We start from the raw sequence: 111,005 nt of genomic DNA, 5'->3' as shown, positions 1-111,005 counted from the left end.
TTTTATTGACCTTGTTGGGGCAACAAGGGCTTCTTCACAAAAATATATTTTGAGCCACTCTAATTTATTTTTCTGTTTACGCCTTTATACAGTCGCGGCTGAAAGTTTCTATACGTGTAGCTCAAAAATACGCCTTTTTACTGTGTATTGGCGGATGGTGTTAGCCTATGGTAGAGGTTGAGCTACCTTATTTGCTCGTTTCTTTATTTTTTACCGCCCTTCTTTACTTAACTCTTCCTCTTAACATCGATTACTAATTTACCCGCGATAACGCAAACTTAACGCAATCCTATTGCCTAATGCTAAAATGACACCAATCGATGCAGAAATTGTCACAGCAACAACCTGATCAATCCCCTGTCATATCACCCTTTAATTTAAGAGCTATTGCTCGAATATTGGGCATTGATGCAACTGTCTGATTATCGGCCACGGTTACCCATAGTTTAGAAAGCCGCGCCAACAAATCATTGTCGGAGGTGTAAGGGGGTAGGGGGTAAAACTTGAGAAAATCGAGCAAATAAGGTAACTCAACCTCTACCATAGGCTGACACCATCCGCCAATACACAGTAAAAAGGCGTATTTTTGAGCTACACGTATAGAAACTTTCAGCCGCGACTGTATATAGTCGATAGAGGATAAAATTTTCTATTTCACTAGTATTTTTAAATATTTTTTTCATTATTCCAAAAGAAATTATCTGTCAAAGCTTTTCGAAAAATCTTGCATAAGAAAAGTAAAAAAGTGTTTTAACTTTTTATCTTCAGAACGGCTAGTCATATATTTTTGAAATTTCCAATATTAATGCGCATGATAATGATGCACACATGGTTAAAAGCTCAATTTTAAAAATTAAATACAGGGCTAAATAATTAGAAAAGAGCGACCTGCCCCCAGGCCTTTTAGCCCCAATCTCCCCTACCTACCGGCGAAGTGCTTTTAGCATGGCGTCTTATGGCGCTACGTGACTTTATTTTTTATTTTTTAATTAGCAACCTTGTTGCTGTAATGTTAATATTTTTGGAGTCGGGGTCAAAACATAACGGATAACATGTGAAAAAAATGCCCCATCCCTTTATCAATATTTTCCTGCCCCCTGGAACTGGCGCCAATTCTTGTAACAGTTCCGCCGAGCGAAAGTTGTGACGTTTGCCGTGCATTCCTTTTGGCGCTTCTAAAAAAAGGACCCTGTTTTTTTAAATTATAAATAAATAGCCGCTAGACTTACGCCCTACTTGCTTTTACTAAAAGATGAAGAATGTGTTCATCTACATAATTTGTTAGTTTGATAAAGTCTAGGGGTATAAAAAAAATAAAAAGACAGAAACACCAAAATTTTCCCCGAATGATCAGTCTCTCTAGTGGTAGGCATAGCAACTTGTTCAGAGACGGGAAATTTTGGGGTTTCTGTCTTTTTATTTTTTAAATACCCCTAGACTTTATCTTAATTTAAAGAAGATATTTAAAAATTGATGTATGTTATTTGTTTCCACTAAAACTGATGAATAGATTGTTTTTTTTTTGTTTTTTTTTGGGGGGGGGGGGGGTTGTCCAATATTACACCCAAATCGTCAGAATTTAACCCCCCATTTTTAATTTTTCAAAATTTGTTCGTGTTTTTCTAAATTCTATAATTAAATAAATAAATAAATTTGACACGGGGAATCTTAAAAAAATACAGAACATAATTGGAACCATAACCTATTAGTTTATCAATTTCTTTTTCATTATATTTCAACAAATTTCTGAATAATGGATAAAAAACAAAATTTGTCCAAGGCCCTCCCCTAAGGTCTGAAGTTAGCTAAAGAATGAACCAATCCCCACCCACGCAGCGTCTAGACAAATCAGTTTTAGCTGAACTGGCACGCCCCTTTTTTCCTGCAGTCCCTGTTCAGTCCTACAGTTCTACAACTAGTGTGTTGTTTTTCACATTTCGTGTTGAGCTTTCGTCAACAACAGAACTATACTATTTCATTGTTTCATTTCATCGATGCTACAAATTTTTTGAGCAAATAACTTAAGAATTAACTGGTTTATTTTTCGGTGTTAAGTAAATTTAATGGGAAGTAAGTACTTGCTTTCCCATACAGTTTGTTACAATTAACAGATTGTACGTGCGAGCAAACTGATAACTTCCGGTTAAGTTCATTTAATTTTCAAATCATAGAACAACCAATAAAAACCAAATTATAAAAATTAAATTAAAATTAAGACAAACCAACTAAACAATTTGACTAAAATTTTTATTGCAAAAAGGCAAATTTGAACATGTAAGAAAAGTATAACCGAAAACAATTCAACAGGCAATAATTCATAAAAATTTACATGCAATGCATTTATTACAAGATGGCGTCTTTGGAGGCTGACGTCACATGTGACCTCCATTTCTCCTATTTTTCACAACATAAAATACCCCCCCCCCCCCCCCCGTAAAAAACTTAAGTTACGGTCGCTCTGCAAGCCAGTGCGACCACCTTTTGAAATGCGCGCTTGCGCGTGGGGTAAAGCAGATGCGCCACTTCATGGATGTGGTTGCCGGCGCCCCCTGTCATATCTGACAGCAGCCATGAATGTGGTGTTGCCATACCGATAAGTTATTTCCATGTCTGTTCTAAACACATCGCGACTTAATTGTTTTGCTAAATTGGGACTATTGCTAATTGACAGCAAATGCATTGCGGTTCGTCCAACAGAGTTGTGAATATTGAAATTCGCGTACACGTACGCGAGAGAATCAATAGCCCTCTCTGATGAATTTAGAACCTTGTAATGCAAAGCTGTGTTACCTTGGGCGTCTTGCGCGTCGGCGTCAGCTCCCAGAGCTGTTAATGATGCGATGGCGCGGATTACGCTAGCTTGTGCCGCCACAATCAATGGGGTCTCCATACGATTGTTCTGGCAATTTACACTCGGGCCCGGCGACACCTTCGCTAGTTCCTTGTAATTGTTTTGCCTGGCCCAACGATGGAGCACTCCATCACCGTTCAACGGTTCACAATTGGTACGCACTTCGTTTACTCTGAGGGAATCACTCATGGTGCAGCACAGGGATTAGTTAACTGGGGACAACTTTAGCGAACACAAAACTCGATGAAGTCTTGGTGCACACTGACAAAGTCTGTCGAGAACTATCGAACAGCTTTTTGTTAATTGTTTAATTAGTTTGCTGAGGAGGAAGAAATGTGATATCAATTTAGAAATGTTTTGTTCAAGTGGGTGCAGTATATTGCTGTGTTTCCGATTTGTATATTTTATTTTCCTTGGGTGGCTACTCTGTCAGCACATTATTTTGTCTTCGTATGCGTTCTTGCACCCCCACAGCGAAATGGGTTAGGATTTCTTGCAGCCCTCCTTTTCTTGATTTATACTTCACACAGATGGTTAGGATGACAACTGAAACTACTGTAATTAATGATGCTTTGATTTTTGCTGCCCAATTGCTGAAACTTCAGAAACGCGATTCCTCTTTTTCGTTGACTAAAATTGCTGACAAACTTCTTGTATTGGATTCGTGAATTTTATTTACGATTTCGTTGACAGCATTAATTTGTTCGTATTCCGGTCTCTCGAAAATATCGTGGGAATTTAACAAATATTGAGCTTCGTTATCTTCTAGCTCTGTAAACTTTGATGTAAGTTTGAGCGTAGAGAGATGAGCCGTTGGTTGTATTGCACTCCATTCATTGTCTTTCCAAATATATAGTTTTCCATTTAAATTGATGAAACTATTTGCCCAAAAACACTCTTCAAAGGGGTGTAGCTAAGAAAAACCATCTTTTCCAATAGTATAGTTTTTAAATTTAGGCTCTGGTCCGCACTTTGTTTTTTCCATTCCGACCGAAATATTTTCAAGTTTGCACTGTTGCACTAAAAAGTAATCACCATACATTTTAAGTCGTTGACACATCGGTAGGCTATTTGCACGCGCTGCTAATAATCCGTTTTGCTCCGCGAGCAGCATTAAAGAATATCTGCGCACTTGTAGATTACCGCAATATATCTTTTTTATTTCTTTTTCTAATACGTTTTCACTGACTATGGCTTGATGTTCCATGTATTGATGATGCTGCAGTAGGAGTGGTTGGCCGTTCCGGCCGTTCATCTTCCGTTTAATAGGAATATTGGTGCGACCAAATATCCATTTTTTATTTTTTTCTTGATTGCAATCGCTCAATGAAGGCTGTAGGCCTACTCCCGCTGTGAGGCAACCTTCGCGGCTGTCAACCATACCAGTAATTTCTAACGTCTCGCTGTTCCAGCGAAAATTATTTTTCTGTCTTCATTGCGACGACTTTACATGAAAATAAGTTGGTTTTGGCTTGTCCGTCGGGATGCTTTCTTTTCTTTTGGGGAGAACGGTAGCGAGAATCGTTGATAGCGCATATAACGCCGCTGGCGCTATACAATTAGCATGTACTAATCCAAGTTCTTTATTATTTATAGCAATTTCGTTACCGATTAAAAAGAAATCGTGTGGTTTTTTTACCATCACACGGCGCATTTTCCATATTGATATCCAGACAAATTTTGGTTTCCACATTGTAAATGTGGGTCCAATTTTGTGCTGTTATATGGAGGTATGCGGCGTCGAGATTTTTTATTTTACGTAGTGGTCGTTTGCAAATATTTTCTATATTTTCGTGATAAAAAAATTCTAACTGAGCTGTGTTATCTACTAATTTAAATGAACTTGTGTCAACTCTTGTGACTAAACCTTTCCCATTTTTAAGTTCTTTCAATTGGCATTGGTTCGATACATTCGCCTTTGATGCATCCTACACGATGATTGAATTGTGATGTTGCACAAAAGACACATCTGAGTTATTTGTTAGAATGCCATATGGGGAACTAATAGGACAATTTAATCAATCTTTTCTTAACGTTATTCTCTGTAGTAGGCAGTTAATTATACCGTATTCTTTTGTCTGCATCCAAGCTCCTTCATCCACTGGTGAAGCTGTAAATGCAAAAGAATCTTGCGCGCCTTCCATCCCGTTCTCGAAACATCTGTAGTACTGTACCATTTCCAAACATTCTTTTTCAGCCATGGGCCTAGAAGAAGTCGTAAATGTCGTATCATATCCTCCGAAAAAGAAACCTTCTATTTTCTTTGTTTTTATCCGCGTTCTACAGACAAACCCATCCCAATGCGCGTGTGGCTCTTCTTTAATAAAAAATGTATACTTCTTTATAACGGGTGTTTCAGTTATCGATTCCTGGCAATATGACGGAAGCTCCGCGTCCAGCTAGCCAATTGCCTTGGGAGTTTTGCAGTCGCAAATAGTAATATTTACTCCTGTCACCGTGGCAATCGCGAGTGTTGACAGCCGTCCCAGCGCGAGTTTACTGTCCATCCAAAACATTTCTATTTATTAATTACTATATCTTTGTGGGGCTTTATTTTTTTTTCTTAAATTATATCTTTGTTGGACTACGTTATGTTGTGGGGTAACTCGCGCTTTGGACTTTGTCACTCTGTCGGGTGCTACAGTGTTAGTAGCCTGAGGGCTTGTTCGGCCTTGGAATTTTTTATTCGATCGGCATGTACTACCACTAGCCTCTTGCCGTCATCCGATATTATTTTGTAGCTGACATTACGTTTCTTTTCCACCACTGTATACGGTAACCGTGTAAATTCTGGCACACCGTGACGTGTATACGGTCCTTCCCAGCGCATGTTAAATTTTTCGGGCAAGATGGCCAACTGCTTAAATAAAATTCTTTCGCCTATTTTAAAATCTACTCGTTTTGCTGTTTTATCATAATAGAATTTCTGCTTCTCCTTGGCTTCAATTAATCTTTCTTTTTCTATCTTAATCGCGTCGTACCATTGCTGTGAGAAAAGCATATTAACGTCAGTTAAATTCCGGTTTCGCGCGGGCGTCATTAAATCGTCTCGGTTCTCGCGCTTTTCTTCCATACATTAAATAAAAAGGGCTTTATCCCGTGCTTGAATGGACTGCGGTATTATAAACAAAAGCTGCTACATCTAAAAAGTCTGTCCATGTATGGGGATTGTCTTTAACATAACAAGAAGTTATATCGGCAAGCGTTCTATTTGCACGTTCGACCATACCGTCGCACCGAGGGCGATAGGCCGACGTTCGAATGGCTTCTACGCCACACTGCTTGTATAAACAATCAATGAATTTTGACAAAAAATTTTGGCCTTGATCGGTCAGTACCATTTCTGGCACACCGTGAAGCGTTATAATATTTTTATAAAAAGCTTTAGCTATCGATTCTGCTTTACTATCTGGCATTGATGCAACTGTTATATATCTAGTTAAATATTTGCCCATTACTAAAATGTACGTATGATTTTCTGGTCCTGATGGGGTCAATGGGCCTACAATGTCCATAGCCATAAACTGCCATACGTGATCTGGGGGTTGTATTGGATTCAAAGGAGATTTGTTGTCTCCGCCGACTTTTCGTTTTGCACACAATTCACATTTACGTATATAATCTCTAATTTCTTTTACCATAAACGGCCATTTAAAACGTCTCTGAATTCTCGCTGTAGTCTTTTTTACGTTTAGATGCCTCGCGAATGGGCTATCATGAAATCTGATCAATATTTTCTCTCTTGATGATTCTGGTACTAATATTTTCCCGTCGGCCGTGCCAATTAAGCCATTCTTAAATTCTTTTATTTGTTCATCGTCGTCGATGTCGTTTTCATATTCGTTTTATTCGTTTCTGCTACGTTCGTTCTCGAATTTATTTCCGTCTCCCACAGCTAGTAAATATTCTTCCATAAACTGGTTGCGTCGCTGCTGTTCTTTTACATATTTCTCTTTCGCTTTTTTACAAAATCTATCTTTTCCTTGTTCCTGTAAAAACATTTCAGTAGTCAAAGCTTTTATACTTTGTGTCTGGCCAGACGTTGTGACTACCTCCTTCGACTCTGGTATTCTGCTTAACCCGTCGGCATTTTGTTTAGCTACACCCGGCCTAAAAACTGTTTGGAAATCAAACTCGTTGGCAAACAAAGCCCATCTAATCATTTTTCTCGACATATTCTCTGTTATTTTTGGAAAACCTTTTAATGCTTCATGATCGGTTTCTACCGTAAATTTTGTACCGTACAAATAATGATCAAATGTCTTCAACGCGTGATATATTGCATATGCTTCTTTATCCGTCGTGTGCCACTTTTCTTGCGTTTCGTCTAATTGCTGTGACGCGTATGCTACGGCATATTCTACTTTTTCTCCGTTCACTATTTTTTGTTGCGCTAGAACTTATCCTACGGCAAATCCGATGCGTAAGTTTAAAAAAATTGAAACGTACTTTCCTCTTCGGGGCCCCATCTACATTCTTCTTTCTGTCTCGTTAAAATCGTAAGCGCTCTCGCTTTATTCGCGTAATCCCATATAAACTTTCTATAATATCCTGATAATCCTAAAAAACTTTTCACGTGATTCTTATTCTGTGGCGTTGGATAATTTCTAATTGCTTCCGTTAACTTCGGATCTGGCCTCAAGCCATCTTCTGATATAATATGTCCTAAATACTTTACTGCTTTTTGCAAAAATGAACATTTCGATGATTTAATTTTTAATCCACCCTCCCTTAACAGATTTAGTACGCATTGAATATGTTTCATATGATCTTCAATTATTCGAGAATAAATAATTACGTCGTCCAAGTAATATAGTGCACACTTATGAATAACTGGTTGTAATAGATTGGGGCCATTCCATGGTATTTCAATTTTTTTTTGTCGCGGTACCTCACCGATTTTGATGAAAAAAATACTGTGTGTTGTAAGTCATAGTTACATAATACTGTCAAATTTTCAATTTTTTTGGATCAGCGGTTAAGCGTGAATTGTTGTTCCAAATTTACGGTTTTTTGCGGAATCGTAGTGCGGAATTTTATCTAAAGCGTTAATAAAACGTCGGTGGATTAAGCAATTGGGATTGGACAAAAACCAAAAATAAGGTTTTTGCCCGAGTCTGATTAATCATTAGCACTGTTACGCAATCTTCATTCAAAGAAAAAAACCTTAATGACTAATATCTTCATTCTCGAACGGCGAAGCTGGTCGCGACTTACGCCATTTTATAGCCCGTCTTTAGTTTTACTTATCCTGTAACAATTTCCCTCCTTCCAACCTTCGTGTTTTAGTTATGAATTATTTAAATTTGTTCATTTTCCCTATCTTTTAAAACAGGCGCCATCGCACCTTACACTTCTCCCAGAGGGGGGCGCGCGCATCGTTTACAGCTTCCCTAGGTACATCGTACCGCCATCGAATCATTTGCAGCCGTTCTTGGAAGGCTGATGACCCGGTACAAAGACAGCTGGAACTCGAACACTGGTAAGTGAATGAAAAAACGTACCCCCCCCCCCCCCCAGCCACACACGTCCGCCTTAGTGTCCATCGTTTTTAGACTTGCCCTGACTTCCCACACTGTCTCGTTTATTAGTGTGGTGTGTGCTTCCAATTCGTGAACAATGGCTGACTCTTCTGTCGACAACCGGTCGACTCACCTGCTGACTGTCTCCAACTCGTCGGTGGTTGATACTCCGAATAACCAGTTTAAGAATTTGCCGCCTCCGTCAATAATTCCCTTCTTATGCCTAGTCTTTTTTAGTGACGATTTAAAAACATCATAATTGGTTTCCACAATTTTATTCCGGGCCAAAGCGTCGACGGTGCGAGTTTTGATCAACCTGGCCAACATAGCCCATGATTTCGAGTTGTCTGCCTTCCCTTGGGGTTCAGATTCCAGCATCATAGGTAGTCTAATTTTTGCGATCAGCCATTGATTGATTTATCAGGTTGCTGGAACGTTAAATCTAACGTCGGCCGACCGACTGGAAAATTAACCCCCTGGTTTAACAGTTTGATTTATTTGGCGACATCTATCCATCTATATAGTCATACGCAACAACCGGCTCACTATGAGAAGCGAATGACAGGTGGCGCTGGTTGACATTCGGCCGATTCCCATGCTTTCTACTGTTGCCAACGTTAGTAAACATACCAACAACGCAGCTTTCGAAAGCGTGAAGCGTTCCTTGCGGATCCTCCGTGGGTAGCGGCGTTCGCGCGTTAGCTCCCGCCAGGTCTCGTTCACGAGAGTTGCTTTTTGCGCCACGGCGTGGATGCTTCCTGTCGTCTCTCGTCCTAGGGCTTGTAGCTGTCCGTTCATTCCTTCCAAATCGCGTCCGGTGGCCACTCCAAATATCCACTGTAGCACTGTTCCTCCAGCATCAACCAGGCCTCGTTTTCTCCGTTTTTCCGGTCCAACCAGTGCCTCTCGTAGCGTCCGATAGCGTCCGCTCACCACTTCCAGAAGTTCCAGTCCTTCCATTGCTCGGTCTTTCACCCTGGTGCGTAGATGCTCGCTTTTTGCCTCCGTTACATTTGTCCTCACTCGTCATTACCGTAAACCAGTGACGCAGTGCGGTGATCGCGGATTCGATGGATCCGAGAGAGACATCTGTCACCCCCACAACCTCCGAGTCACTGAAAAATGTTTCCCCTTGAAACTTAAAGACAACTCCGTCCTTCACAAACGACCCGCGTTGCATTCCCTAGCTCGGCTGTACCCCCATGAGGGGTCCGAGTAGGCCCAGCAACAGAAGAAGAGCCCCAACTGCTGATGCTTCACCCGAGGGTCCCAACCGGTCCGGGGCCCTCCGCGTCCACGTAGATCGCCGCAGTGTGGCCCCCTCCATCTCCGGGTGACTACTTGTCCCAGCCTCCTCCTGTTGTACTTGGTCAGCCGAAGTCTCCACTGCACGTTCTTTGGGTCACCCAGCCTCCACTTGTAAAGCCGCTCCGACGTGCCCGCTGCTTTTCTCAAGGGGCCTGGGCACAGTCCTTCCCGTCACTCCTGTCATCTCCTTCTTCGGTACATTTTCAGTCACCGTCCATTCTCCGTTCCATACAAATATCTTGATCCTTACGACGTGTGCAAGCTAACTCCTTGGCTTCTTCACTTCATAGTTGACCGCCGATGCGCGACGAACCACTACATAGGGCCCTAACCGACGATGCAGCAGTTTTCCAGACCGCCCAACCTTTCGTAAAGGTTTGTACATGAGGACCTCTTTTCCAGGGATGAATTCTAGGGCCGCCCTGTGCTTTGCGTCGTAGATCTTCTTTTGTCGTTCTTATACCTGCTCCAAACGCGTTCTTACCTCCTCTCTTACCATCTCCAAATTTCGGGCCACTGTAAGTGGGTCATTAGATCCGATTGAAGGTCTTGCCCCTATAGCCACATTCAGTGGCAACCTCGCCACTCTCCACGCTCTGGCGTTCGGCGCTTGTCGAATGGGTTTGGCGTCCCCTGTCTCGATGGTGTGTTCTGCCACCGTGCACTTTCCTAGTTTGTCTTCCTTTCGCGCAAAGCGGTCGTCGTATTCCAAGAAAGCTTGCAAAATTTTCTTCCGCTAACTCGAACTCAGCCCTTCGAAGATTTTCTTGTCGAAGTCTTGACTGCTATCTTCTTCCTCTGCCATTACTCCTGCAATCATTGCTTCCGGTGAGTCCTCATCCGCTATCGCCCCGATGGGCATCTCGCCGATGAATATTTCAGCTAGTGCGCCAATCTTCAGTCTTGTTCCAAGTTTTTCCAATAGATCCTCACAAGTGCCTCTCCCTCCACTCTGGTCTCTCCGTCCAAAATCACAAATTGAGCAGCTCCTCCTAGAATGATTTCTTTCCCGTCCACTGAAACTAGGCGATTCGCACTCCATGGTCTCACTGTAAGCTTAAGTTCTTCCACTAGCTTTGGGGAACACACGGATACCGCTGCCCCCGTGTCGATCACGGCCGGGATACGCCTTCATCCACACAAGACATCTTGACCACCAACTGTTTAAAGTCAATTTTCAGTACTGACCATACCTTCTCCTCGGTGTTCCTGTTCTCTGTCCCGACCAGACCAATCAGTTGTTGACCAGCACTGCTCTGTCGCTGCTGGGTTGGGGGGTCGTTCTCCAGGGCAGAACCGTTGAATGTGCCCGGCTTCGCCGCAGCCATAGCACACGAACTGGCCATCCGGGGTCTGCCCGAAGTCCATCTGCTGCTGCCGATTGGACCTCGGGCAATCCCTCATGACATGACCTTCCGTCCCTTACTTGCCGTACACCGGCCTCCTGTCTTCGGTCCGTTCACCCCTGGTTTCACTACCACAAAAGTGACCCAAGGTCTTGCACGTGGTCTGAAGCCCGCTGCTCACCGTGCGCTGACAACAACTACCCCGTTTTGCGGACAAAAGGCTCACGCTTTTTCCACTCAACGTGCGTTTTTCCAAAGCGACCCCAGGTCTTGCCCGCAGCCAAAAAAGCTCGCTGCTCACTGTGCGCTTATAACCAACTCTTCCACGCTCGCCTACCTGCAGTATACACGCGTACTGAGATCTTACTAGTAGTGTTCGATCTTTCCACCCCTAAGTAGCTCGTCACCGATGGTTTCTGACCTCCGAAAGCTTAACCGCTGGCTAGTCACACCACTCAATAAGCAACTCGTCCATATGAAAATAAGGGTGAAAGTTCGCACTTACCAGCACCGCAACGCTCCCATGTAACGTTCAATCGTGTATTCTACTAACTACTGCACTAGCGCGAGAGTGATACAAGGGTAGCTACATGGTTATATAGGTGTTGGGCGTTGGCGGATGCTGACGCCACACTACCAGTTGGCCTACATGTCAATAGGATCGTAAAGCGAGAGCAATGACCAATGCGTGATCAATAATCAACGCGACAATACTTTCCAGTGTGCCAAAGTTGAAATCAGCGTTACCCAAACGAAAATTCAACGTTAAAACCCTCAAGGGATTGTCTATAATACGTAGATCGGTAAATATTCAATTACCCAATAGGATTTCAAAAGTTATTTGTGTTTGAAAATCTACTTTAATCATTTTTTGTAGACATTTTCGTGTTACGATTTCAAGATACAGTGTGCCACGGTCTAAATCCGCGTTACCCAAACAAAAATTCAAGGTTAAAACCTTCAACGGAGTGTCCTTAATACGTAGACTGGCAAATATTCAATTACCCAATAGGATTTCAAAAGTTATTCATATTGTAAAATCTTTTTTCATCATTTTTTGGAGAAATTTTCGTGTTACGATTTCAATACTTTCGGAGCGTGCCACGGTTGAAATCCACGTTACCGAAACGAAAATTTAACTTTAAAACCTTCAGTAAAGTGTCCATAATACGTAGAGGGGCAAATATTCCATTACCAAGTAGGAATTTTAAAAGTTATTCATGTTTGAAAATTTACTTTCCTCATTTTTTGTTGACATTTTCTTGTTACGATTTCAAGATTTTCTTAGGGTGCCACGGTTGAAATCCGCGTTACCCAAACGAAAATTCAACTTTTAAACGTTCAAGGGAGTTCCGATAATACGTAGAGGGGCAAATATTCCATTACCCGATAGTAATTCAAAAGTTATTCATGGTTGAAAATCAATTTTTATAATTTTTTGTTGACATTTTCGTGTTACGATTTCAATACTTTCCATTGTGCAAAAGTCGAAATACGCGTTACCCAAACGAAAATTCAATCTTAAAACCCTCAGGGGATTTTCCATAATAGGTAGATAGGTAAATATTCAATTACCCAGTAGGATTTCAAAAGTTATTCATGTTTGAAAATCTTTTTTCATCATTTTTCGGAGAAATTTTCGTGTTACCATTTCAAGATTATCACAGTATGCCATGGTGGAAATCCGCGTTCCCCAAACGAAAATTCAACATTAAAATCTTCAAGTGATTGTCCATAATACGTAGAGGGGAAAATATTCAATTACCCAGTAGGTATATCAAAAGATATTTATGTTTGAAAATATTTCAGGCTTTATATTTGGGACGTATTTTTTGTTCTTCTTCAACACCAATGTAACCTATCACATATAATAAGTTTTCTGGTATAAATATTGTAAAAAAGAGTATTCCACTTTTATTTTATACGAAAAATACCATTATATGTGATAGGAAAGGTCTCCACCACGATTTGGAAATATTTCAGGCTAGATATTTGGCACGAATTTTGGGTTTTTCTCCAACACCAATGCAACCTATCACATATAATGAGTTTTCTTGTATAATTATTGTAAAATAGAGTATTCCACACTTATTTAATACAATACCATCATATGTGATAGGGAAGGTCTCCACCACGATATGGAAATATTTAAGAACAGATGTTTGGGACGTATTTTGGGGTTTTCTTCACAACAATGCAACCTATCACATATAATTTGTTTTATGTTATATTTATTGTAAAATAGAGTATTCCACACTGATGCAACACAAAAAAAAACATTATATGTGATCGGAAAGGTCTCAACAACGATTATGAAATATTCCTGGCTAGATGTTTGGGGCGCAATTTTGGTTTCTCTTCAACACCAATGTAACCTATCAAATATAATGAATTTTCCGGTAAAATTATTCTTAAATAGAGTATTCCACACTGATTCAACACCAAAAATACCATTATATGTGATAGTAAAGGTATCCACCAAGATTTGGAAATATTTCAGGCTAGATGTTTGGAACGTTTTTTTGTATTTCTTCAACACCAATGCAACCTGTCACATGTAATGAGTTTTCTCTTATAATTATTGTAAAATAGAGTATTCTACACTGATTCAAGATGAAAAATACAATTACATGTGATAGGAAAGGTCTCCACCACGATTTGGAAATATTTCAGGCTCGAACTTTGGGACGTTTTTTTTTCTGCAACACCAATGCAACCTGTCACATAAAATAAGTTTTCTCTTATAATTATTGTAAAATAGAGTATTCTTCACTGATTCAACACGAAAAATACCATTACATGTGATAGGAAAGGTCTCCACCACTATTTGGAAATATTTCAGGCTAGATGTTTGGGACATTTTTTTGGTATTTCTTCAACACCAATGCAACCTGTCACATGTAATTAGTTTTCTCTTATAATTATTGTAAAATAGAGTATTGTACACTGATTCAACGCGAAAAATACAATTACATGTGATAGGAAAGGTCTCCACCACGATTTGGAAATATTTCAGGCTAGATGTTTGGGACATTTTTTTGGTATTTCTTCAACACCAATGCAACCTGTCACATGTAATGAGTTTTCTCTTATAATTATTGTAAAATAGAGTATTCTACACTGATTCAAGATGAAAAATACAATTACATGTGATAGGAAAGGTCTCCACCACGATTTGGAAATATTTCAGGCTCGAACTTTGGGACGTTTTTTTTCTGCAACACCAATGCAACCTGTCACATAAAATAAGTTTTCTCTTATAATTATTGTAAAATAGAGTATTCTTCACTGATTCAACACGAAAAATACCATTACATGTGATAGGAAAGGTCTCCACCACTATTTGGAAATATTTCAGGCTAGATGTTTGGGACATTTTTTTGGTATTTCTTCAACACCAATGCAACCTGTCACATGTAATGAGTTTTCTCTTATAATTATTGTAAAATAGAGTATTGTACACTGATTCAACGCGAAAAATACAATTACATGTGATAGGAAAGGTCTCCACCACGATTTGGAAATATTTCAGGCTAGATGTTTGGGACATTTTTTTGGTATTTCTTCAACACCAATGCAACCTGTCACATGTAATGAGTTTTCTCTTATAATTATTGTAAAATAGCGTATTGTTCACTGATTCAACGCGAAAAATACAATTACATGTGATAGGAAAGGTCTTCACCACGATTTGGAAATATTTCAGGCTAGATGTTTGGGACATTTTTTTGGTATTTCTTCAACACCAATGCAACCTGTCACTTATAATAAGTTTTCTTTTTTAATTATTTTGAAATAGAGTATTCTACACTGATTCAACGCGAAAAATACAATTACATGTGATAGGAAAGGTCTCCACCACGATTTGGAAATATTTCAGGCTAGATGTTTGGGACATTTTTTTGGTATTTCTTCAACACCAATGCAACCTGTCACATGTAATGAGTTTTCTCTTATAATTATTGTAAAATAGAGTATTCTACACTGATTCAAGATGAAAAATACAATTACATGTGATAGGAAAGGTCTCCACCACGATTTGGAAATATTTCAGGCTCGAACTTTGGGACGTTTTTTTTCTGCAACACCAATGCAACCTGTCACATAAAATAAGTTTTCTCTTATAATTATTGTAAAATAGAGTATTCTTCACTGATTCAACACGAAAAATACCATTACATGTGATAGGAAAGGTCTCCACCACTATTTGGAAATATTTCAGGCTAGATGTTTGGGACATTTTTTTGGTATTTCTTCAACACCAATGCAACCTGTCACATGTAATTAGTTTTCTCTTATAATTATTGTAAAATAGAGTATTGTACACTGATTCAACGCGAAAAATACAATTACATGTGATAGGAAAGGTCTCCACCACGATTTGGAAATATTTCAGGCTAGATGTTTGGGACATTTTTTTGGTATTTCTTCAACACCAATGCAACCTGTCACATGTAATGAGTTTTCTCTTATAATTATTGTAAAATAGCGTATTGTTCACTGATTCAACGCGAAAAATACAATTACATGTGATAGGAAAGGTCTTCACCACGATTTGGAAATATTTCAGGCTAGATGTTTGGGACATTTTTTTTGTATTTCTTCAACACCAATGCAACCTGTCACTTATAATAAGTTTTCTTTTTTAATTATTTTGAAATAGAGTATTCTACACTGATTCAACGCGAAAAATACAATTACATGTGATAGGAAAGGTCTCCACCACGATTTGGAAATATTTCAGGCTAGATGTTTGGGACATTTTTTTGGTATTTCTTCAACACCAATGCAACCTGTCACATGTAATGAGTTTTCTCTTATAATTATTGTAAAATAGAGTATTCTACACTGATTCAAGATGAAAAATACAATTACATGTGATAGGAAAGGTCTCCACCACGATTTGGAAATATTTCAGGCTCGAACTTTGGGACGTTTTTTTTTCTGCAACACCAATGCAACCTGTCACATAAAATAAGTTTTCTCTTATAATTATTGTAAAATAGAGTATTTTTCACTGATTCAACACGAAAAATACCATTACATGTGATAGGAAAGGTCTCCACCACTATTTGGAAATATTTCAGGCTAGATGTTTGGGACATTTTTTTGGTATTTCTTCAACACCAATGCAACCTGTCACTTATAATAAGTTTTCTTTTTTAATTATTTTGAAATAGAGTATTCTACACTGATTCAACGTGAAAAATAATAAGGTTTAAGATCAGTCAAGGTTAAAGTTTGTATTGTAGTTTAAGTTTGGGCTCTAGAAAGCCGCACACAATACTTACAAAGAAGTTGTAACACAATAGTTTTGTACGGACAAAACAATTCACGACTTGATTAGAAGGGAACGAGTGAAGAAGAAGAGACACACCAAGAAGTCGACACAGAGAAGAAGGCAGCACAACTCGACGACGTATTGACGACTGCTTGAGCACTGTCAAACGTCGGTTGCTAAGAGACCCCAAGGGTCCTTGGTTTGAGTGGTGTCTTCTGCTTCTTGGAAAGCGCATAAGTCTATACGCAGTAGACTTCATTACTCCCCTTCATTTGAAACAGTATTACAGGAATTACAAAAGGTAGAATTTAGATTTCAGGATTAGTATTGAACAGGTAGACTGCTTAGTTATTAAGGCAAATGATTAAGATTGATTTGTAATTTTGAGTAGACAGTAGCAAATGAATGTGCGCTTAGATACCAAATAATGGTACAGGGCCAACGCCGAGTCCGCGTACACAAACCGAGAAAGTTCCAGCATCAACAGCTTTTGTTAACATGTCAGCCAATTGAGCTTTGGAGTTGACGTGTTTGATGCGAACGACTTTAGCTTCAACAAGTTCACGAATGTAGTGGTGGCACAGCTCAACGTGCTTGGAACCTTTTGTGGGCCAAAGGATTATAGGCCAAATTGACGTCTGCTCGACCAGGAAATAGCCGCGCCACTTAGACGAAAAACATAGCCGGAAGTGGAGTGGCGGGTTTCAGGATCACCGCCAAGATCAGCATCAGCATAGCCGTCGAGGACGGACCAGTCAGGAGTATATCCGTCAAAGCAAAGACCATGGCTGCGGGTTCTTGCGAGATACTTAAGTACGCGAATGCCAGCGTTCCAATGTTCGGGACCAGGATTCTGGCAGAACTGAGTTTGTTGATTGACAATGAAGACAAGATCCGGTCGTACAGTGCATGTAGCGTATGAGATGCTCCCCAGTAACTCGCGATAAGGAGAGGCAGACATAGAGTCACGTCTGATTAGTTCGGTTGAAGAAGAAGCTTTGTAAAGGCGAGTAGTACTTTTTAGCACAGGGTGCGCAGTACTAACAAAGGCGCCGGCACAGACACAGCGGAACTTGCGAATGCGATGACCAGTTACAGTGAATATTTTCGTAGTGAGAAGAGGGAAGTAGTCACCAGCTTCAGACTTGGGTTTGATGAAATAGATGACTTTATAGCCACTGAAGAGATCTTTGAATAAGATGTAGTAGCGAGCTTCGCCAACAGATCCGATTTGAAAGGGTCCAACGCTATCGGAAGCGATACATTCGCCAACATCTTTGTAAAAGGTTGAGCGGATGGAAAAAGGTAATTTGTGAATTTTGCCAAGTTCACATCCGTGACTGCTGTCGTTCAAATTGGGGCTACCAGGGACGACATGCATGCCAGTGATATTTGTGCTGGTAGGGAAGGTGCTTACAATGTGACAATTGGTCTGACAAAGACGTTCGTGCCAAACAACGAGTGTGCCGTGGCCAGCCGTGGAACTGACTGCAGGACAAGTAGACTCGTTACACACCGTAACGCCATCCAGTTTAAACAGGTCATCGTTAACTTGAGATGCTGTTAAGAAGATTTTGTTGTTGCACGTGATCGTGGCTAACTGTCCTTTAAACGAAACGCCAAAGTCTTTCTTCAAAACGGAAATGACGGAAATCAAATTTACACCAAGTCCAGGAACAAAAAGAACGTCGTGAAGTTCGATAGTATGCAGATCATTGTTAGGATGATCAATCTGAATAGTGATTGTTCCAATGCCGAGAGCGTGAAGGACCGTCGAACCAATGCCGTGAACAGGCCAACTGTTGGGAGGCAGGAGACGAAGATCTTTGAAGTACGAACGTTCGCCACTCATGTGTCTGGAACACCCCGAGTCAAGAAAGAAATCACCAAGTGATGGCGCAATAAAATAGCAGGTCGAGACCAAAGAGATGTCGGATTGGTGACGTGAAGGCCCAGGCGGGGGATTATCTTCGTCTTCACGCCGTCGCTTGTTGCGGTCTGGTTCCATGTTTTCGTTGGCGATGCGTTGCTTGCATTCAAATCGATAATGATAAGGTTTGCCACAATAGCTGCAGGTAGCTTCCAATCTGTTAGTACTTTCACGGTCGGTGTTAGAACGATTACGTCCACCTTGATAGCGTCCGCTACGACTGTTGTACCCTTTGTTACCATACTGACCAAAAAGAGCGGCGTCAGCTTCACCATTAACAGTAGGAGCAGTAGGAGGAGGCGGAACGATAGCTGGAATCACTTGAGTATTTAAACGTTGAGTAGCATTTTCTAAGTCCAAGCTTCTCTGTTCAGAGATGAGTCGAGCGCGGAATGCTTCAAGCGTTCTTTCGTTGTCACGCAGATTTTGCCAGGCGTGAGTGAACCATTTGAATCTCGGTGGTAGTTTGCAAAGAATGGTGGTCATCAGAGTATTATCACTGATAGGTTCACCAAGATCGTTGAGTTGGGCAGCAAGGGTCTCAAGGGCAGTGACATGAATCATAATATCATGCCCGGCTTCTGGTCGTTTGTTCATAAACTCCAAATGGATAAGGTGCATGTTGTCAGCAGCACGTTGGAGGAATTGAGTTTCAAGTCGAGTCCACATCTCAAAGCTGGTACGGCAGGTCAGCAAGAGTTGTTGCGTAGTGACATCACAAGTGTTGTAGATCAGGAACATGGCATAACAATCAGTCAATTCCCAATCGTTGATGGCCACAGCATTAGTGATGACAGGTACGTGAGGTGGGACAGCACCTACACCTGCATCACGAACAATAAGTCCTTCCACTGCTGCTACAACTGGCACAGCAGCAAGAATAGGTTCAGGTTTGGGTATACGGCCTTCAACAAAGCCATTTAGACCTGTGAGACGAAAGATCATGTTTAAGTTAAGTTTGTACGGGGTAAAGTCAATCCCATTTAAACTGATCAAATACCTTTGAGACGAAAGATCATGTTCATGTTATGCTTGTACGGGGTAAAGTTAGTCCCATTTAAACAGATCACATGTTTGACAATTTCCAGGGAGAAATTAGGATTCAAAGGGTTTGCCATACTGAAAGCGTTATTCTGGGCCCATAACCTAATAAGGTTTAAGATCAGTCAAGGTTAAAGTTTGTATTGTAGTTTAAGTTTGGGCTCTAGAAAGCCGCACACAATACTTACAAAGAAGTTGTAACACAATAGTTTTGTACGGACAAAACAATTCACGACTTGATTAGAAGGGAACGAGTGAAGAAGAAGAGACACACCAAGAAGTCGACACAGAGAAGAAGGCAGCACAACTCGACGACGTATTGACGACTGCTTGAGCACTGTCAAACGTCGGTTGCTAAGAGACCCCAAGGGTCCTTGGTTTGAGTGGTGTCTTCTGCTTCTTGGAAAGCGCATAAGTCTATACGCAGTAGACTTCATTAAAAAATACCATTATATGTGATAGGAGAGGTCTCCACCACGATTTGGAAATATTTCAGGCTAGATGTTTGGGACATTTTTTTTGGTATTTCTTCAACACCAATGCAACCTGTCATATATAATGAGTTTTCTCTTATAATTATTGTGAAATAGAGTATTCTACACTGATTCAACACGAAAAATACCATTACATGTGATAGGAAAGGTCTCCACCACGATTTGGAAATATTTCAGGCTAGATCTTTGGGACGTTTTTTTGTTTTTTCTTCAACACCAATGCAACCTGTCACATGTAATGAGTTTTCTCTTATAATTATTGTAAAATAGAGTATTGTACACTGATTCAACGCGAAAAATACAATTACATGTGATAGGAAAGGTCTCCACCACGATTTGGAAATATTTCAGGCTAGATGTTTGGGACATTTTTTTGGTATTTCTTCAACACCAATGCAACCTGTCACATGTAATGAGTTTTCTCTTATAATTATTGTAAAATAGCGTATTGTTCACTGATTCAACGCGAAAAATACAATTACATGTGATAGGAAAGGTCTTCACCACGATTTGGAAATATTTCAGGCTAGATGTTTGGGACATTTTTTTGGTATTTCTTCAACACCAATGCAACCTGTCACATGTAATGAGTTTTCTCTTATAATTATTGTAAAATAGAGTATTCTACACTGATTCAAGATGAAAAATACAATTACATGTGATAGGAAAGGTCTCCACCACGATTTGGAAATATTTCAGGCTCGAACTTTGGGACGTTTTTTTTTCTGCAACACCAATGCAACCTGTCACATAAAATAAGTTTTCTCTTATAATTATTGTAAAATAGAGTATTCTTCACTGATTAAACACGAAAAATACCATTACATGTGATAGGAAAGGTCTCCACCACTATTTGGAAATATTTCAGGCTAGATGTTTGGGACATTTTTCTGGTATTTCTTCAACACCAATGCAACCTGTCACATGTAATGAGTTTTCTCTTATAATTATTGTAAAATAGAGTATTGTACACTGATTCAACGCGAAAAATACCATAACATGTGATAGGAAAGGTCTCCACCACGATTTCGAAATATTTCAGGCTAGATATTTGGGACATTTTTGGTATTTCTTCAACACCAATGCAACCTGTCATATATAATAAGTTTTCTCTTATAATTATTCTAAAAAAGAGTATTCTACACTGATTCAACACGAAAAATACTATTATATGTCATAGGAAAGGTCTCCACTAAGATTTGTAAATATTTCAAGCTAGATCTTTGGGACGTTTTTATTTGTTTTTTCTTCAACACCAATGTAACCTGTCACATGTAATGAGTTTTCTCTTATAATTATTGTAAAATAGAGTATTGTACACTGATTCAACATGAAAAATACAATTACATGTGATAGGAAAGGTCTCCACCACGATTTGGAAATATTTCAGGCTATATGTTTGGGACATTTTTTTGGTATTTCTTCAATACCAATGCAACCTATCACATGTAATGAGTTTTATCTTATAATTGTTGTAAAATAGAGTATTCCACACTGATTTAACACGAAAAATACCATTACATGTGATAAAAAAGGTCTCCACCACGATTTGGAAATATTTCAGGCAAGAACTTTGGGACGTTTTTTGGTTTTTTCTTCAACAGCAATGCAACATGTCACATATAATTAGTTTTATCTTATAATTATTGTAAAATAGAGTATTGTACACTGATTCAACACGAAAAATACCATTAAATGTGATAGGAAAGGTCTGCACCACGATTTGGAAATATTTAAGGCTAGATGTTTGGGACATTTTTGGTATTTCTTCAACACCAATGCAACCTGTCACATATAATAAGTTTTCTCTTATAATTATTGTAAAATAGAGTATTGTACACTGATTCAACATGAAAAATACAATTACATGTGATAGGAGAGGTCTCCACCACGATTTGGAAATATTTCAGGCTAGAACTTTTGGGAATTTTTTTTTGTACAGTACCCACCAAACTATTAGGTACACCCCCCTATTTTCAGTGCATTCTTATGGCACTACGTGTTTAGAAAAAATGCAATAACTCTTGAACCGCTTGGGCTAGATTTTTTTCCTTTTGGCCCTGAGTAGATCTAATGATGATCTAGATTTTTCTACACATGAAGTTGTCGTAGGATTAACCCCCACGGCGCTACGGTATCGTTCAGTTTATTAGGTACACCCGTTTTCCCCCCATATGCGCCGTGTTAAATACGGCGTTTTCAAAAATTTACAAAAAATACTAAAAATCAAGCTAAAATCTTTTTCTTTGTGCCAAAAGATGCAGAATTCTTCACTCTATACGAATTTAAAGAATGATTTACAATAAAACCAACTCAGAGAACCCTTCCCTATACCCTAAAGTTTTCCACTTCAAAATTTGTTCTTTTTACTACACACTTGCACTGTCGCCCCCATAGGCATTAGAAATTTCGACAAATTTTGAAGTGGAAAACTTTTCCCATTTTAATGACGGCCCACCAAAAATGGCGTGGGATCCGTTTTAAAATGGGGGGAGCCTAACTCAACTTAGAAGTGAGATTAAGGGGGGAAATTATTATTTTAAAAATAAACAAAAAATACCATGAGAATCAGCGTAAAAAACTGATTCTAATGATATTTTTCAAGGGAATCCCTTATTCATGCACCAACCCTATTAAGGGAGAGTTGTACTAGTTGTCACTTTTTTTGTTTTTGAGCCCCAACTTCTTTATTTCTCAATATTTTTTAACCCCGCTAGGCTTAAATAAAGAAGACAAAATTAGCTATAAAAAGCGAATTTTTAGTTTCTGACAATTTGCTTTGTTTGAAACCAAAAGCGCTTTGAAAATGAAGGAGGGTGGGTCGAGTCGGGGGCAACATGCTCATGTACGCGGGGTAGCATGGCCCATATTATTCTTACGGGCTAAAAAAACACCTGGCGATGTCGTCATCAACTAAATTTTCCGAAAAATTTTCCCTCCGATCTCTAACCCAGCAACACAAGTTGCCCCGAGAAAGGGTGCTTTTGTTATTATTTCGTTTTCAATCAACAATTTTGTCAATAAAAATTAATAAAAATAGGTTTCTGAAAGAGGAAAGAATTTCCTTTCAGAAACTTATTTTTTATAAATTTTTAGTTAATTAGGGGATTCCACAAAAGAAAAAAGAAAACGAAATGGACGACACGATTTAAGGGCCAAAAAATTATTTTAGTTGTTGTTTCCACACTACATGGACTATTTCCGTAATTTTTTTTTAAAGATGTGAATTATTAAAAACTATAACTGGTAATTTTTATAATGCAATCCCTCTGTCGCAAGAGGACGAAAAACGCTGGGTGCCAAGTTACCCACTACCTCAATTGCCCCGTTCTCCCCTACAAAATTTCGTTTTCCAAATTAAAATTAAACGATGAAAATAAAAAAAAAAATTCAAATCGGAGCTGCAATAAAGCTAACACTGTTCTATTTTTTTTAATTCGTGTTTCTGCGAAGCCCTAGCCGTTCAACCACAAAAGAAGGCCAAAGCGGCCTTATTTGCATAATGTCACATAAGGTCCTCTCGGCTTTCGAAAAACTTTTACAGCGGGCATATAGCACCTCTAAAAATGAAAAAAAAAAATCTGGGGAAAATCAGAGGTGACAGAGGGACAAACCAAATTTCAAAACATTTGGTTGAAGAATGTAGCACTGACAGGACTGCTAAAACAGCGTTTTTGCATAAGGTTCTCTCGCGCTTCCAAACACTTTCGGTAGGTAGGCCTACTGTATATAAATGAACATGTATAAATATTTAAGTTCATTTTAATTTTTCAAATTCATTTAGTTTTTCAAAATCATTTTTATTTTTCAAAATCATTTTCAATTTTCAAAATCATTTTCATTTTTCAAATTCATTTTCAAAAATGTTTTTTTTTTATTTAAATTGGTTTTTATTTTTATTTTTTATTCAAATTTACAAAATTCGAAATTTCTGAAATTGTTTTGGTTTTCTACTTTAATTTCAAAATATGTTCAATTTTTTGCTTTCTCATTTGTACTGATAGTGATAGCACACTGATTTCTCATGTGTACTGATGACTCAATAATTTTTCACACGTACAGTATCCTGCACGGAAACTGGGACAGCCGCTACGGGTTTTACACAGGATATTCGTAAGAACCACCTAACGGCTGTCCCAGTTTCCGTGCAGGATACTGTACGCAAAAGAAATTGTTTAAGGAAATTGAATAGGCTCGGATAAGCAGGCGCTCATATGAGATATAAGTTGCCAAAATCTCTTACCCTCATATGATTTCTCATCAACCATAACTCATGTGAGGAGGATGAATAGATAAATTCGTATATCGTCCTCATATGATTTCTCGTGATATGAAAACCCACATGCGTTTCATGAAAAATCGAAAACTCCTATCCACATGTGCATGGTTAACTCATCAACCATAACTCATGTGAGGAGGAGGAATGAATACATTCGCATATCCTCATATGATTTCTCATCTAATGAGAACTCACTGAGTAACTCATCTCAACTCATCTCATCTCAATGCGAGCGAATAAGTTAACTTATTATTAATAACATATTATTTATTTGAATAAACCAATAAACATAAAGCACATTATATTATTACACATTCATCATTATTTATTATTTACGATATCCCGTTGGGATCGAAGGGAGGGCATTTGCTGTCATCGCCCAAATCAGAGATCACTCTTTGAATGGCATATGATTGAAATGGAGTTTGAATGTCGTGCAACTTTTGACAGAGACTACAGAAACCGTGACGTGCTGTATTTTCCGTGATGAACTCAACGCGATAGTGATCCTTCCACCAGAAATATTCGTTGTAAAGGGCGTCGTCGGCGTCGAGGATTTTCAGATAAGCGGCCAATTCTTTCGGTTTGAATTTTCGTGCGTCGATGTAGGAATGGGGTGGCGCGTGTTGGGTGTAGTCGGCCCCTCCATAAACAATCGGAATCATGTAAAGATCCAAGATTTTGAAAAACTTTTCGGTAACATAATCTTTGCAGAAGGAGTTCTCAAATGAGAGATAAAACTTGTAGGTGGATTCAATGACTTTGTTGCAATGCGGCTCAGAATGAAACATTCCGTGACGTGGGCAGAACAACTTGCCATTGCCGCACTTTCCGTAAATGTCCACGTCGACATATTTCTGGAGTTCTGCCACGTATTTTTCTCGTTGGTTGTGCGTCTCACAATGAGAGACCATCCAAGCGATCTTTTTCGTCTTGTTGCGCAATTCGGGTTTCAGCAGAGGTTTACTGATGTTTTTAGCAATTTCTCTGTAATGTGCAATTTCATTTGGAGTTCGAGGCGCCGTCTCTTTAGGCAGGACCCGACCGTAAAGAAATGGAATGTCAGAGTCCATTCTGTACGTCATGGTCCAGTTGAAAAAATTAGTTAATTGGCTCGTGTTGTAATAACGTTTCAAACTCGTCGGAGGCTCCTGGGTCAGAAAGATGAGGCGTTGATTTGGGTTGCGTCCGTTTGGGAATTCTGGCATTTTCAGCTCATAGGGAGTAATTAATTCGTCGTGAAAGACGACGATTATGGCGTCGTAACTTTCAATCGGACGTTCTGTTCGACTGGTGACGATCTCGCAGTGATTGACGGGGCAACTTTGGTTGACAAAAATTTGGTCACCTTGTCCAAAAACTCGAACTTCCTTCCTTCTGACGCCGTTCCACACTAAAATGGTTTTCGTTACGTTTTTCTGAATAAATCCGCTGCTCTCGACACTTTCATGTTGGTCCATTTCCCTCGCTATTTCTCTCTTGTACAGACAATAACACAACATCATCAAATACCACACAAGGAACAACAAACTTAAAACTTTTTGGGGTGAAATAGCTGTGCTTGGGAGGTGCATCGTCGTTGGCCGAAGTCAGTCACATCTATGAGACTTTGAACTTGAAGACGGTTATTGTCTTTATCTCTCTACTATATGCAAGACATTTTGCCCTTTCCTTTTAAGACACACAAGAAAAATGTCATCCTTGCATTGAAGAACCTTGAGATAGAAGATAATGCATGCTGTACACGCGTAACTCTATCGCGTACGGCAATAAGAATGCCGAAATGCCCCAAGGATGTAACCTGGATGGAACATAAAAAATTTTACAAAAAAAGAGCATTACCATTCGTCTTATACCAGCATAAAATATAGAAAGACCAGCATAACACCACGAAGTTCAAGAAGCGAAAGGAGCCATTCCCTTTTTTTTTTTTTGCTAAACCATCGAGCAGTGACAAGGTTTTCCCATTATGGAAAGTAGCGAGGGGGCATCAACTCCCAAAAGTTAAAAAAAGAATTTCTTTTTGCGTAGCAAATGCCTGAGGTGATTTTGGTGCGCGCCCCAAGTCTAAAAATTCTTAGTCACATTGTTACACAATACTTGCCGTTTTGGTAATAATCATTCCAACTAGGCTATATTAAGGATATCGGAGATTACGAGAATACCAAGGGGTACTTGAGTTGTTGGAAATTGATTCGCTTTAATAAAATCTATAAGAGAAAAACCCATTGTCATCTAATTTTTTTTTTATCATTTAATCAAGCGGCCCTATATTTATAGGGCCGCTTGATAGTAAACTTTTATTGTCTGCGGAATATCTGAGTAAAAAGATTACCAATTCTGCAACGTTATTAGGAAGAAAAGTCGGCAAATTGTAAAATACTTTGTTATTAAGCAAAGGGACATAATAGCTTACACTGATGCCTGCAGCAATTGAAAACACGTAAAAAAATTTACCCTCACGTCGTTTGTACTTTTGTCTCCGCCCCCAGTCGCTTCAAACCCTTTCACTTGCAGGCCAGCGTCTAAAAGACTACTTTGGCTGGTGACAAATAAGAAATATAAACAGTTGGTCCGCACGCTTAGTGGCGAGCACACGTAATATAGAGATTGTTGAAATAATTAAATGGTATTCATAATACACATTTTGTATGTCTAACTGCAATTGCGTTACAATTTAGGTACTTTTGATTTGACACAATAATCATTTTTTGGAGTCCAATAATAAATTCGCATCATAACCCACTGGCCATGCAGCAGTGCAATTCCTATTATCTCCAGAAAATTGCCGACCGCAACAACTTGACCGGAGCATTTACATTAACTGATTTTGTGTGTTTAAATTTCCGCTTTTGAAAAAATTGTAATGTTGCATGCATGTATAATGGTGTATTCTAAATAAAACATGCTTTATAAGACTCGATTCAAAACCGCAGCAGTCGGGAAATTTATTCATTCATGTTTTTACACCTTCATAATCCAGCTAAATCAAAACGTTATTAGACTGTTCCTGCATACGTATATACTCTACGACAGCTGCTGGACATTATAATACTAGTCCATGGGAAACGTTGGTGCTGCGGAACTGCTGCCGATCTCAAAAAAGTGAAAGCTGAATTTTGATATCGCACAGCAATATGTTATTTGTTTGACATTGAAAATAGTGGCATGCGACAAGGTAAACATATTGTATATACGGCCGCCCATGGGTAAAGGAAAAAGGCAGCATTATATTTAGAAGGAAGTCTAAGTTTAAAATTGGATCTTCAGAATTTTCGAGCATAGAAAATACAGTTGTAGGATAACTGCTGATTTTGACTAGGCACCTGTTGTTTTTAGCAAGCAAGAAGTGACCACAAGCGGACAAGCCGGAACTGAAATTAGTGTCGAAACAAAATTACCATATACTCAAACCTAAGGATATATAATAAGACATGTCTACGTGCACAGCAGACAGCTACCATCAACAACGTTATTTATTTCCCTGTTTATTTCACATAATAACGTAACAGTAAAAGACTTCCGGTTTTTTTTCACATGATCTCGAACCAAACGCGCCAAGCGCAGCAGTATACTACGAGTAGAAACCATTTAGTTGCCCCATTAAGTTAGAACAATTATAGCTATAGACTTTAGAAGTATTTTTATTCAAACTTGATCTTTCTGTATATAATTATCAATGAAAATCACAAATAAACTGTATGTGTTGATTACAGTGTATTTATAAGTATAACAATAAGGAATCCAACGTAGAAGATTTTATTTTTAGAAATAACATGAAACCACACAGAGAAAATCATGCGTTTGACAGTGCTTCTATAAGTTATAATATGCATGTTAGTCAGGAACAATCGGGTTGTCAAAGGCAGTATTATATTAGAGCTATATTGCAATTGAATCCATATTTATAATTATAATAATTGAGTCCCCGCATGCTGCCCATGTTAAGATATGCCATATTTATTTAGGATAGTTGATCCTGGTATGCAGGAAACGGTTTCGTAATACCATTTGGCCATGTCTCGGTACACTTTTGATGAATTATTATTTGGCTGCTGTTGCTCTTTTGATTGTGCTGCGTTGAGTTTCTGGCAAAGGAGGCACCAACCTTCTGATTGTTTCTGTTTGTTTATTTCCCAGTCCTTGTTCCAGTCCAGGTATTCCGAATAGAGTCGAGGATTGCGCTCGATCAGGAGGAGGTAATCGGCCAGCGCTTGGGGAGACTCGAAATCGGCCGCGTTGATGTAGGAATGGGGCGGGGCGTAGGCCGAGTAATCAGCACCTCCGTAAACGACGGGAACGACGCCCATCTCGAGGGCCCGGTAGAATTTCTCGGTGATGTAATCGGGGCAGATGGAATTCTCCGCCGAAATGTAAAACTTGTAATCATCTAATAATTGGTCGCAATTCTCGCTGCCCCCACGGAGGCATTTCAGCGGTCCGCATCCGCCGAAAATGTCGATCGGGATGTACTTGGCCACTTGGCGGAAGAAGATTTCACGTTTACTTGGAGTGTTGCAGTTGGTGACGAACCAGGCCACCGATTTCGTCCGGTTGGCAACTGCCGGATGCTGTCGCGATTGATTGAGTCCGCTGAATTGCCAAAAGGTAGAAGGATCCGGCGGAGATTCTTCCGGCAACAATAGCGGAGGCAATGTGTTCAACTGAGCCGATTGATTCCTCCGCGTGATACTGCCGTAACTGGAACCATAAATATCTGAATCCCGACGGTACGTCATCGTCCAATTAAAGAATTCCAAATTGGTGGCGGGATTTTGAAAGACGGGGAAATTTCTGTGACTGACGTAGGCTTCGTAAAAGAATAGAATGTAGCGCTGGTGAGCTGTTCTGTGCATCGGCAAATCTTTGACATTGACGTCGAATGGGTGGAAGATGATTGCATCACTATGATTGACTAAATTTCGATCGGTGGTCGTCATACAATTATTGACAGGACATTTGGCTTTGGTGAAGGCATCCCGACCGATACCAAACCCATAATCTTTCACTCCAAAAAAAGGGGTCCAAAATAAGATGCGCTTCACATCGTTTCCAGCAATTTCACTAGGGTTGGCTAAGTTGTTACTGCTGTTATCGTTTTTGAAAATAAGACTGGTGGGTAAGTAATTGTCGAATTTATTAGTCAAGTTGAATGCGAGAATACTTTGAATTAGAGGATTATAATGATGAATGATGGATGATGATGGGTTATGTGAAATTGAGTAAAAGAAAATGATTAAGACAGTTATGAAGATTGCTAGGGAATAGAAAAGGCTCTGGCGCAGTTTCGTAAACACGATGGTAGGAAAAGAAAATTCGCGAATAAATGGTATTACTTTTGTCACCATATTTATAGTCAAACACTTGACTCACCAGGAATCACAATCAGCCCAACAGCACTTAAAGATTATTGCCAAGTATACAGGCCTAGATGAGGGTTTAACAAAAAGCGGGTATACTTTTAGAATCAAAACCGCCGAAGCAAACAAATTTGAACAGAGTGAAAGAATATTCTTCTGGAAACAGACTACTGCTGTATGCTGTAAGTGTGGTTTCGTGATCGATCTGACAAGCAGAATAACCTACAGCATAAAAATCTAAAACAAAACTTCCGTTCTGCAAAACAAGTGTGGGCGTAGTATTTTGTTCAAGCTCCGCCCTTTAACATCTGCTAGACGTAAGAAAATTCTAATCTCTGAGAAATGCACACTATCCATAGTAGGGGCTTGGAATAGTTGGCGCGTTTTTTTTTTTTTTTTTGTTTAATTTGGTTTTTTAAAATTTTCCGAAAATTTCTTTGCCCCCTCCCTATCTATAAAGCACGGAAAATTGCCTCAAGAAAATGTTTCTTTGTTAAGTTTACGTTTTCAACTAATATTTAAGACAGTTAAAAAAAATCATTAAAAAAAAATTTCGGAAAAGAGAAAAAATTCTTTTCCGAAAAATATTTGTTCAAAATTTTTCGTTAGCTAGGGAAGTCGACCGAAGAAAAAAAATCTAAAGTCACGAAATAAGACGACACTTTAAGGCCCAAAAACAGTTTTAATTTTTAATCCCCAAACGACTAGGACTATTTAAATAATTTTTTAAAGATACGCAATATTTAATAGCGTACGCCATATTTTGAGGAAGATCCGTTTTATCATCGCTGGTAACCACGAAAAACATTAAGCTATAGCTACCGTTTTTTTAAATTGTGTTTTTTACGGTTTTTTTTTCATTTCACAGAAGAAACAGATGGAAAAAATCTGTTTCCGGTATTGTGCATAATTATAGGTGTTTTTGCGGTTCAGTGTTCACGCGTAACGGTCTGCATCGGTTTGCAATTATTCATCATTTAAAAAAATTATTACAGATAGATCGTGTGCTGTATATACAGTCGTGGCTGAAAGTTTGTATACCTTGTGCTCCAAAACCCGCCTTTTTACTCTGTATTGGCGGATAGTTTTAGCCTATCGCAAAGAAAAGGGGGTGTTATTTGTTCAAATTTTTCTTTTATTACCCAAACCCCTCTACCCATTTTTACTTATCCCTTCCTGTTAGCATCCATTACTATTTTACCGCAATGCAGAAAATGGTTAAGCAACCTTTTTTAACTTAAATGGTAATCAGGTCACCATTCATCAGTCTAAACTGGGAAGTATCGACATGAATAATAACGGCATTCAGACCCCGCGCTTGAGTGAAGCTGAGAAAGGAATGATAATCGGATATCATTTAAGTGGCCACACCGTTCGCGAAATTTCTCAAATTCTTCGTCGGACAAAAGCAACCGTTTACAAGTGGATTACTAGATTTAGAAATGAGGGAAATGCTGGCTTTAAAGTGAGGAATCGTAGTGGAAGACCACGTGAAACTGACGAAGCCTGTGACCAGAGGATTGTTGCGGCTGGTAACGGAGCCACATTTTTTTATTTTGTTTGTTCGCTCGATTTGAATTTTTCTTTTTATTAGCTATCATAAGTCCCTTTGACACGTCGGAAGAGATAAGAGAGACGGCGGAAGCATTTAATATCTCCAACCGTACCGTGAGAAGCCGCTTATTAGAGGCCGGCCTTCATGCGAGAACTCCAAGTGTCAAAAATTTTTTGAAGGAAACGCATCGAGCAAATCGCATAAAATTTGCAAGAGAACACATTCATTATAACTTGGATTTTTGGCGTAAAGTAATTTGGTCCGACGAAAAAACGTTCGTGTCTTCCGGCCGCCCCCCGCAATACGTCAGAAGGATGGATGGAACTCGGAATGATTCCGCGAATCTTGCGCGCAACCTCTGGTCAACCAGAAAATCGGTGAATGTATGGGGCTGTGTAACGTACGACGGCCCAGGAGTGCTACATAGGATTGAAGGTAAACTGGAAAGTAGGCAATATCTTGAAATACTAAAAACAAAAATGCGGCCGTTCGCCGTCCAAAAATTTCCGCTTCCAGCCGTAGCCGACGATGTTAATGAATTCCGCTTTTTCCAGCATGATGGGTAATAAGGAAAGGGTTAAAAAGGAACAAATAATGATAAAACTAATACAAAATAATTTTTTTTTTAGTTGTCCCAGTCACAAAGCAAGGATAGTTCAAGACTGGCTAAGAGGAGAGGCTCTAGAGGAGCATCGCATCAAGACTCTTTGGTGGCCGGCGTACAGCCCAGATTTAAATCCTATCGAAAACTTCTGGGGCTTTATGGTTCGCAATATGGGCCAGATGGAAGTCAACAATGCTGAAGACGTGTATGATTGGATTTTTCAATTTTGGGAAGTAATGGCCCGTATGAAAACGCCCCTTTGATTAATCACTGATAATTGAAGGATATTAGCTTGATTAATTTTCCAATGATTTTCGCCATCAAAATTCGGACATGATTATTACTGACTTAGCATAAATTTATCACTGAGAAATGAATGGTTTTTCTTTGATTTTCAAATCATATATTCACTTACTTTTGACTGATTTAATGTGAAGTTTTCAATGCTTTTTTATTGATTAGTTTTTCAATGCTTTTTTATTGATTGATTTTTCAATGCTTGTATCCAATGACTTTTTTTTATAAAATTTACTATACTAGTTTTCTTTCTCTACCAGTTTTGAACTCCTGTTGTCGGTTTTCCTTACCCTTGTTCTCCTTTTTTATTTTACTTACCTATCTATTGTCTGTTAGAATTAATTGTATCATTGGTTGAAATTTTCCGTATCGGGACTTGAACCATCGCAACATTGAGTGGTAGCCAGACTCTATAACCAACTACCTATTACGTTGGACATTCTATAAATTTAGTCAGTTCAAGTATCTAATTCATACGTATCTATATCAGGCGTTGTGATAAACAATTTTTTTTTCGAAGAAAAAGAAAAACGTGTTGGTGGTGTGTTTGGTATTTTTATAATCATTAAAAAATCTTTCACAAAATCATGAAATAACATATAAGAAAAATGCTAGAAATAGGATAGAGTCCAGAAACGAAATATTTGTCATTGCAAAATCAATTAGCGGATAGAAATTATAACCGAGCCCGAAAAAAATCATTCATTTATCACTAGAAACATCATTATATTGTCATTTAGGATATAATCGTTTAAATTAGGTCTCAAAATTATGGTATCTTCCTTCATATTTACGATGATTGCGCTGTTCGCCTAGGAGTCGCTTTCGCGTTAAACCAAGACTACCACCCGTCTTACCATCATCATATGAAGAAGATACCAACTGAAATCATACTCAGAGTTATTTTCATTGATTCATATTTATAAGCCCCGATCTGGGATTGAACACGGTACCTTTCGATCCATAGGAGCGTGCGATAACCATTGGCCTATGGTTGCACATTCGATTCTATATTAACCATGTTGACAACGCCGTATGTTTCTTACATATGGAAATTCACCCTTAATATCATTGATTTCGACGCAACAAAATAATATAAGTCAATGATTCTTCATAAGAAGAACGTGAAAAGCATTCCAAAGGCCTTTCAGTGATAATTTATTGATATTTGAGAAATCATTTGTAATGGTATTTCATTTACTATGTTCACTATTTAGTAATAATCGGCAATAAAGTCAATGAACTATCAGTAAAATATTAATCGGGATAACTAATGATTTACATTGATAATCAGTGAAAATCCAATGATTCTGGAAATCCCTGTCGTGATATTTGTCAACTGTGCTAGGCTGCTAGCCACTGAAATATCATTAAAATTTATGTTGGGAAAACTTAGTGATTTAAACGGAGCAGTATTCAATCAATCAATAGAAATCATTGGATAAAAAATCATTCTCAGTGATAATTCTCAGTGGTAATCCCTGAAATATCACTGAAATCTGAGGAAAGCTCAGTGATATGAACTGAGAAGTAATTATAAAAATCAATAGCAAGCTGTATAAAAATCATTATAAAATCAAAATTACCGTTTGGGACTCATTGAACAATCATTTATTAATCATTGGAATGATTTCTTAGTGATAAATAGATGCTGATTATTGATTTGTAGGTGTCGATGAAGTATGGCAATAAAATGATAAGAAATTCAAAGGTTTACTGAAAATTACTGAAAATGTAAATATCAGTAGAAAATCAGTAATTTTTCAAAAGAAAATATTCCATGGATTTTTACGTTATGTTCATTGATTAGTTCAATGACTAAGTTAAGTTTAATCACTGCAAAATACTTCATTTTCTGGATCTAATGATAAACCAATGAGTTTTTTGGACTCTGTTTTAATTTTTGAAATATCTTTGATTTTCCAACGATTTGTTACTGACTTTGTAAATTGATTTGTCATAGAAAATCATCGCCAGTGATAATTGCGTGACATTCTTACTGACATTCTATGACATTTCAGACTGTCTATTGATTTGTGTATGCTTTTCATTGATCTGCAGTGATTTTCATTGACTCATTTCCATACGGGGGAAAACAATCAAGCTTATTGGCAAAGTTTGATTGAATCAATGCCAACCAGATTAGCTAGAGTTCTTGAGTTAAATGGCGACATGACTGAATATTGAATAAATTCAATGACAAACGAATGCATAGGCTACCTTGAAATTTCTTTATTTTGTATGGGGAATTGTACGTAAAGAATGATTAAGGTTGCTTAACCATTTTTAGCATTGCGGTAAAATAGTAATGGATGCTAACAGGAAGGGATAAGTAAAAATGGGTAGAGGGGTTTGGGTAATAAAAGAAAAATTTGAACAAATAACACCCCCTTTTCTTTGCGATAGGCTAAAACTATCCGCCAATACAGAGTAAAAAGGCGGGTTTTGGAGCACAAGGTATACAAACTTTCAGCCACGACTGTATATGGCTTGCACAGCAATATCCGCTTCTTTGTACGTTTCCTGTCATTTATATCTTCTTTTTTTTAAGGCCTATAGGTTCCGACTGAAATGTTTAAAATCTTAGATCTTTTCCAGTTGTCTACGGGGAATATCGCCTACATATTTTTTACTCTACGACAAACTCGTGAAGTGGCAGTAGGTAGCTATAATAGAAAATTACAGTAAAAAGTCGTCCGTCTCAGCACTCTATTTATGCTGGTTGGCGAGTTAAACATTTTTTTAAATGTTTATTCAAACGTGCAATTTTCATAATTATTCCTGTGTAACATAGGCTAATAATGTAACATGTATAATCATGTATTTAAAAAAAACAGGGATTAATGTAATGCTATAAATGTGTGATATGTATTATAATTCATAAATTTACGCAATCAAATTAGGATCAATGGGTTGACATTTGCTGTCATCACCCAAATCAGAGATCACTCTTTGATCAGAAAATGATTTAAATTGAGTTTGAATGTCGTGCAACTTTTGACAGAGACCACAGAAACCGTGACGTGATGTGTACTCCGAGATGAACTCAACTCGATAGTGGTCCTTCCACCAGAAATATTCGTTGTATAGGGCGTTGTCGGCGTCGAGTATTTTCAGATAAGCGGCCAACTCTTTCGGTTTGTATTTTAGAGCGTCGATGTAGGAATGGGGTGGCGCGTGCTGGGTGTAGTCGGCCCCTCCATAAACAATCGGTATCATGTAAAGATCCAAGATTTTAAAGAATTTTTCAGTGACGTAATCTTTGCAGAAGGAGTTCTCAAATGAGAGATAAAACTTGTAGGTGGATTCAATCACTTTATTGCATTGCGGCTCCGAAAAATACGTTCCGTGGCGTTGGCAGAAAAATTTGCCGTTGCCACATGAACCGTAAATGTCGACGTCCATATATTTGCGGAGTTCCTCCACGTATTTTTCACGTTGACCGTGAGTCTTGCAATGGGAAACCATCCAAGCGATTGTTTTTGTTTTATTGCGCAATTGCGATTCTTGCAGAGGTTTACTGATTTTTTTAGCCATTTCTCTGTAATGTGCAACTTCTTCTGTAGTTCGAGGCGCCGTCTCTTTTGGCAAGACCCGACCGTAGAGAAATGGAATGTCAGAGTCTATTCTGTACGTCATGGTCCAGTTGAAAAAATTAGTTAATTGACTCGTGTTGTAATGAGGTTTCAAACTCGTTGGAGGTTCTTGGGTCAAGAAGACGAGCCGCAGATTGGGGCTGCGTCCGTTCGGGAATTCGGGCATCATCAATTCATAGGGAGTTATGAATTCGTTGTGGAATACGACGATGATGGCGTCGTAACTTTCGATCGGACGTTCTGTGCGATTGGTGACGATCTCGCAGCGATTGACTGGACAATTTTGTTTTGCAAAAATTTGGTTACCTGTTCCAAAAATTCTAACTTCCTTCCTCCTGACGCCGTTCCACAGTAAAATGGTTTTCGTTACGTTTTTTTGGAGAAATTCGCTGTTCCCGACTCTTTCTAGTTGGTCCGTTTCCACCACTAATTCTCTCTTGTACAGGCAATAACACAATACAATCAAATACCAGATAAGTAATATCAAAGTAAAACCTTTGGGTGGTGAAAACGTTGTGTTTAGGTGGGACATCATCGTTTGAAGTCAGTCACATCTATGAGACTTTTTTGAAACATTGCACTTTTTTCTATACTCGTTTTCGCAACTACTACTACAAATTGTGTTGCCTGCAGCGGGATCCGCTTCCAGCCCCTTTTTTAAATGCCTTGAAGATCGGAAATACTGCGCTATTGGTAAAATAAGTTTGAGCTTTAATATGAATTATGTTATAGTACCTGTGTCCTACAGGTGTGCTCTTTTGCTCTTTTGTTTCGTATATACCCTATATGGGCCTACTTGTGATAATAAAAAGTGTGTTCTTTACTGTATATATGCTAGGCCTAGACCTTAGACACTTTGTGGAACACATGGCAAATTTCCACATTGACATTAATATAAAGTAGTATTATTTTATTGAAGCGAAAGTCATATGTGCTTGTCATCTAATACATCCCACTCGTTTAGCTTTTTCTTTCTAGTGAATAAAGCTATCATTCTATTTTGATCAGCATGCGCTCGCGCATCAGCGCAAATCTTCAAACTCATTTATTAAGCTCAAACTCGGGCCATTTGCATGACTGAAACCTCAACGACCACAATAGGGCCTATTAGCCATGCACTTGTTTTAATCAGATTGAAATTTAGAAAAAAAAAACGTGTAGGTCTTTATACAAAGCAAAGTTTTCTATTAAGTGTCCAATTACAATTTACAAAAAAAAAAAAAACACAAACATCAATAAGAAGCGATGCACGGAAAAGTTTTACATTTTGCCGCATATTTTTAGCACGGTAGGCCTATCAAGGAGTGGTGCATGGATTAATTAGATGACGATTTCATATTATGGTGAACAAATAATAGATATACTTGCCCACTATAGATTATCTCGCAGAAAATTACACAACAGACAGTCAGCATCAATATATAAAATTATGTAAAAAAGGTTTCAACAAATTTGCAAATGTTGCTGTTAGTATTAAATTAGAATATCGAACTGTAAAGAATGCGAACGTTGGGACTATAATATCTTGGTAAAAATTGTAAAACATTTTCCGTGTGACTTCATTTTTGCATATGGAAAAATATCAAATAACAAAAAATTTATGAGTTAAGCGAAATAGAACATGATTTAATTTGAAATTATATTACAATATAATAGTGACAACTGTGCATGGCTACACACTGATGCGGCATAAATTATTTTTGTGTAATGCTATTAGGTTGGATATCGACAAGAATATGAGTGTAAAGGGGTTTGAATTGGAAATCGAGTCTTTTATATCTCAGATCGACCAACCCATCAGTTTTGAATCGGCTGGGACCTTCTTTGATCACTTGCATCCTGTCAGGATTGGGTGAGGCTTTTTTGTGGGACAGCGTCTTGTAACGGGCTAGATGAATAAGGGATGGCTGTTCGTCAAAAGCTCTCGTCACGTTCAGGTTTTGTGACTTGACGCGTTGATATAATTGATCGTCCTCGCCACCCCAACCCCAAAATGAATTTGAAAATCCGTTGACACTTTGAAAATCATTGGTCGATAATGCGGTCACACCTCCGAAATGGTTTGCGGATGTGGGTCTGAAAATATGAGGAAGAAATGATTTAAATCTTGAATTGAATTATATTTCACCACGCTGCAGTAACCGACTTGTAGTTCCATGAATCAACGGAAAAGGCCATCTGTCGAGGCTTTCCGTCTTCTGGGCAGGTGTAGGGATTGCCGTCGTATTCTGGCAGAAGGTCAACGTCGTGAAAGATGAAACATTGGAAATTCTCTTGTAGCAACTGGGCCTCTTTAAAGCCGATATTCATTAGCATCCCCCGGTTGAATGGCGATTTTTCTTTGTGCAAAATGAAAATATATTTTCAATTGAGAATCGGATTAGTTAAATATATATTTTTTTTTTTAAAGCGAACCAGATTGTTCGACGACGATGATTATGTAGTTGAGTTGCTGACGTTGCAAAAACGGATGCATGTACCGCAAGAAAACGGTCAAATGATCCGTTCGATTCCGCACTGGAACGACGACAGCCACTTTATGCTGCGATTGACACTCAACTGGTTTGTACTTCCCACCGACTTTGATTCCCGATTTTGTCATCTTCAATTGAACAGCGTCTTCGTCTTCTTTAAGGATGGCGATCGTTGTCTCCAACGAGAGGTTCCTCCATTCGACTGTGCATAAAATTTAATCAAAAACCATTTTGAAACATCTGTTGAGTCTCTTCTTTTAAATTATAAGCTTCTGCCAACCGATAGTAATAGCAAGTATTCGATATGCCAAATCTGAAGTCAAATAAGAAAATTAAAACTCTTACCCAACTGAGATGGAATCATATTTGGACACGGTGGCGTTATTTGCCAACCACAATTTGCATCAGTCCAAGGATAGGAATAACTTTGATTGTTTTTTCTGTCGGAGACAATAAACCAAGGATGAATGCAACTATAATTGGACGCATATAAAAAGAAGTAAAAATAACATAAAACTGCTACTAATGGAACACCTAAAACCAATATACGAATCGGGGTCGCGTTGGTGGCGTATCGGCATCGGGGAAACATGTCGGCACTTCACTACATGCACCTAAGACCTATGGCCACCAATTGGTGATGTAAGGAATTTTGTCTCTGTTTTGAGCTCTAGTGATTAAGCGAAAAAGAAGAGTAGAAGCAAACTATACCAGTGTCCGTATAGTTGAGCGTTGGAAAGCATATGGCATCACCGCGTCAAGACTTGAGATTTCCCTTTCTAAACGATCGTCACGTTATTTCAGTCAACCAATAGAATCCGTCTACCCGCACAGTCCCTCCCACTCTTCCTTCGGTATCGTGATAAAAAAATTCTATTCCATCAACTAAAACTGACATTCGCATTAATTTGAAAAACGCGATTCCAATTAAATTCTATGACGCGGTGACGCCCATATCAATTCGAGTAAACTCGCATTGGAATTTTGCTGATAATTCAAGATCGAATCAATCACATTGAAGTCAGATGTGATCAAAATGTATTCGAATTGGCGACTAATATTACAATCAAACACAATGCGAGTGAGAGTGCGAACAGGTGAGAAGGAAATAAAAAATAAATAAATAAAACGTCGGTTTCTGAACGTCCAAAAAACTTTTATTTGAATTCAAATTCCTAAATTAGAATTGTAGTTTGCCAAATCTATTCAAATCGTCTCAAAGATAAAATTGAGTTTCCAATTTCCATATAGAGACTGAGACTGGAACAAAAAACTAGCCAAGTAACTCAAATTTGATTTAGATTTTTTTTTACCATATCCTCGCCCCTTGCGTAAATTTACTTTTACTTTAAAGAAAAGCTTTCCTTCAAACAAAAATAAACGGGTAGGAAGGGTAAGAGGAGGGTGAGGAGTCATTCTCGCGCGCTCTTTTTTGAGCTTGTAATGAAAATTTACTTTTTTTTTAGTTTTCTTTCCCTTTCCTTAACGCAAATTTTAGTTGCCGACTCCTTGTGACGAGGCGTAAAAAGAAAAATATGATGTGACCACTTTCCGAGACTTAGCATTTAGACTTGAGATTTTATCTTATTTTTTAAAAAATAGATTTGATGTGTAAATAGATATGCATAAAAGATATCTTTAAAATGACAGAGATTTTTTGTAATTTTTCATTTAGGCTATATCAATAAGCCATCTTTCTAGTGAATTCTTTTTGATAAAATTTTTTCGTTGAAAATTATAGATGCAAAAAAAGATATGGTTGAAATGTTATAAATTTGTTATAATTTGATTGCGCTCTATCAGTAAGCTATCTTATTCTATAGTGAATTCTTCTTGATAACATTTTTTTGTTGAATATTCAAAAAAGATATCTTAAAAATGTTATAATTTTTTTATAATTTTGTGCGATATCAATAAGCCATCTTTCTGCAATACTGAATTCTTTTGGATAAGATTTTTTTCTTTGTAGCTTAAATTATAGATGCGAAAAGATATCTTTAAAATGTTACAAATTTGTCAAACCACAATGAAATATTACTTCGGCCATGGACTTATATAAAACTGCTTGAAATTGACGCACCACCCAGCAAAAACTCGACGTCATCTCATCTGTGACGTTCGGAAATATCATCCAGTCAGTGACACGTAGGTATAGTTTATCTATCTCGTACAGCACATCTTTCCTGCATGACTTCGGCCACACCATCTGGCAAATGCTGGAAATGGGTGCAGTTGTTGTAACATTCACGTTGTAACATTAACGTTGTAACATTCCAAAGTACATTGGGATGTAAAAAGCTTTTCTGTTATTACAGGCTGTATACGCTGTTTTGAAGTTTGTTGCTGTTCGCAAAACAGACAGCAATTATCCGTGGGATCAAGTTTGATGCGCGCCAGTCTACCAAAATGATGTTCCGGCTTTTTATTTATTATTTTACTCCTTTTTCGACGTCTATAGAGAAATGGGAACTGTAACAACAGCAGCAGCAGGTGCCGAGAATATAATTGTAAATATTATAGAAGGTTTGCGCAGCGGTCAATTTGTAAAATTTTTTCTCAACCTAGAGGCTCTTCAAAGACGATCGTTAGCGCAATCTCTCACATGATTCAATGTCCATCAAGAAACATCTGAATATTTTATAACTCTTTCCCGCTCTTTCCAATGTTAACAACTTTCTCACGAATTGACCATCAGCCAGCATATATAGCACAGCCGTCTGCTGGATTTCAAGAAATATTAAGCAGTGCCGGCCGGTGCCGGCCACCCATTTCATGCCACCAACCATGTAATATATGCATCTGCATAGACTTGTTTCACATTTTGTCGTAGGTAGACTGTCAGCTGTTGGCGCGTCAAAGACCAATATTTAAATGTAGCTGTAATTACCGTCAGCGCTGGGAATATAGTTTAGATGCTCGCACCTGCTGTTACTTCATGCTGCCGTTTTTTAGTCAAAGATTTTCTCAACCAGGGCTAATAATTAAGTTATTACACAAAACGTTTATATATACCTTTTTTTTTCCTTGGTTACTCACGCTACTGCTTTTATTGCAGAACGTATATTCCAGAACATTTTTCCAGAAAATTTTTTTGGTTTTATACTGTTCAAACAAACCCAAATCACAAGTGGCGAGGAAACGGCAACTCCTCTCATCACGACTCTTTTTTGCCTTGTGTAAAAACGTGGAGGACACTATGAGTCAACCTGAACACGAAAGGGTATTGCACGTATAGCAAGCACCGGACTAAGAACTCGAATAACAAGTGTCCGCGCTAAAATTATTTAAAAAAGTGAAAAGCAATCTGAAATGGGTTCCTCGACTCATCGCCTGTTCCTCTCATCATTAGTCACGATGGTTCTATGGCGAAGGAGTTATCGTTATTTCGTGATCTTGTTTTTCTGCTGCTACATCTTCACCAATCTCGTCCGGCAGTATGGCGTCAAAGAAGTAAGATTCATCAAGGAAACATTAAAAACTATGCATGTAATTTCATATTATTAATTAAGGTTCAAGTTTAGATTGAAAGTGATAACCTTCTTGGTGCACATCAGCCTGAGAATGTCTTGCCAGTTTTGAAAACGATTCTCTACTGGAACAGCTTCTTCGGCAAAAAAGATTTCGCTTTCGGATTCGGACAGCAGCCGTTTGTCAATGCCAAATGTCCAACGGCGACCTGTTACGTGACCGACGACCGGGCCTTATTCAATCGCAGTGATGTCGTCATCTTCTCCATCCAAGGAATGAACCTGACAGATTTACCGACTTATCGATTTCCGCACCAGCGATTCGTCTTCTATGAAATGGAATCTCCAGCCACCACCGATTACAGGCCGCTGCTGCACAATCAAACCCGTTTCGGTTTCTTTAATTGGACCATGACGTATCGGCTGGATTCGGACATTGTTAACCGTGATCCTTACGGCATTGTGTTGCCGACTCAAAATAGTACCTCTTATCCGAAACTTCGCCGGGGTAACGCGGCAGCAGCATTACATCACGACCTGAAGAATAAGGATGAGCTTGTCAACATTTCCAGCAAAAAGAAACTGGTGGCCTGGTTTGTGTCGCATTGCGTGACTTCAAATCGTCGCGAGGATTACGTCAAAGAACTGAGCAAATACATCCCGGTGGACATTTACGGCAAGTGCGGCAATTTGACTTGCTCGAACCGAAATAATTGCAAGGAAATGATCCGCAGAGATTACAAATTCTACATCGCTTTCGAGAACTCGCTGTGCACAGATTACGTCACGGAGAAGCTGGCCATCGGTCTCATTTATGACGCAGTACCCGTAAGTCAATATATAACTATCACCTTAAACGAATATTGGAATTCTTGTTCAGCGTAAATTATTCTTTATTTCTAAATAAATAAAATCGGGTCTGCTTCTTGTCTTGAATAGATTGTTATGGGCAGTGTCGACTACACCAAATTTGCGCCGCCTCATTCGTTTATTGACGTCAACGACTTTCCTTCTCCGAAACAACTTGCCCGCTACCTTCTACTGCTGAGCGAAACAGATGCGCTGTACATGCGCTATTTTGACTGGAAGCGGGACTTTACTGTCCACTTGAACCTTAAGCTGAGCTGGTGTCGCCTTTGCCAACTGGCTCACGAGAGCCAAGTTTCATCAACGACTTACAAAGACATTCTTGAGTGGTGGGTGAGCAATAACCCTGCCAACTGTAGCAATTTACCCAAAAACCGAAATCTATTATCCTTTCTCCAAGTACACGATGTACCGGTATAGCATTTAATCAATTAAAGAATTGTGATTGGCGTTTTTTTTTTGTAATAATAAATTTTTCGGATCTTGCGAATACAATACACACTCAAACTTCAATTATTTCAAACTCTTATTCAATCGAGGGCTGGTATTAACAGCGATAACACCCAGCTGTATGTATATATTAAAAATAATAATTTGGCCATTCAATATTGGTTCCCTAAAAGTTTCAGCGCACTTTGTATATGGGGTTATTTCATATAGCCTTAGCCTAATACGCTCCCCGATAACATTTGTTGATCTTATTGTAATTAAATCGATAAAATTCACATAGCTACTGTTTTCATTTTTTGTGTATGGGATATCATCATTCAGTCAAACAAAAAACATCAATAAGTCAAATTTTTAAAATTACTTTCTCCATTCGGGTTTACATAGTCGCAATCGAATTAATGAAAGAGGAGCCCGCCAAACAAGGAATATCATCGTACCACCACTTGGCAACATTTTCGTAACTTTTTCTCTTCTGCGTCGGATCGTTGAGCTTCTCACACAGGTCGCACCAGCCGTTCAGGGGTCGATTGATCACCTCGAAATTTTTTTTCCAGTCAAAGTATTTCCTGTACAAGGCGTCATTCTTGTCCAGCAACAATAAATAATCGGCCAATTCTTTGGGCGATCTGAAATCGGCTATGTTGATGTAGGAATGGGGCGGGGCATACTGGCTGTAATCGGCACCGCCGTAGACCACTGGAACAATGTCATTGAGAAATCCCCTGTAAAATTTCTCTGTGACGTAGTCCGGGCAGAGGGAGTTCTCGGCCGCTAAATAGAATTTGTATTTCATCAGTACCCGCGAGTCACAACGGGGAGTGTTCCTCGGCAAACATTCAAGAGTGCCGCACTTCCCGTAAATGTCGACTGGCATGAACTCGGCCAATTTCTTGACGTAATCTTCACGTCGGCTGTGAGTCGAGCAATGCGAATTAAACCAGACCATCAACTTGTTTCTGTTGCTGATATCAACTTGAGAGTTATTGGGTTTCGGCTCATCTTGGCTCATGATTTCAGAGTCCCTTTTGAACCGCAAAGCGCCGTACGGCCGAGCGTCGTAAATGTCTGAATCCCGCCGGTACGTCATTGTCCAGTTGTAAAAGTGTCGCCGAGAAAAGCACGGCAGATGGCGCAGGCCGGGAAGAGTTTCCAGGTTGAAAAAAATGAATCGCTGATGAGGTGAACGGTAAGTCGGCAAATCGTTTTCGGAATAATCCCCGGCGTGAATGATGACTCCGTCGCTTTCCTTTAATAAACTGCGGTCGCTAGTTGCGATGCAGTTATTGACTTTGCAGCCAGCTTTGATGAAAGGCTCTTGTCCGACGCCGAACCCCATGTCAGAATGGTTGAAATACTTGTTCCAGTAGAGAATGAGTTTGGGCTTGTTGCTTTCCGCTTGCTGAATTGTTTCTTGGGCGAATCTCTACATACATTTCAATAAAAGAAAATGAATATGTCTATAAATTGAATTATTATTATCGATTATTATAACGACATTATTAGAGCGACAAGCGCTCTAGTATTTAGAAATAATGGAAATTTGAAGCGCTTTTGCTTATTATATTTTAATACTCCGTAGCCTACTAGTCTCTAAGAAATATTTCGAACGGTAAAAAAAATGCTAGATTTTTCTCGGTAAAAAATACCGACCTGTTTCTTAGAAAGTAGGCACATACGTGGCTTACCTTGTTTCTGACAATGACAGGACCTTTGGGATGATTCGATGCTGAACTGTCGCCCTTTTCATTGGAAAAACTGTAAATAACTAAAAGGATTCCAAAGAAAACCAAGCCAGTTCTCAATAAACGAATCCGAAGAAAGTCCATCATTTTCTCTTTGAAAATCTAGATGGGTTTTTTTATATAAACAATAATGTCAACGCTTTACGAAGGGAACGAATACATACGCACCCCGCGTGAAGGAAAGACTAAGAAAATTTCGTATTCTTCTGAACTTCTTATTCAGATCTGAGGAATTCCCTGAGGCCATGCTATTCTCTATAGACAGAAGGGTGAATAGGAATAGTACTGCTGTACAAGTCTAAAAGATTTCTGGTGTGGGAAAATGTGGGCGGAATATCTTCTGCAAGAACGTGCATGTATATAAAGTGCGGTGGCTGATGCTATACCTGAAAGTCTTTACGACGATTTTGTCGTCAGCTGCTGGGTCTGTCTTTAGAACTCTGTCTTTCAGTATAAGACGGCTGTCTTCAGTCTGTCTGTCACAGTAGATGGAATAGCTCCAAAGTAAATGCTGTGTTGTTTGGGTTGTCTGGTTTTGGTCGGTGTTGTATAAAGCCAAATCAATTTTAAATCTCCCATAGAGAAAATGACCAACATCAAACAACTTATTCAACGCGTCCAGCGCCATCGGTTTCGGTTCGTACTCGTACCCATGGCTTTCTGTGCATTCGTGTTCAAGTTCTCCTATCTAACCCAAGTTGAAGATCAATCATTGCAGCCATTACAATTATCCACAGCAACTAATAGGAAAAGCGGCGAAAGAAAAACGCCAATTAACTACGCAGTATTTGCCACGTCGACTCCGAATGGAGAGAGTTACAGGTCCTATGACTATGCCTACTATGTCCCGCTGACTGCCCTAGCCTGGGAGCGGATAGGTTTCCGATCCATCGTTCTAATCATCGGCTCCCGTTGCGAATGGGAAAATGAGCCAGCTCTCAAACTCATCCTGTCACAACTGGAGGAGAGAAGAGGCACTGCCATTTTCGTCGATTCTCCTCTGCAGTATCGACAGACTCTGAGTCAAACGGCCAGAATCTTCGTCGCCAACATGGAAGCATTTCCAGGCCAAAGTGGCGATTATCTGATAACAACCGATTCAGATCTTTGGCCACTGCGCAGAGAGCACTACATTCCTCGGCCGGGAAGCGACATCGTCCTGGTCCACAGCGCTTGCTGTGGCTACTTCTCAAGGAACAACAAGAGCTACCAACATTTCCCGATGAGTAACATTGGCGCATCGGTGTCGACGTGGTTGCAGATTACCAACGACAATCATTCGATCATCGCCAAAGATGCTGAAAGCATTTTGGATTACTTGCAAGACGTCTTTGGAGAAATGGCCAGAAGTCCGGTAGTCGTTGGCCAGCCAGGGTGGTACATGGACCAACACATAGTGAGTATTCGAATCGCCGAGTGGATGGAAAAATATCCGAATCAATCCGTCCATCGAGTCTCAGACAGCGGATTCTCTCGTCTCGATCGGCCGAAATGGGATGCCAACCAACTGTCACCGGCAGACTTTGCATTAAAGTTTGACACCCATTTGCTCCTGAAAGGCTATCTGCCCCCTACGCATGCAAGACTCAAACCGCTGATCCATCTCATGTACGGGAACGATTCGTGGGAAACCAAATGGATAGAAGAATACAACCAAGAATTTTTAGCAAAAATCAAAAATTGGCTTCCATAACAGCTATAACGTGTGTTTAGCTTGTCCTTATGCCCTTGTCCATTGTTCAAAATAAAGCTGTGCGGATAATACTAAATATTTCATTACATAGTCAATAATTCAATATATATGCTATACTTGGACGCTATACCATAACCGAATCAATAAATCGTTTTCTATTTGTTTGATATTTTTATTACTTTCGAAATTAAATTGCTTGAAAAGCCAGTTTTTACTCCATTAAAAGAATTCGCAATCATATTTGAAATATACAGTCTCAGCTACCGATAATCTCCGGACAGTCAAGGCCAGTCGACTGACCACCCTTTTAATAGCATGATTGCATGGTAAACCGTTAGCATGAGGAGGGGGTAGTAACCTTCAAATATCGTTGAAGATTAAATGGTTCAACCTCAAAATCAGGCAAGAAATTTGAAAAATTCAATCAAAATAAGTTAAAATCTTTGAATTTTTTGAGCGGTTACAATCGCAAACCAAAATTAAAAGAAAAATCGCAGTTTAGAAATGAGATTTCGATTCTAAAAAAATAATCTCTCTTTCCTTTCCAAAAACCTATAATATCTAACCAACCGCGAGAGCTATAGAGCCAATTAGCCAATAGGGCCAATGCCCAATGGGTTTTTATTTATTGATGGCGTTAAGAACTTAACACTTTGTTCACTGTGTTTTAGCCTTGTAGACAGTTTGTTTTTATACTATTTTGGCACCATGATGCGAGGGTCGATCGCTGCAGGCAACAAATTTCGCAGTAGTACGTAAAAAAAAGTAGAAAGATGGAACAATGAGTTAAAGAAGTCTCATAGATGTAACTGACTTCAGTCAACGATGATGTTCCTCTCACACACAGCAACGATTTCAAATCATAAAGTTCTAAGTTTGTTGTTGCTTGTTTGGTATTTGATGGTGTTGTGTTATTTTTTGTACAAGAGAGAATATGTGATAAAATCAAACCAACTTAAAAGTGTCGAGCAAAGCGGATTTCTCCAGAAAAACGTAACGAAAACCATTTTAGTGTGGAACGGCCTATTGAGAAAAGAAATTATAATTTTTGGAAAAGGTAACAAAGTGTTTGAGAAACAAAGTTGCCCGGTCAATCACTGCGAGATCGTCACCAGTCGAACAGAACGTCCGGTCGAGAGTTATGACGCCATCGTGGTCGTCTTTCACGATCTATTAATTACTCCTTATGAACTTCAAATGCCGGATTCTCCAAACGGACGCAACCCCAATCAGCACCTCGTCTTTTTGACCCAGGAGCCTCCTCCGAGTTTGAAACGTTATTACAACACGAGCCAATTAACTAATTTTTTCAACTGGACCATGACGTACAGAATGGACTCTGACATTCCATTTCTTTACGGTCGGGTCCTGCCTAAAGAGACGGCGCCTCGAACTACAGAAGAAGTTGCACATTACAGAGAAATTGCTAAAAACATCAGTAAACCTCTGCAACAATCGCAATTGCGCAATAAAACGAAAACAATCGCTTGGATAGTCTCCCATTGCAAGACCCACGGTCAACGTGAAAAATACGTGGAAGAGCTTCGCAAATATGTCGACGTCGACATTTACGGAAAGTGTGGCGATGGCAAATTTGTATGCCCACATCACGGAACGTATTTTTCTGAGCCGCAATGCAATAAAATGATCGAATCCACCTACAAGTATTACCTGTCATTTGAGAACTCCATCTGCAAAGATTACGTCACTGAAAAATTCTTTAAAATTTTGGATCTGTACGTGATTCCAATTGTTGAACACGCGCCGCCCCATTCCTACATCGACGCTCTAAAATTCAAACCAAAAGAATTGGCCGCTTATCTAAAAATACTCGACTCCGACTACGCCCTTTACAACGAATATTTCTGGTGGAAGGATCACTATCGAGTTGAGTTCATCTCGGAGAACACATCACGTCACGGTTTCTGCAGTCTCTGTCAACAGTTGCACGATATTCAAACTCCATCTAAATCATTTGCTGATCAAAGGGTGATCTCTGAGTTGGTCGATGACAACAAATGCCAACCCTTTGATCCCAATTGGGTTTTATAAACGTTTCAATGAATAAACATCAAGTTACAGAAATACACTGAAAATATAAGCACATACATTTTTTTGGTCCTGTATCTTTACCAATAACTTAATTATTAAAGTCACTTTGACATGTTGGTCTAAATAACTTGTAATTTAAACTTGTTGTTAAATGTTTTCTTTTGCAAAAGATTTCCAAGATCACTTTCGATTTTTATTTTATTGGTAACAAATTTAAATGAAGTTATGGCATTGAAAAATTTGTTATACAACTTATTTTGGGCCATTTTGTTAACAGAGTGAACACATGAAATTTGCTTGAGGTTGTAGACAGCTTCAACTCAACATTTTTGTGCGAAAATTGAACGAATTGTTGCGTTAGCATCTGGCTAATGGATTGCGAGGTTCTCACGTTTGCGAACCCCTACGTTTATGTCGAGACGAGTCTACACTGAATACAATTGTTCTGGGATCGGACCTTCATTTTTTCGACAAAAGTGAAGCCCATGTCATCTGCAGCAATCACAACAAGAAAACACAAGCAGATTCTTATTTCAAAGGCTCAACAACATCGTAGTGTCCCGAGGGCGCTCCGTAATTTTGTCAAAAATTTTGTTTGTTTTTTATTTTAGCATTTTCCTGAGAACGTAATGCATATGATATAACAGCGAACACCACATAAACACAGAGCAGCGGTAAATCTCAAACATAGATTTTGATGTACTTCCTGGTTTGTGGTTCTTTTACGTTCACGTTAAATTTGACGGGGAGGTCAACGCCACTTTTTCTTTCACAAATACGGAAATACCCATCTGGTGTCATCATGTACGACTACTTCCCTTGGCTGGGGTGGAGCCTATTTCACCTCAAACATGTGCTATTGGCCTAAGCAAACGGAGATTGTGAAAAAAAAGGTGGTATGTAACAAACTCAAAAGCATAAAAGACTCCCGAGTTTGTTTTCGAAATTCATTTGACTTTGTGTTACTCTGGCTGCAAAGTGGTGTTGGCACAATTTTCACAATAAAACACGGTACAAAAATTCTTATTAATAAATTATTAAACTATACTTTCCAATGAGCGCAGCTTATAATACTAACGGATGAAACCGTAAGTATGACGATGAAAATATTGCTGAATAATTTTGGCCGTCGCAAAGGCGTTTTTTACTCCTCGGTGATTCTGACGAGTTTCGTCCTGTTCGTCCAATGGCAATTCTACTCAAGTTCCCAAACCAAACTCACTGCTGATGCAACAGAAAATAATATTCAATCGTTGGGGACATCTAACCGACTTATACTAGGCGGTGATGACAACAGCACTAGTTTTTTAATCTCGAACGAAACCTGCATCTTGGCCACGACTAATATGATGCCCAGTCCAACATTGCCTACAGTTGACGTGTCAACATCAGTGCCGATACTAATCGAACCACAGCCTGAACTCTACCAAATGATTGAAAGATTTTCAGCAGAGGACAAACTGTTGAGAATGAACACAACTTTCAAGCGGATACTCTTCTGGAATGAGGTAGGCCTAAATAACATCCATGAGACATGACGTAACACTTATATAAATAATTCATTTCAATACAAACAAGAATAACAAGAACAAGAATTACGGCGTTGGGCATGGGAGGGACGTTCTGAAAAAGTTGGGGTGCCCCGTTTGGCAGTGCGAAACTTCAGCCAACCGAACGGACGTCCATACCTATGACGCCATTCTCTTTCATCTCCGAACGTGGAGTAAAAATGATTTGCCACACCCACGCTTGGCTAATCAGCGCTACGTGTTGTGGAGCATGGAATCGGCGGCTTGGCGCATTTACAGCGTCGCTCCCATGGCCGAATTCTTCAATTGGACCATGACCTATCGCTGGGACTCTGACGTGATCGCTCCCTACGGCTATGTCAGACCCATTGGAAACGTGCCGCTTCATCCTAGTGAGGCCCAAATGAAAACCTACTTGTCTAATCATCGCAACAGCAGCCGAAACTACGCCAAAGGAAAGACGAAAATGGTCGTTTGGTTTGCCTCAAACTGCCGGATTGTAGTGAGCAGCCGAAACGAATTGGTAAAGGAACTGCAAAAATATATTGCCATCGACGTGTACGGCACTTGCGGCAATTTGACGTGTCCCAAGAAGCTGGACGATTCGTACGAGTCGAGCGAAGAGTGTCGGGACTTGGCTGCCTCCGAACACAAATTCTACCTTTCACTGGAGAATTCGCTGTGTCGTGATTACGTCACCGAAAAGTAAACGATTCAAATTCATTAACAATGTTTTAAATTAATTCTCATTTTGGTATTTTCTAAGGTTATTCGCTATGATGCACCGCCCAATCATCCCGGTCGTTTACGGCCTTCACGACGACCAAGAAAAACTAGCGCCACCGCATTCGTTCATTAACGCGGCAAAATTTGAAAACACGAAAACGCTGGCTGACTACTTGATTCTCCTCAACAACAACGACACGCTCTACAACGAATATTTCTGGTGGAAACCTTACTTCCAAGTTCACGACAGCGAACACGAGAAGAAAAAAAGCATGTGTCGCTTGTGTGCCGCTCTCCACGATGAAACTTTGCCACCGAAAATTTATCACAACCTCACCGATTGGTGGGATACGCAATCGGCCTGCATTTTCTCGCCTAAAATCTCCTAACGCCATTTAGTCATTTACTGATGTGTGGTCAATGATAAAAGTAATAGATGCTCCAATACACTGAATGCTGTATGTACAGAAATTAATGTAATGGCTGATCAACAAGAAAGCAGCAACAAATAATTTGGTACAACTCAAAATATTATTCGAAAAGTACTATTCACTCAAAGTACTAAGCCATTTTAGCCTGAAGGCGACAGGTTGCACAGAAAAAAATATATGTACATTATCACCGAAAACAAATCCAAAATTCGCATAGTTTTGATACGCTGACCAACGAAATTTCAAAAAGTTACGGATTGTACGAACAAACAAACGATTCCTCTGAAATCTGTTTTGCAGATGTTAATGTAACCAACTGAAATAACATTTGCGGTTTGCCACTCAATTTTCAAATCACCTTCGGAATCAACTTGCTCCAATGACAAAGAGGATAACTACGATTTTTTTGTGTGTACATGCAATAACAGCTGTTGGGTATTTCAACACGCAAAAGGGAAGGAGGACTGTTTCGTAGTTATAACTTATTAGACTGGATCATTAATTAGGACTGTGTACAAGGAAAACATAAAAAAAAAGAATAAAAACTTCTCAAAATCCGGAACAATCATTTAATGGACGGCAATTTAACTTTAGATTTTTTCAAGGGTAGCATTATTCGTATTTTATTAGATAATCTACATGAAAGTCTATGCGGAAATGAGGCAGGAAACGGGCTCTGCTGCAGCAACATAGGCAAAAATAAAAAGAAAGAAAGTTAAACGTGCTGAACAAGTCTCATATAGAAGTGACTCAGTCAACGATGATGTCCACCTTCTACAGAACATTTTCACGCCGTAAAGTTCCAAGTTTGTTGTTGTTTGGAATTTAATGATATTGTGTTATTGTCTGTACAAGAGAGACTATGTGACAAAATCAAACCAACTTGGAAGTGTCGAGCAAAGCGGATTTCTCCAGAAAAACGTAACGAAAACTATTTTACTGTAGAACGGCGTCAGGAGAAAGGAAGTTCAAATATTCGGAAAAGGCAACAGTCTTTGTCAACCAAAGTTGCCCCGGTCAATCGCTAATTCAGAAAATAATTTCTTTCTTTGTTTTATCATAAATGCTCCGACAACAACACTGACAATAACTCCGCTAGTCCTAAATAAAGTGAAAACAGTTTGCTGTCTATCACGAACTGTAATTCCTGAAAACCCTCTGCAATCACAAAGTACTATTAAAACTCAATACATGGCTTCCTTTTTGGGCTAAAAACTACTTAAATTCAAAAGTAAATCATGTTTATTAGAAAAATTTTTTAAAATATCTTTTAAGAGAATAAACACGAAATTTTCCAATAGGCAAACATTCAAAATAACTTTTTATCTGGGTGTGCCTGTCGTCGTAAAGATATGTACTGTACTTTTCCTGGTTTGAAAACTCTATGCCAATCTTCTTATACTTTAGAGTATGTTGTCAATAAGATTTGTCATAACCCTCTGATTGCGTATAACTGCAGAGAACAGAATGAGAAGTTTTCAAACAACTTACAAGCTTTTAAACCATTTACACAAAATTTTCATTTTCAACTTTTCGGACTGGATGTAATAGGCCTATTCTCAAAATATTTCCATTAATTTTATCCGTATGCCAAGCCTACGCATAACGACAATAGCTTCAACTTCTTCAAATCTTGGGTCGGTATATGTGATTTATTTTCGCGTGAACATATGGTCAAAATGGCGTTTCGTGCAGCCATCGCTGCAGGCAACAGCTCATCAGTAGTGTAGAAAGGAAAGTAAAGTCGTTGAACAAGTTCCACTCATATGACTCACTTCAGTCAATGATGAAGTCTCTTTACGCCAAAAGAATTTCCGTGCAAAAATTGGCCACTTTGTTGGTCATTGTGGCATTGTGTTATTTGGCGTCCAGTTCGAGAAATCAAGCAGCATCAGACTATCGCCAAAGTGTTGAGAGCAAAGAGCATCATCAAGAGGAGCCCGAGACGAACGCTACGAAGAAGATTTTGCTGTGGAACGGTTCACGCCGAGTGGAAGTGCAAGTCTTCGGCAAGGGCCAGGACGCCTTCGCCAAACAGAACTGCACCTACAGTCGATGCGAAATGTCAGACAACCGGACCGAGCGTCCGCTGGAACATTACGACGCCATCGTCGTGGTCCTCAACAACGAATTCATCTCGCCAGATCAGCTCAAATTGCCCGAATTCGACAGCAACAAACGCAACGCCAGTCAACGTCTCGTCTTTTTCACTCAAGAACCTCCTCCAGCGCTGATGCCTTACTACAACACGAGTCGATTCACTAACTTTTTCAATTGGACAATGACCTACAGAATGGACTCTGATATTCGTTTGCTGTACGGCCGATTCATACCGAATGAAAATGCTCCTGTTACAGCGGAAGACGTTAGCCGCTGCCGAGAAAAAGCTCGCAATGCCACCATGAAATCAATTCACAAAAAGACGAAAGCCGTCGCCTGGATGGTCACCCATTGCAACACGCACAGTCAAAGAGAAACGTACATCAAAGAGCTGGGCAAATACATCGAAGTCGACACCTATGGACCGTGCGGCAATCGACATTGTCCACGTCACGTTTTATACAGTTCAGACCCAAAATGTTATGAAATGCTGGAGTCGACTTACAAATTCTACCTGTCCTTTGAAAATGCCATTTGCCCAGATTACGTGACTGAAAAATTCTTCAAAATTTTAGGTCAAGATTTAGTTCCCATCGTCTACGGTGGGGCCGACTACACCCAACACGCACCGGCCCATTCCTACATCGACGCTCTCAAATACAAACCAAAAGAGTTGGCCGCTTATCTCCAATTGCTCATCGCCAACGAAACGCTCTACAACGAATATTTCTGGTGGAAAGATTACTATCGAGTCGAATTCACTTTAGAGGACAGGAGTCGTCACGCCTTTTGCGACCTGTGCCAAAAACTGCACGAGCAGGACGACCGGAAGTCTTATCCGGATCTATCAGCGGAATGGGGTGATGGTAACAAATGCAAACCATTTAATCCAGCTTGGATAGAATAAACCGTCGTAATATAAAAGCAAAATACATTCATAGGAGCAGCTCAGTTAATTGTAATCCTTTTCTTCACGATTCCTATTTCTAAGATTTTCATACTGCTTGTAAGATGAACAGGTGATAACCTGTTGATACATGATCAACTTGTATCATGCACAAGAATACACGGCTTTAGCACGAAACAATTTTTTTTTAAAGCAAAAGGATAATTTTTCTAATAGCGAAATAACAATTACAAATGCTCATTATTCGGTCATTGAACAAGCGAGTCTCAACCGTGAACTTCAAGTAAGTCTGTGAAAAAATAACACGTGTAAAAATCCGAGACCGACGGGGCAAACAGAGAGGTATGCAGTTAAAGCCATCTCGTATTTAACTCGGCCTCAACATCTGGCCAGCACCGGAAATATAGCAGCCGTTTGTTGCACATTCCAAAATATGTTCGTCAAAATATTTTCTGCTACTGTAGATTGTACAGTTTGTTGCTGCCCTCGTTCAGTATTGAATTATATCCGTGGGATCAAATAAGATGCACGCCTGCTGTCTACCAAAATTATGACTGCCGAGCCATAACCAAGAAAACTAATTTTTCTCTGTCGAGATGGCATCAAATTCCCTACGTCGTTTTCCTTTTCAGTGACTTTACCGGATGAGAACGCTTTATCTATTTCTCAAATGGTATTTCTTATTCTTTTTTTTTTCTTTCAATGCCAAACGTAGCTTTGACACTGTTTCCCATTTCGTCAAAATTCTCATGACATTGGCCAGCAGCAAACGTCCCTGAATGTCAAGCAATATAGTCACCAATGCCATCAGAATAAAAGAAAACTAGTTTGACTTTTCCATTAATCATTTTCACTTGAGTAATAGCAAGAACCAATCCTTCCAAAATGAAAGTAAAAAATCTCAAGTTGTCTAGCTGTGTTTAGAGAAACCAACAAAATTCTTTCAAAAATGCAAAGGGGAATTCACATTCTGAATGAATGCTGAATTCGTTTTCGAAACAATTGAGAATGCCGCAAGAGGTTCGCAACTCAAAATTGCTTGAAATTAAAAGGAAAAAAGAAAAGTGAAAAAAGTAAGTTTTCAATACAAGCTCAAAGAAGGGCGAGTGCAGACGAGTACCCGTCCCTACTCTTTACCCATATATTTTGCTTGAAAAAATAATTATCTCTCTCGAAAGTAAAAAAATTAATTTGCGCAAGGAAAAGGTAAAAAGAAATAAATAAATGGCAAATTTGAGTTGCGGACCCAAATCGCATTTTTTTCCCTCGAGATGATTCAAACAGAGTGAAGATTTAAAAAAAAAAAGGCGATTTTCTGTCTAATTTGATGGAAATTTCAAATTTGCTAGTCAAAATAAAATAAAATGTTCCACTTACAAAAAAATAACAACTAAAGAAAAAACGAGACCTGAAGAAATGCAGTTTTGAGCATGACAAATGTTTAATGTCTTGAAGCAAAGATATTCGGAAAAAATGGAATTGTTGGAAAGATTTCCCACACATTATTGTCAAGATTGAGTGGAAGCATCAAACATTTTCAGCAAGCGCTGCCGTTTACAGAGAAGATGTACACAAATTATCTAATGATGAGCAATCATAGTATAGTCTATTATGATGTGCTGATTATTCTTAATTTTTAAAACATCAACTTCACGTTAATTGCAACATTAGATTACGGAGTGTGTAACGTATTAGCAGAGACGTAACGCATGCGTCCATACCGGTCCATACAAAATAAAAAAAATTGCATCGACTAAAAGAAGAACAATATAGCACCTTACGGCAGTAATATAACACTGCTGCTCGCGCTCGGGGGCTTGCCTTGAAACAAGCTGCAACGTTTCAGTTGGTACCCGTACGTGACCGCCGGAACATTATACTGCTCGATCTCCTGTGTCGCAGTTTGTTTTTCTCTTACAATTGTGAATTTTACTTCATAGAATTTAAAAATAATAAGTAATCTATAGGCTACTTTGAACTCTGCGCTGTTATCGTTTTTTTAAATATCTGCTGTAATTGCCCATTCTGAATAATCGAGCGCGGAGAATGTCGAAGAAAATCTTGACCACCATTGCCTTGGCACTGTTGCCCTTAGTTTTGCTGATGTGGCTGTCATCCCATCGATCGTCATCTAGTCCCCAACCGTTAACAGCATCTACTGCTGCCTACAGTCAATTAGTTACGACGATCATCAGCAGCACACACTCGAGCGACGCCACCGACGGACAGCACCGGGTAGCTGAATCCATGTCGGCCGAGGAGATCTTCCACTATTTGCACTGGACAAACAGCACTTCGTGTCGATTCGCTGTCGATTTCGGTTTCACGATATACAGTGCTGGAGGCCTGTTTGCGCCGGACGGCCACAAAGCCGTCTGCCTCGACAATTCCATCGCTCCCGTCTACAACAACTGTCTCGTCTACTCGTTCGGCATCAATAATTTGTGTAAGTCATGCAGAAGCTATACACTTCAATATTAATTCCCTGAAATTTATGTCGGCAATGTTCAAAATATTAACAGGGTCGTTCGACGAATCCATGGAAAAGTACGGATGCCAAGTCTATTCTTTCGATCCATCTATGGGAGTGAAAGATTACAATCGGACTGAGAAAATCCATTTCTACAACATCGGCCTGTCCGGAGTGGATGGATCGCATCCCACCAAGGGATGGAATATGAAAACGGCTTCGTCCATCTACGACATGTTGGCGACTAGTCACGGATCCTCAGCGGTCATCGACATTCTGAAAATGGACATCGAGTGGTCCGAATGGGAAGCCATTCCTCAGATGCTGCGAAGCGGTTTCCTTAGCAACAAGGTCAAACAACTGGCTGTCGAGATTCACTTTAATGTGGGCGACTCTTTGGAAGCTTTCCAGCGAAACGTTCGCATCCTGCAAGACCTCGAGGCCATGACTGGAACTGAGCGAGCTGGAAAATTTATTCGATTCAGTTCGCGACCCAATCCTTGGTGTCTGCGACCAATTCCCATTTTGAATGGGAAAACGGAATACTTCGCGTTGGAACTGGCGTGGTACAACTCAAAGTACTACTCATTTTAGCACCAAGCTGACTTGGTTGCAGACATACGACCTGTGTATAATCGATATAATATATTCTGAATTTCTGATATTACACTTTTCAAGTCATCTAACTGATAAGATTTCATGGGGGTATGACAAAATGCTTTTATTCTATTCTGCATATTTGTGTTGCTCTGTTAGTTGGGGGGGGGGGATATTTTGTATCCAGCAAAGAAATAGCAAAGAGGCACGACAGGTCCATGATGTTAACATGGAAGCGACAGTTAACACAAAGAGAATTTCTTTTGGAATAAAGTAGTAATGGCTAATGGATAACTGATAAACCAACCAAAAGAAATTCTAGAAAATAAAACCTCAATTTGCCTGATGCCACAAAAATCTAAAGTTAACGTTTTGCTTACGAATTCTCACTTTCTGAATACATCTGCTCCAAGGACAAAGAACTGATCCAGGTTTAGATCATTTCTTTCTTACGAGAGTAACGACTGATTTGCAATTTATAAGAACTTCGAATATCGTTTGATTCCCCTGTAGGAAAATTGTAGGGGCGAGAGGTTTTATTGGATCCTATTAAGGGAAATCTCTGGAAATCTCTATTAGTGCGAAATACGAACTAAACGAGCAAGTGGCATGGGGCATAATTAAGAACTTGCAGTCTGACTTTGACACGCATGCAGTCAGAGACATCTAACCGTAACATCTGGCGAATGGAAACCGTTTGTTTTACATGCATTCCAAAACATATTTGAAATTCAGTTTTCTTCTTCCTCTTTTTAAATACACTTGTAGGTGTGTTGCTGCTTACGCGTAATTCTCAAAAGGATGCATCTGTTTACCAAAAAAAAAAAAAAACTTTAGTTTCCGCTTATTTAGTCATTTCTCGACAAAAGAAAATTGAGAACTACAACAACCGGAGATGCCGACGGTCAAAACCTGCCAGTTATAATTATTCGGTCCGTAGTGGTCGTATAGATTTTATGAATCCTCTTTCAAACCAGAGACTTGACTGATGAACGTAAAACTTTCATGATAATAGTCTCTAGCATAGGTGGAATGCACAGTTTTAATGTCAAGGCTATCTTTGATCCAACTTTGTCAAGTTCTCACGAAACTGACTCGACTTTTTCATTCAGCATTTCTTTGGCAATTAATTAAAGAGGAAATACTTCAATACAAATACTATAACAATTTTTAGTTTTCTCCAAACGAGAACTCGCATTTCCCGCAGGTGGAGTGCTGGTGCTTGTTAATGAAGGAACTTCAACTTGCTCAAGCAAAGCAATTTTAAAGAATACAACCCCACAGGAAATATTTGACGACTTTTCACCGAGACTCAATTATACTCTCAGAGCAACTCGCCACTTAAAAAAAAATAAAAAAATATTACTTCCATGGATGTGAAAAAAAGGGAAAAAGAATAAAATGTTAGTAATGAAGCCCTCATGGTCAAACCTTTCCTTCGCGGACGTGTAACTACTTTGCCGCTCTTATATACTGTGAGCATGCAAACTTCTTTTTCAGAGTTTAATATGATCCAACATTTAAAAAAAAAATTACAAAATGAACCTGTATTTATAAAGGCCGATCCAGACCATACTGTATCTTGCAGAAACAGTAATTCCCCTCTTAATTTTTTTTCCAATAAACTTGCAATGTTTCATCAATTAAAATTCCGCAACGCAGCGGAATTTTGGCACCCAATTCGATCACTTCTTTTCAAATAGTTCCCCGACCGAATTATATAATCAACCTATTGAAGCCTACTGTGGTAATGACTTTTACTCACATGTAAGACGAGAAGTATATTACATTTAACTCGTTTTGATGCCTCGGGTTAATTCCCTAGTTATTACTTTCCATTGCTGGGGTGGGGCCTTAATTCTTCAGCGCGGAATTGTTCGTCATTCGGCGTGGCCAAAGGATACACACAACCAAACAACCAATCCGACAACAGTGTGAAAACAAACTCCAAGTATAAAAGAGACCAGGGAAGTGAAGCGCACTTCATTTACTATCGTGCAATGTTACCCGTGAGAGTGAGCAATAACTGCTGCTTTGTATAAAATGCAATTTTTAAAGAAAGCAAGAGTTTCCGAATGCAGCACTCGTTTATAATCTGATGAAGATTTTTCAATGATGGGACAATTTTACTTAGTTGGATGGTAAAATCTAAGCTTCATCACAAAATCACTACAAAAACAGATTTGTGATGGCTTAAAAACCAACCCATCCAACTAAGGTTAAAAAAAATTCATTATTATTACTTGCCAGGGGAGAGGGAGGGGGTTAGGTTACACGAAAATACGTAATGAGGGAAGCCCTCCCCTTTGCCGACATACGAAAAGTAAGATATAGATAACAATATCTTGAATATAGGTTTATACTTGATTCAGCAATGGCCCGTGCCTGAAATCTGTTGGTGTAAGATTTGTTCTGCTGATGACGTCGTAAAGCAGACGTATCAATGCGATGATACAAATAAAATGCGTCAAGGCCGCACGTGAAACGCTTGACGAATTATAAGCTATTGTTTGTCCTTTGCCACGCAAATAGAGGAACTGACCAAAAGTTTGATAAATATTCAGTCTCAACTGCAACCTGTGCTTGGAATTTAAAAAAATTGTGGGTCCAATAGGCAGTGACTACATGTACAACCAAATTTGTGTTGACGTTTTTCAGAAACAGAGCGGGTACGGGAGAAATAACCGAATAGGGAAGTTTAGTATCGGTCACAGCATTTCTCAACAACTCATTCAAGCTCCACATTATGTGAGTCAATCAGTTATTTAGACAAGGTTATCATTTTAAATTTTAACGGCAACTGTTTTGCAATGAAATGGACCATTTGGCAATTAAATTTAGGGAATAGCGTCGCAAACCACGAGTTTTGCAACTGGCAACTTTTGACCATCGATCTTATGTGATCTACACGCACAAAGAGAGGCGATAAACGGATAAAGACAATCTGCCTGATATAATCTTTAAAAACGTCTAGGGTTAATAAAAAAAAACTGGGTCAACACACAATAGATTTCGAAAAGAATAACACAAGCGTTTTTCAACCCCTTATAATATAGAAACGAAAAGTAATGACTCCTCAATATGCAAAAAAAGTGAGAATGTGTGTTCATCAGGCTTGTCGGCAGGATGACATCAAGTCAATATTTGATGAAACACTTATCGATTTCAAACTGGTCACCCAAGACTGAACTTGTTGCTGAAATCGATGTGGTCACGACTGCTGTTGCTCCTCAAACTCAAGGACATGTTGAGTCCTAATTTATCCTTTTGTTCGTTCGCAAATAAGAATGACGTAATATTTATTTTGACACGTCTGAATCTTTGATTTTCAAAGCCATCCAAGTAATACAGTAAATCGACAGAATTGGGCTCGGAGAAATTGTTGCCGTACACGCAATAGCCGACGATGTCTTGTGAATCGACTGGCAACTATTCGCTGCTCGACACAAGGCTCATGTTTGATCCAGTTATCGCTGGTATTGCTAGTTTCATTACTCGTATGTTTGTTCGGAAGAAATAAAGTCTTAGTATTTGGCAAAAATATCTGCTGGAAAAATTCAAGCAACGAGTGAATTGTATATGTATACCGTTGTACGAACACAATGGCAGACCGTTCAAAAAATAAGAGCAATTGCGTCAATGTGATTGAAATGATTACTTCTGGGAGGGGAGTAAAAACAAAGGCAAGAGAAAAACAAACGCAAAATTTTTTGCAGTGCTCGTCGTTCATGAATTGGGCCTAGTCTGGGAGCTGGGTGACCAAAAAATGATTTTTGTTTAGCAAAAGGTTTGAGGCTAAAATGTGGTTAGGGGGGGTATGACACACACGAAAAGCCACGTCTGTCGACTGGCGGCCGGGGCGTTCAAGCGGGACGCGATCCCGAAATCGGCGTGAACGGTAAAAAAATCAACTTTGTTTAGCAAGCCCAAATTATATCTTAAAAAATAGAGGGATATCAACTTTATTTAATTTCCGACAGACAGACGTCATAATCTGGGGCCTTGGGGCCATCAGACGTCGGTGTGTAAGAAATTTTACGAAATTTCAGTAAATTGTGAAAATGGCAACGCTGCATCCTAAGCGCCTAATTTCAAATAGAGAGAGTTGGGGAGGATCTGTGAGTTTTTAACTAAGTAAATGTGAACAGAAAATGCATTTTTCGGTTTTTTTAATAAGATTATGCATTTATTTTGTTTAACTGATAATTTTTTTATTATTTGGTTAGTGTAATTTGGTTGCTAAATTTTTGGCGGTTCAAATTTCTTCCCTATGTAACCCGCTTTTTTTCTGCTCCTCTTTCGTAAAAGCATACCGAACGTCACGGGAAACCCTTGACTAACATACGTTATGGTTTTCCCCTGTATTAGCATGGGTTGTTCCCCGCTTATGTGTATGCGCTTTGATGATATCGGAAACAAACGCCAATCGGAGCTATCGACCAATACTCGTTCTTCTTCTTCTTTCTTTTTGACGATATCTTTTAAGTATATTACTTATTTATACTATAGGCTACATATAGGCCTACTTGTGTATAATTTCCCCTTGCTGTTGAAGAGAGACGGGACTCTCTCTGGTTGTCCCGCGGCCAACCACTTGCCCATCCGCATCGAATAAATCGGGCGCTTCACGCTATTGCAGCTGGAGTTGGCGTCGACCAATTTGATCCGATCGACGACGACGGCCAACGATGTCAACCGTTTGGTTTCTTATTCTCGCTATATTGACGCAACAGAGAGAGTCTTATATATATTATATAGCACCGTAGGACTATAATAGACATGATAAATGAGCGGAAAGAGATGGATGTGCCACTATATCGCAACAACCTGTTGATGCGCTGGTCACACCGTCACGAGCACATCAGTATTTTCTGTTATCATTTGGTTCAGTAAAAAATAAGCTGGCGAGAAAGATTCATGAATAAAATAAGTAAAATAGGGCAGTTTGACGTCGTATATAAGAAAAATAAGAAATTTGATAACGCGATCCATCGAGGGTCCGGCCCAATTTTCTATTCCGGAGAAAACTCGAGTCTGTCACGTCCGAGAGATATTGAGCTGGGCATATTTACAACTATTATATAGAGATGTGCTGGTTGTGTGACCAGCCTTTATTTTTTAAGGGCTCACACGCTATTGCTGGCCCGGTCCTGTGTGTTTTGGGTTGGTCACGAGCCCTCGGAGCATTTTTGCCCGACTATAGAAATTTATTTATTTTTATATTTTGGGTGGCGATTGGTGGTACACAGCGCAACCTTCCAGGACCACAACCCTGACTCCGAAAAGCCATAGGGGGTTAGCTCCGTATGCATGCATACGGTCGTGATTGCAATCACGGCCTTGTGGCAGGCCCTTCTTTCACGCACAGACGACTGCTGCTATACGTAGAGTAGTGATGGACGCAATCAGCCGCGGGAAAAGATATGAGAAGCCACACAAGAGACCAAAATTTCGAAAGAATAAAAAAAGAGAAAACGTTTGGTGATTGGATTGATGCATCCAAATAAAAAAATCAAAAGAAAAAAGAATCTCTTGGACATTTTCGATTCAAAATATAGGTTAATGGGTATTTAGGCCTGATGCCGTCTTATATTTTCTAACAGCAAAGAAAAAAGAATTGAAAAACTCCGGGCGGAAAGACGAATGTCTTTCGAAATGGAGGGAGTGAGTCATTAAGACGTAAGAAGTTTAGGTATATTATTTGGAAGTTGTCTATTATAGTCCTACGGTGCTATATAATATATATAAGACTCTCTCTGTTGCGTCAATATAGCGAGAATAAGAAACCAAACGGTTGACATCGTTGGCCGTCGTCGTCGATCGGATCAAATTGGTCGACGCCAACTCCAGCTGCAATAGCGTGAAGCGCCCGATTTATTCGATGCGGATGGGCAAGTGGTTGGCCGCGGGACAACCAGAGAGAGTCCCGTCTCTCTTCAACAGCAAGGGGAAATTATACACAAGTAGGCCTATATGTAGCCTATAGTATAAATAAGTAATATACTTAAAAGATATCGTCAAAAAGAAAGAAGAAGAAGAACGAGTATTGGTCGATAGCTCCGATTGGCGTTTGTTTCCGATATCATCAAAGCGCATACACATAAGCGGGGAACAACCCATGCTAATACAGGGGAAAACCATAACGTATGTTAGTCAAGGGTTTCCCGTGACGTTCGGTATGCTTTTACGAAAGAGGAGCAGAAAAAAAGCGGGTTACATAGGGAAGAAATTTGAACCGCCAAAAATTTAGCAACCAAATTACACTAACCAAATAATAAAAAAATTATCAGTTAAACAAAATAAATGCATAATCTTATTAAAAAAACCGAAAAATGCATTTTCTGTTCACATTTACTTAGTTAAAAACTCACAGATCCTCCCCAACTCTCTCTATTTGAAATTAGGCGCTTAGGATGCAGCGTTGCCATTTTCACAATTTACTGAAATTTCGTAAAATTTCTTACACACCGACGTCTGATGGCCCCAAGGCCCCAGATTATGACGTCTGTCTGTCGGAAATTAAATAAAGTTGATATCCCTCTATTTTTTAAGATATAATTTGGGCTTGCTAAACAAAGTTGATTTTTTTACCGTTCACGCCGATTTCGGGATCGCGTCCCGCTTGAACGCCCCGGCCGCCAGTCGACAGACGTGGCTTTTCGTGTGTGTCATACCCCCCCTAACCACATTTTAGCCTCAAACCTTTTGCTAAACAAAAATCATTTTTTGGTCACCCAGCTCCCAGACTAGCCTGTAATATGTGCATAAAACCCTTCAAAAAATTGCCGTTAAATGAGAGGGTTTCCCACGATAGAACAATTTTACCTGGTTGAAAGGTAAAATTTTTAATCCTCCCGCCCCAGTCAAGATTGTACATCTATGAATAAAAAAACTCGAAAAGTTGTTCGTCTAATGAATCCTCTAATGAGAATCCTTGAACTAGACAACAAAATACTTTCAAAGGAATCAAGGAAGACTCAATCCTGGATTAACATTGAATTCGTATGTTCAATAATTGGGCGAATCCAAAGGAAGTGAATTTATAAGCAAACGACGATTCTCGGTCTAATTTGTTCGGAAAATTGTCAAACGAACAAAACAATTTGTATAAAATTTCAGAAAAAAAAGCTGAAAGGATTCAACAGAGAATGGAAGATAAAATCTTCAGCGTGAAAATTTTTGAACACAACATCGATTGTGAACAGTTCACAGAAAGAACGCGCTTCGACAAAGAAACTTGGATTTTTCAAGGAGCAAATAAATCGTGCGATAGAGTAGTGAATATGTCATCCACAAACAGGCAGGAAATCGCGCGAAAACGAGTAAGAAAGATCTCCGACTTGCAAGCATTGCACATTTCAGCAAGCGTTGCCGTTTAAACACAAAATCAAACGAAAGAAATTCCCATGCGGAGAAAAAAAAAGAAAATTAATTCAAGAGCTTTTTGTCATTGAACCCTCAAAAAGGAGGCGTTTCAATATCGTCAAACGCATTAACTACGACGTAAGTCGCTCACGACAAGTAAAACGAAAAAAAAAGGACAAAATTGAGTTTACACTGACTAACCTGAAGTCCACGGTGCTCTCCGCTTCCAGTTAAGGGGGTAGTTTCCATTGAAGCACCTAGAAAGAAGAAAATTTACATTTAAATGCTAGACTTTTATAAGATAACTGTCATTTGGGAAAACTCAAAATGGAGGGGGCTGCTATCAACTATCATGCTAGGAGTTCCTATATCGGTAACCGAGAGGTTCACAACTGAGGTCTTGGGTGTACGAAAATTTGTGTATTTTTCGTAAACTACACGTGTTTAGATAGGCTTAAAATTAGCGTACTTTTGGCAGGGTGTACGAAACATTTTTTTGTGGTGAACCACTCGTAGGTAACTATAAAAACGACACTTACAAATTTTAAATTGATATATCAAACGCAATCTTATTTTATCCCGAATGAAACAATGCCTATGTTCCCAATTAATTTCAAACAATTAATTTTCACCGATGTAAAGCTCATCTAACCGAATTCAATTTATCTAATTGGTTAAAAATTGAAAATTTCGCAAATAAAAATTGAAAATACTTAGGACCGATCTCCTAGCGGCAGATCACTTCGGTTTAACCGTTTGGTTTAACTGACACTCAAAATAATGACGAGAAAAGATTGACTGACCTTGAGATTATGGTGCTTGCTCTCTTCCAGTGAAGGGTCTCTTAGGGACCCCTAAGAGAAAAAACAATGTATTTTTAGTGAAATATCTACTTAAAATATTGACATAAGGCCTAGTCTAGGGTGTGACAACTCACGTTTCCTCTCCCAATGGCGTACATGACTGACATTGATTCGTATGAAAAATCGTACAAAACAAATTGATCCGAAATATTTAGTAATTCGATTTACCGTTGAATATATGAATAAAAAGAAATATTATAACCGGTCAGTCTCGGGAGAGTTGCGTCCGTCGTCCGGACAACTTGATGCTCGTCTCCAAACATTGCCAGCTGGTACTAGACCGCCGGATTACATTCGAGTATTTTGTCATTGATCTACGAAACTCTTTAAATAAACAATTTTTGGGGAAATTGGTTTTTGTTCAGAATTCATTTCGGAAATCTCAAACTGCATAGGGAAAAATATTCTGGGATTCTAAGAGAAGCATAAAATTCTCGTGAAAGCCAAACCAATAGTTAACTAAAATCAGCTAATCTGCTTCGCAGATAAAGAAGAACCCAAACTCGCCAACAAATTGATTCGGGTCACTAAAATGGTTGCCTTTATATACGAAGTGCGTCAGTACAGAGAAATTCACAGCACAACGAAGGGGAACTTACTTCTTCTCCTTCTCATAAAAAATAATAATAGCTGGGCCGAAAGTTTAGTGTATAATAAACGCAAGACAAAATGTCCCCCCTACCCTTTCTAATTAAAAATAAAAAGTATTCATGACATTCATAGATCGGAAACCAAAATTGCGCCATAGATATACTAAAAGATTTAAATAAAGAAATAAAGTCAAATTAACCTGAACTGGAATGACGGAGTGAACAGGAAACCGATTTTCGAAAAGAGAAAAAAATGAAGTCCTCGTGAATACCTTCACACTCGCATGAACGTACACGAGAACAAGATGAAGGATGAGAAAGATTTAAGTGAGGGCCAGAATCGGATATTGATGTCCTATCGTAGTAATGACACGGTCGAGTCCATTCAAAGAAACATAATTTTAGTTCCTAAATCAGATAGATTTCACCACATAAATTACTGACAGAATATTAAACCATTTTTACATAAATTGTTAACTAAGCATTGATGAAAACATTCCCTGTGTCAATGCTGAACAAACCACTACAATTTGCACAAGATTCATGATCTCTTCTGATGAGTCTCTTCGAATACACATCAGAGAACCTACTGCGAGAATATAATAAATCCAAACTATTACGTTCCCTGAATAAACAAACATTCTTTTTTAGACAATAGTATGTTGACTTTCTCCTGCTAGTCAGCCTAAATTTCTTACTTAATCTTAATCTAATTTCAACTGGAACCTCTATGAGATGATCTTATTAAGTCTCCATTCAAATTGTAATTTTTCAATAAATGCGACTACACTGTGTGCATCAGCAAGACTAGAAGAATGTATATCAAAACCAAAGTAGCATAGCAAAACTATCAACTAGGCCTAAACAAGTTACCATAATTTCCGTTTCAGAACTAAAATCCAAGATTGCAAACAGTGTGAGACATCACGAGCAACGTGGTCAAAGAGTAAATTGTGGAATATTCTGTAATTAAAAAAAGGTGCTTATTAAATTTTAATGTCTCACAACATATCACTTTAGTTGATAGCTTCAAAATACCAGATTGAAAAGATTATCAGTAGGCCTACTTCAGTAAGTACCCGAATTTCAATTGTTAGCTCATTTCAAAAAGATTCACATGGTTGACCAAAACCTGCGGCCTGCAGTTTCTCACCACTGGAAAATGGAATAGCAGCAGACGATTTTGTCATGGCATTGGAAATGGGAAAAAGCCAAAAGTGATGGCCATCTAGCGATAGAAGTGCTAAACTATGCGGAACGAGGATACATGACGTCCACGAGAACTGTAGGCAGCGTACGTACGCCGCAAGGTACCCGAAGGGAATGTTAAGGGTATTCTAGTTGGTATAGTAGTATTGGTATAGTTTTATAAAGACAGAGCTATAGAATAGTTATATAATAATAAAAATATTCTGTTATAAAGGTAGGCCTATTATTAAGATGAATTAATAACATTTAAAAAAAATGTATGCCCTTAGTTTCCGGAAGATTGTAATAAGCAGAAATCGAGAAAGAGATTAAAAGAATATTTCCGCATGTTTCTATCCAAACATTAAATAAAAATTAAATTCCAAAAAACCTAATATCATATGGCGCGGCGTAAGGGTAAGGCGTGACTTTGGTGCGGCGGAGGCTTCGCCCCGCCACCCCACGTCACACCGGATCTTGTTAAAATTAAATTTAAGTAACTACCTATCAGCACTTCTTATTATTCTATCATACAATAGTAGTCGATTGTCACGTTACGTTTATATCCCTGTCACACACTCACATGTCTCTGTATTATCGTCTGCTGTAACAGCTATTGAAATTCTGTCAAAAAGTAACCAGAACTCCGTTTGATCAAATGCCTGAATCGATTGCAGCCAAATTTTCAGAATAGATGTAAAAAATTGTAAGCTACTGTGATGACGCCGTCTGGCAACACAGCCCCCATCCTCCTTGCAGAATCTTGTTCGGCCCCAAAGCTGTCTTTGCCGGCCAGTCTTATGTAGCTCTCCTTGGCCGACGGTAAACGTCAACTCAATACAGATTCCGTAACCTGATTCTCTCCACTCAGTTTAACTTCATCACATGGCGCAGTTGGTTCGTGTTTCTTTACCTGACTTACGTTTCTGTGTTTGTACATTTTTCCCTGTGAAAGTCTGACTTACCCGGCTCTAATTTTAAGCGTGCCGTTGTGGGTGTGAAACGACGTCCAGTCAACCCACCGCACGACCACGTTTTTGTCGCTACTAGTTGACTCACGTTTTGTCCGTCCCTTTAGCTGAATCGTATCGGCAAAAATCAGTGACATCCTCGTGTGTACCGCGTTTTCTATAGCTCGTGTCAATTTCTCCCATCTTGCTGGCCTATTTAGTGGCTTCTGCCGTAGTGTATCACGAAATTTCCCGAGTTCCCAACCTGGAGAGGCATAGCGAGCTAGACATCGGCTGGCTTTTTGGAAATTACGTGAACATGGCTTTTAAGCCATACGGTAAACCTCCACCTTTCGATTTGGAAGAATACAAAGATTCTTTCGATCTGTGGCACAAGAAATGGACAATTTTTTTGAGCCTATCAACGATCGACTCAGCGCTGGACGCGGGTGAGCGGGCCGTGTACAAGGCTCATACTCTGCTATCGTGTTTATCCACCGACACACTTCAAGCCGTCCTTTCCATGGGCCTTACCGACGCGCAGCTCGACAATCACACGGTCGTCATCGACAATCTCCGTGCACGGTGCAACGCCGGCCACAACCGCCACGTGTGGCGCCAGCAGTTTTCCGCAAAGAAGCAAGGCACCCAGCAATCAGCTGACGATTGGTTGTGCGAGTTACGTGACTTGGCCCGAAAGTGTGAATTCCAAACCGATTGTTGTGCCCGTTGTGAACCCACCCGTATATTAGGCCAACTCATATTCGGCGTGGAAAGTGACGAAGTTCGTGTAAAGCTCCTTCAGCAAGGTGACACGTTAACGCTAGATGCAGCCCTGACAATTTTACGGACAGCTGAAGCCTCCAACAAGCAGTCAATCAACTTGAAGACCGGAGACGCAGCAGCGATCCAAGGTGCAACTTCAAACTACAGGCGATTCAAACAGATGTCGGACCGACCACCACCTCGTGAAACAGGCAAACAGCCCGCAGGTGACAGTGAACTGGACTTCGACGGGTTTACGGGCTGCTGGAACTGCGGCTCTAAATCGCGGTGTAGACCCTTGACGGCCTGCCCGGCCCAAGGCAGAAAGTGTAACAAGTGTGGCAAGCCCAACCATTACGCTCAAGTGTGCCGTACCTAAAAGTCTACTACACCAAGACATCCCCGAACGCGTGCTGAACAGTTAATAGTGCATACAGCGCTATCGATGTGACTCGTTTTCTGCGACGCATCTCCCACGTGACGGACGGATTTGTTTTTTGTTTCATTTTCATTGTGCACACAGCACGAACGGTGCGACTCGTCTCCGCCGACGCACCTAACCCTCATCACGTGGCGTACATTTAATTGTGCATACAGCATGATTTGTGTGACTCGTTTTTCTACACACCCCCTGCGTGATCAACAGTTTCGTTTTTGATGTGCGTACAGCACGACCAGTGTGACTCATGTTTCATCGACACACCTTCCCCGTGACAGTGTCGGTTCGTTTTTTGTTGTTGTTTGTTTGTGCGTACAGCACCCCCACCACGTTGCAGTTTTCACGCAGTGAATCATTCACGTGGCGGCAGTTATTTTGATTTCGTGAGCAGCCTCCCGACTCTCCCAGCTTCTTATCCTGCACTTGGTGCCATCTCGTGTCAAGCTTTGAAGCTGGAACCATACGGCGATCCTAACACCGCCCGGCTGTTTTCTCACCATGAGCCTTCCCGACGCTCCCCTTGACGAACCGGCCCAGCCACCAGCCCAACAACAACAAGACGTCCAGCCGCCGGCCGTCCAGCATCCAATAACGAACGGCCCAGCACCGCCCGTCCTACGTCGGTCAACGCGTCCCCGTCGGCCGAGACGTCACTTCTTTCCAACAGATTGGACACAATAGCCTTGTTTACAACTTGTATTCTCCCTATGTGTCCCGTCTATCTCTCTTTTTTGTTTGTTAAGAGCAAAGTTAACACTGGTTTAGTTATCTTTGCTCGTTGAAAGGGGCGTGTGATGACGCCGTCTGGCAACTCCTCCTTGCAGAATCTTGTTCGGCCCCAAAGCTGTCTTTGCCGGCCAGTCTTATGTAGCTCTCCTTGGCCGACGGTAAACGTCAACTCAATACAGATTCCGTAACCTGATTCTCTCCACTCAGTTTAACTTCATCACAGCTACCGATTACTGCCATTGAAATGCAATAAAATTGTTGATTACAATCAATAATTGCCCAAAACTAGTGCATCCATCTATGTAGTGTTACGATAACTGCAAAAAGCCATCTGTGTAGTGTTACGAGAACTGAGGGTGCCCATGTAAACCATACTGCAAACGAAACTTTGACCAGTAACCCTTCGGGTAATTGATGCTATATCAGCAGATTATCAGCTACCTGCGCTGCGTTAGAAAGGTACCCTAAGGGCTGTTAAGTGATTTCTTTTCCATAAAAAAAAAATAAAAATAGAATATGACGTATCTCCTGCTGCAACCAGGATGACTCTGGTTTCGTTGAGAATATAATAAAATCTGTATATGCTTTCGCTTCTTCTTTTCTTACCTCAGAATCTTATAGCAGATGCGAAATTTGGAAAAATGAATAATCAGATTTCTTCGATGGGATTTGAACCCGGAACTCCGGCGTGTAAATTTAATACTGTAGCGTACTACTGAGCTACTTTGTAAAGATAGAAAAGCAAGCTTATCAGCGAAGGGATAGTCGTAAGCCAGTTGAAAACTGTCTTAAATGACAAATTCAGGGCCTATTGTTAAGTCGGACTTATTCACAATTCAAACTTTTCTTCACAGACTTTTTGGTCTTAAAACGGGATTTTTCCGTCACAGTTCAATATCCTTGCAAGTTATTGCGAGCCCGAAGGGCGAAGCTAATAATCGCATACGCAGAAAAAAAATGCCATGTCACTTTGTTCTTATTTGTATAACTAAACGTAAATAACTTGCAAGGATATTTTTATCATTATTTTATTATTTTATCATTATATTATTATCAAGGATTTACGTTTAGTTCAAAGGAAGGTTAGGAAAATTTGAGTAAAGCAAACTAAACGTAAATAACTTGCAAGGATATTTTTATCATTATTTTATTATTTTATCATTATATTATTATCAAGGATTTACGTTTAGTTTGCTTTACTCAAATTTTCCTATTTTTACACATTAAGTTCAATAATTGAATTCCTATTTTTACACATAAAGTTCAATAATTGAATTTAAAAATAACCTTCTTTTAGTAGTCAAATAACTGCAAAATTTAATTGCAAATCTGGTTGTTGCGTCATGGTTGGGACATCAAAGATTGCGTCATCACGGCGATGCTATGGACATCTGGTGGTGGTTTATTTTGACCTAAAGTGAAAAAGTTGTAGTCGCAACCGCCAGATGCCACTAGTCGTAAAACAATTATTTTAACAGTTTTTCGTTAATTACAAGAGAACTAATTAAGTAAATGAAATTATTTTTGTTCTGGTCGCACCGCATATTTTTTGTGTAATTTTTAAGACCAAAAAGTCTGAAATCTGTCGTGAAACACCCGAGTTATGGAGCGGGACATACATACATACATACATACATACAAAGTGACATGGTTTTTATTTTTCTGCGTATGCGATTATTAGCTTCGCCCTTCGCAAGTTATTTACGTTTAGTTTGCTCAACTCATATGTTCCTATTTTTACACATAAAGTTCAATCATTGAATTTAAAAATAACCATCTTTTAGTCAAATAACTGCAAAACATAAATGCAAATCTGGTTGTTGCGTCATGATTGGGACATCACAGATTGCGTCATCACGGCGATGCTATGGACATCTGGTGGTGATTAATTTTGACCTAAATTGAAAAAGTTGTAGTCGCAACCGCCAGATGTCACTAGTCGTTAAGCAATTATCTTAGCAGTTTTTCATTTATTACAGGAGAACTAATTAAGTAAATGAAAAGATAGAAAAGCAAGCTTATCAGCTCGCCGCGAAGGGATAGTCGTAAGCCAGTTGAAAACTGTCTTAAATAAAAAATTCAGGGCCTATTGTTAGGTCGGACTTATTCACAATTCACACTTTTCTTCACAGACTTTTTGGTCTTAAAACGGAATTTTTCTGACACAGTTCAATATCCTTGCAAGTTATTTACGTTTGCTTTGATCAACTCATATTTTCCAATTTTTACACATAAAGTTCAATAATTGAATTTAAAAATAACGATCTTTTAGTCAAATAACTACAAAGCATAAATGCAAATCTGGTTGTTGCGTCAAGGTTGGGTCATCACAGATTGCGTCATCACGGCGATGCTATGGACATCTGGTGGTGATTTATTTTGACCTAAAGTAAGAAAGTTGTAGTCGCCACCGCCAGATGTCACTAGTCATTAAGCTGTTATTTTAGCAGTTTTTCATTAATTACGGGAGAACTAATTAAGTAAATGAAATTATTTTTGTTCTGGTCGCACCGCATATTTTTTGTCTAATTTTTAAGACCAAAAAGTCAAAAATGTATCGTAAAACGCCCGAGCTATGGAGCGTTACATACATACATACATACATACAGACAAAGTGACATGGCTTTTTTTTTTCTGCGTATGCGATTAAGATAGAAAAGCAAGCTTATCAGCTCGCCGCGAAGGGATAATCGTAAGCCAGTTGAAAACTGTCTTAAATGAAAAATTCAGGGCCTATTGTTAACTCGGACTTATTCACAGTTCACACTTTTCTTCACAGACTTTTTGGTCTTAAAACGGTATTTTTCTGTCACAGTTCAATATCCTTGCAAGTTTTTAACGTTTAGTTTGCTTAACTCTTATTTTCCAATTTTTACACATAAAGTTCAATAATTGAATTTAAAAATAACCATCTTTTAGTCAAATAACTGCAAAACATAAATGCAAATCTGGTTGTTGCGTCATGGATGGGACATCAAAGATTGCGTCATCACGGCGATACTACGGACATCTGGTGGTGATTTGATTGGGCGGAATATATTCGTAAAATTATTTTACTCAGGTTTAACCATCCATTACGAATATATTTCAATAAAAATTATTCGACGAGAAGGATGAATTTTAAACTTAACACGTTAAATAAATGACACTTACATATGTAGTGGAAAGTGAAATTTAAACCTAAGGTGAAAAAGTTGTAGTCGCCACCGCCAGATGTCATTAGTCGTTAAGCAATTATTTTAACAGTTTTTCATTAATTACAGGAGAACTAATTAAGTAAATGAAATTATTTTTGTTCTGGTTGCACCGCATATTTTTTGTTTAATTTTTAAGACCAAAAAGTCCTAAATGTGTCGTAAAACGCCCGAGCTATGGAGCGTTACATACATACATACATACATACAGACAAAGTGACATGGCTTTTTTTTTTCTGCGTATGCGATTATTAGCTTCGCCCTTCGGGCTCGCAAAAATTATTTTTGTTCTGGTCGCACCGCATATTTTTTGTGTAATTTTTAAGACCAAAAAGTCCGAAATCTGTCGTGAAACACCCGAGTTATGGAGCGGGACATACATACATACATTCAGACAGACAAAGTGACTTGGCTTTCTTTTCTGCGTATACGATTATTTCACGCATTTTCATTAATTACGGGAAAACTAATTAAGTAAATGAAATTATTTTTGTTCTGGTCGCACCGCATATTTTTTGTGTAATTTTAAGACCACAAAGTCTGAAATCTGTCGTGAAACGCCCGAGCTATGGAGCGTTACATACATACATACAAAGTGACATGGCTTTTTTTTTTGCGTATGCGATTATTAGCACTTAGCACATTAATGTCATATAATCTGATACAGTTGTTGACCGTTGCAAATGTCGTGAATAGTAGCTGAGTGGACTGGGAAAGAGCCTTATAACCGGTGTGTGTGTAGTCTTTGCAATTAACAAATGAATCAGCGCTATCGATAGTACACAGTGGCGGTATCCTACTTTCATGTAACTGCTACTCGGTACCAAGCCTACTAACCAATTGATTGAAACTACTTCTCAATTCTTCTACCTTTTCTTACTCGCCTTACTAATTTTATTAGAAACCCCTATCCGGTGTTCAGCTTACTAAGGATAAACTAAACCACTTTAAATTCTTTCCTGCTTTTACTACCCACCCATTACTTAAAAAGTTTTGACCACTTCATTTACGGCATTGGTTGTAGGAGATTCCTACTGATATTATTCGACACCAAGCTACTAACCAATTGTATCCTACTAACCGACCATTTCGATTTTATTTAACTTGGAAAGAAGACTTGATTTATTCGGGAATTGAACCCGGACCTTTTGTGTGGCAGTCTAGTGCCTTACAGGCACGCCACAGTGATATATACAAAAGCTACCATCCTAACGAATACTACTTATTCCTTGTAAGTTGTAACCTACTAAACCGCAATGATGTGAAAACATACTACTTACAGTTTTGTATGTTACTAACCTACAACTGATTACTTTTTTCCGTCAAACTGCTAACCCTTCCTACTGAACTTTTTGAACTAGTGATCGAAGATTCGAAGGTACTGAATTGTTCACACTACTTATAACAAAAGTACTAAATTTTTGTAAACTACTAGCTATAACCTACATTGCTTTTATTATTGTTACTTTTTAAAATCAAACTGCTAACCTTACCTGAACATACTGAATTTTTCAGACTACTAACTAAATCTTTATAAACTGCTGGACCAACCTACTGAACAGAACTATGCCTACTAACAGTTTCACTAGGAATAACGTAAAAAGTAGGCAAATGAATGGTTAGTAGAGAATTTGTACTTAAGCAAGTACAGTAAAATACTGAATTGCGTTTCAGTAGCATATTCGACCCTTTTGAAGGGTACTGAAACTGTTAGGGGTGTGTAGGTACTGGAAATCGTTAAAATAAGCAGTTTAACGCGGCTGTGTAGCGTACTGGACTCGTTGTGAAAAGGAACAGGCACGAACATATTCTTCGGCCAGCGGATTGCTTGAATCCCATATCCGGACACGTTTGTAATCTCTGTAATTCATCAAATTGTAATTCAAGTTCATTAAAATAAATTTTGTGTGTTTCGTTTGAGATCACAAAAAAACGAGCGATAAAATGGGTTTTAACAGGATTATACTGTATATCATTTGTAGGTTCAACCAACCCAAGTATTCGGTGGACGGCTTGATTGTAGTGATGAATCTTCTGCAAATGTATCTCCGTGTTGTGAGCATTAATATTCCCGTAGAAATCCACCGTTGGGTACTGGTTAAGCCAAATGACTTGGCTGACGTTTGACAATTGACCGAGGATTGGCGCAAATTCCGTCAGTTTCTTCTGATAAAGACTGAAATCGGCGCCTTGGGACTGCAGCATGTGCCACACGGCAATGCCTGTCATAAAAAATCGTTGTGATGTATATAGCCAACGTTACGAAATCTTACACTTTATGGGAACTTTACCAAGAAAAATCAAGTTGGGCGGATCAGTTTGATTATCAGTTGCCCACTGACGCACCGTATTGATTATTGCATCGGTGATAATAGGTCGCCATTTAAATGATAGATGCAGTTCGAGCATGGCACTGGTAATTTCAATGTCACCATGATACTGTGCAGGAATCGGACTCGGTTGCGATATTCGATCGTAATCTGGAATCAACTAAATATTTTGAACGTTAAAGAAGAAATGCTTTTATTCTCACTGTATCACAGGTACCTTGAGGAAGTTTAAAAACTGCTGACGCATTCTAGAATCACCTATAAATGCAAAATGCAAAGTCCTATTGGGTCTGTTGATGAGAGTCACATTATTAGAAAAATTCCCGGCGAATAAGTAATGTCGCTCATACAGCGCATCAAAACAGCCGACAACTTGTTCAAAAGTGTAACGGATCAGTTGACACGATCCCAATTTGGATATCATTTGACTGTTGTGGTACGATCCGTTAGCTTCTTTTGCGTAGTGGTGTTCGCGCTTGTCAAGTAAATTCCCCGTGCACAGTGGAAGCTCTTCACCGAGCCATTCCACATCATCAGTACTTAATGACCAAATAAATAGTAAATCCATTAGGCTACAGAATCATGCACAATTATTATTGTTTGAAATTTGTCCGTTCTTACGTCAATGCGGCCGTTGAGGAATGCAAGCAAAAAGGTGGCCAACAGTCACCTGTTTTCTGAAGATGATTTCGGGTAACAATGAAAGAAATGATCACGCCCAATATCAAAAGGAGTAGTAATACACCCAACATTAATACATTCCATTTGGGTGTGGTATTGAAACGCTTCAAACTCAAATCGCACAATAAGATGCTTGACATGCTTTTCCTTACAATTAAGTGGACACGTTTAAGTTTAATAGGTTTCTTATTTGCAGCTAATTTTATTGGAATATTGCGTTGCGGGGCTAACTAAAACAATTAAATTTGTCCGAGAAAAATATACGTCCAATTTGTGCTGCTGCACGATTGAGGTGTAATAATAACGTTCAAATGTCAATGGTGCTGCTGTGACTGCTGCACTTTCAATGTTATATCCGTACAGGTCTTCAGTTCCTTGGCAACTGCCTTTAAACAGCTTTAAAGGTGAGTTCAGACTAGCAACGTAGGGACGCAGTGTTTTTTTATTTTAACAAAATGAAAATGCGAGCGACTCACTAGGGCCGGCGAGAGATAGACTAATACCCATCCACATTCCCGTTTCGTCATGTTTTTTAAAGCTGCATCCCTTCAAGCAGTGTGAACGCAGCATGTCTTAACTAGAAAACTTTTTTAAGTGACTGCTGTGATGCATTCCTCCTGTGTTATTGCACAGCACATGTTCGTATACACGCAGTTCTTTCTTTGAATATGCTGGGAGACATTGCCTTCGTACGGTACCAATTAAATGGACTTGGCTTTTTTCTCCGTTTCTGCTGGTTTGTACTTCGTAGCCCTACTCATATCTTATTATTAAAGGTAGTAGAGGATATTCCCCTGAACATTTTGAGACTTATTTTTTATTTTGGTGTTGAGTACTAAGCCTGTGGTGTCACCGTGAAGTCTTGAAATCACAAAAATTATGGCAGAAAAAACTTCAAATGCACATAACTTTTGAAATTTATTTTGGTGTTTGAATATTTTGGACCTAGATAATAGAGGACATTCCCTTAAACCGTTTGAGACTTAGTTTTTAGTTTGGTGTTGAGTACTAAGCCTTTGGTGTGACCGTAAAGTCTTGAAATCACAAAAATTATGGCAGAAAAAAAATTCAAATGCTCATAACTTTTGAAATATATTTTGGTGTTTGAATATTTGCGACCTAGGTAATAGAGGACATTCCCCTGAACCTTTTGAGACTTAATTTTTCTTTTGGTGTTGAGTACTTAGCCTGTGGTGTCACCGTAAAGTCTTGAAATCACAAAAATTATGGCAGAAAAAAAATTCAAATGCTCATAACTTTTGAAATTTATTTTGGTGTTTGAATATTTGGGACCTAGGTAATAGAGGACATTCCTTTGAACATTTTAAAACTTAGTTTTTATTTTGGTGTTGAGTACTAAGCCTGTGCCGGACCGTAAAGTCATGAAATCACAAAAATGATGGAAGAAAAACTTCAAATGCTCATAACTTTTGAAATTTATTTTGGTGTTTGAATATTTGGGACCTAGGTAGTAGGAGATATTCCCCTGAACCTTTTGAGACTTATTTTTTATTTTGGTGTTGAGTACTAAGCCTGTGGTGTCACCGTAAAGTCTTGAAATCACAAAAATTATGGCAGAATTAAAATTCAAATGCTCATAACTTTTGAAATTTATTTTGGTAGTTGAATATTTCGAACCTAGGTAATAGAGGACATTCCCTTGAAACTTTAAAAACTTAATTTTTATTTTGGTGTTGAGTACTAAGCCTGTGGTGTGACCGTTAAGTTATAAAATCAAAAAAATTATGGCAGAAAAACTTCAAATGCAAATAACTTTTGAAATTTATTTTGGTGCCATAACTGCCATAATAAAGACTTCACGGTCACACCAAAGTCACAGATTGCGTCATCACGGCGATGCTATGGACCTCTGGTGGAGATTAATTTTGACCTAAATTGAAAAAGTTGTAGTCGCAACCGCCAGATGTCACTAGTCGTAAAACAATTATTTTAGCAGTTTTTCATTAATTACGGAAGAACTAATTAAGTAAATGGAATTATTTTTGTTCTGGTCGCACCGCATATTTTTAGTGTAATTTTTCAGACCAAAAAGTCCGAAATCTGTCGTGAAACACCCGAGCTATGGAGCGTTACATACAGACAGACAGACAAAGTGACATGGCTTTTTTTTTCTGCGTATGCGATTATTAGCTTCGCCCTTCGGGCTCGCAATAATGCAATTTCAACAATAATTCCAATCGGAAGATGACGTCCCGTTTTGTGGACGACATCGTAGAGGACAATGAACTCGAAGCGCCTCTTGAGGAACTGCTCTCCAACTGACGAAATAACCTCCTTCTCTCTTCGTTGGAAATGGCTGGCTCAATCCGATTTTTTCACAGCAATAACTATCATGCGCAATCTAATTCATTCAAAAGCACCGATATTGATGCAAAGGCTGGAAAAAGCTAGAAATCAGTTAATAGTTATGCGCACCATATTCTCTTGGGCAATCGGCCAAACGAACCATTCCAGCAATTTTTGGTCATAGTCGTACTGGTATCGATGATTTGTCCTAAACATCTTCAGTGCTGCATCAACGATGGTGGAGCGATTTTGATTGACTTTGACGCCCCAGCAACCTTCCATCAGTCAATAGGCAAAAATTAACGAGACGATGGCAATCAATTTAGGTTTTAATCAGTAGATACCTCCTAGAATAACTCGACAGTGCGAAGGATGGTCTCTCATTATGTGGTAGATCCTGTCACCAGTTAACCATTGACGAACAGCGTGTAATTCGCGAGCTATAATTCGACTGTCCGAGTCCCTTGACATAAAAGTGTCCACCATTTCGTCAAGCAAAGGTAACTTGTATATATTTGTATAGTGAAAAAATATATAAGAACGTAAAATCTCTTTAAATACCCCGATAAAAAAAAACATTGCTATAATATTATTATGGTCTTCAAATAATTCACGAGTAAAAATGTGTACACGTATATACCCAGCGCCAGGTCATGGGATATAAACCTCCAAATTTGCGCCTTTCTATTATCTCTGAAGTGTTGCAAAGATCAACATGTTTGTTTCGTTCGAAGTCTATCACTTTTAGGAGGATTTTCCACGTTTCTACGTTGTCCGCTCGAAAGTTGTGATAAATCCTTACAATCCACCCTAAGTTAAACAAACAAAAAACAAAGATATCTAATCAAACAACTGATTCTCGTCATGATGTTACTCCTTATTATACAATAATAGTATTTCTCCATTTTATACCTGGATATACCAATGGAATCATCCTGAGCGTCTCTCCAAAAGGATACAAATATTTTTCGACGACAGCCATCCGCGCGAAATCACCGTAAATGGAATAGCCGATTACTTTTTGGTTGAAACCTCGGAGGTAAGCCGAATGACTGCATGTCGAATTAGATGACTCGGGTGTTAATTGAGATTGGTACAGCTGAAGCTGGTTAGCCAAATCAACAGCCAACGATTTGTCTTTTTGTCGTCGGATCGACCCATACGAAACATAGGCAATTACAGTGAGACTCGCCAAAACAAACAAACAAACAACTAAGTTGCGTGAGCGAAAAAAACCGATGAATCGACCTCCCCAATAAGAGCCCAGCTTGACGCGCATTGAACACAACATTCGGAGGGAAGGAAACAACATTCGATGGAATAATTGAATAAAACGTTTACAGGCAACAGTCTCACGTCAACTGGTTAACGTTATTTCCACGGGATTTCATAGTCATGGCCAAGCCAAGCAAGAGACTATATAAGCGACTATATATAAGCAATGGAAACGGCCGGAGGGCGGAGTTTTGCGTATGGCATGGCTTACAGGCGCTTACAGGTTCCAAGAGCATTTTGAAACACGTTTTGACATTGGTCGAAACTCGAAAACTGCAACTTTGAATCTGCACTAATGAAACCTGTTATTGGCAGTCCATGCTGTCAACAAACATTAAATTCCTACTGTCAAAAAATGATGAGCGCTCTTTGAGTCTGAGAAAACTCACCTTCGTCGAAATGACACTAATACATTTTTCTATTATAACTTTAAATATTGACAAAGCAGTTTCACTTATATGCTGATTCGTACGTTTGGGGATTTTGTCGACGCGCATTGGATTAAAATATTTGAATTAAGAAACGAAAAAAAATCTAATATTTCTCAAATAAAATGTCTCTTAGGTCAATATGAGACTCTTCTACGCCACAAGGAACGAATAAGAACATGCTTTCATGTTCACGTGAAACGCACGACAAAGGCTAATACGTTACGTCTACAATTACGGTCTCCTTATACAGTATATTATCCTTTCAAAATTAATCACACTTTTTTCTTCGCGTGGGTTAAAACGCCTTTTTGGACCGGGGTGAACCAATACCTGGCGTGGGTATACTATAGCTAATAGAGGTGACCCTCCTAAAAAGATCCCAACCGAGTTAGGTAAGAGTTTAAATTTCTCTTAATTTTCTCTTAATTATTGGCATTAAGGATATCAAACTTTCCATCAAGGGAAGATTATGTTTTAAAGAAGGTTATTGAAATTGTTAATTGGATCTGGTATATAACTAAATGTAGCCTACAGTCGAATGGAGGAACCTCTCGTTGGAGACAACGACCGCCATCCTTAAAGAAGACGAAGACGCTGTTCAATTCAAGATGAGAAAATCGGGAATCAAAGTCGGTGGGAGGTACAAACCAGTCGAGTGTCAATCGCAGCATAAAGTGGCTGTCGTCATTCCAATCCAAAATCAAATTTTAAGGATCTCAACAGACGAAGGTTTTTTTTTTTTTTTTTTTTTTTTAAATTTCAGCCATATTATTTGATTAATATGAATTAGATTAAACCAAACTAAACAGCAAACACTAAACAGGGATCATATATTAAAAATATTCCACAGCGTATTCAAAAACCACATCCATGAAATTTTCTTACAAATACAACAATCGGATTTCAAATCAATTACATTTTATTTCGAATTTCGGAAACGGATATTTTGGTTGGGAGGCAAATTGCTGCAGTTGGAAGGGTTATTGCTCACTCAAGAATGTCTTTGTAAGTCGTTAATGAAATTTGGCTCTCGTGAGCCAGTTGGCAAAGGCGACACCAGCTCAGCCTAATAAGGTTCAAGTGGACCGTAAAGTCCCGCTTCCAGTCAAAGTAGCGCATGTACAGCGCATCTGTTTCGCTCAGCAGTAGAAGGTAGTGGGCAAGTAGTTTCGGAGTAGAAAAGTCGTTGACGTCAATAAATGAATGAGGCAGTGCAAATTTGGTGTAGTCGACACTGCCCATAACAATCTATTCAAGAAAAAGCAGACCCAATTCTATTTTTTTAGAAATCAAGAATAATTTACGCTGAACAAGAATTCCAATATTCGTTTAAGGTGATAGTTATATTGACTTACGGGTACTGCGTCATAAATGAGACCAATGGCCAGCTTCTCCGTGACGTAATCTGTGCACAGCGAGTTCTCGAAAGCGATGTAGAATTTGTAATCTCTGCGGATCATTTCCTTGCAATGGTTTCGGTTCGAGCAAGTCAAATTGCTGCACTTGCCGTAAATGTCCACCGGAATGTGTTTGCTCAGTTCTCTGACGTAATCCTCGCGACGATTTGAAGTCACGCAATGCGACACGAACCAGGCCACCAGTTTCTTTTTGCTGGAAATGTTGACAAGCTCATCATCCTTGTTATTCAGGTCGTGATGTAATGCTGCCGCGTTATTACCCCGGCGAAGTTTCGGATACGAGGTACTATTTTGAGTCGGCAAAACTATGCCGTAAGGATCGCGGTTAACAATGTCCGAATCCAGCCGATACGTCATTGTTCAATTAAAGAAACCAAAACGGGTGTGGTTGTGCAGCAACGGTCTGTACACAGCAGCGGTAACATACTTAATTTCAAGTATGTTAGTAGGTTAAAAGTACTGAATTTGTCAAGTAGGGCTTTTTTCATAGGCCTACTTAATTTGGAAAATTTCCTACTTGAAATATTTTTTAACTTAGCCTACTTTAAACTCATTTTCATACTTGCCAGCACTATCTTTTTTAAATATCAAGTAGTTTAGGGAGTTGTAAGTATGTTCAACTATTTGTAAGTATTGTAAATTTGTAAGTATTTTGGACGAACATACTTATACCAATTTTTCATACTTATTTTCGTCGTATACATACTTAAACAGCTAATAACATACTTGTACTTTTGCTCACTTTTGAAATTTAATTGAGCCCCATATCGATTAGCCTATATATATCGACTACTGATGGATTCAACTTGTTAGTCGAGGGGGCTAGTGATCCCACGTCCATTGAAGATGTGGTTGTTGCTATAGTAGTAACACAACTAATGACGTCAGGGCTGGTCTTGAACAATCATCAGCTGAAGATAGGCATGATTTTGATCACGAACAACAACCCCAACATTTTGGCCAGCAAAATTTGGTTCCTGCTCATCGTGAAATTGAATCCCTCCTTTTCACTCATGGTGCTGCGTTTAGTGAATTTGAATGGGAGGCTATGGCTTGCTACTTATATTGCGACACAGATATTTCCTGACCTACGAGGCCCTGCTCTTTGTGTCTCAGTCCATCCATGAGCATTATTCAAGAAATATGGCCATCGTTCAGGTAGAACTCTAGAATACATGTAAACTACTTGTTTAAAGGAATCTAACTCCTTTTTTCATTAATTGTAGGAAAAACTTGCTGCCCTATTTATATCTACTGAAGTAACTGGTAGTACCGAGTTTAAAGCAGCTTTCATGCGAATCATTTTTATGAAAAAAAATGAATAAGGGCACATGCTCGCCGCTTTAGGAGAGAAAATTGAATATGATGTTTGGACATAAAAATCTCTAAATCCTAAACCCCCCATTGATTAATAACGGTTATTTAATTAGAGAAATCATATTTAAAATGGCATAGCGGATCAGCATCTGACTGTGATGCGGGAGACCCGTGTTCGATTCCTACAGAAGGCTTTTCTTATATTCAAGTAAGTATGTTGGAGGCACATACTTACATGCTTAATCGTTACTAACAAAATGTAAGTATGAAAAACTATTTAAGTATGATAAGCTCGTAAGTAGTTTCGTCTTGTAAGTAATCCTGGCCCACTTAAGTATGTTAAGGTAAGTATTCTACCGCTGCTGTGTAGTCGGTGTTGGCCGGAGATTCCATTTCATAGAAGACGAATCGCTGGTGCGGAAATCGATAAGTCGGTAAATCTGTCAGGTTCATTCCTTGGATGGAGAAGACGACGACATCACTGCGATTGAATAGCGAGCGGTCGTCGGTCACGTAACAGGTCGCCGTTGGACATTTGGCATTGACAAACGGCTGCTGTCCGAATCCGAAATCTTTTCTCCCGAAGAAGCTGTTCCAGTAGAGAATCGTTTTCAAAACTTGCAAGACATTCTCATGCTGATGTGCACCGAGAAGGTTATCACTTTCAATCTAAACTTCAACCTTAATTAATAATATGAAATTATTTACATGCATAATTAGTTCTTAATGTTTCCTTGATGAATCTTACTTTTTTGACACCATACTGCCGGACGAGATTGGTGAAGATGTGGCAGCAGAAACAAGATCACGAAATAACGATAACTTCTTCCCCATAGAACCATCGAGACTTATGATGAGAGTAACAGGCGATGAGTCGAGGAACCCATTTCAGATTGCTTTTCACTTTTTTAAATAATTTTTGCGTGGACACTTGTTATCCGAGTTCTTAGTCCGGTGCTTGCTATACGTGCAATACCCTTTCGTGTTCAGGTTGACTCATAGTGTCCTCCACGTTTTTACACAAGGCCAAAAAGATTCGTGATGAGAGGAGTTGCCGTTTCCTCGCCACTTGTGATTTGGGTTTGTTTGAACAGTATAAAACCAAACAAATATTCTGGAAAAATGTTCTGGAATATACGGTCTGCAATAAAAGCAGTAGCGTGAGTAGCCAAGGAAAAAAATGTACATAAACGTTTTGTGTAATAACTTATTTATTAGCCCTGGTTGAGAAAATCTTTGACAAAAAACGGCAGCATGAAGTAACAGCAGGTGCGAGCATCTAAACTTATTCCCAGCGCTGACGGTAATTACAGCTACATTTAAATATTGGTCTTTGCCGCGCCAACAGCTGACAGTCTACCTACGACAAAATGTGAAACAAGTCTATGCAGATGCATATATTACATGGTTGGTGGCATGAAATGGGTGGCCGGCACCGGCCGGCACTGATTAATATTTCTAGAAATCCAGCTGACGGCTGTGCTATATATATGCTGGCTGATGGTCAATTCGTGAGAAAGTTGTTCATGGAAAGAGTTATAAAATATTCAGATTTTTCCTGATTGATATTGAATCATGTGAGAGATTGCGCTAATGATCGTCTTTGAAGTATCTCTAGGTTGAGAAAAAATTTTACAAATTGACGCAGCGCAAACCTTAGCCTATAACATTTACTATTATATTCTCGGTACCTGCTGCTGCTGTTGTTACAGTTCCCATTTCTCTATAGACGCCGAAAAAGGAGTAAAATAAAATAAAAAAAGCCGGAACATCATTTTGGTAGACTGGCGCGCATCACACTTGATCCCACGGATAATTGCTGTCTGTTTTGCGAACAGCAACAAACTTAAAAACAGCAGTGTATATACAGCCTATAATAACAGAAAAGCTTTTTACATCCAAATGTACTTTGAAATGTACAACAACTGCACCCATTTCCAGCATTTGCCAGATGGTGTGGCCGAAGTCATGCAGGAAAGATGTAGCCTACTGTACGAGATAGATAAACTATATACTTACGTGTCACTGACTGAATGATATTCCCGAACATCACAGATGACGTAAAGTTTTTGGCTGTTGCGTCAATTTCAAGCAGTTTTATATAAGTCCATGGCCGAAGTAACCCGTGGAGGAAGAATCTGCCCGACATCATACTCCGTTTCTGTTAACGGAATATAAATCCATTGGAAAGGCGTTCCACGTACAGATTTATGGTTTTTATAAGGGAGGGTAATGAAAAAGACAAAGTAGCTCGGCGCGCGCTCGGCGGAAGCTGCCGTGAAATTTTCTGTTTGAAAAACGAATGCCAAATGTGTTATTAATGGTCGAAATAGTAAAACCAAATCCGTAAAAAAAAACATTTCATGGGCAGATTTCCGACATTCTTAGGGGTGGGTAACAAAAAATAAGACAAAGTAGCTGGGCGCGAACTCGGGCAAAATGGTGGTACAACTTTTTGTTTGGAAAAAGGATGTTAGATGCGTAATTAAAGATTACATAAGATAAAAACGGCGATTTAGAAGATACATATATTCCACAAATTCTAAGCACATGTAACAGATCTGAAGCAGAAGTTGAACCTTGGACCTTTGTCTTAATAGATTCGAGCTCTAACCACTACACTATACATGAGATATATCAATCGTTATCATTATTAATACATAACAAATAAAACGCGCGAGAGGTAGTCGTCCAGCGATTGGATTTACGAAAAAAGATTGGTGGTATGAAGAGTTGAAAAAAGATTTTTCACTGACCGCGATGTTGTCTGTTCAAGACGCTCTTACCACTACGCCATGTGACAGATATGCGAGATATGATCAGATATAAAAAAAATTAATGGCGTTGTCGCGTTGGAATATTCTTAGGAATTTATCCGGAGAAATACAAAATGGCAAACGTCCAGCGATTAGGTTTTATGAAAGAAACAACAAATAGTAATTCAAAGAGTTGATTTAAACCTTTGCGTTGCCAGCGAGGTCCTCTAACCACTACACTGTGACTGACAATACTATGATGGTTACCATAACCTGATGGTTACATAACCTTCATGACTCTATATTTTACTTATCCTATCTTAAACTTTTTTAAACTCTATATTATTGCAGGAATACGTCATACCTCAGGAATAAAAGATAGATATAAAAGAACTCTACTATTGATGTGTATGATGTTTGGACACGGTTTGATAATTGTTTATTTTACCTTTACTTTTTATATGAGTGCAATAACGTGACTAAGTAGGCTACCACCTAACTTGCACTAAACTAAATTAACGGTATTTATATTAAATCAGGTGTGTTCTCTACATACAATGTCGGAATGTTCATATGTCCAAACGTCTTTGGGTACCTCATTCTTACACCACACCTTAATTATTTTTGTAGCTTTATATCGTAATTTGGTATTTGGATATATGTCGTCGTGGTTGTAATTCATCAACAGTGCGTTTTCATGTTTGACGTCTAAAATAGCAGGGCAAGTGAGAAAATTTTCTACGTCCAAATTCTACGGCAACGTTTATATCGATTGAAAATATGTGAAAATGAAATAGATACTCTTTTCTTAGCTTCCACTTCCATCAACTACCAGAAGAATTCAGACTACCAATTCATAAGAAAACTAAAATTGGTTCCGGCGGGTTTCGAACTCGAGTCTACCGCATCAGAACTCGCTCCTATACCCACATAGCCACTGTCATCGACTCACATTATGCAACAAAATGAGCCGATTATCCATAGCAACTACTACTTCAAAATAAAAAAATAAAAACTTACTGGGCGTCCACGGCCACGTTTAACTGGTTGCTGAGGCTGTATATCCTTTACGAATTTCGATCTTTTTTCTACATTCTTCTATTACTCAGTGGTATAAGGTAAGACAAATTTAAGAGAAGGACGTTGTATTGTGTTATTTATAAAATATTTTCGAAAAATTAGTCCAGGACGGAAGGAAAACGACAAAAGAGCTCGGCGCCAAAGTTTTCTTTGGCTTTAGTTAAAAATTTACATTCAAAAATGAATATTAATTCTATTACAAATGGCTGCCGTGTCTACTGCCAACCATCAGTGCGATTATCGCCTAGGAAAAGCATGGGAATTTACTTTAAACTTCTTCAGATGACTCCAAAGTAAGACGACTAACTCAAAAATCCCCTCTATCTCTCTCTTAATAAACAGCGAGTCAATCTCGCATACATGGGGAATAAGGGTTAACTTTTGCGGCATATAGCATTAGCAATAATTAAAACTATAGCCTATTACCATTATGTACAGGGGAGAGTGGGGTGATCTGGCGTTCGGGTCGGATGGCTCAATTGATTTCTTGATGGGTTAGAATTGCAATAATATATTGAAAAAATCAGGAGATGTAGATGTTAGTAATGTGCATCTTAAAACCAAATTTCATGGTAGTACGACGAACGGTTTAGGAATGAAAAATGAAATCGTCTTAAAATTGGGTCGCCCTACCTTGAATTTTTAATCAAATATCGGCTTTCCCGATTACTTTAAAATTATAAAAAAAATATGGAAAATATTTTACGTTATCTCCTCTTTAATCCTGTTTAGTTTGTTTTATATTTACAATAGTTTAAATAAGATATATTCAATAATATACCAAGACCCCTTTGTTGGGGGCGCATCGACCACACAGCGTCGTGGCTTTTTGGCTTACATAAAATTGCATATGATAGCAGTAAAATTATTTTTGGTCAACTTTTTTCGTGTTTTAAGTCAACTACCATACTTATTTAAGCTTTTTATTGATATTCCGTTGGTGGGTTGCATTATTGGGTTATTTTTTTTTAATTTTGAGTTTCTACTGTCAGTCAACGGTTTTCCGTAAAAAATACAGGAGCCGAGACACCCCGGCAGTGTGAGCAAGTATCTGGGGCGGGTTTTTTTTTTTTTTTAAATCGGTAATAACCTAGTCTTAATTTACTTAGATCGGAATGAAAAAATCACCATTTAAAGCAGGAAATATTCTCTTTCTTTTAAGGTTTGATGGATCTTAATACGTTGGAAAATAAGGGAATGGGAGCTAAGAGAAAAAAAAGTGAGCCAGTCGCGCCACTCTCCCCTATATACTACGTTTAGTTCTCCTGTATATAAATTATACTTATCATTCGATGAGACCACGAAATAAACGAAGTATAAGTAAAGAGGAATCTCAGAAGATTTCAATTAACTGTTGGTGTAATGGGTAAGGTGTTGAGCTTGTATGTCAAAGGTCTAAAGTTCGAGTCCCCACCCATCCGTTGTAATAATTAAATCTCTTAAAATTAACATTGATTACGAGTTCTCTATGTCAGAATCCATATATAATAAAAGAACAAGCTTTTTGGGGGAGGGGCTTATTCATGTCACGGACATTTTGGGGGAGGAGCCTGTGTCTGTGTCAACAATGTGTCAACACAGGCTCCTCCCCCAATATGGAACATGCCCAAACATGCCCAAACAAATCACCACCAGATGTCGTCGCCGTGATGACGCAATCTTTGATGACGCAACAATTAGCATCACCACCAGATGTCTATAGCATTTGACATTTGACATTTGACATTTGACATTTATATAGCGCCCTTTAACAAGACTTGATCAAAGGCGCTAACATTTTCATGGCCAGGGAAACAGTAAAGTTTTGCATCAGCGGGGACAGTTAAACAGATGGGTTTTTAGGGCGGATTTAAAAGTTGAGAGTGACTCCTTGGTTCTAATATTCGGTGGCAGGCTGTTCCAAAGGACCGGCCCAACTCTGCAGAAGGCACGATCCCCATAGTGCGCTGTTCTTGTTTTCGGCACCAACAGATGTTTTGCACCTGCCGACCTGGTCAGTACCGTCGAGTCGCGCAGCTTCACCAAGTCGGCAAGGTACTGCGGCGCCAATCCGTGCAGACAGCGGTAGACTAGTACCAGGACCTTGAATTCAATTCTCCTCTTAACCGGCAGCCAGTGCAGGTCTCTCAGATGACGAGTGATGTGCTCTCGCCTTCCAAGGCGCAGAATTAGCCTAGCCGCTGAATTTTGTACTCTCTGCAACTTTCCAATCACACTCTCTGGCAGGCCGACTAGTAGAGCATTGCAGTAATCGATAGTCGATATCACCAGCGCTTGTACCAGCGTCCGTGTTGCGTTGATGTCCAGGTATCTCCTGATTCTGGCAATATTTTTGATCTGAAAGTAGGCCTTTCTGCAGACTTCATTCACATGCCATCTCCGTGATGACGAAATCTTCAAGTACTGGGCAGATTTCCCACGATAAAATCTATTACGGGCAGATCGTGCTACAGCTAGGAAAGCGAATAGCAAGAGTCCGACTTTACGCTAGACCAAAGTTCCCCGGATTTGACCGGGGCTCAGGTTACTCGTAGCAAATAATACAAAGGCAACCTATTTTGTATTAATTATTCTTCTTAGCTCTTGTGTTCATTGAACACTTTTTGAATGGATTCAAAAAATGACTCCAAATCTAGTTCAGAAATAGAGAATTGGGTCATATACTGCGTTCTTGAACTATGGTTTGCCGCATTTCTTCTCACTTTACAAACGCGTTCCCGCCAAATTGCACGCGTTTTAAATGGAATTAAAATGCATTACCGAACAGATTCTTCCTCCAAGGGAGGGGTCGGCAACTAAAATTCGCGTTAAAGAAAGGGAAAGAAAACAAAAAAAAAGAGTACATTTTTATTACAAGCTCAAAGAAGAGCGCGCGAGAACGACTCCCCACCTTCCTCTTACCCTTCCTACCCGTTTATTTTTGTTTGAAGGAAAGCTTTTCTTAAAAAGTAAAAGTAAATTTACGCAAAGGGGCGAGGATATGGTAAAAAAAATCTAAATCAAATTTGAGTTGCTTGGTTAGTTTTTTGTTCCAGTTTCAATCTCTATATGGAAATTGGAAACTAAATTTTACCTTTGAGACGGTTTGAATAGATTTGACAACCTACAATTCTAATTTAGGAATTTGAATTGAAATAAAAGTTTTTTGGACGCTCAGAAACCGACGTTTTATTTTTTTTTCCCTTCTCACCCGTTCGCACTCTCACTCGCATTGTGTTTGATTGTAATATTAGTCGCCAATTCGAATACATTGTTATCACATCTGACTTCAATGTGATTGATTCGATCTTGAATATGAGAATATAAGCAAAATTCCAATGCGAGTTTACTCGAATTGATATGGGCGTCATAGAATTTAATTGGAATCACGTTTTTCAAATTAATGCGAATGTCAGTTTTAGTTGATGGAATAGAATTTGTTATCACGATACCAAAGGAAGAGTGGGGGGACATACTGTGCGGGTAGACGGATTCTATTGGTTGACTGGAATCACGTGACGATCGTTTAGAAAGGGAAATCTCAAGTATTGATGCCAAATGCTTTCCAACTATACGGACACTGGTATAGTTTGCTTCTATTCGCCTTCTTTTTCGCTTAATCACTAGAGCTCAAAACAGAGACAAAATTCCTTACATCACCAATTGGTGGCCATAGGTCTTAGGTGCTTGTAGTGAAGTGCCGACATGTTGCCCCGATGCCGATACGCCACCAACTCCTCCCCGATTCGTATATTGGTTTTAGGTGTTCCATTAGTAGCAGTTTTATGTTATCCCTTACGGAAAAGTCTCATGATAAATCATAAAAAAGTCATGAGAAATCAAGTGAGATCTCACATGTAATGATATGTCAATCTCATGTGATTATGATTCAAATATCTTATGAGAATCACATGTGAGATGTGAATTTGGGACATTCTAACATATAAAATCATTGAGTTTGATGTAAAATCATGTGAATTTTATAACAATATCATGAAATCTTCCTGATTTCAGAATAATTTTATGTGATAAAATAACCAGAACTTGGTGATTTTATCACATATTCTCATTAAGTTATCATGATGATCTCGTTATATTATTATGTAATTAAAAATATTTTTAGTAAAGTAAAAATATTTTTACTTCTTTTTATATGCGTCCAATTATAGTTGCATTCATCCTTGGTTTGTTGTCTCCGACAAAAAAAAAACAATCAAAATTATTCTTATCCTTCGACTGATGCAAATTGTGGTTGGCAAATAACGCCGCCGTGTCCTAATATGATTCCATCTCAGTTAGGTAAGAGTTTTAAATTTCTTATCGTCAGTATCCCAGATAGCACACTGCAGTCCCATAGACGCCCAAAACACGTCACTTTGAGACGTCTGGGATGTACTTGGCACATAGCAGATTCCCAAGTTTACATTCCTAGGACGTCTTTTACGTATGGCCAATGTCCGCTTCGCCGAGATCTCATAGCGGTCCTTATCCCGTCCCATTGGATGGACTTTAGACGTACTTGGGACGGAAAAAGGATCTCAAGAAGTCATTAATAATAAATCTTTTTCTGGACTCTGAATTTCGTTCCTTTTTTCTTTACACTTCTTTTTCTTATGAGTGTTTGCTGTGCCGACATTTTTTCACGAATGGTGATCCGGATATCCGGACAAAGTTTATTTGTCAGAGTATACAAAGGGTTACCAGGCACACATCATAATTCGACTGCATAGTTGAAGTAATATGGAACCTGACCCGGGGATCGAACCCGGATCGTCATGGTGAGAGGCCAGTACTATACAGATGGGCCACGAAATCATATCTGAGCTTAGAAGATAAAGCTAATAATAGAATTTTAGAATCAAACTTTGCCGCGAAAAGACAAAGACAGTTTCTCCGAAATTTTCTAAGTGTCGAGAAGGAGCCAAAAAATAAAAACGGGACGCATCAGAGACTTCTACGAGAGGGAGTAAAAAATGACGTATCCGACAAGATTAAAATGAGTAACGTGTTCAAATAAGGGCTCGCAATGGGACATCTTAGAGATTCCCCTGTGCCCCCCGCACCATCCGCACGGCTTTGGTCCCGCCTTGGGACAAAAATTCCTATCTGGGATTGGCATATCGAATACTTGCTATAGTACTATTAACGGTTGGCATAAGCTTATAATTAAAGAAGAGACTCAACAGAAGTTTCAAAATGGTTTTTGATTAAAATTGTATGCACAGTCGAATGGAAGAACCTCTCGTTGGAGACAACGACCGCCATCCTTAAAGAAGACGAAGACGCTGTTCAATTCAAGATGAGAAAATCGGGAATCAAAGTCGGTGGGAGGTACAAACCAGTCGAGTGTCAATTGCAGCATAAAGTGGCTGTCGTCATTCCAGTGCGGAATCGAACGGATCATTTGAACGAATTGAATGTAGGAAAGCTTTTCTTAAAAAGTAAAAGTAAATTTACGCAAAGGGGCGAGGATATGGTAAAAAAAATCTAAATCAAATTTGAGTTGCTTTGTTAGTTTTTTGTTCCAGTTTCAATCTCTATATGGAAATTGGAAACTAAATTTTACCTTTGAGACGGTTTGAATAGATTTGACAACCTACAATTCTAATTTAGGAATTTGAATTGAAATAAAAGTTTTTTGGACGCTCAGAAACCGACGTTTTATTTTTTTTTCCCTTCTCACCCGTTCGCACTCTCACTCGCATTGTGTTTGATTGTAATATTAGTCGCCAATTCGAATACATTGTTATCACATCTGACTTCAATGTGATTGATTCGATCTTGAATATGAGAATATAAGCAAAATTCCAATGCGAGTTTACTCGAATTGATATGGGCGTCATAGAATTTAATTGGAATCACGTTTTTCAAATTAATGCGAATGTCAGTTTTAGTTGATGGAATAGAATTTGTTATCACGATACCAAAGGAAGAGTGGGGGGACATACTGTGCGGGTAGACGGATTCTATTGGTTGACTGGAATCACGTGACGATCGTTTAGAAAGGGAAATCTCAAGTATTGATGCCAAATGCTTTCCAACTATACGGACACTGGTATAGTTTGCTTCTATTCGCCTTCTTTTTCGCTTAATCACTAGAGCTCAAAACAGAGACAAAATTCCTTACATCACCAATTGGTGGCCATAGGTCTTAGGTGCTTGTAGTGAAGTGCCGACATGTTGCCCCGATGCCGATACGCCACCAACTCCTCCCCGATTCGTATATTGGTTTTAGGTGTTCCATTAGTAGCAGTTTTATGTTATCCCTTACGGAAAAGTCTCATGATAAATCATAAAAAAGTCATGAGAAATCAAGTGAGATCTCACATGTAATGATATGTCAATCTCATGTGATTATGATTCAAATATCTTATGAGAATCACATGTGAGATGTGAATTTGGGACATTCTAACATATAAAATCATTGAGTTTGATGTAAAATCATGTGAATTTTATAACAATATCATGAAATCTTCCTGATTTCAGAATAATTTTATGTGATAAAATAACCAGAACTTGGTGATTTTATCACATATTCTCATTAAGTTATCATGATGATCTCGTTATATTATTATGTAATTAAAAATATTTTTAGTAAAGTAAAAATATTTTTACTTCTTTTTATATGCGTCCAATTATAGTTGCATTCATCCTTGGTTTGTTGTCTCCGACAAAAAAAAACAATCAAAATTATTCTTATCCTTCGACTGATGCAAATTGTGGTTGGCAAATAACGCCGCCGTGTCCTAATATGATTCCATCTCAGTTAGGTAAGAGTTTTAAATTTCTTATCGTCAGTATTGGCATATCGAATACTTGCTATAGTACTATTAACGGTTGGCATAAGCTTATAATTAAAGAAGAGACTCAACAGAAGTTTCAAAATGGTTTTTGATTAAAATTGTATGCACAGTCGAATGGAAGAACCTCTCGTTGGAGACAACGACCGCCATCCTTAAAGAAGACGAAGACGCTGTTCAATTCAAGATGAGAAAATCGGGAATCAAAGTCGGTGGGAGGTACAAACCAGTCGAGTGTCAATTGCAGCATAAAGTGGCTGTCGTCATTCCAGTGCGGAATCGAACGGATCATTTGACCGTTTTCTTGCGGTACATGCACCCGTTTTTACAACGTCAGCAACTCAACTAGGCCTACATAATCATCGTCGTCGAACAATCTGGTTTGCTTTTTCTAAAAAAATATTTAACCAATCCGATTCTCAATTGAAAATATATTTTCATTTTGCACAAAGAAAAATCGCCATTCAACCGGGGATGCTAATGAATATCGGCTTCAAAGAGGCCCAGTTGCTACAAGAGAATTTCTAATGTTTCATCTTTCACGACGTTGACCTTCTGCCAATCCTTACACCTGCACAGAAGACGGAAAGCCTCGACAGATGGCCTTTTCCGTTGATTCATGGAACTACAAGTCGGTTACTGCAGCGTGGTGAAATATAATTCAATTCAAGATTTAAATAATTTCTTCCATATTTTCAGACCCACATCCGCAAACCATTTCGGAGGTGTGACCGCATTATCGACCAATGATTTTCAAAGTGTCAATTGATTTTCAAATTCATTTTGGGGTTGGGGTCGGGTTAGGGTGGCCAGGACGATCAATTGTATCAACGCGTGAAGTCACAAAACCTGAAAGTGACGAGAGCTTTTGATGAACAGCCATCCCTTATTCATCTAGCCCGTTACAAGACGCTGTCCCACAAAAAAGCCTCACCCAATCCTGACAGGATGCAAGTAATCAAAGAAGGTCCCAGCCGATTTAAAACTGATGGACTGGTCGATCTGAGATATAAGAGACTTTATTTACAATTTAAACCTCTTTACACTCATGTTCTTGTCGATATAGTCAAATAGAGTCAATTCAAGCGACCGGAACATCATCAAATCAACGACCACCAAGAATACGTCAATAGGCCTACTGGCGACAGCACCATAATCTTCACGTCGGCTGTGAGTCGAGCAATGAGAATTAAACCAGACCATCAACTTGTTTCTGTTGCTGATATCAACTTTGAGAGTTATTGGGTTTCGTCTAATCTTGGCTCATGATTTCAGAGTCCCTTTTGAACCGCAAAGCTCCGTACGGTCGAGCGTCGTAAATAACTGAATCCCGCCGGTACGTCATTGTCCATAGTTGTAAAAGTTTCGCCGAGAAAAGCACGGCAGATGGCGCAGTCCGGGAAGAGTTTCGAGGTTGAAGAAAATGAATCGCTGATGAGGTGAGCGGTAAGTCGGCAAATCGTTTTCGGAATAATCCCCGGCGTGAATGATGACTCCGTCGCTTTCCTTCAGTAAACTGCGGTCGCTAGTTGCCATGCAGTTATTGACTTTGCAGCCAGCTTTGATGAAAGGTTCCTGTCCGACGCCGAATCCCATGTCAGAATGATACTTGTTCTTGTAGAGAATGATTTTGGGCTTGTTGCTTTTCGCTTGCTGAATTGTTTCCTGGGCGAATCTCTACATACATTTCAATGAAAGAAAACGAATATGTCTAAATAGAATTATTATTATCGATTATTATAACGACATTATTAGAGCGACATAGCGCTATCGAAACATGTTTGGTTATTTAGAGATAATGGAAATTTGAAACGCGTTCATTTCACCCGCTAGTAGGGGAAAGTTGATTTAGTTGTCTTTTTTTTTGTTTTTGAGCCCCCACTTCTTCATTTCTATATATTTTTTTATACCCGCTAGGCTTAAAAAAAGAGGAAAAAATTTGCGCATTAAAAGATGCACATTATTAAAAACTATAACTGGTGATTTTTAAAATGCAATACCTCGGTCGAAAGAGGACGAAAAACGCTGGTTGCCAAGTTACCCACTACTTTAATTGCCCCGTTCTCCTCTAAGAGAAATGTGGGTGGGAGATTAACGAAAAAAAGGATTAAATGCGCTTATGATATGATGGGAGGTTGAGGTGACTAAAAGAGTGGTAGATTTCATTTTCTTTGTTTTTACCGACGGAAGTAAAAGAAAGGGAAAGAAAATGCACCTTTTTTTGGTGCCGCCAGATCCATTGTGCATACCTCTAAACGAAAATGTTGCATATAGCTAAACTGCTAAGCCTATCAAATATTTACCTATACCTAAGCATTTTGTTTGCTATACCTAAACATATGTTTGGAAAAATCTCCAAACCACAAAATGTTTGCAACTTAGCAAACCCCATTTTTCTCACAGATGTTTTTCTTTTCAGCACTCTATTTATGCTAGTTGGCGAGTTAAACATTTTTAAATTTTTTTATTCAAACGTGCAATTTTCATAATTATTCCTGTGTAACATAATAATTTAGCAAATGGTGTATTCATGCATAAAAAAACAGGGATTAATATCATGCTATAAAAGTGTGTGGTATATTGTATTATAATTCATAAATTTATGCTACCAAATTAGGATCAATAGGTTGACATTTGCTGTCATCACCTAAATCAGAGATCACTCTTTGATCAGCAAAGGATTTAAATTGAGTTTGAATATCGTGTAACTTTTGACAGAGACCACAGAAACCGTGACGTGATGTGTACTCCGAGATGAACTCAACTCGATAGTGATCCTTCCACCAGAAATATTCGTTGTATAGGGCGTTGTCGGCGTCGAGTATTTTCAGATAAGCGGCCAACTCTTTCGGTTTGTATTTTAGGGCGTCGATGTAGGAATGGGGTGGCGCGTGCTGGGTGTAGTCGGCCCCTCCATAAACAATCGGTATCATGTAAAGATCCAAGATTTTAAAGAATTTTTCAGTGACGTAATCTTTGCAGAAGGAGTTCTCAAATGAGAGATAGAACTTATAGGTGGATTCAATCACTTTATTGCATTGCGGCTCCGAAAAATACGTTCCGTGGCGTTGGCAGAAAAATTTGCCGTTTCCACATGAACCGTAAATGTCGACGTCCATATATTTGCGGAGTTCCTCCACGTATTTTTCACGTTGACCGTGAGTCTTGCAATGGGAGACCATCCAAGCGATTGTTTTCGTTTTATTGCGCAATTGCGATTCTTGCAGAGGTTTACTGATTTTTTTAGCCATTTCTCTGTAATGTGTAATTTCTTCTGTAGTTCGAGGCGCCATCTCTTTTGGCAAGACTCGACCGTAGAGAAAAGGAATGTCAGAGTCCATTCTGTACGTCATGGTCCAGTTGAAAAAATTAGTTATGTGACTCGTGTTGTAATAGCGTTTCAAACTCGTTGGAGGCTCCTGGGTCAAAAAGACGAGGCGCTGATTGGGGTTGCGTCCGTTTGGAAATTCTGGCATTTGGAGTTCATAGGGAGTAATTAATTCGTCGTGAAAGACGACGATGATGGCGTCGTAACTTTCGATCGGACGTTCTGTGCGATTGTTGACGATCTCACAGCGATTGACTGGACAATTTTGTTTTGCGAAAATTTGGTTACCTGTTCCAAAAATTCGAACTTCCTTCCTCCTGACGCCGTTCCACAGTAAAATGGTTTTCGTTACGTTTTTATGAAGAAATTCTCGGTTCTCGACTATTTCTAGTTGGTCCGTTTTCACCACTAATTCTCTCTTGTACAGGCAGTAACACAATACAATCAAATACCAGATAAGTAATATCAAAGTAAAACCTTTGGGTGGTGAAAACGTTGTGTTTAGGTGGGACATCATCGTTTGAAGTCAGTCACATCTATGAGACTTTTTTGAAACATTGCACTTTTTTTCTATACTCGTTTTCAACTACTAAGTTACAAATTGTGTTGCCCGCAGCGGCATCCGCTTCCAGCCCTCTTTTTTAAATGCCTTGAACAGGCCTCGAAGATCGGAATTCTGCGCTAGTCAAAGAACTTTGAGCTTTAATATGAATTATGTTATACCTGTGTCCTACATGTATGTGCTCTTTGTTTCGTATATGGGCCTACTCGTGATAATAAAAAGTGCGTTCTTTGATATTTCTATTTTATGTACATTGTATAGGGGGAGAGGGGGGCTAGTTGGCACGGTTACTTTTTGTGAATTTATTTGAATTTTTTGACCACACGTTTTGCAAATTGAATAAATAAATCAAATTCAGATTTTAATTCTCTATGAATTGATCGTATTTGTTTACAATGTTCATTTACACGAAATTGTCAAATTGAGAAAAACTGCAAAAAAAAGTCTGCCAACTTGCCCCAACTACGGGGTACATGAACGATTTGAATGTATGTACAGGCCTATATCCCACTCGTTTAGGTTTTCTTTTTAGTGAATTATATAGGCTATCAGCTATCGTTCTATTTTGATCAGCACGCGCACGCGTGCGCACGCATTAGCGCAAATCCTCAAACTGATTTATTAAATCAAACGCGGACCATTTGCATGAAACCTTAACTAGCCATGCACTTGTTTTAATCAGATTGAAATTTAAAAAAAAACGTGTATATAGATTCTTTATACAAAGCAATGTTTTCTATTAAGTGTCCATTTACGATTTACAAAAAAAAAACATGTATAGGTATAGGTCTTTATACAAAGCCAAGCCACCAACCATGTAATATATGCATCTGCATAGACTTGTTTCACATTTTTTCGTAGGTAGACTGTCAGCTGTTGGCGCTGCAAAGACCAATATTTAAATGAAGCTGATGTAATAGGGTCGTTGCATGAAATTTCGATTTGTTTTAAACATACCTGGTTAGAATCAGTTTTTTACGCTGATTCTCGTGGTATTTTTTTAATATATTTAAAATGAACCTAACTTTGTGTATTTCTAATTCAAAGTTCAAATAAGCGCCTCCCATTTCAAAACGGGGTCTCAGCCATTTTTGATGGGCGGTGCTTAATTCGTGATGAATTTGTAGGCGACGCTCACCAAAATCACCCTTTTCGTAAAGGCTCCTTCTCCATCGGTCGACCTGAAAAGCTTTATTGGGATTTTTTTTTTCAACCATTAGGAATCTTTGAAAATGAAAATGGTCAGTAATGACGAATTAATCATATTTCCAAGCTAGAGCTGGTAGATTTACATTATGGCAAATGTAACTAACGATGGTTCGCATCGTTTTTATGCTTAAAACATGAACCCATGTGACATTCTTATCTTTTATTTGTTTTTTTAAAAGTGAACGTCGGCCATTTTGAAATTTTTTTTCAGCATTTCAACATTTCAAACATAGATGGCACCACTTGCTAAGTAAACAATAGTAACTAGACAGAATTGTAAGTTTCAAACGGTGGAAACAAGCTTTGAAAAGTTAAACATTTTACTACTTTCGGCATTGGCTATGATGAGTCAGAGAAATTGGATCGGAAATGCTGGATCCATTCGGCAACAGAGGGATATATAGCCAGTCTGGATCCAGGCCGTGATGGTAGTAGGCCATGCTTTCATTACAGGAAACCCTGCACCCCCTTTCTTCCCCCACGTCCAAAAACGGCCCGAACGTTCAGATCCCTCCCCAAAAGGACGTCCAACAGTGACGCCCCCCCCCGAAATTAAATGTAAAAATTTGATTCCTTTTTCTGTATTTCGCGTCTTGATTACATTTGGTTAGGAAGAGTAGCAGACGACGAATAAACAATGAAACAAAAACAGCTAAAATGAGTTTCGAGAAAGAAAAAAAGGCTTTCGTCTGCTTTGTTAAGCCGAACATTTCAAAAAATTGTATTCTATTCGCGAATAGAACACTAATTCGCGAATGGACGTCCATAAGTTTTTAACAAATAAAAATGATAATAAAAACACAATTAAGAGCACATCAAATGGAAGATAAGAATTCAAAGTTTGACCTAGGGAACACCGGTAGTGTCGAACTTATTTGTTTTGTCATATCTTGCGAAGCCTATGAACCTTGCTGCAAGCCTATTTATTGTTAAAAGCAATTTACTTAATTAAGAAATATTTTGATTCACCATCTCAAATAAAGTAAATGACTTATTACAGCTAATCACCAACGTTACCATTATAAGTTCCCGATTAACAGTTGCCGTATAATTTAGTAATAATCTATGTCATCTTTGTCATTTATAACTGAAGAAGGCATATGTGAAAACGTGAAAGAAATCAACTGCATCAACAAATGTTTCGTATCGCGTCAATCTTGTTTGTTTTTTATAGACTACATTTTCAAACGGAACATATTAAAAAAATTCCTGAGCACAATCTCCAATCGGCTAATTTTAATGCCCCGGTCAAGTTGTGCGGTTGACAATTTTCAGGGCACGAAATATTAATAGTTTGCAATTTGTACTGCGACGAGCCGACAAACCAACCGTTTTGTCTCGGATTCGGGAACGGCTGACTGCCCCAGAATTTTCCACAGTGGTAGCTGTCGTGTGCAACCTAACACGTATGAAGTATAGCCTAGTATTAACAATCTCATAAAGGTGAACGGTGAACATTAAAAATCTACCATGCTTTTGACAGCCATCGGTTGAAAGTAATTAATCAGCAATTCTTGGTCGTATCCTTTTTTGTGCAAGTGATTTTTGTGGAACATCTTTTCTGCCGTAGACAAAATTGCAGCGCGTTCTTGGCTGATTTTGGTTCCCCAGAGACCTAATGATGTGAAGCCAAGAAAGTGTGAAGCTGTTTGTTAACACATATCCATATTAAAATTAACAGCTAAAGAGCTATAGTTTTAATTGAACAAATAATAGTTCAAATGTCTGATAATTGTATGAAACTGAAATAGAAATGTGTAGCACCCACCTCCAAGGAAAAACAAGTTATGATACGGATGGTCTCTCATAATGTGAAAGGTTTTGTTGCTGGCCAGCCACTCAGCCACGGCATCTTGTTCACGAGTAATTATGACACTGTCCGAGTCCCTCGACATCAAAGTGTCCACCATGTCATCCAATAAAGGTAACTGCGTCCGGAATCGAATACATTAAATTAAACCTCAATTCAGGCGTTTCAAGACTTTCAGAATGTATAATTTAACATAATACCCAACGCCAAGTCATCTCAAAAATGTTTCCCAGCACTCGATTCCTGATGACTTGGATCGCATTGCAGAGATCAATGTGGTCACGACTGCTCTTGGTTCCCGAATCGAGGACGTTGTTGAGCACTTGCCAACTTTTGACATTGTCGCTCTTCAGCTCGTGATAAATTCTCACCAACCACCCTTTTGAATACGAGTGGCACTTCAAGATATGACTCATGTTATTATTTATTTCAATTATGGTCAATTATCACGCACCTGGATATTTGATTGGGATTGTCCGGAGAGTTTCGCCAAACCATTTCAGGTACGAGTTGTAAAATGTTGGATCTGAGAAATTGCTGCCGTACATGGAATAGCCGATGAAATTTTGGTGTGGGCCTCTGTGATCGGCGGCAGCACTGCAAGTTGATTTAAACGATAATGTCGATGAATCTAATGATGTGAAGCCAAGAAAGTGTGAAGCTGTTTGTTAACACATATCCATATTAAAATTAACAGCTAAAGAGCTATAGTTTTAATTGAACAAATAATAGTTCAAATGTCTGATAATTGTATGAAACTGAAATAGAAATGTGTAGCACCCACCTCCAAGGAAAAACAAGTTATGATACGGATGGTCTCTCATAATGTGAAAGGTTTTGTTGCTGGCCAGCCACTCAGCCACGGCATCTTGTTCACGAGTAATTATGACACTGTCCGAGTCCCTCGACATCAAAGTGTCCACCATGTCATCCAATAAAGGTAACTGCGTCCGGAATCGAATACATTAAATTAAACCTCAATTCAGGCGTTTCAAGACTTTGCAGAATGTATAATTTAACATAATACCCAACGCCAAGTCATCTCAAAAATGTTTCCCAGCACTCGATTCCTGATGACTTGGATCGCATTGCAGAGATCAATGTGGTCACGACTGCTCTTGGTTCCCGAATCGAGGACGTTGTTGAGCACTTGCCAACTTTTGACATTGTCGCTCTTCAGCTCGTGATAAATTCTCACCAACCACCCTTTTGAATACGAGTGGCACTTCAAGATATGACTCATGTTATTATTTATTTCAATTATGGTCAATTATCACGCACCTGGATATTTGATTGGGATTGTCCGGAGAGTTTCGCCAAACCATTTCAGGTACGAGTTGTAAAATGTTGGATCTGAGAAATTGCTGCCGTACATGGAATAGCCGATGAAATTTTGGTGTGGGCCTCTGTGATCGGCGGCAGCACTGCAAGTTGATTTAAACGATAATGTCGATGAATCTTCTGTTGTTGTAGTAGGACTAGTTTTCTTTGTATCTAATATTTGCTGGTGCGGAGCACCAGACTTATGAATGGTCCAATTATCACGGGCATTTACTTTTTGGCATCGGCATTTTGCTGATTCTATTAACTGTTGATGTCCCCCACAATAATAGAAACAAAAGAGTAGTCCCAAACTCCCAAACATGATCAGGTATTGGGTCAAGGTGTGGTTGAATCGAAAAAGCCTCCAAAACATGAGGCAACGTCCATTCAAATAAGACGACATGGAATCTTGACCAAAATTCATAACGATAAAACTTAATTGGATAGGCTATACGATTCAATAGTCTCTGATGTGTGCTCGCCACCACGTTTGCAGACCAACTGATTCCAAATTCTGTTTAGCAAACCAACATTGTCTTTTTCATGCAACATACATAGCGTATATAACCAAAAGGTTTTAAAGCAAACTAGAGGACAAAAAAATTGCAAAAATGTCGGACAAAAATTCAGCCATATAAAAGAAGTATCGTGCTGTGTGTAGAGTATAAGTGATTTATGAAAGGTTCCCGCCCGTTCGAACGGCAGGAGCCTGCCAAGTGGAAGTGCTATTTATTGGCAAGAACATCTGGCAAGTGGAAATAGAAACCGTTTGTTGTTCTTTCCAAAATTTATTTCGACGTACAAATCGTTTTAGATATTACTAAGAATTGTGGCTTGTCACGTACGTTTACAGCTAGTCTGCAATTGTTCGTGGGATGAAATGTGTTGGCTTCTGAAAGAAGTTAAGGCTTGGGAAGTGGGATCTTTCCAACAGCAGATGCCTAGCTAAAACCAACAATTACCATGGTTTGTGTGTGAAAGGAGGGGGGTTCTCTCTTAAATTGTACAAATCTATTTTTCTTCCAATTTTTGGTTTTACTGAATGCGGACTTGTTGTAGAGGAATTGACTCTCAAACATAGCCGCGCAATGGACGCCTCAAAATAGCTTTCATTCTTTCCCCGGGCGGGTATTGTCGTATAGTTCTCACGAAATTGACAACAGTCGTCCGTGTATTTCAAGCAACAGCCATCACCCATTTTAGACCAGTTAATTTATAGTCGTCTGCAATAAGTCCTGTCACATAACCGTTAATACTATATATTTGGGTCAATCCACGCCGATCCGTCAGATCTTGGACAGTGGATTCATATTGTTATGAAACACTGATTTCCAAATTTTTTTAGTTTTTTGACCATTATTTTTCGAGATACGGCAAAATGAAAATCAATTTTTTTCATTTTGCCGTAGAGGATTTTTTTCCGGCGTTTTTTTTATTTTTTAAGTTTTGTCCCTATCATTTAATTTTTTAAAAAATTTAAATTTAAATTTATTTAAATAAAAAATTTAAAAGCACGTGCACGTGCATAAGCGGAAAACGGGTGGATGTCTACAGACAAAGAGAAAGATTTTATGGCGCAATTTTTTCTTGCAACTTCATGCACTGTCTCTCATTGCAACTCAAATAACTTTTGCATGGCAGAGCTAAATATTTTTGAAAAAAACGATTGACAAAACATACACACCTGAAATTTTTGTAGGATATATCCCCACGTCTCTACACCCTTGTTTTACCAATTAAGAACACCCTTTTTTCCCCCATAAGCGCAGTGTAAAAACTGGCTTTTCCAAAATCGAAAAAATACTTAGAATGGCGCCAAAACACTCGTCTTTATCCCCAAAAAATTGGCGTCGTTTATTTAATGGAATCAAGAATTTATTCCCTCTTGACTTCCAAGAGGGTCCCGGGGGGTGTTAAATTATGACTGGGTTTTGGTTGGTTTTTCGAACAAATTGCGGGTTCCGTGCATTTTGTCCATTAGATCTTGTCCGCTGTGGGTAGGTGACATTAATCTTGATGAGACGGACAAGTTGACACAAAAATAATCCCGATCCGTTCAGTGGATCGTGAGCGCTGTCGATTGAACCGCTTTTTTCGTTTTTGCGGTTTGGATTGAAGGAAGGGGTCAATTTTTAGGCGGGGCTGGGTGGAAAGGGGGTCGGTTTTTCTAGGGTTGTTGGTGGGAAGGGGGTCTTTTTGCGGATGGTTGGTTGGGAAGTGGTCGGTTTATTGGAGGGGGGATAAGACGGGGAGGAGTCGATTTTTCTACTGGGGGGGCCGACCCCGTATAGTTAAAGTCGTACTGTCGTCTGATTTTCTTTGGTTTTGCTTCAATCGTCAAGCAGACGACAGTCACAAAGAAAAGACAACACATAGAGGGACCTGCCGCCACACCGGCACCTCCTGGTTTATAATTTTTTTTAAAAGAACTTTTCCTATCCCTTGAAGTTTACTCCCTCAAAAAATGAGGGGCGAAAATCGTAACTTCTCCTTGCGCCACTAGGGGCACTGGCGCACTCAGTATCAGATAACAAAAACGCAAATACAGGATTTCAATATAAAAAATGCAATCAATCAATGGAAAATCAAAATCTATTATTCATTAGTAAGAATCGACAAAGACGTCTTATATTTTCTCAGTCCTGCAATTGAGTTCTATCTCTATCTTTTGCCGTTCAAAAGCTATTGTTGAGATGAGTTGCAATGAGACACGTAGTGCCATAAGAAAGCGCGCAAAACAAGAGGGTGTTCTCAATAGTTTGGTGGGTACGGTAGTTTAGGGATATTTCTCTCTAAGAAATACTGTCTGGATATATCTAATATGAGTTTTTTAGAAAATTTTCTATGCAGTGTGTCTAGATATATCCGGGCATCATGTAAAGGTGGGTGAGAGGCTTGGTGAAAAAAATTGGGGGGAATAGGTGCAAAAGGGTGAAAGTGGGTTAGGTGTGGATTAAATTCTATTGACACCACCCTCCCCAATATCCACATGCAATCACTCATCATGCTTAAGAACAGTTCGCTGATTCTGTCAGGGGCCGGCCTACTCTTATCGCTGCTTCTCTCATATTTCCGCTCTTGCTTGTCGTACTCAATTTCTTATCTTGTCTTTTTTTGTTTACCTCCAACTGTTGGCAATTTGTTTACCTTTAGGCCCAGTTATTGGATCTATTTAGAAACAGTGTTTACCCTGTTGGCTGTAAGTCGCAAAGTATTTTTAAAGATTTCTTTTCAAAGCAGGAATTGTTCTGTATTAATTCCACCCCGTCCGGTCTGGTTGTAAGCATCAACTGAAATAGGCTTTGTCCCTTAGTTTTTATCAGCTTGGAAGAGCTCAGATCTACGGTGATCTCTTTCCCCTTCCTTGAGAGAGTGGCAAGGTCTTTGTTGTGTTCCGTTCTCGTGTCGTGGGCTTCTGCGGAAGTTAACACGGAAATCTACTGGCGGAGACTGGTGGACCTTGAGAGGACTAAACTCTGGTCACTCTACTCTTGCTCCAAGTGGGAAGTTGAGTCGCTTTTGTCTGTCCTCCTCAGTATCAAAGGGGACCGTCAAATTTTATCTTTCTCTCTATCTCTCTCTCTCTCTCTCTCCTTCTTTATCTGCGGTACCTTCACTTGATTCTCTGGTTTTTTTCGGGGTAGTGGGCGGCCCTTTTTTCAATTGATGATGATGACCCAGGAGGGGATGAATCTGCTTGGGGTTCTACCTCTATAGTGATCAGTCTCCCCACTCCATCTCAAGGCCAATCTATCTTTTGCTAAACCTGGCTTAGTCCGTTCGTGCCTATCGACTTCAGATACAAGCTCTGCCCTAATTATAAAGCCAAATCGGCTGTCAAACCGAAACAACCGGACAAAGCGCGTGAGCTACTGGATAAACCTGAGTCGGAAAAGGTTTTCCAAAATGTTCATGTGCCAGAGAATTACTACCCAGCCATTCTAAGGTTAAATGGGGTCAGTGGGCTAGGCAGAGTCAGGGAGGATGGTGTCAGCACCAATAAGGATCCATTCAATGCCAGAACCAAACGAAACTGTGTTCTCATCAACAAAATTCAAATCGAAATTTCCAATAACTTAAGGAAAAAATTGCCGGTGTCGGTATCCCTTTTAATCGAGACGACTTTACATAGGCAGCCTCAGTCTTCTCTGTCGAAGAATCCGTGACCGATAGGCTACTTGGAGCTGGGTCATATTCGATTAGGGAACCAAGCTCACGCAGTCGTTGAAGCTGATGTAAACAAAAAAGTATGATTCTGCACTCGCTGTCAAGGCTTATCCAAGTTCTGTAGCAAACCGATATCGTAATGCAAATGCAGTCTGTCACACTCCGCACAGTCTTGCGCTGTTTTCCATCCTTATCACAAGTGCGTATTCTACTCTCTAAATCACGCTGCTGGCTCGTATGGTTGCTCAGCCCATTTCAAAGCAATTGCAAATTTTATTAAATATAACTCCGCATCCCAACCATGAACCACACCCATTCCTCCTCTGTCACACATTGATCACCTAGCTCCACCAAACTAAACTTTTTTCAGATCAACCTCAGACACTCTCGATGCGCCGCGCTTTAATCTCTCGCAATTGATATTGATCTTGATATTGACGTGCTTTTATTTCAAGAGCCGTAGAGGAGGGCGGGGTTATCCTTGAAACAATTTGTATTTTATCGGTTATTAGAAATTTATTACCATTTTACAAAAAAAATTGATGAAAGTATAGTTTATTCTTTCTCTTATATTTCCTATTTTTCTCAGGGTTCTCTCTTGAGAACTCTCTGAGTTATGGAGTTTAGAAAAATTGACACAAGTTACGAAAAATAGAAAAAAATGGGGGTAAAACAGGACAACAACTTTTTTTGTAAATATTAAATTAAAGAAACGTCTCTTCTCTTGTTTTGTAAATAAAAAAATGTTGAATTCTGGTTAATAAACACAGAGTTTCATAAAATAAAACTGGAGGGTAAAAACTGGAAAAATCAGGAAGAAAGTCTGAAAAAGGAGGCGTTTTCAGTATTCCCTAACTCTAGTCCAATTTTGTCCCCAAGCGTCTGTCCAAACAAATCGCCATTAATGGTCTTCCAGGAAAGTTGTTATAATGTTTTAATTGTGTAGCTACATTTATAATTTGAAAATTATCGCAACTAATAAAGGGATGGGTAGGCTATTATTTTATTATATTTTACATTTAATTTGTGAGCTATTAGTTGATCGTAACCCCAAAAAACAAGAACAAAATTGTGATTTTCTTACTTTTATTGATTTCTTGAGAAATGAAATAGATGGAAGCATCAAATTACATTCTCGTATAAGGAATAACATTTTTCACATTAAAGTAACTTTTTCATTATTTTTTCTGAATTGTTTACTCGCAGGATCATTTTTCCAATGCTGGACCCGTCCAACATAACCCCACCCTCCCCTATGCAGCTATGTCCCCCTATCTTCTTCTTTTGAGCCTATATTCGTTCCTCCCGGCTACTCTTTTTTTCCACAGTCTCTCTTCTAAGCATGCATTCGGCTCTTTGATTATTGTTAGAAGTTCTCTAAACGGTTCACTCTGCAATTTCGGTCTATCAAATAATTACTGTAGAGTCAAGCTGTCAAACGATGTTTTATTTTTTCCTATTTATTGCAGACCGTCTCTGCTATCGATTCCTTTACAAATATAATCAATTTTTTTCTCTGTTCCGTCGGTCAAAACATGCCATCTTCGTTATTGACTGTAACACCGAAAGTCGGAATAATTGATGAAATAGTTTGCGATTCGACAAGAACGGCGACGATCTTGAGTTATGTTTCTTGAATGACGCTCTCTCTATTTCAAACGTAAACCTCAACCTACTTTCTCACAAGCCGTCTAACACGTCCTTTGTTTCTTCTTCCCGGCCAACCCTTCATATGATTTAATTCACAAGGCTGCGTTGGACTCCTCTATGTCATTGTGCGAAGCACATCTCTCCCCTGAAGCAAACCCTGAAACACTGTTCAAAATAAAGCAGGCTTTCGACAACGTACGTCACTCGAGTCCGTCGGCTCTGGCTGTATATCATCCGTCTTGCTTAGAGACTGCTTCGAATCTATTAAATACCATCTGGTGGCCTTTTTTCCTCTTGCCTTAGGCTTAGTCATTTTCCAACCTGCTGAAAAACAGCAGCAATCGTCATCCTAAAAAAGAGAAAGAAACTGAACTACCTTCATTCAAACTGCTTCCGCCCCATCAGTATTCTAAATAGTCTCTCCAAGCTATTGTCATCAGAAAGTCAGCTGAAAGTTATTCTCGCTAACTTAAAGTGATTGGCCGTTGCGCAAAACTGGTTCAGTCCCAGTCAACATGGCTTTAGGGCAGCGGCTTGTCTACAGAATCGGCCTCTCTGTCTTCTCAAACTAATTGAAGACAACAACAACAACAAAAATTGATCACTTGCTGTGCATTTTTAAAAATAAAGTCAGCATTTGACGCGGCTTGGTACCCAGCCATTCCTAAACAGTCTAATTAAAACAAGTAGCCCATACCTTAATAAAGATTTTGGGCGACCTTCTCAGTTCTCGGTCTAGTACTCTGTCAAACGCTTCATCATCCTACACTGCCAATACTGAGCTTGGCTGTCCAAAAGGCAGTGTCCTCTCGCCTTTTCTCTGGAACATTCTTATAGAGTAACTGCTAAGTCTTAGTTTCCCCTATTCTTTCTTTATTTATATGCGTATGCCGACGATATTGTTCTCTGTGCTATGGACAAAAATTTCAAATTTTTTCTGCTTATATCCAATCAATGTGTGATACTGCTGTAGTATGGGGTCGTTCAGTCAAACTAACTTTAAACAGCTTAAAATCCGTCTTAATGATTTTCTCTTCTACACCAAACTTGCCGTCATTGCCCTTGAAAGTTGACAGAGTCTCACTGTGATACATCTTGCTCACACTCGTGCCTGTACCTTGGTCTTACCATTGACGACAAACGCAGTTGGAACATTTATATAACAAATAAGTGCGCTGTGGTAAAAAAAACTCTTGTTCCTCATCCTAAAATGCTGTAAATTTGTCTTGGGGCCTCTCGCGCAATGCAATCTCTCTTCTTTATAAAACAACCATGATTCCTACTATACTGTATACGTACTGTTCTGTTTGGGCTTCGGCCATTCACGGGAAGCGAGTGATCGCTGCTCTGAAATCTGCACAACGCCCTTTTGCATTAGCCATCTGTTGACTGTTCAAGTCCACGTCTACTGACGCGCCTCTCATCTTCGCCAACATTTCCCTCTGCATCTAAAATTCTTAGAAACGGTTCTAAAGAAATCCATCTCTGGCCTAGCTGTTCTCCCCCCCCCCCTCGTCATTTCAAACTGCCGGCCAAACTCCTGTAAAAATTTTGCCGTCTGCATCACCAGTAGGCACATCTCAAGGTCTGCACAGAAAAAGAGTGTTGCGCTCTGAAATGGTCTCCCTATAGGATTCATCCTAAAAAAAAGCAAACACGGGTACCCAGACCCGTGTGTTCTTTCCCTCAGTGGAATCCGCTTTGATTTTGTCCTCTTCTAAATTCCCGTTCTTTCTCTGCAGCTTTCTATCGGGCCACTGCTGCCGTCTAAATTATTTTCTGTTTAAAATCAAAAGGTCTCCGCCATTGCTCTGTTCCTGCCAGTCAGGTGAAGTGGAAGAAGTTGCTCACATTTTGTTTGTGTTTGTGTCAGTCATGCTGTACACAGAGCTAACCAAATCGCTTCTGCGGGTCAGCTAAAGCTTTCTTGGCCAGTCTCACTAGACGCTTTTTCTCCATCTAAAATTCTTTGGTCTGCGTTTATTAAATTCCTGTGTGCCATCAAAATACTCTCACCACTCGGCTTTGCCTATTATTTCAAAGTTTCTCTTCTCCTGGTTGCGTATGGTTTGCTCCATGATTTTTGCATGATTCCCTCGCTCCCTCATTTCTTTTTTATCTAACCCTGCTGTCAACCTCTGGCTTTAGAGGGCGCCTTAACCGGGCCGTGGCCGTAAGAGCCAAATCAGCACCTCGTCGCTCCAGACCATCTGGGGGGGGGGGAAGGATTGAGATCAGCAGATTTTACTCAGTCTGAGAGCCAGAATGTTCTCCTCTGCCTATAATAACGCGTGCCGCTCCGCTCCTCCTTTTCTGGAACGCCAGTTCTCCTCATCTCGATCCTTCACTCCTCTTCTGCATTTCATTTTTGTTTTTCTCTCTCTTTTTCCTACCTCCTTTCTTGTCCTTCTTCTATCTTTTTTTCCTCCGACTTTTGTATTTTGCCGTGCCTATGACAATAAATGGGTAACATTCGTACTTCGACGAATATACACCTCATTTTTAAAAAGGCTTAAGAAATGTCGTAATAAGCCGTTTAATTTACTAATTGACGGCACAATCGTTATCATCATCGTAAAATCTCTTCTACGTGGTGGCCTTCCACTAAGTCCACAACGCCCTTGATGAGCGTGTATGCATGGTCAATAGTTAAAACGATAGTTTGTGTGAGATTGAGAAATATTCCGTCAATATTCCGTCCCAGATAGCACAGTGCAGTCCCATATACATCCCAAACACGTCACTTTGAGACGTCTGAGATGTACTTGGCACATAGCAGATTCCCAAGTTTACATTCCTAGGACGTCTTTTACGTATGACCAATGTCCGCTTCGCCGAGATCTCATATCGGTCCTTATCCCGTCCCATTGGATGGACTTAAAGGATCTCAAGAAGTTATTAATAATAAATATTTTCTGGACTCTGTATTTCGTTCCTTTTTTCTTTACTCTTCTTTTCCTTATGAGTGTTTGCAGTGCCGACATTTTTTCACGAACGCTGATCCGGATATCCGGGCATTAAGTTTATTTGTCAGAGTATGCAAAGGGTTACCGGAACATACAACATAAATCGACTGCATACTAACAGCATAGTTGATGAAATAAGGAACCTGAACCACGGATCGAACCAGGATCGACGTGGTGGGAAACCAATACTATTCAGATGAGCCACGAATTCATATCCACATTTGTTAAGATAAAGGTAATAATAAGATTTTAGAATCAAACTTTGCCGCGAAAAAACAAAGACAGTTTCTCCGAAATTTTCTAAGTGAGGAGAAGGAGCCAAAAAATAAAAACGGGACGCATCAGAGACTTCTACGAGAGGGAGTAAAAACTCACGTATCCGACAAGATGAAAATGAGTAACGTGTTCAAATAAGAGCTCGCAATGGGACATCTTAGAGATTCCCCTGTGCCCACCGCACCATGCGCACGGCTTTGGTCCCGCCTTGGGACAAGAATTCCTATCTGGGGTATCAATAAAAAGTCCCTAGTTATTAATATTGAGTACCGTATATTCCTTACCTTA

At 39.1% G+C, this 111,005-nt stretch overlaps 14 protein-coding genes and 1 long non-coding RNA gene across 15 annotated transcripts; 5 read left to right on the top strand and 10 right to left on the bottom strand.

Annotated features, from left to right (window-relative positions):
• Positions 1 to 760: 760 nt before the first annotated feature.
• On the bottom strand, positions 761 to 5,439 carry LOC124320538. Its single transcript, XR_006913978.1, has 3 exons — positions 5,234 to 5,439; positions 3,396 to 3,397; positions 761 to 773 (listed from the first exon to the last, which is right to left on the bottom strand). It is a non-coding gene; the product is annotated as an uncharacterized LOC124320538 (long non-coding RNA).
• Positions 5,440 to 27,996: 22,557 nt separating this feature from the next.
• LOC124321098 (alpha-(1,3)-fucosyltransferase C-like) lies at positions 27,997 to 29,400 on the bottom strand. The gene has a single exon (XM_046784011.1). It carries the CDS (start codon positions 29,398 to 29,400, stop codon positions 27,997 to 27,999), a length of 1,404 nt encoding a protein of 467 aa, XP_046639967.1.
• A 5,354-nt stretch (positions 29,401 to 34,754) lies between these two features.
• Positions 34,755 to 35,996, bottom strand: LOC124321091 (alpha-(1,3)-fucosyltransferase C-like). Its single transcript, XM_046784004.1, has one exon. The coding sequence runs from the start codon at positions 35,994 to 35,996 to the stop codon at positions 34,755 to 34,757; it is 1,242 nt and encodes a 413-aa protein (XP_046639960.1).
• A 1,139-nt stretch (positions 35,997 to 37,135) lies between these two features.
• LOC124320335 (beta-1,4-galactosyltransferase 4-like) lies at positions 37,136 to 38,618 on the bottom strand. The gene is made up of 4 exons (XM_046783181.1): positions 38,284 to 38,618; positions 37,880 to 38,140; positions 37,611 to 37,803; positions 37,136 to 37,540 (listed from the first exon to the last, which is right to left on the bottom strand). Exons 1-4 carry the CDS (start codon positions 38,528 to 38,530, stop codon positions 37,159 to 37,161), a joined length of 1,083 nt encoding a protein of 360 aa, XP_046639137.1. The 5' UTR covers positions 38,531 to 38,618; the 3' UTR covers positions 37,136 to 37,158.
• A 2,579-nt stretch (positions 38,619 to 41,197) lies between these two features.
• LOC124321083 (alpha-(1,3)-fucosyltransferase C-like) lies at positions 41,198 to 42,692 on the top strand. Its single transcript, XM_046783991.1, has 3 exons — positions 41,198 to 41,388; positions 41,448 to 42,233; positions 42,345 to 42,692. Exons 2-3 carry the CDS (start codon positions 41,682 to 41,684, stop codon positions 42,690 to 42,692), a joined length of 900 nt encoding a protein of 299 aa, XP_046639947.1. The 5' UTR covers positions 41,198 to 41,388; positions 41,448 to 41,681.
• A 361-nt stretch (positions 42,693 to 43,053) lies between these two features.
• Positions 43,054 to 66,420, bottom strand: LOC124320320 (alpha-(1,3)-fucosyltransferase C-like). The gene is made up of 5 exons (XM_046783155.1): positions 66,408 to 66,420; positions 63,355 to 63,359; positions 49,054 to 49,065; positions 44,408 to 44,556; positions 43,054 to 44,145 (listed from the first exon to the last, which is right to left on the bottom strand). Exons 4-5 carry the CDS (start codon positions 44,549 to 44,551, stop codon positions 43,099 to 43,101), a joined length of 1,191 nt encoding a protein of 396 aa, XP_046639111.1. The 5' UTR covers positions 44,552 to 44,556; positions 49,054 to 49,065; positions 63,355 to 63,359; positions 66,408 to 66,420; the 3' UTR covers positions 43,054 to 43,098.
• LOC124321072 (alpha-(1,3)-fucosyltransferase C-like) lies at positions 47,058 to 48,209 on the top strand. The gene has a single exon (XM_046783983.1). It carries the CDS (start codon positions 47,058 to 47,060, stop codon positions 48,207 to 48,209), a length of 1,152 nt encoding a protein of 383 aa, XP_046639939.1.
• Positions 49,211 to 50,914, top strand: LOC124320312 (alpha-(1,3)-fucosyltransferase C-like). The gene is made up of 3 exons (XM_046783142.1): positions 49,211 to 49,717; positions 49,788 to 50,443; positions 50,505 to 50,914. Exons 1-3 carry the CDS (start codon positions 49,304 to 49,306, stop codon positions 50,851 to 50,853), a joined length of 1,419 nt encoding a protein of 472 aa, XP_046639098.1. The 5' UTR covers positions 49,211 to 49,303; the 3' UTR covers positions 50,854 to 50,914.
• Positions 52,682 to 53,902, top strand: LOC124321065 (alpha-(1,3)-fucosyltransferase C-like). Its single transcript, XM_046783975.1, has one exon. It carries the CDS (start codon positions 52,682 to 52,684, stop codon positions 53,900 to 53,902), a length of 1,221 nt encoding a protein of 406 aa, XP_046639931.1.
• Positions 55,761 to 57,034, top strand: LOC124320360. The gene is made up of 2 exons (XM_046783219.1): positions 55,761 to 56,348; positions 56,425 to 57,034. The coding sequence occupies exons 1-2, from the start codon at positions 55,949 to 55,951 to the stop codon at positions 56,964 to 56,966; spliced, it is 942 nt and encodes a 313-aa protein (XP_046639175.1). The 5' UTR covers positions 55,761 to 55,948; the 3' UTR covers positions 56,967 to 57,034.
• Positions 66,421 to 74,549: 8,129 nt separating the features above from the next.
• LOC124320352 (N-acetylneuraminate 9-O-acetyltransferase-like) lies at positions 74,550 to 76,197 on the bottom strand. The gene is made up of 5 exons (XM_046783206.1): positions 76,004 to 76,197; positions 75,600 to 75,921; positions 75,344 to 75,542; positions 75,046 to 75,274; positions 74,550 to 74,912 (listed from the first exon to the last, which is right to left on the bottom strand). The coding sequence occupies exons 1-5, from the start codon at positions 76,132 to 76,134 to the stop codon at positions 74,804 to 74,806; spliced, it is 990 nt and encodes a 329-aa protein (XP_046639162.1). The 5' UTR covers positions 76,135 to 76,197; the 3' UTR covers positions 74,550 to 74,803.
• Positions 76,198 to 78,980: 2,783 nt separating this feature from the next.
• LOC124321054 lies at positions 78,981 to 79,661 on the bottom strand. Its single transcript, XM_046783967.1, has 2 exons — positions 79,283 to 79,661; positions 78,981 to 79,180 (listed from the first exon to the last, which is right to left on the bottom strand). Exons 1-2 carry the CDS (start codon positions 79,659 to 79,661, stop codon positions 78,981 to 78,983), a joined length of 579 nt encoding a protein of 192 aa, XP_046639923.1.
• A 1,346-nt stretch (positions 79,662 to 81,007) lies between these two features.
• Positions 81,008 to 81,964, bottom strand: LOC124320390 (alpha-(1,3)-fucosyltransferase C-like). The gene is made up of 2 exons (XM_046783270.1): positions 81,432 to 81,964; positions 81,008 to 81,324 (listed from the first exon to the last, which is right to left on the bottom strand). The coding sequence occupies exons 1-2, from the start codon at positions 81,849 to 81,851 to the stop codon at positions 81,064 to 81,066; spliced, it is 681 nt and encodes a 226-aa protein (XP_046639226.1). The 5' UTR covers positions 81,852 to 81,964; the 3' UTR covers positions 81,008 to 81,063.
• Positions 81,965 to 96,016: 14,052 nt separating this feature from the next.
• On the bottom strand, positions 96,017 to 97,268 carry LOC124321041 (alpha-(1,3)-fucosyltransferase C-like). Its single transcript, XM_046783956.1, has one exon. The coding sequence runs from the start codon at positions 97,266 to 97,268 to the stop codon at positions 96,027 to 96,029; it is 1,242 nt and encodes a 413-aa protein (XP_046639912.1). The 3' UTR covers positions 96,017 to 96,026.
• A 2,440-nt stretch (positions 97,269 to 99,708) lies between these two features.
• On the bottom strand, positions 99,709 to 102,265 carry LOC124321030. The gene is made up of 8 exons (XM_046783950.1): positions 101,617 to 102,265; positions 101,363 to 101,541; positions 101,114 to 101,279; positions 100,790 to 100,996; positions 100,536 to 100,714; positions 100,294 to 100,453; positions 99,995 to 100,140; positions 99,709 to 99,924 (listed from the first exon to the last, which is right to left on the bottom strand). Exons 1-8 carry the CDS (start codon positions 102,080 to 102,082, stop codon positions 99,709 to 99,711), a joined length of 1,719 nt encoding a protein of 572 aa, XP_046639906.1. The 5' UTR covers positions 102,083 to 102,265.
• Between the last annotated feature and the right edge of the window lie 8,740 nt (positions 102,266 to 111,005).

This window comes from Daphnia pulicaria, chromosome 1 (genome assembly GCF_021234035.1).
Source record: "Daphnia pulicaria isolate SC F1-1A chromosome 1, SC_F0-13Bv2, whole genome shotgun sequence".
Taxonomy (NCBI): Eukaryota; Metazoa; Arthropoda; class Branchiopoda; order Diplostraca; family Daphniidae; genus Daphnia; species Daphnia pulicaria.
This window is presented reverse-complemented; position numbering and strand designations above follow the sequence as displayed.

Bases quoted from the DNA above. Each gene is read 5' to 3' on its own strand.
- LOC124321065 (XM_046783975.1), top strand. From the start codon at position 52,682: ATGAAGTCTCTTTACGCCAAAAGAATTTCCGTGCAAAAATTGGCCACT.
- LOC124320352 (XM_046783206.1), bottom strand. From the start codon at position 76,134: ATGTTGGGTGTATTACTACTCCTTTTGATATTGGGCGTGATCATTTCT. The intron at 75,922-76,003 runs GTAAGAACGGAC...TTGGTCATTAAG, and splicing joins TCCTCAACGGCCGCATTGAC to TACTGATGATGTGGAATGGC. The intron at 74,913-75,045 runs GTTGGTTGAACC...GATGAATTACAG, and splicing joins GCCGTCCACCGAATACTTGG to AGATTACAAACGTGTCCGGA.
- LOC124321030 (XM_046783950.1), bottom strand. From the start codon at position 102,082: ATGAATTTTGGTCAAGATTCCATGTCGTCTTATTTGAATGGACGTTGC. The intron at 101,542-101,616 runs GTGCGTGATAAT...CGTATTCAAAAG, and splicing joins AATCCCAATCAAATATCCAG to GGTGGTTGGTGAGAATTTAT. The intron at 100,715-100,789 runs GTGCGTGATAAT...CGTATTCAAAAG, and splicing joins AATCCCAATCAAATATCCAG to GGTGGTTGGTGAGAATTTAT.
- LOC124320320 (XM_046783155.1), bottom strand. From the start codon at position 44,551: ATGATGGACTTTCTTCGGATTCGTTTATTGAGAACTGGCTTGGTTTTC. The intron at 44,146-44,407 runs GTAAGCCACGTA...AAATGTATGTAG, and splicing joins CTGTCATTGTCAGAAACAAG to AGATTCGCCCAAGAAACAAT.
- LOC124320312 (XM_046783142.1), top strand. From the start codon at position 49,304: ATGACGATGAAAATATTGCTGAATAATTTTGGCCGTCGCAAAGGCGTT. The intron at 49,718-49,787 runs GTAGGCCTAAAT...AATACAAACAAG, and splicing joins GGATACTCTTCTGGAATGAG to AATAACAAGAACAAGAATTA. The intron at 50,444-50,504 runs GTAAACGATTCA...GTATTTTCTAAG, and splicing joins CGTGATTACGTCACCGAAAA to GTTATTCGCTATGATGCACC.
- LOC124321041 (XM_046783956.1), bottom strand. From the start codon at position 97,268: ATGTCCCACCTAAACACAACGTTTTCACCACCCAAAGGTTTTACTTTG.
- LOC124320390 (XM_046783270.1), bottom strand. From the start codon at position 81,851: ATGACGTATCGGCTGGATTCGGACATTGTTAACCGCGATCCTTACGGC. The intron at 81,325-81,431 runs GTAAGTCAATAT...TTTCTTGAATAG, and splicing joins TCATTTATGACGCAGTACCC to ATTGTTATGGGCAGTGTCGA.
- LOC124320360 (XM_046783219.1), top strand. From the start codon at position 55,949: ATGTCGAAGAAAATCTTGACCACCATTGCCTTGGCACTGTTGCCCTTA. The intron at 56,349-56,424 runs GTAAGTCATGCA...AAATATTAACAG, and splicing joins GTTCGGCATCAATAATTTGT to GGTCGTTCGACGAATCCATG.
- LOC124321083 (XM_046783991.1), top strand. From the start codon at position 41,682: ATGAACCTGACAGATTTACCGACTTATCGATTTCCGCACCAGCGATTC. The intron at 42,234-42,344 runs GTAAGTCAATAT...TGTCTTGAATAG, and splicing joins TCATTTATGACGCAGTACCC to ATTGTTATGGGCAGTGTCGA.
- LOC124321098 (XM_046784011.1), bottom strand. From the start codon at position 29,400: ATGGTGACAAAAGTAATACCATTTATTCGCGAATTTTCTTTTCCTACC.
- LOC124321091 (XM_046784004.1), bottom strand. From the start codon at position 35,996: ATGTCCCACCTAAACACAACGTTTTCACCACCCAAAGGTTTTACTTTG.
- LOC124320335 (XM_046783181.1), bottom strand. From the start codon at position 38,530: ATGTTTCCCCGATGCCGATACGCCACCAACGCGACCCCGATTCGTATA. The intron at 37,804-37,879 runs GTTCGCTTTAAA...TTTTGCACAAAG, and splicing joins CATCGTCGTCGAACAATCTG to AAAAATCGCCATTCAACCGG. The intron at 37,541-37,610 runs GTCGGTTACTGC...TCATATTTTCAG, and splicing joins GTTGATTCATGGAACTACAA to ACCCACATCCGCAAACCATT.
- LOC124321054 (XM_046783967.1), bottom strand. From the start codon at position 79,661: ATGTTGTGTTCAATGCGCGTCAAGCTGGGCTCTTATTGGGGAGGTCGA. The intron at 79,181-79,282 runs GTATAAAATGGA...TGTTTAACTTAG, and splicing joins GATTCCATTGGTATATCCAG to GGTGGATTGTAAGGATTTAT.
- LOC124321072 (XM_046783983.1), top strand. From the start codon at position 47,058: ATGGTGTTGTGTTATTTTTTGTACAAGAGAGAATATGTGATAAAATCA.